The 140658-nt window shown below is 34.9% G+C and overlaps 11 protein-coding genes, 1 long non-coding RNA gene and 1 pseudogene across 30 annotated transcripts; 6 read left to right on the top strand and 7 right to left on the bottom strand.

Moving 5' to 3' along the window:
- Window positions 1–1776: 1776 nt before the first annotated feature.
- On the bottom strand, window positions 1777–9963 carry LOC143898832 (uncharacterized; annotated as a pseudogene). The gene is made up of 4 exons (XR_013257306.1): window positions 8291–9963; window positions 3683–4953; window positions 3271–3605; window positions 1777–2916 (listed from the first exon to the last, which is right to left on the bottom strand). The product of XR_013257306.1 is annotated as an uncharacterized LOC143898832 (transcript).
- A 142-nt stretch (window positions 9964–10105) lies between these two features.
- On the bottom strand, window positions 10106–33993 carry Pps (protein partner of snf). 7 transcript variants are annotated; one of them, XM_077408585.1, is made up of 17 exons: window positions 33221–33992; window positions 32863–32998; window positions 32481–32747; window positions 32020–32270; window positions 31601–31772; window positions 31203–31505; window positions 30471–31130; window positions 29942–30382; window positions 29211–29335; window positions 25199–25515; window positions 21916–22154; window positions 21390–21833; window positions 20762–20901; window positions 17298–19892; window positions 14500–16559; window positions 14299–14428; window positions 10106–14109 (listed from the first exon to the last, which is right to left on the bottom strand). In XM_077408585.1, exons 2-15 carry the CDS (start codon window positions 32987–32989, stop codon window positions 15639–15641), a joined length of 7002 nt encoding a protein of 2333 aa, XP_077264711.1. In that variant the 5' UTR covers window positions 32990–32998; window positions 33221–33992; the 3' UTR covers window positions 10106–14109; window positions 14299–14428; window positions 14500–15638. The 7 variants fall into 7 exon arrangements, with proteins under 7 accessions (XP_077264711.1, XP_077264712.1, XP_077264713.1 ...); XM_077408586.1 differs by having other exon boundaries at window positions 14370–14428; XM_077408587.1 differs by having other exon boundaries at window positions 14299–16559; window positions 21405–21833; window positions 33221–33993.
- Window positions 33994–40726: 6733 nt separating this feature from the next.
- Ostdelta (oligosaccharide transferase delta subunit) lies at window positions 40727–56369 on the top strand. 2 transcript variants are annotated; one of them, XM_077408512.1, is made up of 11 exons: window positions 40727–40886; window positions 47327–47535; window positions 47727–47852; window positions 48020–48180; window positions 48386–48525; window positions 48609–48984; window positions 49681–49860; window positions 49975–50206; window positions 50325–50537; window positions 50789–50960; window positions 54685–56369. In XM_077408512.1, exons 1-11 carry the CDS (start codon window positions 40877–40879, stop codon window positions 54831–54833), a joined length of 1968 nt encoding a protein of 655 aa, XP_077264638.1. In that variant the 5' UTR covers window positions 40727–40876; the 3' UTR covers window positions 54834–56369. The 2 variants fall into 2 exon arrangements, with proteins under 2 accessions (XP_077264638.1, XP_077264639.1); XM_077408513.1 differs by lacking the exon at window positions 54685–56369 and having other exon boundaries at window positions 50325–50646; window positions 50789–50929.
- Window positions 56370–56815: 446 nt separating this feature from the next.
- Window positions 56816–64246, bottom strand: LOC143898860 (dynein regulatory complex subunit 2). Its single transcript, XM_077408643.1, has 6 exons — window positions 62022–64246; window positions 60901–61178; window positions 58471–58760; window positions 57874–57996; window positions 57321–57554; window positions 56816–57075 (listed from the first exon to the last, which is right to left on the bottom strand). Exons 1-6 carry the CDS (start codon window positions 62031–62033, stop codon window positions 56816–56818), a joined length of 1197 nt encoding a protein of 398 aa, XP_077264769.1. The 5' UTR covers window positions 62034–64246.
- A 7601-nt stretch (window positions 64247–71847) lies between these two features.
- LOC143898794 (uncharacterized) lies at window positions 71848–84608 on the top strand. Its single transcript, XM_077408515.1, has 4 exons — window positions 71848–71935; window positions 72758–73077; window positions 76622–76907; window positions 84371–84608. Exons 2-3 carry the CDS (start codon window positions 72758–72760, stop codon window positions 76878–76880), a joined length of 579 nt encoding a protein of 192 aa, XP_077264641.1. The 5' UTR covers window positions 71848–71935; the 3' UTR covers window positions 76881–76907; window positions 84371–84608.
- LOC143898797 (uncharacterized) lies at window positions 76937–82542 on the bottom strand. Its single transcript, XM_077408519.1, has one exon. It carries the CDS (start codon window positions 78660–78662, stop codon window positions 78318–78320), a length of 345 nt encoding a protein of 114 aa, XP_077264645.1. The 5' UTR covers window positions 78663–82542; the 3' UTR covers window positions 76937–78317.
- Pop1 (POP1 ribonuclease P/MRP subunit) lies at window positions 84605–91511 on the bottom strand. The gene is made up of 3 exons (XM_077408511.1): window positions 91234–91511; window positions 89135–90610; window positions 84605–85855 (listed from the first exon to the last, which is right to left on the bottom strand). The coding sequence occupies exons 1-3, from the start codon at window positions 91352–91354 to the stop codon at window positions 84816–84818; spliced, it is 2637 nt and encodes an 878-aa protein (XP_077264637.1). The 5' UTR covers window positions 91355–91511; the 3' UTR covers window positions 84605–84815.
- Window positions 91512–94282: 2771 nt separating this feature from the next.
- Window positions 94283–97718, top strand: LOC143898793 (mitochondrial glutathione transporter SLC25A40). Its single transcript, XM_077408514.1, has 7 exons — window positions 94283–94544; window positions 94932–95098; window positions 95610–95744; window positions 95866–96028; window positions 96138–96340; window positions 96428–96509; window positions 97415–97718. Exons 1-7 carry the CDS (start codon window positions 94424–94426, stop codon window positions 97660–97662), a joined length of 1119 nt encoding a protein of 372 aa, XP_077264640.1. The 5' UTR covers window positions 94283–94423; the 3' UTR covers window positions 97663–97718.
- Window positions 97719–99935: 2217 nt separating this feature from the next.
- Atpsync (ATP synthase, subunit C) lies at window positions 99936–103786 on the top strand. 3 transcript variants are annotated; one of them, XM_077408517.1, is made up of 5 exons: window positions 99936–100176; window positions 100696–100789; window positions 100936–101037; window positions 101731–101836; window positions 103062–103786. In XM_077408517.1, exons 2-5 carry the CDS (start codon window positions 100745–100747, stop codon window positions 103223–103225), a joined length of 417 nt encoding a protein of 138 aa, XP_077264643.1. In that variant the 5' UTR covers window positions 99936–100176; window positions 100696–100744; the 3' UTR covers window positions 103226–103786. The 3 variants fall into 3 exon arrangements, with proteins under 3 accessions (XP_077264643.1, XP_077264642.1, XP_077264644.1); XM_077408516.1 differs by having other exon boundaries at window positions 99937–100148; XM_077408518.1 differs by lacking the exon at window positions 99936–100176 and adding an exon at window positions 100453–100600.
- Window positions 103787–109189: 5403 nt separating this feature from the next.
- Ada3 (transcriptional adaptor 3) lies at window positions 109190–111158 on the bottom strand. The gene is made up of 2 exons (XM_077408294.1): window positions 111000–111158; window positions 109190–110890 (listed from the first exon to the last, which is right to left on the bottom strand). The coding sequence occupies exon 2, from the start codon at window positions 110775–110777 to the stop codon at window positions 109437–109439; it is 1341 nt and encodes a 446-aa protein (XP_077264420.1). The 5' UTR covers window positions 110778–110890; window positions 111000–111158; the 3' UTR covers window positions 109190–109436.
- A 2723-nt stretch (window positions 111159–113881) lies between these two features.
- On the top strand, window positions 113882–118248 carry Pex12 (peroxisomal biogenesis factor 12). 7 transcript variants are annotated; one of them, XM_077408145.1, is made up of 9 exons: window positions 113882–114110; window positions 114240–114360; window positions 114473–114510; window positions 114608–114730; window positions 114968–115076; window positions 115192–115388; window positions 115468–115836; window positions 115940–116025; window positions 116114–118248. In XM_077408145.1, exons 2-9 carry the CDS (start codon window positions 114297–114299, stop codon window positions 116223–116225), a joined length of 1098 nt encoding a protein of 365 aa, XP_077264271.1. In that variant the 5' UTR covers window positions 113882–114110; window positions 114240–114296; the 3' UTR covers window positions 116226–118248. The 7 variants fall into 7 exon arrangements, with proteins under 7 accessions (XP_077264271.1, XP_077264277.1, XP_077264275.1 ...); XM_077408149.1 differs by lacking the exon at window positions 114240–114360 and having other exon boundaries at window positions 113884–114110; XM_077408148.1 differs by lacking the exon at window positions 114240–114360 and having other exon boundaries at window positions 113884–114110; window positions 114424–114510.
- A 280-nt stretch (window positions 118249–118528) lies between these two features.
- Mer (ezrin/radixin/moesin family protein merlin) lies at window positions 118529–127887 on the bottom strand. 3 transcript variants are annotated; one of them, XM_077408142.1, is made up of 10 exons: window positions 127728–127887; window positions 127442–127628; window positions 127215–127344; window positions 126789–126994; window positions 125988–126215; window positions 125037–125276; window positions 124858–124964; window positions 120214–120343; window positions 119758–120093; window positions 118529–119592 (listed from the first exon to the last, which is right to left on the bottom strand). In XM_077408142.1, exons 2-10 carry the CDS (start codon window positions 127526–127528, stop codon window positions 119215–119217), a joined length of 1842 nt encoding a protein of 613 aa, XP_077264268.1. In that variant the 5' UTR covers window positions 127529–127628; window positions 127728–127887; the 3' UTR covers window positions 118529–119214. The 3 variants fall into 3 exon arrangements, with proteins under 3 accessions (XP_077264268.1, XP_077264270.1, XP_077264267.1); XM_077408144.1 differs by having other exon boundaries at window positions 125067–125276; XM_077408141.1 differs by having other exon boundaries at window positions 124858–125276.
- A 154-nt stretch (window positions 127888–128041) lies between these two features.
- LOC143898577 (uncharacterized) lies at window positions 128042–128940 on the top strand. Its single transcript, XR_013257258.1, has 3 exons — window positions 128042–128278; window positions 128377–128500; window positions 128610–128940. It is a non-coding gene; the product is annotated as an uncharacterized LOC143898577 (long non-coding RNA).
- Window positions 128941–140658: the final 11718 nt, after the last annotated feature.

Here is a 140658-nt window from a genome sequence, read left to right as displayed (position 1 = left end):
TTATCGTAAGTTATTACTACAAAATCCCGTTTACGCGAAGGAAAATCCTGTTTACGCGAAGGAATTATCGTAAAGTTACTATACAGAAGTAACGCTCGCGTAAACGTAGTATGTAATACCTATACTCGTTTTTAACAATATTTACTTCAATTAAAGTAATTTAAATCGACCTGACTGGCAATATATATAACGTCTTTCCGATATGAACATTGAAAAACTGTGAGCCAACTTGGTTTGTCGGATTCACACAGCACTTTTTTCAGATCAATATCGAGACATTATTAATTTTGACCATGGTTTTGGTCCCTTGATGTAATTTCTAAATTAAATAGTTTTTAATTTTATTGCGAAAAATACTACCTCAGCCAGGGTTTGAACCTGGAACCTCCCGTATACCGTGCGGGTGTCGTGCCAATTCGACCACTGGGGCTGTGGTAATATTTATCGCAATAACAACTGTAAGATGGAGCACCGATTACTAGGTCGACGGTGTATAATAAACAGAATAATAAATTTCTTTCGCCAGTATATAGAATAACAATTAAAGTAATTTATATCGACCTGACTGGCAATATATATAACGTCTTTCCGATATGAACATTCAAAAAACCACAGCCCCAGTGGTCGAATTGGCACGACACCCGCACGGTATACGGGAGGTTCCAGGTTCAAACCCTGGCTGGGGTAGTATTTTTCGCAATAAAATTAAAAACTATTTAATTTAAAAATTACATCAAGGGACCAAAACCATGGTCAAAATTAATAATGTCTCGATATTGATCTAAAAAAAGTGCTGTGTGAATCCGACAAACCAAGTTGGCTCACAGTTTTTCAATGTTCATATCGGAAAGACGTTATATATATTGCCAGTCAGGTCGATTTAAATTACTTTAATTGTTATTCTATATACTGGCGAAAGAAATTTATTATTCTGTTTAATATTTACTTCGTATAAAAATTCTACAACTTGATGTTACAAAATGAGGGTGCAGGTCCATTCAGTAGACATCAAGGAATATCATACCGCGTTTGTAGAATTAGGCTGAGACTCCAAACAAAAAAGTTAAACGAAAAGTACGATTACGTGAACGTAATGTACGTACATTCGGTACATTATCGTACTTTTCGCGCGGTATGATATTCCTTGATGTCTACTAAATGGACCTGCACCTTCATTTTGTAACATCAAGTTGTAGAATTTTTATACAAAGCAAATATTGTTAAAAACAAGTGTAGGTATTACAGACAGCTTTAGGATCACCTTAAGATTAGAGCTAAAGGAAGGGCGTAAAAAACCTTAAAGGCCATTGCACGTAACAAAGTTTTAGTCATAATTGTAAGGCCGTAAGAAAATTAACCAATCACAATCGATTATTCTCCTTGAGCTCGAAAAATAATCGAGTGTGATTGGTCTATTTTCTTACGGCCTTACGATTATGACTAAAAATTTGTTACGTGCAATGGCCTTAAGGGAATTGACGTCACAAGTTACGACTTAAGCTTAAGTCATATGTATACCTTAAATTCTTAAGCCCCTTGCACAATAGGCAATAGCGAATAGCGATATAGCGATAGCGACAAAATTTCCGACGAGTTGGAATTCTGTATCTATTGCCTTGTAGCCAACCAATCAGCGTTCAGAATTTTGCCGAGACGAACGTTTTGAATGTTTTGAGTACGTATATTATAGGTTATATGTAGTATTTTGAAAAAAAAATTTATGGAAATTGTGTATTGTTGACAACTTGAACTTCAATAAATACTATAATAGATGTTTTATGGAAATCAGGTTATTTATTATTTATTAAAATATAAAAATTAATACATATTATTATTACTTCTATACCATTTCATAGTATAATATTAAAGCAGAATAGCGCGTGCATAGAACATGTCAGTTTTATAAAAATTATATATACAGAAACAGCAGAATTTCAACTCGCATCACGATGTAGTCCTTGATGTATATATTCGTACTGTCACGGAACTTCGCCAGCAGTTGTCATAAAATATGACGAGAGAGTATCCCGCATCGAATAAGCCTCTCTCGTAGTTCTATGTGCTCCACATCTTCCGATGGGTCTTAAATGATCATGCTGGTAATTCTCGCCATTCTCTTTCAATTATTTGCCCATCAATTTCTCTATCAGCGAATTGAGGGGGGCAATATCTTTGCTGCTGTGGTGCTGTCTCGTCGTTTTTTGTTTTTATAAAATTGTGCAAACACATTTCTGCTAGCACAAATTTGTCGACGACTTCTGGCCCAGCGCAAATTGGCCTCCGAAGTATCCTCTATCTGGCTGCAAGGATACCAAATGTATTTTCTATTGTTCTCCTAGCTCGTGACAGTCGATAGTTAAAAATTCTTTTTTGGTCATTTAAAGCCCTGCCCGGGTAAGGTCGCATGACGTTTATCGACATTTGGAAGCGTCGCCAACAAAATAGCAAGGCATTTTCTTATCGCTTCCTGGTAGACGAGCTGTTCCTTTTGGCATGTTGAGTGTACCTCCATATAAAGCTTTTCCGAAGGCTGATCTTGACAGAATTCCTCCATCAGAATCGCTGCCATACGCGCCAATATCGAACAACGTAAATCGATATCTAGCGTCACAAACAGCCATCAGCACGATGCTAAATGTCTTCTTATAATTGAAATAGACAGATCCAGAGTTCGGAGGTGCCTGAATGATAATGTGTTTACCATCAATCGCTCCGACACAATTTGGCAAATTCCACAAAGCTAAAAAATCTGCGCAGATCTTTTTCCATTGTTCTTCTGTTGGAGGTCTCATGCAGATTGGCATTAAAACATTTGCTATAACGGAGCATGTTTCTTTAACGATGATATGAGCTGTGGACTCTCCTACTCTATAGGCTAGAGCCACAAATAACATTTGATCTCCTGTTGCCAAATATCTGTAACAAAATTAATATTTTAATAATGTATTTATTTATTAATTTAAAAAATATTGAATTTTTTTTATTTTACTCTAATTTTATGGGCTATAGCCTTTTTTTGCAAAATTTCCTTGTCTAGTTATATGTACACACAAAAGGGGGATTATATTGATTATTAAAAATGCAATTAATAAATAAAAAGTAGTATATCATTTGAAGTAAATATGATTTAACAAAAGAAGTATTTATTTCAACAACCTTTTGGCAAAAAAATTAAAAATAAACGTTACGACGTTTTGACCCTCAAAGTTTGAATCTTTCTCAAGTGATCTATAAAAAATATGATTTACTTCAAAAACAAATATGATTTACCTCAATGTTATTGCGAGACGCTGTTCTGGACATATCGATGGTCTTATACTCCTTTTTTCAAGTGTGGGCCCACTATAGCTGGAGCCGTTCATAAAATGTAGGCACATCCGTTTTCATATACCGGAAAAAGAGATCTGGGTCTTCTTTAAGTTCTGAAAATAGAGTTGCGAAGTCGCCATACGCCGCTCGTCCTCTATTTATGGGACGTACTCACCATCGGCGGTTTTTCCAACGTTTGCTGTTTTCGGCCTTCCACGCGGTGTAGAATGTTGCCACAGCTATTTGCATTGTACAGATAAATAACAATAACTCTTCATCTTCCATCGTAAGTTAACCTGAAACAGATATTCGTTAAAATATAACACATAAAACAATGTATATACTTATATAAATACGTTTCAGAAGCACTTACCAAGTAATATTTAACTTAAAAAAGTATTGTATATACTCCAAAATTTGTTGAAGAATTGTACAGTCGATGTTGAATTTAACCGCTTTGACAATTACAGGTTATGTGCTACGTTCATATCTGAATCAGATGGTAGAAAGGCTACACAATTTCTGATTGGTTCTGCGCTTTTATTGTTTTATTCCTATCGCGCCATTGTGCATTGGATGGCGATAATTTCTATCGCTATTGCTATCGCTGTCGCTATCGCTATCGCTATCGCTATCGCCTATTGTGCAAGGGGCTTAATAGTTACTACAGAAGTAACGCTCGCGTAAACGTAGTAAAGGCCTTCACACGCGAATCGACGGAAAACGTAAGACGTAAATTGTAAGGAAATCCACCAATCAGAGTCGACTATTCTCCTCTTTAAGAGGGAAGAAGAGGGGAATAGTCGACTCTGATTAGTGGATTTTCTTTACGATTTACGTCTTACGTCTTCCGTCGATTCGTGTGTCCAGGCCTTAATAGACAGATATTATCTTATAATATATTAATATATCTTATAATATATTAATTATTTCTGTGAAGTATAATTAGTAAAAAATGATTTTTAATATTTACGTATTTCCGTTTTTCCTGGTGCATGGGGAACCCGCCGCGGTCATATAAAATCGGAACGGATATTTGGAGAAACGTTCTGATTATAGTTACCCCCCCCCCCACTGTGCTTGCTTTCCGTTCCGCTTTTTCTCTACGTGGGACTGCACCCTTAAGGGGATCCTAAAGTGAAGACTGAACTTCGAATCCTCGACGTCGGTAATGTCAACATTTCTAATCCTGTTTTCTATGTCATATATCTATATCTGATGTTCTTGTCTAACGAGAGGCATCTGTCCTTGTTTCGATTGCTGCGCCATCTCTCGCTACACGCAATATCAACCTGAATGTGCTTTTGCACATATAAAAGTTTATTTAAACTAATCTTTTTTTCTAGGCTTTCAATCTTAGATCTAATTGCACGATATTGTTCTTAAATGTTGTCCCTAGGTCATGCCGGTCTAATTTTGTGGATATTTTTGTGGAATTTTTGTACAAAGCAAATATTGTCGTCACGTATACCAAAAATTAACAAAAATATTAATTTTTTCTCGTATTCGATATAAATTCGACCACCATGACCTAGATTTTGATGCGTACTTTAATTCTAGACAAGAATTTTGCATTTCTATAAAGCCAATTAAAAGATTAGTGCTAAGAAAAAAAGCCGATATTACAAACGGCTTTAGGATCCCCTTTATAGTCTAAGAGCTGGCAACAGAAAAAGCAACATGCCTCGGTCCATGAAATATTTTATTTGGAAAAGGTTCGATTGCTGCCGGCAAAGCGAAAGCCTGACCGTCAGAAGGCGGACTGGAAGCTAAGTGGGTGGGCGGGCGATCAAACGTGTAAATTTTCCAACAAAAGAAACTGTCGATCGGCACGGCTGAAAATTTGCATAGGGATCGAGGAGTATGAGAAAAAGCAGGAAAAAAATTGTCAGAAGAGTAAGTAGAAGCTAAAGGGTTGTCAGAAGCTGTTAAAGTTGCGAAAAATCTCGGAAAATTTACATATTAAGAAGCACTTCTGACAATTTGCATTTGTATTGTTTACATATAGAATAAACTAAGTGCAAAGTGTCAGAAGGCAAAGTGGAAGCGATCATGAGAAAATCGGGTGCAAAGTGCGAGAGCGTCTTTCGGCGCGCGGCGCAGCGCCCAGTGGACCGATCGCTTTTCTCTTGATTTTCACACCGTACATATTTCATAGCACTTCTGACAATTTATCTCAATATTCATAAAAGACTAAAGGAACTATTATTAAAATGTCAGAAGTCAATTGAGAAGAATTAATCAATTTAATTTTGCTTTTTCATAGAGGAAACTTTGTGATAGTAAAAAAAATTTTTTTCGAGATTTTAAAGGAAATAGGTTTAGAATGTTCCAAAATGTCGAGAAATCGTATTAGTAGAAAATGTCTGGAAGTATGTGTGTGTGTGTGTGTGTGTGTGTGTGCGTGCGTGCGTGCGTGCGTGCGTGCGTGCGTGCGTGCGTGCGTGCGTGCGTGCGTGCGTGCGTGCGTGCGTGCGTGCGTGCGTGCGTGCGTGCGTGCGTGCGTGCGTGCGTGCGTGCGTGCGTGCGTGCGTGCGTGCGTGCGTGCGTGCGTGCGTGCGTGCGTGCGTGCGTGCGTGCGTGCGTGCGTGCGTGCGTGCGTGCGTGCGTGCGTGCGTGCGTGCGTGCGTGCGTGCGTGCGTGCGTGCGTGCGTGCGTGCGTGCGTGCGTGCGTGCGTGCGTGCGTGCGTGCGTGCGTGCGTGCGTGCGTGCGTGCGTGCGTGCGTGCGTGCGTGCGTGCGTGCGTGCGTGCGTGCGTGCGTGCGTGCGTGCGTGCGTGCGTGCGTGCGTGCGTGCGTGCGTGCGTGCGTGCGTGCGTGCGTGCGTGCGTGCGTGCGTGCGTGCGTGCGTGCGTGCGTGCGTGCGTGCGTGCGTGCGTGCGTGCGTGCGTGCGTGCGTGCGTGCGTGCGTGCGTGCGTGCGTGCGTGCGTGCGTGCGTGCGTGCGTGCGTGCGCGTATGGATTTTTGTACACGTATCTATTTCTACAATTTTTTAGATACCGGGTTGAAGTTTTGCACACCAAATAGAGTATCATAGAAAGTATGTCCTCCTCTAATTTTATTAAAATCCGTCGACCGGTATGGATTTTAAGATTTTCATTTTTCAGAAAAGCGTATTTTACGCTGTAGCTTTCTCAATATTTGAGATATATCGATCTATTTTTAATTCTATTATATTTTTCAGTTTTTTCTACTCCTATTTCATGTACAATTCTTTAAAATTTGGTTAATTAGTTCTTGAGTTATAGAAATTTCAGTAAACTTGACTGTTTTTTTACCAGAAATTGGTAACCCTTTTATTATTAACAATTTTTATTAATTTTATTACATTCTTCAGTCTTTTTTCTACCCCTATTTCGTATATTATTCTTTAAAATTTGGTTAATCAATCAATAATTCTTTAAAATTTCTGTTAAAAAAACAGTCGTTTACTGAAATTTCTATAACTCAAGAACTGATTAACCAAATTTTAAAGAACCAGTATGGATTTTAAGGAAATTTTCATTTTTCAGAAAAGCGTATTTTACGCTGTAGCTTTCTCAATATTTGATATATCTATCTATTTCTAATTCTATTATATTTTTTAGTTTTTTCTATCCCTATTTCATATACAATTATTTAAAATTTGGTTAATCAGTTCTTGAGTTATAGAAATTTCAGTAAACGACTGTTTTTTTTTTACAGAAATTTTAAAGAATTATTGATTGATTAACCAAATTTTAAAGAATAATATACGAAATAGGGGTAGAAAAGACTGAAGAATATAATAAAATTAATAAAAATTGTTAATAATAAAAAGGTTACCGATTTCTGGTAAAAAAACAGTCAAGTTTACTGAAATTTCTATAACTCAAGAACTAATTAACCAAATTTTAAAGAATTGTATATGAACTAGGGGTAAAAAAAACTGAAAAATATAATAGAATTAAAAATAGATCGATATATCTGAAATATTGAGAAAGCTACAGCGTAAAATACGCTTTTCTGAGGAATGAAAATTTCCTTAAAATCCATACCGGTCGACGGATTTTAATAAAATTAGAGAAGGATATACTTTCTATGATACTCTATTTGGTGTGCAAAACTTCAACCCGGTATCTAAAAAATTGTAGAAGTAGATACGTGTACAAAAATCCATACGCACACACACACACACACACACACACACACACGCGCGCGCGCGCGCACGCACGCACGCACGCACGCACGCACGCACGCACGCACGCACGCACACAACACACACACACACACACACACAATCTTTCAGACATTTTCTACTAATACTATTTCTCGACATTTTGGAACATTCTAAACCTATTTCCTTTAAAATCTCAAAAAAAAATTTTTTACCATCACAAAGCTTCCTCTATGAGGAAGCAAAATTAAATTGATTAATTTTTCTCAATTGACTTCTGACATTTTAATAATAGTTCCTTTTGTCTTTTATGAATATTGAGATAAATTGTCAGAAGTGCTATGAAATATGTACGGTGTGAAAATCAAGAGAAAAGCGATCGGTCCACTGGGCGCTGCGCCGCGCGCCGAAAGACGCTCTCGCACTTTGCACCCGATTTTCTCATGATCGCTTCCACTTTGCCTTCTGACACTTTGCACTTAGTTTATTCTATACGTAAACAATACAAATGCAAATTGTCAGAAGTGCTTCTTAATATGTAAATTTTCCGAGATTTTTCGCAACTTTAACAGCTTCTGACAACCCTTTAGCTTCTACTTACTCTTCTGACAATTTTTTTCCTGCTTTTTCTCATACTCCTCGATACCTATGCAAATTTTCAGCCGTGCCGATCGACAGTTTCTTTTGTTGAAAAATTTACACGTTTGATCGCCCGCCCACCCACTTAGCTTCCAGTCCGCTTTCTGACGGTCGGGCTTTCGCTTTTCCGGCAGCAATCAAACCTTTTCCAGGTAAGATATTTCATGGACCGAGGCATGTTGCTTTTTCTGTTGCCAGCTCTCCGACTATTAGTACAAGTGTGCGCTATAGTGCAAGCGCCTGAATTCGCTATTGTCAAGCCACAAATTTTGTTTCTAAGAAAAATGGATTTACTTTAAACTGAAATAAAAAGTAGCAAAATGTATACATATTTTATTGAATTGACCAATCATAATATAAAAATAATCATAACTATTAAAAATGTTCATCTTTTGACTTCACAAATTTCTTCAAATGTTGAGCTTCAAATTCTCACAGCACGCAAGATCTCAACGCTACTGCAATGCTTTCACTAGATCAGCCTTATTCAAAAGCCTCGATATTTCCCATGAGACTTAAAACAAGATTACAATTGATCAATTCAAGAAAATATGTTTATATCACACGTGCGTGGAAAGTGACCCATTACGCGCGCGCTATCTGTGCGACAAATGGCCAATTCCACACATGAGTCGAAACAGTGCGGTAATGTCACATAATGTAAACATTGGCCATCCGTCGCACAAGATGACGCGCGCGCAATAATAGGCCACTTTCCACGCACTTTTACTACGTTTACGCGAGCTTTACTTCTGTAGTAACTTACGATAATTTACTCCGCGTAAACGAGTAATATATCGTAAGTTACTACAGAAGTAACGCTCGCGTAAACGTAGTATATGTATATATAGTATATAATTAATGTAATTAATGTAATATAATAAATGTAATGTAGTATAGCAGATAATAATAGATAAATTAACGATTAAGGAGGTTCGATGGCTACAACAAAATGCAGAGAGTTTCATGAAATTTTAATATGTTGTTCTGGAATGCAAAATAGAATTATGTGAATTTTTTAGGAACTTTCACCGTCCCGTTTTGAAAAAAATCTACTCCAAAAACTTAAAAAGTACAATTTTTGGATTAGATTTTTTTCAAAACGGGACGGTAAAAAATTCCCAAAAAATTCACATAATTCTATTTTGCATTCCAAAACAACATATTAAAATTTCATGGAACTGGCTGCATTTTTTAGGTTTTTATGGGAAATGATATATTGCATATACCTTCAGAATGAAATAAGTGCAAGAAAAAATGCAAATGATAAGGAAAGAAAAATATGCACATGTAACTTAATAATTTACAAATAAATGAGCGAAAGAAAGGGGAACGTTACCGCACATTTCGTAGAAAAATTAATTATTAAAGCATAAATTGCTTGATTTTTCGTCTGCTAGACTGCCACGGTCGTGAACGACGTGAACAGCAGCACGCATTATACGCACGCGGCGACCAATCAGAGCAATCCCCTTCATTTCCACTACTTCAAACGCTAGTGCGCTGTTTCCAGAACCCCCGCGTCCCACTACTCCCTCCGATGAAGCCATCGAACCTTCTTAATAGAAAATGCACATCAAAACAAACTACGAATATTTATGTGAATGTACGTATGTCAATGTTCCAAAAATATAAATATGCAAGAAAGACATCAAACATATCTTATAAAAATAAATAAAATAATAAATAATAAAGAAGATTTTATGTAAATAATTATTATGATCTTTATTATTTTGACATAAAACATAAGTGAAAGAAAACAACTTGCATTACTGGAACCAAAGTCGCATTTTATACTGAAAATGTAGATTTTCGAGCATATGTCGATTAAACTTTTTTTTCGCTTTCTGAGGATTATTCTTACTTTTCAACATTTATTCTCTCATTTTTTCTTAACACCCTGTATACTTTTTTCGGGGCACAATTAATAACTATTAACGTATTAGCATACTTTTTTTCTTCAGAATAATTTCAGGAATACTAAGAAAATTACTGAATAACTAATTTGTGATGCGATCGGAATCTATCAAAAACTGATATTATTTCTTATTCTTTTATTACAGATATTTACTAGTAAATACTAATGCGATTCGTCTCTATTAGATTTAGCCATAAAATTATAAAATTGTTATACATTTTCTGCGTATCCGTATTTCAGGATACATTCGGTGATGAATTAGTATATTGTACAACGAGTGGGAAAAGTGGTCGATTCTGAATAAGTGCGACCATCACGCTCATTTGGGCTCGACCACTTTTCCCACGAGTTGTACATACTATTTTTCCTAATAAGAGCGTGAAATAGGCCTTGTTCTCGAGATGCATCCGGTAGCAATATGCATCGGGTCATATAGAAGCCTCCGCGCGAATTTCGGGCGGCGTAAAATAATCCTCGTCACTGCTCAAAATCTCCATGATTAATAACGCGAGCAAAATGTGCATTGACGCGTAATGAAACGTAACCTCACGACGCAAAATAACGTGAAGTTGCCGCTAACACCCGCGGTCGCCATGAGACATCAATAAAATGAACCCATTTCTTAATGCTTACAATTTCATTTCTCCATGCACTAGTTAAGAAATGGCTCCATTTCTTAACGCTTACGACGTCATCGATTGAGAAATGGATCGTTTTGCTCACTCAAAACAAGCGCGAAAAGCGGCCTATTTCACGCTCGCGTTAGGAAATAGTTATTTGTGCAACAAGTGCTGGACTCGCCTTCGGCTCGTGCGTCAACTCCGCACCCGTGAATTTTCATCTTCACGCACGGCTTGCATACCCTATTTTATGTTGCAAGTGCGTGGAAAGTGGTCTATCACGCACGCGTCGCGTGCGTAATGGGCCACTTTCCATGCACGTGTTACATAAATAAACATATTTTGACATATATAAACATAACTCATAGCTATATATAATGAATGCTATAACTCAAGCGCAAGGAGAGACAATGATTAAACAAATCAATAATCGCATGTATAATCTCCTTTATAATTAAGATTAATATTAATAATGACGAGATACATAATATGTAATGAAGAAGTGCCATATCAGCTGAAGATCGCGGTACAAAAGTGTACAATAAAATAAGACAGCTAATTTCCTTATAAAGTAATTGTTAAATATAGACGAGGTATACAACGTATAGTAATCCTTGTAAATGTAATATACGTTGTATTATATAATGGCGCTTTTTAGTCGCATTTAAAGTTAAACTGCTAAAGTAGCTCAGTAGTATCATAGCCTGATGGTCTACAAATAAAACTACAAATTTCTACGCTCTTCTACATTATTAAAAAAAAAAGGAAAGTGTGATTGTGGGTGTGATTGAAACAAATGTGTTCGTAGCTATTTTGCGTAATACCATTCCCAGTAATCGAGCTATTCAAATTATCGTACATAAATTCGAGACGTACATTTGTCTTTTTGTAGGTCTATGTATGTACATACACAACACACGTCATATTCGTGTTCTGCTATATATTCAGCAAGAGGATAGAAGAAACTAATCAATTAGAATCAAAAGCCATGCGATCCAAGCTTAGGTCTTTGACAGCCTTATTTATATTAGTTTTAAGGCCGACAAATAATCGGCGCGCAGTTTGTTGAAAAAATTATATATATATATATATAGACATATATGTATACAGAAACTAATATAAGGCTGTCAAAGACCTAAGCTTAGATCGCATGGCTTTTGATTCTAATTGATTGTATATCGTTACGATTTTATTTCTCTTATTAATAAAAGAAACTAATAAGAACAGATAAGAACACATATAAGGATATAAAAGTATACATCTTTGTCTTTAAAATTCGTAATGAAGAAAACTTGCAAAAACGAAAAAGAAGACAAAATATATTTACTTACATCTCGATATCGTTGTCATATGAAAATTTCTTACAACGATATTCCCCTAATAAATCTCTTTCAGACATATCGGGACTTGGAAGTAAATAGCCTCAAAGGATACGTAGTAATTCAGAATTTTACAATATAAATGTACATGTCACATCAATGTTTATCATACCAATAATTCTTAAAAATCGCTAAAAGTTGAGTTAACTGAATCAAGACCGCGATATGTTACATCGTACGCATTTTAACGACGTGTTCATCTCATATACAAAATTAAATGCTTCGAATGTATTATATTATCGATCCCAATAACTAGAGTTGTCGTATTATGGAAGAAAAAGACGATAAACTTACAAACTGTTAGTATATATTTTGACTGGATTCCGATATATATTTACTGTCAGCAACTGTCAGTACTGAATATCTATAGCATACGTAACGTAATGTAAAATATAGAAAAATATAGAGTTTCAGTACTGACAGGGAATATTAGAATGCAGCCATAATATATTATATACACATACACGCGTGTGTATATATATGGGATGTGTTCCACGTCAAGTAGGACAAGTGTCGGGGTAAAATTTATTAATTCGAAACAAGACGTTCGATGGCTTAAAATTTTCATTTTTATGTGTAGTTTAAGAAAAAACGTGGCCTTTTGAAAAATTTAAAATGACTGCTTTAATATGGCGGCTGGAATAGATAAAAAACTTTTATTGAAAATATAATTCGTATGGTCAGGTGGTCCAAATTCATTCGATTTCCATGAAAATCAGTATCTGGAGGTTTTTTAGGTCGCTTTATTAGTATTACCTGAATCCTATGAAGAATCCGTAGTCAGAATCTGAAAAATCAAAATGGCGGATCCAATATAACGGCTGTAAGACATGAAAAATTGACTGGAACACTAAGATTATTAATCATGTCCAAAATTAATTTTTTTGAATAGTATTTGTTGATAAAAAAAAATTACTAACAGGCAATAAAATTAATTTTTTCCCATGAAAATATGTATGTGGGGGTTTTTCAGGTTGCTGGTGATTTAGTTTTCAATTTTTTAAATATTTTTCATTTTTATTTTTATCATTCTATATTTTTATTGTAGAAAAAAAATGATAAAAAATTTATATATATCTATATATTTAAAAAATTATAAACTAAATCACATCGACTTGGAAAACCCCCACATACCTATTTTCGTGGGAAAAAAATTAATTTTATTATCTGTTAATAATTTCTTTTGTCGATCAATAAATACTATTCAAAAAAATTAATTTTTAACATGATTAATAATCTAAACATTCCAGTCAATTTATCATTTATTAAAGCCGCCATATTGGATCCGCCGTTTTTGATTTTTCAGATTCTGATTACGGATTCTTCATAAGCGACCTGAAAAACCCCCCAGATATTGATTTTCATAAAAATCGTGTAAATTTTGGACCACCTAACCAATGATTCAAATGTTTTTAATAAGTTTTTCAATTTTTTTTGAAACAATTTTCCAAAATAAAACAAATCGCGTCGAAAAAATCTGAAAAAATTCTCAAAAATCCTGTGTTATATACAAAAATGTTCAAGCAACACTCAACAGCCTACAGTAGTCTGCTTCTAATTTTTTTCAATATTTTTTTCGAAAAAAGCTCGAAGAAATTAGAAACGAACGCCGGCCCACTTTGGGTCAAGGCTTAAAAATTTTGATATTTGACAGGAATTTTGAGAATTTTTTCACATTTTTAAATTGTGGCCATCAATATGTCTGTTTAACAAATGAAACTAAATTAGGTCGAGAGGTCGAGGGTCAAACCCAGGTCGATTTGGCATGGAATACAGGGTATTCCATATATGTATGTGTGTGTGTGTGTGTGTGTGTGTGTGTGTGTGTGTGCGCGCGCGCGCGTGCGTGCATGCGTGCTGCGTGCACGTGCGCGCGCGCAATCAGCATTTTTGGTTAGAGCAACATTGTGCGAATTATATACATCACTGCTTGCTTAAAGTACAGAATTCATCTTAAAACACATCTGTGTTTTCATACCGCAAGGCTTATGGTGCCGCTTTTCCAATGGAAAATGTCGCAATTGAAGACATTCTTCACCATTCTCAATCAGGAGTACTTTGATCATATCAAGGATAATTCAATCATGACAGTTGTCGACAAGTTTTTATCTACAAAGGAAATAATTTAAACACAATGGTTTCATCATGGTCAAATTACTTTCAAATTTCATGACTATGTTATGTTAAATATGTACTTAAAAATACATTAAAACGTTATATATATATATAATTATTACATATATATATATATATATATATATATATATATGATTATTATATATATATTTTTTCAATTACAATTTCTAGAAAATCAGCTCTGTCGATCTCTTCAGAGACAAAATGAAACAGTATTCGGATCTTGAGGATACCTCTGTGTATTCAACCTTACGCGAGAAAGCCACAGCTACCTTTGACGACTGGGTGAAATCTTCAATAAAATATATTACAGAAACTTGTTTTGCAGCACTTGGTTATATGTATATATTTACGTATACGTACTCATCACGCGCAGAAACTGCGTACATCATATACGAGAGCGACACGATAACAGTCGCAGAGTTTCGTCTACTTTTTCGCTTTGGTATTTACAAGGATAGTACTTTCGGCGTATATCCGTCACGGATTTATACGTCGATCGTGACTCACACCAACTCACACCTTCCACGGTGATACCATTGAGCTGTGGACAACTGCGAATACGTTGGCGTCATCAATAGAGTTAGGCTGGGTTCCAATATCTACTGCCAGTACTAAAAATCTATAATACACGTGACGTAAACTATAGATATTCAATACTGGTAGTGAATATCAGAACGCAGTCCTAGTCTCGCGTTTATATATCGTTATATATCATTAGCTTCAACACGAACGATAGATACTCGCCTTATCTGAATACCTCTCAAAACTGTCTCTGCATTCTTCTCGTTGACACATGAAAAACGTCGTCAATAATCTGTGGAAGATACGGTCTTCTTCTCGTGAGTAAGTTTGTGGAGAATTCGTTTTAGCGACAGACGTGGGAAACGGCGGATAGAGGATTGTGGAAGAAGAATACAATCGTCTAGGTTTCCTCGCGGACAAAACTCTGATCAATGAAATGCACACCGTTGTGACATCATATCCCTGTTTCTTTCTTAAGAATGTAAACAATCTTGATAGTAAAGAAACCTTTTCTGCATTTACATTCGATACTCTGACTGAAAATATACAGTGTCTTTCTCAACCTTATTTCGACAAACACTTAGAAATGCGGAAATGCATACGACGCTACTGTCAAGCACGCTAGATCTCACGTTTACAATACCATCCTTTCACTCTCATTCTCTCTCATGCTGGCGACTTTGCGTACATATATTTCTTTTTCATTCATTTCATACGAGATTACAGTCCCGTTGACGCGCACACGCAGAGTCAGACAATGGAGAGAAATAACGCCTTGTACATTTATGTTACAAGTTACAGCAAGGCTCTTTTACTAGTTTATCGTTCCGATTCGTTGGATCCTTTTCTCCTTGCGCAAAGAAAACACAATTTCACTTTGTACACAACAAACGTTCACTGGATAATGCACGTAGAAAGTGTGTTCCTACATATCGGAAGGTCATCGTACCCCAAATAGCAAGTCGCGCAGGGTTGTCTTACTCGGGCGGTCTTTGACCCCAGCGCGATTTTGTCCTCGGTAACCTAGTGGGCGACGGCGAGCTATCGTTATCGTTTAACTTCCGTTTGACATTCAGCACGATGCCGCTCTTGGGTGAAACTTTTGAGGATGCGCTCGTCACTTCGGAGGCGTCTACAGTTGGCGGAGTCGATGGGAAAATAGGAAAATCTTCATCCTCTAGACCGGGTGGCTTTGGTTGTTCGGGAGTGAAGCTCTTCTTGAAAGAATCCGAAGGACTCGACTTGAACGATTTGCTCGCCTCTAACGCAAGCTCCGCGGGAAGTGAGAGTGACGAGTGAAGCGGTGGCGATATCGGTGCGTCATTTACGGAGACGATAGGTGGCGGCGTTAAGACGAGCAAGGATGATGACGATGATGACGATGAGGATGAAGAGGAAGAGGAGAATGGTGGTGGCGCCGGCACTACGGACGTCACTGATGCCGCTGTCGTCACCGCCGTCGTCGCCGTCGTCGCCGCCGTCGCCGCCGTCGCCGCCGCGACTGCGGCCAACTCTTCTTCGGCCTTTCGGATCAGATCCAGATCGCTCAAACTACTCAATGTGCCTTTGCTCTCCTTGGGAACTTCCGACAGCGTTTTCTGATCCAACTGACTAATCCTGGAAGAGGATGAGGGCGAATACCTCTCCGGATTCTGGTAGAGCGCAGGTAAGAACGACGCGCTGGGCTTAGACGGAAGATAAGGATCCACTTTAGAAGACTCTTGCCGCTTTACGTTCGCCAAGATCTCCTGTAAATTCGGCGGTATGGTGATGTCCGAGACTTTATCGAGGATAGGTTGTGCAAACTTGGAAATAGGCGGCGGAGGCGTGAAAGACCGAGCGTTTGATGGGCTGTAAGCCTCCTCGCAGTCGTCGGTTGGTGGATCTAGTCCTAAACCCTGAAATAATCGTAAAGATAAAGATGCAGAAGTATAGATATAAAATACAAGAGATACCGATTAAGGCAGATAATGCTCACGATTGATCGTCAAAGATACGCGCGATTAATGAAAACACGAATGTAGTTCTAACAAATCTCTCTATATTTCATCGATCGAAATTACTTGACAAATAAGAGGAAAATTAACGCGGAAACTCACATTACGGCTTCAAAACTTATCGAATGAATCTATCTTTACATTCTACAAATTTTTTTAAAGCCATCATTCAATAAGATACACGAAAGAGGGTATAGAGCTATTGACAGATTTTTACTTCCAGCGAACATGCCGAATGATCGACTTGACCACTTTAAAACGTCACATATGTCTACGTCTCTAATGCAGAATAAAAGGAATAAAAGGAAAAATATATATATAGAAAAACATTTACAATTTATCCTCGTTCTATATATGCCCGGACAAGTGTTGATTCTATTACTTTACACTCGCTGTTAAATGATAAACTTTCAATTTCTCACAACATTTGATCAGCGAGCGATTTCAATGATCTCTAACGATAAAACACTCGTTCGATCGAGTTCCCTCAGAAGTAAGAATCTAGAGCAGCTCGGGAGATGGGGTCGGGATGTGTGCGGTAGAATTCAAAATCAATTTTATTCGTACAAGGCGAACAAAAAGTATCGTAACAACATGATAACAACAATCGAGAAAAATGAGCCTAATAAAGATTCTCACCGGCAAAGTGGGCGTTGCTTCGTCGAGAAACGACGAGCTAATGCTCTGTATCTGTTGCCTCTGTTCCTCAATCTGTTGCTTCTGTTCTTCAATTTGCCGATTCAACTCGTCCATCTTCCTCTGTAACTCCGTGGGGTTCTTGTTGGATGAAGACAAGATGCCAGTGGTACTGTCACTGGTCTGTAGCGTGTTTATATCATCATCCATCTCGCCAGGGCTGTACGGTTCGTCTCCGTCATCGTCCAACGTGACTTTATCAGGCGACGAGGTCAGGTCGACGATCTTGGACGACAATTCCGGTACGATTTTGCATATCGTCGCAGTGTCTATAACGCCGCGCGACATACCTATGTGCGCCTTGTTCAAAGATTCCAGGGTCATCTGCGTCACCGCTGCTGCTGTCGCCGCCACTTTCTCCTTCGTCGAGTCTAACGCGGTTGCTTTGTACAACATGGGAGACGAGGACGGTGACGGCAACAACGTCTTCTCCTTTGGCACGCTGACCAATGGCGGAGTATAACTTCTGTCGGACGTCTTCAATGTTTTCGAAGGTATCGGCGGCACAATCGACAATCGTTTCTTCTTATTACGAACTATAATGCCGAGAAGTAGATGCGGCCGGTGCTCCTCGAACCCGGATCCAGTAAGTGGCATTAGGACCGGCGGTATTGTACTCTGACTCGAAAATGGCATTATGTAAAAGTCCTTGATGTTTTTCGAAACATTGCCTACAACGCCTAAGCGACTTCTGCTATTCAGGTAGCTATACAGAGTTATATAAGGAATCTTCTCTTCGTCATTGGCAGCCGTTAATCTGATGACTAGAATCTCCTTCGAGCCGCTCCTCTTCATCTTCGAAATATAGTCCCAAACGGTCTCGTGACTGATCCTACCCACAACGTCGACAGTATCCGGTAAATCGTCCATAAGATCCTTGGCGTTGCCACTTACTTCCTGCGCAGTTATGAAAAATTTGGCGACGTCAACCATGTTGACGAAGCCGCGCCAGACGGTCTGCCAACTGCCCTTCGTCGCCGACGTTTCCTTGTCCGTCACCTGTTCTTTGTCTCTTTCGGTTTCCTCGTTTATATCGGGCGTTTTGATCGTGACAGTAGAACTAGGTTCTCTATCCGATATGTCAGAATCGTTCCCATCGATCGTATTCGTTGTCGCCTCATCTTCTATATGTCGCCAGAGGCGGTCCTCTATCGGCTTTTCCGTAGGTGGTGGCGAGGTTTCCTTCTTCTTCTCCATTTCCCTTTTACGTTCCTCTTCTCGTTTATCAACGTCCTTCGATTCTCTACTCCCACTACGATTTCTCGAACGACCATCGTTATTTTTATGCCTGTCCTTCTCCTTCTGTCGATCTCTCTCCCTGCTCTCCTTTCTGCTCGCCTTGTCCCGATCTTTGTTCCGATCTCGATCTTTATCCTTCTCTCGCTCTCTGTCCTTATCGCGCCTGCTCTCTTTATTCCTGTTTGACTTTCGCTCTTTACTCTTGTCTCGGGTCTTGCTATGATCCCGATCACGACTATGATGATGTCGACTGCGACTTCTCTCCCGTCGATCCTTATTCTTAGACTTTGCACTGTCGCGCTCTCTTCCTCTCTCCTTGTCCTTTCTCTTTCGTTCATCAGTATTCTTGGATTTTTTTGTTTCCACTTGTGCCCTTAATCTATCGTCCTTATCCTTATTCTTTTCCAGATCGTCAACCGTGGAACTTATGTTGTCACCGTTATTTAATGCGGAAACGATATCCTGCACCGGCGTTTTAGGATCAACGTGATCGATTCCACCGTCATTCTCGATTATTTGTTCACCCTTGTGAGTCTTCACGACTATCGACTTGGCCTGAGCCATCAAATCCAGTTCGTTCTTCTTTATCATTTCCAGCTGATGTTTGGTCTCCTTTTCGCGCCATTCAGCTAATTCCTGACTGGCCATCTCATCCGGACTTAATCGCACCACTGCATCCGGCGTTAATGAGCGATCCGCGATTTTCCTAAACAATGTCAGATTCTTGGTGTCCTTTATGTTGAACACAAGACTTCTGTACTTCGCTTTGTATTTAGAACCGGTGTCCTTAAAATACTTATACATTTCGAGTTCTATATTGGAAGCCAAGTCAGCGATCTCGTCGTCGGTTAGTTTCAGATCTTCAGTTTCCTTTATACGGCTGGATAGTAATTCTGTCAGCGTTTTTCGGATATTCACTCGTATGGGTTCCGTTTCTGGCTTTTTTGCCAGTGGTAATTTAGTTTGTTGCTTCAGTTGGGACGGTGATGGCTTTGCTTCTTGCTTCTTAATCGGCGTTTGCTTCGGTGAGCCTGCTGCCTGGATTTTCAATTGCGACTGCGTGACGCTCTTCGACGTCTTTAATATTACAGGGCTCTTTCCTGGCGTTGTGGTGATTATCGTTTGTTTCAGTTGTGTCGGTTTATTACCCGACGATACACTCGCTTGTTGTTGCATAGAGGGAATTATTGTAATTTTCTTGTTGGGTGTTAAAACAGTTTGTTTTGATCCAGCTACTTTCGTATAGATCATCTTGGGCATACTTTGCACTTTAACTGGGGATAGCTGCGTAAGTTTTGCCTGAAAACAGTTCACATATCTTTCTGTTAATTTCTTGTAAAGATAGATGTCTTATAGAAATCTCTACATAATCCAAAAATTTTAAATCTTTTACATGTTTTTTACCTATATTTTTGTATAAGTAAAAATATCAGCTGTTATGAAAAGAGGATTAGAACACTGTACTTGATAGAGTACTCATTAAGTTGAGTAAAAATAACTAATAATAAAAAAAAAACAACCATCAGAGTTACAAGTAATTTTATCGAGTTTGTAAAGCAAGTGATTTGCTTGCTTCTATTTATCGTATGCAATATGAAAATAAAAAGATAGATGAAAATTTTAATGCAATATGATAGGAAAATTCCCGACTTGACAACTTTTCGGCATAGAAATATTATGTGGCTGCATCTACATTAGCACGACTACATAAAATGTATCTCTGCTATTTCTTGATTAAATGAATGACTGATATTATTAAATTCAGTCTAGGTAATCCTAAATACCAAATAAGTGCATAATCACTGATCGCAGAGACGAATGACTAACTTACTTTCATCTAACGCAGAGACAATTCTTTGTTAAAAAATGTGTGTGGAAATGGAAGAAGAGTGTAGAACGTAAAATATTTTCCGTAAACATCAGAGTTGTGTAAGATAATTTTGTTTTCACAATATCATCTATCGTATATCTGTCGATAAATAAAAGCAAATCATTTGCTTTATATCAACTAAAAATCTAATTCTGAGGATTGATTTTTCAAACTGTTTCATTAAACATTTCTTATATTTCTAATGTTACTATCTATAAATCCTGAATTTCTTTTTCATAACATCTTGTACAATTTTAATTTACTTAGACTTTTATTGAATTTTTTATTGAACACATACAGTTTTTCCAGATGTTTGGATCTGCGTGACGAGCTTTCCGCCTATTTGAAGTGTATTAATATTATTAGCTTCGACTATTTCAAAAGTTGGATTCTCTTTCAACCATGTTCGCAAACTGGATCTCAGAGGAGCATCTGCGCCTAAAATAATAATAATTCATGTATATATATATATATATATATATGCGCGCACACACACGCACACGTACACGTACATCGACATAAATGGTGTCCCGTGAGCGGCTAGGTATGCGTGTGCTTACATACGTAACCTTGCCACCGAGGGATACCATTTCTGCCGGTGCGCGCGCGCACGCGCACGTATGCATACATACAATAAATCTCTCTATTCTGAATAAGTACTCCTTTTATTCTTAACTTTCTCTTGAATCCATACTCCTATGATGAATGTGCAAAATGAAAATATACTCACAATAAATTGAGAGACAAAGCGAGTAAAAAACAAAAAATATCATATTTGCTATGATTCCATGTGATTACATGACAAATAATAGAACAGCAGCGCATAAAAGATTAAATTTATGAAAAAGCCAGCTTTTTCAAAATAGAGGGTGATTTGACTGTACTTTTATGTAATATTTAACATCAAATAGATATAATCTATTTACCGGTAAGAACTTTACCAGTTTTTCTGTCAAAGACTACTACTCTAGCCTCGGGTTTTGCCTTCATAGTGTCTATCGCAGGTGATTTCGTAAATTTTATATTTGATCCAGATGGCACAGGTTTTTCCTTGGTTAAAGTTTCTTGAGCGTGAGCGAGAATACACGCATCTGAACAATAAATGCTGGAGTTCCTGGCTTCCTTCTTACAAACAACACACTGCATTGTACTAGAAGCTGGAGTAGCACTGTGGTCGGCAGCAGAACTCGACGGAGATATTTCTTTCGAAGACACAGCCTGCGATGATGGTGTCTCACCTACTGATTCAACCTTTGTTTTTTGCTTTCCAGCTAGCAATTGCGAATTCGATTTCATTTTTTCTTCCTCAGCTTTCTTTCTTAGGCAATTCGGACAAACCCACTCTATACCCTTTTCCTCCATTTGTTGACCTATCATATATTTGTATAAAACAGACATCGTATGACACGAATATAAAATATTTTCATCTGAACTTAGATTCCAGATACTTACCCATGGCTTTGCTGACATGTACACATTTTCCGTGGAACCAATCTTCGCAGACATCACAGCATATCATAAATCGATTGTTATGTGGCCGTTTGCAGATACACCATAATCGGTCAGGATCATCTTCGGAATCTGAATTGTCTTCCTCATCATCTTCATCATCTTCCTCTTCTTCTTCATTCATTACTTGTCCCGTTTTGAACTCATCCTTGTTATGTGCTGGTTGCTGAACCGATACCTGACTGTATCGATGTTAAAACAATTATTAAATTTTAGTCAAAGGTATAATCAGACCAGTATAAGCAAATTTATTTATGCAGATATCCAATATAATAATATAATATAATATTCAAAATATCCAATATAATATCCAAAGTATATTTCAAAGTATATTCATCATAAGTAGCGGTACTAATTTTGATCTTTGCTTAAGTTCTTTTCAATCAAAATTTGACTATTCAATGAAGACTATTCATAAGAGTTTTATATTAGCGTCTATTATGTTTTTGTTTTTCTTTCAGCTTCTTTCTGTAATGACTTCTAGCAATTAAACTAGAGTAAAGAACAAGAGTATGCATGTATCGGTATTTATTGTTCCCGAACCAGGTTACAATTCACCTCACTCCTTTATTCACAACTTTGTAATCAAGCTTTTATAAATCGAGGCATACAGGATGAGGATCAAGTCAGAGCACCCAGATCTGAGGCAGAGAGTCACAGAGAGCCGAGTGGTGGGGATACACACACGAAGAGAAAGCACATACGTGTTCGGAACCTCGGCCGTCGAAACAAGTACGTGCTTTCTCGTTGTGTGCGTATCCCCACTGCTCGGCTCTGTAACTCTCTGCCTCAGATCTGGGTGCTCTAAATCAAGTTCGAATTCGGGACGACTACGAGTCGATCACCCTCGCACGAAACCACGCGTTATTCCAGCTAGATTAAATAGTTAAATAATTATCATTCAGATTTCTGGATTTATATTTTCATCAATATAAATATAACATAATGGGTTGGCATAAGATTTCAAATCATTTTACTCAGCAAATCTTTTTACATTAGGAAGATATGTACTCAATATCTTTCCAGAATCGGATCTTTTTCCTATTGTTAAAATGAAAATTAAACAGATATTATTTTCTTTGATTGAAAATCATTGGTCATTATAAAAGCGTTATTGTATTATGTACTAAGATCCATATTCTCATTTAATTAACCTTCCGGCAAGCGCGACCTTTTCCATAACGGGAGCGCGCGCCGTGTACAAAAAAAACATCGTGGAATGAGATTAAAAATTTGAAAGGATAAGGAATATTATCGTAAAATAAACATGCGGTGAAAGTTTACGATATTTGAAAGGTTATTAGATACTGAAAGAATAGCTCGGGGAGCCGGGACTCAAATTGGAAGTTTCCATAAATTCTCTCCAGAGTCACTGCGGCGTGTACAAAGTACAAACGCACGCCCGTCGGAAGTTAATAATCAACATTTAAAGTTGACAACGGTTAAAGTGATGATTAAACTAAGTTGCAAGTAATATCGCTATTTATAACGAATACTTGAATACTAATAAGAATGATAAACTTCAAATATCGTATAGAGATTTATGTTTACCGACTTTTACTAATATGTATAATTTAAAGACAACTCAATCTTACTACAATAATTTATAATAGCTATTATCTTGACATGCATATATTGTAAACATATTATTTTAATATACAATATATATATATATATATATATATGTAATGCGTCATTTATCAATTTTTAACATATAAGGTGTCCCAGACTTCTCGTGATAACCGTTAATAATAGATATCCGAGATTATTTTGAGATAAAAAGCTTCATACTAAAATATCAAGACTATAATAGTTTTTAATCGAGAAGTGTTTATAAAATTGACTAATAAAATTGTCCGAAACTCACACGCTAGGTGTGGAACATGGCAGTAGTAAAAATGTGTATAGAATTACAATTAATATATTACCATACAACATATCAAAATTGATGCTTAAAAATATCTTTACTATTATACGGTGTACCAATTTCGGACAATGTAGTTGGTTAACTCTAAACTATGATAATCTCGATATTTTGGTATTAAGAGTTTCATCTTAAAATGATCTCAAGAATTTACCATTAACTCTGGATAAACTTCCGAAAACGGCCCCCCTCCGATTTCGATGAAACTTTGTGAAAAACTTCGTTTTGGGTCAAAATGAAAGCCCTTAAAAGGAATTTTGGCGACTCCTATGATAAAGCCATTTTTTTAGATAAAATGATAAAAAATATAGGAAAATCTTCGTAATTCTACAGGATGTTATTGTAAATAATCAAGGTCAGAAGCTAGTATGTATATATATAAACAAGCTTGTAAAGCGCGCCACGAACCCATGTAACATCTCGTTTCGCGTGGAAAGTGTATGCGTGAACTATTTCGGGACTACCGCACCTCCCCCGAAAGCACGGGGGGGGGGGGTGTGCGTGAACCTCGGTTCGCGTGGAAAGTGTAATATATTACAAAGCATATTATTTATGTATTCTGCTGTAAGTATATAATAAAAACATTAAATCATTAAATACAAACAGTATATATTCAATTTATAACATCCTGTAGAATTACGAAGATTTTCCTATATTTTTTATCATTTTATTTAAAAAAAATGGCTTTATCATAGGAGTCGCCAAAATTCCTTTTAAGGGCTTTCATTTTAACCCAAAACGAAGCTTTTCACAAAGTTTCATCGAAATCGGAGGGGGGCCGTTTTCGGAAGTCTACCCTATCATTTTTATCAACTAACGCTATTACATATAAATAATAAAATAATTTTATTATTATAAATTATTTGTTATAATTGATAATGTATGTTTACCTCTGTCATATATTCATGTGCATTATTCAGATATCATTATTAATGCTGATCTACAACCTTGGTTTAAAGAATTTAAGCTCTAAGCCGTAAGAAACCAATTACAATGGAATTTGAGGAGAATATTCGACTGTGATTGATCAATTTCTTACGGCTTAGAGCTTAAATACCCTTTAAAGCAAGGTTGTAGACCAGCACTTATATAATTACATTGTTAAATAATTGATAATGATAAAGACTTTACATTATAAATAATAACACGATATATCTAATAACCTATTAAATCATATAAAAATTGCTTATCTTAAGATAATAATGTACGAGTAATCAACCATACGCTCTTGCGTGACAAATTGTATACAAAACTACTTGTTATTGCATCCAAATCCTTAATTTATTAATATAGTGTACTCACGTAAGCTTCTCTACTTTCTTCGTCGGTTCGGGATTCGTCTGTGGCATCTCAGTTTTCGCTTGCAATCGTTTACTTCTAGTGGCAGGTGCTTCGATAGGTGGTAACTTAATCACGCGATTGCCCCGAATGATTTGAATTGTTTCCTTGTCATCCTTTGAAGACTTTTTGCTTGGTTCTTTCGAGGCATTTGTTTGTGCCGTTGCTACTACCTCTGCTGATTTAGAGTCTTGTTCGGATGGTATTAACGTGGGCAAGAGCATGCTACCCGATGCCAGTGGTTCTGGTATTACTCGTGGCCTGGGATCAGCTAGTGCAGACTGCAATGCAAGACAAAACCGATTAAAAATAATTAATTGTAAACCCATTAAGAATTATTTTTATTTCAATTCTCTTTCAAATATCTTATCATTGAACTTTATTGTTAATAAAGTAAGGTAAAATAATAAAATAATTATTATACTTGTAAGACAATAACGCGCACAATGTTACAAAATTCAGTTAATCTTATGGAACACCAGTTAAAATTGCAGACCTATAAAACTGTAAACAATATATTATCACATAATTTTCACTTTCAAATCAATTAAATTTTATTTTTGATGTTTTAATTACAATTTTTTGTTATTAAAAGTAAAATAAAATAAGATAATTATGAATTATGACTCATGATTACAAGCACCGCAGCGTGGATTACTTAAAAACTTATACTATGTTTACGCAAGCGTTACTTCTGTAGTAACATGATAATTCCTCCGCGTAAACGGGGTTTTGTAGTAACTTACAATAATTCACTGTGTAAACGAGTGAATTATCGTAATTTACTACAAAAGTAACACTTGCGTAAACGTAGTATCAGTCACGTTTATAGAATATGGGCTAAGATATCGCATGATTGCCCGATATAAAGCTGCAAACAATAAATCATAATTTTAAATAAACGACTAATTTCTTGTATAATTTTAATTTTCGAATCAATTACTTCTATTTTTAATATTTTAGTTGTAATTATTGATTTCATTATCAATCAACTAAAATAACCTTTGTTGTGCACCAGGGGTAGGAGATACCCCAGCGTATTTTCAAACGCGTTTTTCTAAGACGTACAATGCGAATCGAGATCTGTGCTGCCATCTACCTGTAGTCTAGGAATAACACTTCAAGATCCTGTACATAGTTTTACCCGCCCGGCTTTAGTCTGCTCAATACTCTCATTTTTTTAAAACACGCATGACTTTATATAGCAAAATAAATATTCTTTTTTTAACTCCGCTATAAACTAATATTTTTCCTTGAAAATGTAGTATTTCAAGAAAGTAATCCCGCAAAAATTATTAAAAAATATTACAAATTGAATTTTTTAATGCATTTTTTAGTAAAAAGTCCATTTTTCGGTTTTTTTAGTTAACATATCATTTATAATAAGAAACTTATTTTTCGCTCGTTTGAAGCAAGGCTATAATGAGAAGTAAGACCATTATACGAGCATTAATAGATGTTACAGAAAATTCATATCTAATTCTTATATGTATTATTGTAACACATATATATTCCAACTATTTAGTGTTTACAACTATTATTAACCGATTATTGCGAAGAATGTTACCACATGCCTCGGTGGTCGAATTGGTACGACGCCCTACACGGAATGAGGGAGGTTCCAGGTTCGAATCTTAGCTGAGGTGATATTTTTCGCAATAAATTCTTTACAGTTTTTTAATAATTAGATTGTGTCGATTTAATTGTGGGAGGATGGAAGGGTTTTTTAACGTTCTAATGATAACTGGGTATTAATTCCGGCTGTGATCGGAACACAGTAAATAGTTGGAATATATGTGTTACAATAATACATATAAGAATTATATATAAATTTTCTGTAACATCTATTAATGCTCGTATAATGGTCTTACTTCTAATATCATTTATAATTCTTTTATGTTGCAAAATATTAATGAAACCTATTAGACTTTATTTTGGAAGCTTTGAACAATAGCCAGCAATTTTGTTTGAGTCAAAATAACGAATTGTACGTCTGTAATAAACGTTTTAAGTGACTGGGGTATGACATACCCCCTGTGCATAATACGTAATTTCGAAGAGGTGTGCACAACAAAGGTTAAAATAATAAAATAATGGTTCTAATATATATAAGATATGGCAACGTGGACAGCATTCAAAATTCAATCAAATTCTATCTAGAATAAGAATGCATTCACAAACTTTGCGAGAGGCCTCTTTCTCTTCCGCTACTAGAGTTCGCACAAAAGGCTTGCTTTGAGACGGAACATTTGATATACATTTGATAGAACATTTGATAACGAATGATTCTGAAACAAACACCGGAGTCAACTTCTATGAATGTCGGAGAGAAACGAGGAAAACGCACTCCATTCGGAAAAAATGTCATGATCTTTGAGTCGGAGATAATAGCGATTAGCGCACAAGTGTTGATAACGTCAGAGAAGACTATTAGAAACGTCACAGAAAGCAGACCTATCAGAATTTATTTGAATAGTTAAGCAAGGTATTAAGATTTACACTTTGAACTTTAAACCTTAATATCGTCTAAATGGTTATATTTATGAAAAATATATAAGAGACCTTTTTTGTAGATTGTTAAATTTTCTACAAAAATATGTATTGATTATTTCATAACTTTTGATAGTCGATATAATACAAAATTCATAAGAAGCAAAAACAAGTTTTATAAAATTTATCAAACTTTAACTTTGAATATCTTTTGAACGGTTGAATTTATAAAAAAAATGATGAGATCTTTTTTGTAGAGCGGTAAATTTACTACAAAAATCTCTTGTGGAGCAATGCTGTATTACTGTTTGTTAGATAGCTATAAAATTTTTTCTATCTTACTAAATAAAAAATAAAAAATCACGATAAACGACCTGTTAATATTAATATTAAGGGCTAAAACTTCAACAGGTATCTTATTTTACCTTCCTACAAGTATATATGCTATTCGTGAAATAAAAAAAAAGTTGCTCCAAAATGACACTCTAATATATATATATATATATATATATATATATATGACAAAATTACATTTATTTAATGTTGATATCCTGTAGAGTAGATGTAATGTATATTAGTAACGTATATAATATAATGAGATTACTAATCATATTCTCTGATTAGTGTATTGCATGCCATATGTAAAAGATTTTCCATTTGCGTGAAGAAATTTAATTAGAAGAACAAAAACTACACTATCATATACAAATATTTAATAAATATTTAGAAGAACAAAAAAACTACACATCATATAAAAATAATTAATAAATATTTAGTAAGTATTTTTTTATTCAATATTTAATGTATCTAAAAAAAACGCAGCAACCACGTACAAATATCATCAATAAAAAAAGCTAAATATACAGAACTAACTAGGATGTCGTTGTGTGTGTGTGTGTGTGTGTGTGTGTGTGTGTGTGTGTGTGTGTGTGTGTGTGTGTGTGTGTGTGTGTGTGTGTGTGTGTGTGTGTGTGTGTGTGTGTGTGTGTTACACTAAAAATATTTAATTTATAAATTAATATAAAACTATTAGATTGATTTGTAAATAAGTTCTGCTATATAAATAATTACTGAATCACTTTTACTAAAACCAATATTATCCACGGTAATTATTTATTATCTATAATTATATCTATAATTATTTATTATCTATTATTAAAAAAATATATATAAAAATTACAAAATATTACAATAAATTTTAATATTAAATTTTAACATATAAATAACATATAACATATAAATAAATGTTAAAATTTATTTAACATTTTGTAATTTTTGTACCATATTTTTGTTAAATAAAATAAAATTTATTTATAAATTAATTCAATAAATATTGAAAAAAAATATATAATAATGGTTTCATAGTACATTCAGTTACTTTTTATCAGTTTTTGATTTACACAGTTCAAAGATTTGTTTTATGACATGTGTATTGTTCACATAAATATATATTAGAATAATATATAGATTATACAAATACACTTACATGTTCGGCTAAATCGACTCCAAGTTCCTCTTGTAACAATAATGCTTCAGCAAGTAGTTCTTCTTCGTGTTTGTTGGCTTCCATTTCTAAAGTAGCCAATAAATGTTCTTCTCCTTCGATCCCACCTTAAACAAATGCATAAAATGCTTTTAATAATTATTATTCTAATGTAATTTTTAAGATAAAAGGAAATAAAAGAGTAAATTCATAAATTATAAATAGGAGAATGCACTTAATATGTAGAAAAAAAATTAACGCATAACTTTATATCGTTAGAGAAGATACAAGTTGACGATAAAACTTCTTACTCTTGGAAATAACTTAGAATATGGAGCAGTACTATGAATTAAATAATTCTCTCTGATGAAGCAGTATTTAATACTAGAGATAGGTACGATAGCAATGTAAAATACAAATTACATATAGAATCATATACAGTGCATTATATAAACTTTGATAATATAAAAACAATAAAATGTTTTTAATTATGAGATTATGAGCAAATAAAGGAATTCAACGAAAAAAAAAACAAAATGTGTTAAAATATGTTTATTAGAATAGCATTATGTATTATATAAAAATAAATTATAAAAAGAAATAAATAATGGTACAGAAATTCACAAAATATAAATAGAGATAATAAGTGAGTTTTTTTAAAAACCACTTGTGAATAAAATAATACATTGAAAAGCAATATTACAAGATCTCTTCTACATAAGATTTAATTTTACCTGTATCTAACGATGGGTGTAATTCTTCAGTCAATGATGCCTTGCTTTCCGATTTTTGTTCGTTTTCACTTCCTGGTATTATACTATTACCTCCATCAAAGTTTAATTGTGGTTCTGGCTGTACAGACTGTTCAGAAGCATTAAATATTGTCTTTTTATCAGCAAGATTAGAAGTATTCTGTACTACGTTTGAATCAGCAGAGATGCCAATATTCAATGAAACTGCTGTGGAAATGGAACCGGTTGACGATCCAGACGTAGCTATTACTGTTGCAAAAGGTGTAGACAGAGTCGTAGGTGTTGCAGGGTTATCTGTAACCTTTCCGTCACTATTCGAACCTACACGTCGAATTATATCCGGTGTTGAAAAAAGCGCGGGACCCAAAGTATCAGCTACATAGCCTGGAGCCTTTCGATTATCTCTTTTAGGCTTCTTCGCACCTGTAACAAATGTTTCAAATGTAACTTAATGTTATGTAACTCACTTTAATTAATTCTTAATTAAAGACGAGGTAAAGAAAATACTAACTATCTAAAGTCTTGATTTCTACAGATTTTGGGGAATTTTCTTCCCCTTTCGAAATTGATTCTATACTGGTGTCAGATTTCCTCTTCTCCCTCTTTATATCGCTAGGCTTAATTTTTATCGGCGTGCCGACCGACAAAACGGTTTTCGATTGTTGCTGTATCAGCGAACCTTGGTTTACATTTTGTTGCTGTGTCACAGGTTGTTGTACCGTGGATTGTTGCGTCAATATTGCCTTTACGGGAGAAATCTGCATGTTCGGACTCACCGTTTTGGACGTCATTGGTATTTGTAGCAATTTCCCATCTTTGGTCGTAAAAAATTTTGTACCGCCTTGGTTGAATTTTTCCTTAGAAACGAACACAGCTTTTTTAAGCCCGATATTCTTGAGTTCGCTCGGTTTCATCGGAACTTGTTTTTGAATAAAAGTAACCTTTTGACTGCTTCTTCCTTGACCAGGTTTGGTCAATATCATGTCACCCTTAATCATGTTGGCATTAATTAAATTTGCTTTCACTTGATTCATTGTTTGTAGTGGTTTCTCATATGCTGGTAGCAATTCTTGCGATATAGATGGAGAACTTTCAGTAAATGGCGATTCTTCTTTCTTCTTCCCACCAAGTGTTTTGATTTGTCTCTTATTCTTAGTAGGACTAAATCGTTCTAATAATTGGAAAATTACGTTACTTTCTTTGTCTACAAAATCAAATATTTTCTAATAAACTAATTACGCACCCAATTTATCATCCTTTTCAGGAGTTTTCATTGCATTAACAGCAGCAGCCATCTCCATGTCTAATCGTCGCACCTGTTCCATATCCAGTTGTTTATTTTGACCTCTCCTTCGAACAGCTGTCATGCTACCACCTCTTGTAGTAAGACCTTTTCGTCCTCCTCGAGCCCTAGGAGTGCTTTTCTTGGAGCTACGAGGACCAAAATCTGAATCGCTATCGTTATCAGATGGTTCTGGTTCTAAAGACTCCGAAGATGATTCTGAGATTTCATCATCTTCTTCTTCCTTGTTATTTTTAAATTGTACTGTAAAAGATTATAATGATAATTCGTTCTCTTGATACTCTACGTAAATAATATATATTCGAATAATTAAAAAACAATAATAATTGAGACAATACATTTTGTTGTTCCTTGCGGGACACTTGTTATATTCCTCGGCATTGAATGATGCCCTGAAAATTTAGGAGTCCCAAGGATGTTTGTATTAGTTCTAGAAGGTCCAGTTATATTTGTAGGTGTAGATACAGCCGTTTTACGTATTGGTCTATTCATCTGTTTGTTTTGTAATATCTACATACACAACACAGCAATTAAATAACACAATTAATCACGAATAACAATATTATGTTACTCTATTCACACACACACACACGCACACGCGCACACGCACGCGCACGCGCACACGCACGCGCGCGCGCACGCACGCACGCACGCACGCACGCACACACGCACACGCGCACGCGCACGCGCACGCGCACACGCACACGCACACGCACACACACACACACACACACACACACAATGTTATAACAATTACATTTATATTCTTTGCAATATTCTTGCTCTTAACTCCAGCATTGTCCATGTCATTAATAGGTGACAAAACAGGTGTTCGAGGAGAGGTTGTTTGATGTATAAACTGTATATCATTGGTTTCAGACAAATCATCAACGATTGGTAGAGGATCCCTTGGTATTGGATCGCTAGGTGACAATCTGCTCGTATAACAATGATCCAACTGTATATTATATCGCATTGTATTCTGTTGTTCTTCTATCGATAACATATCTAAAAAGAATCAGTATATAGAGAAGTTGTATGAATCAACTATTAAGTCAGACAAAAGCATTTACGCGGTGTCTGAAGCTTTGCACACACTTATATTAATAAAATTCTGCAAAAATTGCTAATATAAACAAAATACTTTTTTGTATCATTGCAATCGTAAAACTCGAACAAAAGAGCAGAAGAACAAAAAAAAAATAATATATAAAGTACCAAGCATTGCAGTGACATTTTCTCCAAGTATCTGCTTTGCCTCTTCACTTTGCAGAGCTGTTTCTAATCTTTCCAGCTGTTCTGGATCCATCTCCATAAAGGGATCTACCAACCCACCTGGGTCAGTGCTAGCATTGGCGCTTACCGAGCTTGCTGTAGAATGAGCAAATATCGGTGGATCTACTGTCAAGGTTATATCTCCATTTTCAGTATCCGCGTCGGCCTGTCCTAATCTTACCACGCTAACATTAGCGCTCGATTGATTCACTGAAACAGCGATTTAATATCGCTTATTACCATATTGAACATTATTCATCTTTTTCAATCTTTCACAAGATGTCATCATGTCTTTTATTTTACCAATTTGCTCGCAATCACTTACTTATTAAGTTTTGCAGAGTCGCCTGATCAACGGATATTACCCCGTCATCGTTGACAACAATGATTAACGTATCATCCTTCTTCTGAGAGCTACTTTCCTGTGGCTCAATGACATACGAGCTGGACATTCTGTTTGCCTGAGAAATATATGTTACACTTGTATACCAACTTTTGATTCCACAAAGAGCTCGGCAATGCGATAGATAATTCGTCGAATTTCGGAATGACTAATCGAGCACGATTTGCTGGATCAACCGGTAAATGCGAAGATTTGCTAATTAAGATCCACGTTGAAAGTGAGCTCAATGAAAAGTCGGGGTATTTGACGATTCAATAGAAAGCGTTAAGATTATGATTACCTGGGCGCGAAATTGTTCAAGAAATTGCCGGAAGTTTCGCGAAGCTGACCCCACTGTCGGTCGGCAGCATATCCCGCGAATTGCGACGTCGCGTGCGTCTTCGGGCGATGCACAGCCACGTCGACAGACAGGCGTCGCGTTCCCGCATCAAAGTCTACGCCGTCGTCGCGACGACGATGAGCGACGAACAACCCCCAGCACCACAACGATACCGTTCGTCCGCGTCACAAAAAAGAAGCGGAAACGAAACGTCGGTGAATAGAAATACCGCTGACGGAACGGAGCGTCATACGTGGCTACACGTCGCCGAGACAACGGAGTTAATGACACGTGCGGTAGCGAGGAATCAATAAGCGCGCCGCGCTTCGCGTCGAAACGTCTCCCTGACGAGTATACAACGGTACCGCCAAACCGAATACCGCCGAGTGAGCGGCCATTTTGTTTGTGCCTGCGTTGGGTAGCGCGACATCATCGCTCGTCGTCGTCGTCGTCGTCATTGATATCGCCGTCCTATTGCTGGCTGCTGCTTACCCGCTAGCTTCTCACGTCGATTCGTCCGACGTGAATGAGCTCTCGATGATGATGACGACGATACGAATGATTCCCTTACACGGAGCCTCCCGCTCGGTCACTTGTGATATCCGTTTCAACGATTCATTACATCGCACCATCCGTTCTCCGCGAATCGGCGGCCGTCGCGGCCGATTACGATTAAATACACGGATTTCGCACACACACTCTGGCACCAGTGGCACCTGGCACCTATATGTGTCTATACACCACCACAGTACTCTCTGTCGGCGCCTTTGATGTTAGTGTTGTCCAAAATGGAGTGCGCATGCGCGAAATAAGTAAGCGCCCACTAGCACCAACTGAACGGCCACGTTCAGGCAGACACAACTGTTAAGTGTCGTCTTATCGACATGCTACGCTGATTCGTTGGATCTAAAAGTATAAGAGCCAATCACGTGCTATTGAGCGGTTTTAATACGACGATATGTTTCCGGATAGCACGGAGAATTGAAAAGGAATTCTTTTTAAATTCTTGATTTAAAAAATTTTTAAAGTACTTTTTCCGTATATCATTTTTGTCCCAAAACAACTCTTAAGAGTTCAAAAGAAATTCTTTTTTATGTCACCAATTCTGAGTTCTTATTCAGATACAAAAAAAATCACTTTTCTACTCCATAAAAATTCGTAATATATTCGAAATTATGTTTAGGTAGAAAGTTGATTGAGCCGGGATAAAGAGAAATGTACTTTCGACGGTTGTCCCATTTCAATGAAAATAAACTGGCGGTTTTTGCCTAGAATCATTTCAGATTTTATTGTCGCAAAAGAAGGTGGAATACCCTTGTCTGAATGTGGATCTCCATGCTTTGTTTCTATTATATAAATTTTGAAATCCTTCTCGCTCGGTATTGCGTTTAGATTTTGTGCATCGCCGAGCACTAGCCGTTATTGTTATATCGAAACGAGATATCTATAAATTCCGCAACAATATTAATTAAAATAAAATATTTGATAATATGCCACGCATTAATATTAAATGACGTATTAATTTTTTGTAAGTAAGATGGTATAATACGTACTTGTATCTTTTTAGATAAATATGTTGTTGAGAGAATATGTTATCTTTCCGCAATTTACTAAAAATTCAAACGGTGGAAGTATTATAGTGTTTCAACCATGAGCCTTTCTTTACAAGAAAAAATATCATTACTTTTAATATAAATTCTGAATTAAATCATTAAACGCTGTTATATGATAACTTACAAACTGTATTGTATTGTGGAATGCATGCTGGACATTTCAAAATCGACACCACTATCTTTTGTGAAGTCGATATCTGAATTATCTGACGTCTGTTTCAGCCAGAAATTTGCATTTTAATAAGTATTTCACAAATGTAACCGTTCGTAGACAACGTAGAATCAAGCAGCAATTTTTTTCTAGATATTAGAGTATCAGAGAGTTAGTTTCACAAGATAAATAGATAAACGATATTCTTAATTTAAGCATAACTGATTTTAAGTACAATGATTATGAATAATTATCCTACCTTCTGAGGTTTGTAACCACTTTATACTCCTAAACTCTTTTCACTTTCATCACAAACGTAGTTATTCAGAGTTTTTCACACACTTCTAACAGCTCTCAATAGCATTCAGTGGGTAATTGAGCTAATTCTCTCCAAATTTCTGTTCCAATACAGATAGGCATTTACTTAACTGAGGGAGCAGAGCAGAACGGAGAAAGGAAGAGCAATTGAGAAAGAAGTTCAGAGAACGACATTCAGATGGTGTTAGTGGGCGCTTACTTATTTCGCGCATGCGCACTCCATTTTAGACAACAAGAAACAGGAGAGTTGCGCTACTGTATATACTGTGACACCACCATGGCTACTTATATCTCGGCATATAATTTATATGCTGCTGAGTGCTATGCACGTATATACATACATACATACATAGCGCGTCGCGGATTGCGCAACCAGCTGAATCACAGGCTCGTATTCAAGACGTTCAAGACTGTCTTGGTCTTAAGTAGTCATAGGCCGGTATTCATTCCCAGGGTCATGTTCCAAAACTCACTCTAGTTAACTAAAATGCTATAGTGTACGTGACGTAAACTATAGATTTTAGTTACCCAGAGTGAGTTTTGGAACGTGACCCAGTAGTGTTAACACTACCGACCTTTGTCGGGTTGCTTTAGTTGCGAGTCCGTATTTTATTTATTATAAATTTTTTAAGAACCACACACAAAATGGAAAATCCGGCTATGTACATACACCGGGTTGCGGCTGATCTTACTGATTAAAACGAGCATAAGTTTAATGAGATTTCTTAATTAATTTGGCTAAAATTTGGGAAAAACCGTTTCTAAGCAGCTTTGCAAGCCTGCTGCCTGCTGAAAAGCTGCTTAGAAAAGGTTTTTCCCAAATTTTAGCCAAATTAATTAACGAATCTCATTAAACTTATGCTCGCCCTGGTAACCATATCCGATAGAAAACGATTAAAAACGGCTATATCTGTATCGTTTTTAATCGTATCTTATCGGTTCTATCGTTGCATATTTAGAAGACAGATAAAACATTAATCGAATCGAATCGGTTTCTATCGTTTTAGGTCCGAATAAAAAAATAACTATACAAATTTTATAGTTATGAATCGTTTTCTATATGTACAATTATTGCCCATCTGAATCAATCGTATATACACGATATAATATGTATCGTTATTTATGGTAATAATTTTACCGTATGCATTAATACGGATATATAAGAATAAAATGATAGACATCTTATCGATATTTATATGACTTAACCGAACCGATACATCTATCGTTTCTTATCAGGATTTTCTGACATACAACTTATCATCTTATTTATGGCAGCAAATCGGTTCGTTTTCTATCGTATATTAATGATATAAATTGAATCGTTTGAAAACCTTCTACTTTGTATATGTTTGTATAAAGTTAAAACGATAGACATCTCGTCGATATTTATACGATTTAACCGAACCGATACATCTATCGTTTCTTATCAGGATTTTCCGACATACAACTTATCATCTTCGAAAACAAAGTTCGTCGAAGTATTTTTATGTGTGTGTGTGATTTGTTATTAAGATTAAAATAATAAAATATTTTATTTGTATTTTAGTGCAATTTTAAATAAGACGTTTCTAATGTAAATGTTGTTTTTATTTCTCTAATAACCGTGAAAATTTTGGCCCTTGGCTTCCTGGTGCTGTTGTCGCAAAGGTGGAAGCTTAATTATTTCAAAAAAACATGCAGTTCTTTCTTTATCATAGAAAGATCTCTGATACGGTTTATTTTTCTTTTACACGGTTATAATCCGGTGGCATGCAGAGTAGCAAACATCTAAAGATGTTCTGACTAATTTGATATATAGCTGAGAAATTTCAAATTTTTCCAATTTTTTTCTGACAGAGCATCGTAAATAAACGGTTCACTATTAACCATATTAAAAAGACAATTATAGCTACTTTAATACCATTAAAAATTATAGAAACCGATGCACCACTAATAAGAAATTTAGGATGCAAGCCCATGTGTATTGTATCGAGAATTTCTTATAGAGTATCGTGAATAAACGAAACTTCAATTATGTTAAAAACTGATTGAGACCGATATAAAGGTAATAAGAAATTTCCGATAGAATCCCAAGTATTTTGCAACGTGAGTTTCTGATAAAATACCGTAAATAAATGATTCACTAATTATATTAAAAACGATAGAAACTGATATATAGCTGATAAGATATTTACAATAGGATTCCAAGTATTTTGTAACGTGAGTTTCTGATAGAGTACCGTAAATAAACGATTTACTAACCATCATATTAAAAACGATAGAAACTGATGTGCAGCTGAGAAGACATTTACGATAAGATTCCAACTATTTTGTAACGTGAGTTTCTGATAGAGTACCGTAAATAAACGATTCACTAACCATATTAAAAACGATAAAAACTGATGTATAGCTGATAAGACATTTACGATAGGATCCCAAGTATTTTGTAACGTGAGTTTCTGATAGAGTACCGTAAATAAACGATTCACTAACCGTATTAAAAACGATAAGAAATTTTTTTATCGTTTTCTATCGGAGATGGTTACCAGGGCGTTTTAATCAGTAAGATCAGCCGCAACCCGGTACATACTACATAGCCGGATTTTCCAATTTGTGTGGCTCTTAAAAAATTTATAATAAATAAAATACGGACTCGCAGCGACGAGTCGCAGCTAAGCTAACCCGACCAAACCCGACAGAGGTCTCTACCACAGTATATACAGTAGCGCAACTCCCTGTCGGCACTTTTGATGTCAGCGTGTACGAAATTCAACTGCACATGCGCGAGCTAAGTAGATAACCAATCAAAGATCTGCTCTTTTTAGCTGAACTTCTTGCACCGTTCATCTTACCTCTTTTTCTCTCTAACGAGGAGAGAGAAAGAGGCAAGATAAATGGTGCAGAAGCTAAAAGAACAGATCGCATACTACTGGGGGTCGAATCTGTATCTTGGGGGACGAGGTGAAAATTACAAAAGTGAACAGATTTACTAGATTTCGACAAATGAAATTGTAGATTCTCTAGTGAATTTGCTCACTTTTGTAATTTTCACCTCGTCTCAAAATGAAAATAATGTAAACAATTAGCTAATCACATATAGTATACTTTATAGACAATAAAAAATATGTCAAAAAATAATTTTAAAAAACATAAAATTATATGAACATCGATTAATATAAAAACTAATATATGCACTTATATATATATATATATATATATATATATATATATATATAATATAATGTATATAATATATATAATGTACATTTTTGCGATAAAAAAAAATACACAAATGAGATAAAATGTTGAGAGAATCTAAATAATGAAGCAAATAACATGTAGAGTAAATATTTATAATAATAATGTAATTATAATTAAAAAACGTATGTGTAAATATTTTTTTATTTAGTCTATAAATATATATACATTCATTTATTGAAATAATATATACTATTTATATTACTTATTCTACATAATACTATTTATTGAAATAATATATATACTACTTAAATCAATATCTTAAATTTTTCTATTAAAAAAATACAAATACATTAACCGAAATTAATAAATGGAAATCAAAGTACATTATTTGTACGCAATAATAAAAATATCTTATGTCAGAAAGAGAATTTATTTAAAAACATTAGAAATATGCATTACAAACACATCATCACGCATACATACACGTATAATATAATATATATATGCTCGGATAGTGTTAAATTTGTCAAGAATAGATTTAGAAAATATCTGCTATAAATTTAAGACTTATTTTCTATTGCTCAACTAGTGCAGCCATTTCGTTCAGTTCTATAACAGACCCTTAAGGGTGCCATTACATGGAGCGCGGAAACGCGGAAACGCGGAAGTGCGGAACAGAATAGTAACTAGATTCCGCGTTTCCGCGAGTTGAGTCCCGCACGTTTGAACGGAAAAGCGGAATCCGCTATTATCGTGTATGTATGTATGTATGGCTGCGTTTCGATATTCACTGCAGTACTTAACGCAGCCTATACTTCATAATGGGTGCGTTCAGCCGATACTCTGCTAGCCTAGCAATCGTGAGCAGTCGCTCGTTTTCGCTCGTTTCCTCTCCTTTTAATCCATTGGGTCAAAGGAGAGGAAACGAGCGAAAACGAGCGACTGCTCACGATTGCTAGGCTAGCGGAGTATCGGCTGAACGCACCCAATAACCATCAACATGATGTTTGGATCTATAATATTATACTGCCACTTTTATTAAATAATAAAGTAATCGAAGAGTATGTGTAAAAGCTTTTTTTTCAATGTGATTAAACAGCTCCGAAATTTGATGGAGTATACTGTATCCGCGTTGACAACGGATTTTGACGCGTTCGTTCCGCGAGTTTGTTTCTCCTTATATTACATGGAGCACAATTTGCGCGGAAAAGCGGAACAGTATAGTGACAAATAGACATTTGTATTCATTTCTTAAAATTGTGTTCACTTAATTCATTGCAATTTTTATTAATATGCTTATCTTTTCAGCTTATCTATTGAATACAAGCATTTTAATCAATAAATACCGTTAAAAATTAATATTTTATAATTCTCCGTTCCGCTTTTCCGCTCAAAATATGCTCCATGTAATATTAAGGCATTCAAAACAGACGGAACGGATCGACGGAAATCTAGTAAATTTTGTCTTCCGCGCTTCCGCGTTTCCGCGTTTCCGCGCTCCATGTAATGGCACCCTAAGTTCCTGCAGGGTAATAATTGAAAACGCATTTAGGTGTCTCAAGCAACGTTTTAGGCAACTATATCATTTCAAATTGCGCGATATGGTGCGTATGGTACGCGTGATACATGCGCGTGATGTTGTGTACTTCATAATATTGCAAAAATTGAAGATTTGCAATATCTTGAAGAGCCAATAAATGACCAGTATCCTGACATATAAGTACAAAACTTGCGTGTTAATTTTGATGAAGCAGTAAAGGTGAAATTTCATGGGCAGTGAAAAGTAGCAGCAGATCGTACTGATATTGACTACAAAATAGAGAAGTTCTAGGAACTCGAGAACTTCTCTATTTTATAGCCAATCAGTACGATCTGCTGCTGCTTTTTACTGCCCATGAAATTTCACCTTAAGAGAATATGAAACTGGAGTGCATATCCGAGACGAATTATGTCATTTACTATCTCAATAAAATTAAATGTAATAATCTCAGCAATTAAATTAATGTAAAAAAATAAAAATTGCTTTTCTTGTTATTCTATCCTATATTTTATTAATATAACGATGATAACGAAACTGTATAGTTATAAGAGTTACAGAAAATAACGACGCGACTTATCGACTATTAGCGACTTCGTCCGAAAATAACCCGCTTTATCTTAAGAACGTAGTTACTGCATTGGCCGCTACATGGTATGGCGCTGAAACCAGTGAGAAATGCTGGTCTCGTCTCAACCCGGACGGCCCGGACCTTTGGCCATGTCTATTAATCTGTGCTCAGGCCAGAGAAGGCCATTTTGTTTGGAGATTCGACGTGGCGCTTGGCGGCCGGATTGCTTGGCAACTGGCAGCTCGACATGATTCTCTGTAAGTACCACGTAAAAATGTAATTTTTAACGTCGTTCGTCCTTTAACGACGGTTGAGATTGCGCTGCATAGAGAAGTATGGATCTTCCTACTTGAACATAACGTGGTCGATTCTTCGCACCACGTGTTCGAAACGTTCACATGATTTCGACGTTATATTACTTACAAATTCAACGGCGAGTAAAATTATATACTCAGAACGATTGCGGCGATAAATTGATTATCTTACTCAGCATCATCATCCTCGCTTAGACTGCGTTCTGATATTCACTGCAAGTACTGAAAATCTATGGTTTACGTAATGTACGCTATAGATTTTCAGTACTGACAGTGAATATCGTGCCCTGTTAAACCAGAGGATGATCCTATTTGTGGCTTATCAGTGAGTAGTGTACACTACTCACTAGGAGTACATTTCGTTTCACGCACGATGTATAATGCATAAATGCATCATTTATCCTCGTTGTTCACCGAATGTTAAACATAGATAAATGATGCATCATGCGTAAAACGGAATGCATCCTAAGATGAGCCACAAGTAGGATCATCCTCTGGTCTAGACAGGGCATTAGAGGTTAACTCACTCGGTTCTTATATTTAAGACCGTCTTAAGTACAATCTGAAGATGTCATTAATAATCACAAAGCCATATTAGCATCTTAAGACATTACTTAAGCCGGTCTTAAAATAAGAACCGACTATAAATACCGGCCTTAGAAAGAGACAAAGAATGAGTTAACCTAAGGTTAAAAGTTAACCGACGTTTGTGGAACTGGTCACAATCTTACCGGATTATGATCAAGTATCATTCAAACTTTGAAAGGTATTTGGAATAAGATTTATAATTGCACGCATGCATAGTGTATTACGTGAGTACAACTAAAGGAATGAAACTGATGGGACATGTTTTTTATGTAACTTTAAACTAGAAAAAAATTGGTCATACATTAACGGTTACTCATCTATTATGGATGGCTTATGCACTCTGCTACCAAGATCAAGGCCGGTATTCATATGAAATATTCTCCCATTGCACATTGAAACAGAAGCAGCTATTGTTAGCCCGAATGACTACCTCAGTAGATCAGATTTAAAACATCCCTGCAATCTTTGAGTGTGTGAGATAATTATTTCTTCGACGATGTCATCTTTGTATTAAAATTAATGGAGGAATTTTTGAGCATTTACTGTAAAAAGTAATTACTTTTATGTATTTGTTACGTCTTTTGTTCAAGATTAAAATACAATTTGATTTTTCCACTTACATTTATTGTTTAGCTCACAAACTGTAGTATTGTAGTATAAAATCATGTATTAAAACTAAATGTCGGAGAGAAAAATAGTATTAAAAAACGTTTATTTTTAAGTCTTTCTGCAAAATTTGTCGGTCTAATTTTTTAACACCCTGTATACAATTGTATACATGTCTATTATATTAATTGATTCATATCCTGTGTATAAAAGTATTAAGGTAATTAAAATATTAATATTTTTCCAGATATTTTATCTTTTATGTTAAAATATACTAGAATAAAGTAAAATATCTCAAACTATATACATATATTAATTTTTTGATTAATATTTTGAGATTAATTTTGATACCTTAATATTAGAATAACTAAAAGATTTAAAAGCTAGCTTCTGTATGCAACCCACCTTCGATTTTGATCTACTTTTGCAGATACTACTTACATACTAAAAGAAGTCGAATAGTAGTGACAACTTATGAAAACGATTAGTTTCTTAAATATTCAAATTTTTATTTTGCTAGATTTCGGATTTTTGGTCTGCGTATGTGGTTCTCTGGACAGCATTCGAGTTTTCAACTTTCCACGCGAAGCGAGATCCACCCCACTGCACCTTTGCTTTTAGGACGAAACGAGGTTTATTATTTTACGATTCGGGTTTTCAACTTTCCACCCGAAGCAAGGTCCTCCCCATCACCTATGTGAACCTGGCACCCGACTTTCGAAAAATCAATTTTTTTTACGGAAAACGTTAGCATTTTTTTTTGTAGTTGTTTGTAGTAACAAAAATTTTATTAGTAGTTCAATACATTAAAAATTATAAAAATTTAAACTCGCACTCCACTTTGAGATATCTCAAATCCGCTTGCGCCATCTTTTTCAAAATCGTTTGTAGTTGTTTGCAGTGCTTTTCTTTTCGTTTGTAGTTGCACTGTTCAAAAGTTATTATATTTTTGCAATAAACAAAAAGTGTATTTTAAAAGAAACGAAACGAAACGAAAACCATTACAAACAACTACAAACGATTCTACATCGAGTCGCGCAATCAGTTTTAAAATATCTCCAAAATTGGCAAAGTTACACTTTTTGTTTATTGCAAAAATATAATAACTTTTGAACGGTGCAACTACAAACGAAAAGAAAACGGATTTGAGATATCTCAAAGTAAGGGTGCGAGTAATTTTTAAAATTTTTATAATTTTTAATGTATTGAACTACAAACAAAATTTTTGTTACTACAAACAACTACAAACAAAATGCTAACGTTTTTCGTAAAAAAAATAATTTTTTGAAAATCGAGTGCCAGGTTCACATAGGTCTCCCCATCCCTATTTACAGGTCAAACAAGGTCTATCATTGTACAATTTTACATGGGTATTCTTGCACATGTGCAGTCGAAAAATCCGAAATGTAGCGAAATAATAAAAGATTGAATTTTTAAGAAACTAGTCTTCCGCAAGTTGTCATTGGTGCTATTCGACTTCTTTTAGTACGTACTATGTGCCTGCAAAAGTAGATAAAAATCAGAAGTAGGTCATATACGAAAATTGATTTATAATATAATTCCTTTAGAGTAAGAAAAATAAAGTACTGTTTTTAAAGGAGTCATGTTGCCTTTGATATCTTCTTTATGCTTCTACACACAGCCAAAGTATTGCCACTATGTATATTACGTGTCCCTCAAAATCATAAAACTTTGAAGCTTCTATTTTTTTTTATTAAGAAAGCAAAGGTAGAGTTAAGGTATTTGAATTAGACATTATGTATATGTATTTGTGTGTATAGGAAAGAGAGAAAAGTATTTACGAAGAAGTAAAAGTTATTACAATTAAACATTTTATGAAAACGTTTAAGAGACACGGTAGTGTCTCGCGCCAAGTACGCGCGGAGCGAGATCGCACCGTAACTCTTTTACGCGAACGCACGAGTTGCGAGTACCCGAGATTTTGAGGTCTCAATAACGAGTGAACGGATCAAGTTCTAAGTAGGCTTGATCGATAGCTTGGGGTCGATTTATATATCCGTAAAACTAAACTTGATGTAATGTAACGTACAGAATGGTACAATCGGCGTCAATAATGTCTTCCACCTGAAGTTAGCTGCGTTCTGGGATTTCTATAGTGCACGTTAGTGCTGGTCTACAACCTTGCTTTAAAGAGTATTTAAACTCTAAGCCGTAAGAAATTGACCAATCACAGTGGAATATGAGAAAAATACTAGACTGTGATTGGTCAATTTCTTACAGCTTAGAGCTTAAATACCCTCTAAAGCAAGGTTGTAGATCAGCACTTATATGCACTATAGAACGCAGCTAACTTCAGGTGGAAGGCATTATTGACGCCTACTGTACATATGGAACATTCCATGCCAAATTGACCTGGGTCTGACCCTCGATCTCTCGGATTTGGTCCGCAATTTTTTATGTTGTTGTTTCAACTCTAAAATGGACTAAAATTTTTTTTTAGATTTTTTTAAGTAAATTTGAATTATAATTTTTGAAACCAACATATCGTTGGTCACAATTTAAAAATCTGAAAGTTATCAAAAATCTTGTATCAGATATCGAAATTTTTAAGCCTTGACTCAGAATGGGCCGGCGTTCGTTTTTATTTGTTTCGAGCTTTTCTCGAACTTTTTTTCGAAAAAAGACAATAAATTTTTGAGAATTTTTCAGATTTTTTTGACACAATTTTTTTTTTCTAAATCGCTTCAAAAAATTTGAAAAAATTTGAAAAAATCGTGTTATTTATAAAAATATTCAAGCAACAGCCTACAGTAGACTGACTTGTGCTTCTAATTTTTTCAATGTTTTTTTTTTCGAAAAGAGTGAAAAAACTCGGAAAAAATATAAACAAACGCCGGCCCACTCTGGGTCAAGGCTTAAAAATTTTGAGAATTTTTTCAGATTTTTAAATTGTGGCCAATGATACGTTGGCTTAAAAAATTATAAGTAAATCTAAAGAAATTTATAAAAAAATCTGAGTGCATTTTAGAGTTGGAACAATAACAAAAAATCGTGGACCAAATCCGGAAGGTCGAGGGTCAATAGTCCAGTCAAATTAGACATTTGAGCTCGGAAGTGAAGCGGTATCAATGAAACCTTTTTAGGGTTGTTGGGGGGATGTAGAAGAGGGGTTATTAAATCATGTACGGTCAAAATTCGCCGAGTTATTGCAAAAAAAACCGAAATTTTTTATTCCCCTTCCCCTCCTTAAAAACCCATCGGTCCGATTAACCCGACAACTCAGAAATAAGCTCTTCTACATCTCCCCAACAACCCTAAAAAGGTTTCATTGATACCGCTTCACTTCCGAGCAAAAGCCTTTTTTTTGTCTAATTTGACTGGACTACAAACCCAGATCGATTTGGCATGGAATGCCCCATATACAGGGTGAATAATTTTAATCGAAACGCAGGCAAATATCTCGAAAAATATGGAAGATACGGAAAAACGTTTTGGACAAAAGTTGTACTGTTTCAAAGAGGACATAAGATGATGGCAATGATTTGACCTTGGATGGTTGTTTGAAGGTTACGTGAACGTCACCTTCAATTTCTTAAATGAAATCTCATATTATAGTATATTGTTTGAAAGGGCATCAAAAAAGAAAATTTTGGCGCAAACCAGAGGTTGATTCCAGAGTCCTAGAGAGAGGCGACATTGAAAAAAATGGTCTGATTGGCTAACTAAATCACGTCAGTACCATATTGTTTCCTATACTGTTTCCTATTATGGTAAAATCAATAAGATTAGTTTATAAATTATAAATGTGCAGATAGACGGTCTGTTTCTTGCAAACATATTAGAAATAGAGATAATTAAGCTCCGCTATAATTTCAATATATGGCAAAAAAACGCTCAAAATATGTATAAAAGATGTGACTTTATGGCTGGATTCGGGGAGCGAGCTATTAGCGCTATTTGCTTGTTCTATCCTTGTTTTACACCTGCTGAGCGATAAAGACAGAATGATGCAATAGCGCTAATAGCGCGCTCCTCGAATGCAGCCTGTATGTCATCTTGCTCTGACATGTTTTGACGTCTTCTACTCAAATTCTACTAGGCCTATTTGAACTTCTTGCACAGTTCATCTTTTCTCTTTTCTCTCCAACGTGAAGTTGTCAGATGTGGAGAAACAAGATGGCGACATTTCAATATATTGTATTTACGATATCGCACAATGGTTTACGTCATGTATACTATAGATTTTCAATACTGGCAGTGAATTAAGTGAATATCGAAACTCAGCTTATCTAGGACTCTAGTCGATACGTTGACCTGTTCGGGAGTTATGTAGGGTAAAAAATTGGCTTTTTTGAACTTTTACTTTAAATAACTCCCGGGTTAACGTATCGACCTCTGGTTTGCGCCAAAAATTTTTCCTTTTTATGCTCTTTCAAACGATATACTATAATTTGAGGGGTTCTATTTAAGAAATTGAAGGTGATATTCACGTGACCTTCAAACGACCATTCAAGGTCAAATCATTGCCATCATCTTATGTCTCCCTTGAAACAGTGCAACTTTTATCTGAAACGTTTTTCCGTATCTTCCATATTTTTCGAGATATTTGCCTGGAGCATTTAAAATGGGTCACATACTCTGTATGCCCTATTGTTCCGCAAATGTCGGATTTCTGACTCTATTTTGAGACGATTTTTTTTTGTAGCAAAATTTTCGCCAAAGCTTAGTTTTCGAGTTATAAAGAAATAGTTACCTTTTATTACGGGCTGATACGGGTACAGGAGGTAGACAGGGGTGGTGCGACCTGCCGTCGCGCGTCGCGGGCGCGATTCACCGCAATTCACCGTCCGCTGGATGTAATCCGTTAACGTGCAATTCACTCACTTGTAGAGATAATGGCATGGTATATCGATAATTTTTTGCCACGTCGATGCGAAGATGATCGGCTCGCGGAGGCGAGGAATGAGGCACCTGTTGCAGCTGTCGCGCCACCCCTGCCTACCTTCTGTACTCGAATGCGATAATAAGGTAACTATTTCCTTTTATAACTCGAAAACTAAGCTTCGGCGAAAGTTTTGCTACAGAAATAATCGTCTCAGAATTGAGTCAGAAATCTGACATTTGCGGGACAAGGTTGTTTTAAATCACCCTGTATGCTTGACGGTGAATGTGTTAAACATTAATAACTTTTGTTTCTATGAAGCACATAACAATATCTATTTTTTTAGCTGCTGCACTACCATTGGCATTAGTGGCATTATGTTCACATTCTGCGTTCTCAGAAGTCACACAATCAACAAATTCTTATTTGTCTACGGCTGATAGAGTGCGTTTGAAAAGCGTCCTCAAATCAGGATTTCAATTAGACGATGTACCATCAGTATACTACGCTGTCAGTGGATACGAACTCCTCGGAGAAGCTATATCAAAAGCAGATGTAATTTTCTCTTTTCATCTCATGCATAACTATTATTTTTAATGATTAAAGGCATATACGAATTATATTGTGATGAAAAAAATCATATTGAAATCCATGATTTTTTGATTAGTCTTTCTGATTTAGAATTTTCTTCATTATAACAGATAATATCTCGAATTTTTATATTAATAGCATTTATACTTATTTAGACCATCTGCAAATACTTGATAAAATCCAATGGAGAAAACATCACACCTGAAACGGCATTTTATCTTGCCTCCACATGGAAAGCTATTGGAGGCTGCCAAGAGTTTTCTACAAGTACCGTGACAAAGGTGATGTTTGTTGGCATTAGTAATCACAAAATTATATGATGTCTGTAATAACTTTTGTTCTACTGTATGAAGAATAGAGACAGTGATTATTCCGAAATAAACTATAAATATTATAGATAGTGTTTGTACACACAACACAATATATAAGCAATATTTTATTTATATAGATATTGACAAATGTTATACAAAAGGACACTTCTACGGTTTCTGATCTATATTATGCAGTGAGTGGTTTAACAGCTTTGTCACAAGAGATACCTTCAACCAGAATCGACAAGTTGGTGAAATTAATTCAAGCAGCTTTAAGGAAAGATGACAGTTTATGGAAGTGAGTTATCGTATGTTATGTATAAAATGATACATATTAGCAATTAAAAATTACATGGTAATTGTAATGATGCCTATGAAACTTTCGTTCTTCTAGATATGAAATATGAAGACAATAATTATTACTGAATCTTATCTTAAAATTATAGATTGCTATTATTTTTATTATGGACAATATAAGAGTTAATTCAATTTTGTGTTATTAGTTTGGGATACGTATTTCACATTGCTGCAGACATAGGCACACCAGCTGCATTTGCTTTTGATCGCATCGAAGATGCTGTGGTACAAGCAGATGAAGTGGATGGCCAGTATCTGCAGTTTGAAGGCGGTCTTTCTATAACAAGTATACATTTAGTTCTTATTACATATATAATTATAAATTAATTAATTCTATATTTTAATTAACTTTAAAATAAATTTGTATAGGTTTCCTTGTTAATGGTATTCTTAAATTATCAATTTCGTTGAAGAAAAAGCCGCCGTTGAATTTCCAACAGACTGTCAAATTGGGTAATTATCTTCTCTCGCGGCGTTCCGTGCAAACGACAAAAGGTGTTACAAATTTGTTGTCTGCTTTAACTGCCTTGGTGGTTGATAGTCCCGAAAAGCCTGTTTGCATAACTCTAGCCGATGGAGGAATCATTATATCTAATAACCAACCGTTAGTTACGGTTAAAGTTTGCGATATTCTTGGTCAAGCATTGCCAACTGAGCCCACAGTCATTGCAAATTCAGCCACACGAGTAGGGGACGATGTCGTTATTCTCAGCAACGAGAATTTGCAGCCATCTACAACGGACAAGTGAGTGGTGTCTATTAAATATCCCCAATACTTTACTGGATCAGCTTTATTATGCTGATATCAGTTATACCTTGGGGTACAGCAGTAATTGTTGAATAATCCCTTTAACCTTTTTTTTTTTAATGTAATTAAGGTTAAGAAATTCAACGCACAATACTTTCGCTAATTTTGTTATATGTGTTACTCAAAACTTGATGTGACTAATCAATATTAGTTCTATCTATAGACATAGTATATCTAGACCGATCACCGAGTGTTTGTCTTTATTTGAAGATTAGGAGTATAGGTACACGTAGAAAGAGAGGCACTCTGTTTAGAGACCGTACGTTCTCTCTCGTTCGTACGCGTATGAGAGAGAACGAACGATCTCAGAACAAATCTACGTGCACCTATACCCGACTCCTCAACACTCAGTCTAGATATACTATGTCTATGGTTCTAACAAAGTCTTTTATCAATACTACTGCTTAAATCTTGTTAATTACTTGTAAATCTATAATCAATATATAGAATTTCTGTTGATCTTCATCACACCTAGAATTTGATTTTGTAAATTCTAGATTTAACTAATTAAAATAACTAATAAAGGGATTTTGTTAGAACCAATCTCAATCAGTTAAATAAGGTTTTGATGGATTTCAAGTTTTATTAAAACATATTTTTCAATGTGAAATAATATACTGCATTTGTACACAGAACTCTATTTATGATGAACCTTATGAATGTGAAACCTGATCGTGGTTTTTACAAGATATTAGTGACCGCGGCTTCCGTCACGAATACAATTACAGTGAAGGTCTTATCTGAAGCAATATTGGACTACTTAGAGATCGGCACTGGCGATGCCGATCAGACCACTCAACCAAAACTTACGAGGTACTTATATATCTCATGATGCTCATTCGTGATATTTTATATACTAAATTTTACTTTTTTTTAACAAGATAGTCTACATTTATTATATTTTTTGCAATAATTTTATTTTTCCAGAATAAACACGGAATCTCTTTCGGGTAAACTTAAACATAAAATAGAAGCTGATTCTCAACAAAAGCTAGTCATGCGATTTTTGTTGCGTGATTCTGCCAATAAGAAACCGATGCGCGTGCATCAAGCCTTTGTACGCCTTATATCCGTTTCCACATCTACCGATAAGAAGCGAGGCCATGAAATCTTTTTCGTCGCCGAGCCTGATGCCGCTCACGTTTACAAATTCGACATGGTAATTTTACGCTATACATTTTGATTCTTAAATACATATATCTTTTTATGCAAAAGCTAAATTTCTGTATAATGAAAGTACATTCTTCCGACGTGTTAAAATCTTGCAAATATTTCAGCCGGTCGGAACAGCAGCTGCAAATTTTGGTCATCAGAGTGGAGAATATAACATGGAGTTGATCGTTGGTGACGCTGTGATCAGCAATCCGTTCCGATTCAACATTGGCACGGTAACTCTGAAATTTCCCGAGCCGACTTCAATGGAAGGTGCCGATAAGAGCGTCTCTTACAAGCAAAAACTGAATGTGTATACAACCAAACCGGAAATAAAGGTAATTCTTTTCTCAACTTATGTACATGATACATGCCAATGCTCGTTAGTGGCAGAAAGTCTCCAATAATTTTGTCACTTCCAAAACATTGGCAAAGAATTACGTCAAAGTTAGTATAATATATTCGCAAAAGTAGCATTTATGCGCAATAACTTTTATACTTTGACGAACATTGACTTCTGTCTTAAAAATTGCAGCTATCACTGAAGTGGTTATCTGAAGATTTACTTTTGTTATTTCTCAAATTTCAGCACATGTTCCGCGAGCCTGAACGCAGACCTCCAGCATTCGTGTCAAACTTATTCACAGGATTATGTTTGGCACCAGTTTTGCTGTTGTTGATTTTATGGGCTCGGCTTGGCGTTAATATCTCGAACTTTCCCTTATCCCTCAGCGCGATTACATTCCACCTTGGATTAGGAGGTGAATATCAACTTGCTAATAGAGTATACTTAATATTAGAATAGTCTGCAGGTTTTTACGCAAATGTATATTTTTGGAAAAGCAGGAAAATGAGATTAAAATTGAAATTTGTTTAATCAAACTAGCATTCTGATACACATCTTATTAATTTATGCACAAAAATATTAGTTATTGAAAAGTGAATATTTTACGAGCTATTTAATATTTTATGTAAAAATGTATCGGAATATATGTATAGTTCGTAAATTATATTTTTACACAACATTATTTTTATTCTTCTATATATACAATTTCGAGAGGAACCGATTTAAGAAATGTAAGAAAATTTACATGGCTTTGTTTTAAAAAATGTAAATAATCTTAATATGATCTTAACAAGTCAAAAAAATTTTCTTTTGCAATTTATTACATTAGATACCATCTCCTTTTTAGATATGGATGGATGAAGGATTTTTTTATATCCTATCGTTAGTAATTATTTCAAATGGCATTTACCGAGAAACGTGTGTGTATATAAATACATAAATATATATGTTACGGAAATATGATAAATTGGGAATTATGCATAATGGCCGGGCAATATACATAATTCCCAATTTGTTCGGAAAAATGATTAAGGGGACTAGGAAGGGTTGAAAATGCAGAAATTGGCTCGTGTTTAATTGTTTATAACAAGGCCGCGAATGAACATAAAACTTTTTTATTGTTAAGGGTATTAATTATAACATTATAAAATGAGAAAATTAATTAAAAGTCATTCCTAGATCAATAATAACGGCGTCCCAATATAATAAAAAAAACTGTCGAATCCACGGTTTTACCACGATTCCAGTCGAACGGATAAAGGTTTTGGCAAATTTCAGGAATATTTCTTCTCCTTAGGCTTCCCTCTATTGATTATACCTAAAAAATTAAAAATAGAAATAAAATTAACAAAATGGCGTCCAGAAAACAAAATTTTTTCCCAAATTTTTTGTTTTCTGGACGCCATTTTGTTAATTTTATATTTATTTTTAATTTTTTAGGTATAATCAATAGAGGGAAGCCTAAGAAGAAGAAATATTCCTGAATATTGCCAAAACTTTTATCTGTTCGACCGGAATCGTGGTAAAACCATGGATTCGACAGTTCTCTTTATTATATTGGGACGCCGTTATTATTGATCTGGGAATGGCTTTTAATGAATTTTCTCGTTTTATAATGTTATAATTAATATCTTTAACAATAAAAAATTTGATGTTTATTCGCGGCCTTGTTATAAACAATTAAACACGAGCCAATTTCTGCATTTTCAACTCTCCCTAGTCCCCTTAATAGAGAAGAATTAATCAAATTTCCCGGTCATTATGCATATTTCCCAATGCTAAATGGTCATTTTGATAAATCTCCTTATTTGAGTTGATTTTCCCGACAATCTTAAGCCCCTTGCACAATAGACGATAGCGAGGTGCCACATGGGTTTACAATTTTCCACGCGTGGAAAGTCCACGCATGTACTTTGAAGGCACACTATGTGTTTAGTTTAATAATAGTGGAGCCCCCTGCAGGGGGGCAGAACCTACTGCATCCACGCATACACTTTCCACGCGAAACGAGATGCCACATGGGTTTACAACTTTCCACGCGTGGAAAGTCCACGCATGCGGGGGGCTCCACTATTATTAAACTAGACACATAGTGTGCCTTCAAAGTATATGCGTGGGCTTTCCACGCGTGGAAAGTTGTAAACCCATGTAGCACCTCGCATCGCTATCGCCTATTGTGCAAGGAGCTTAAGATTGCCGGGAAAATCAACTCAAATAAGGTAATTTATTAAAATGACCATTTAGCATTGGGAAATATGCATAATGACCGGGAAATTTGATTAATTTGAACATTTTTGCTTTTATTATTTAAATGTCCCAAAAGAAGCGGGAATTATGCATATTGCCCGGCCATTATACATAATTTCCGAATTAATCAAATTTCCCGTAACATATACATATATCTCATATACATGAGACATATATATGTATATATATTTTTTTTATTAATAAATATAGGGTGTTTTCTAAGTAAGTAAAAAAAATTAAAGAGGATATTTTGTGGCTTATTTTAGGAAGAAAAGGTCCTATAAACATATGCCCTAAACTGCTTCGTTTTTAAAATACAAGGTGTCAAAATTGTGAAAAAAATGTTCGAAAATGTGGAAAAAGTTTAAAGATACTTTATTCAAATTCGGTATGCATAGGGACGACCGGGGCTATCTGTCTACACTTTACGCTCTTTTCAAGTTTACTAAAAAACTTATAAAAATATTTGGCTAAACATTTTAATGGTGTAACCTTTCAACTTTAATTTTAAAGAGAAAAATTTTTTAAGTAGGCAAGTCAAGCGCAGACAGCCCCATATGCGGGTTATAATCCTGAATATTCCTGAAAACCAGGGCCCGTTTTAACCGTTGATACGCCGATGGTCCTCACAAAAACATGGCGGAAAATCGGAAACCAATAGAAAGGTGCCGACAGAGAGTGAACATACTGGTTATACTGTGGTCAAATATCTCGAAAAATATGGAAGATATAGAAAAGCGTTTTAAACAAAAGTTATAGGGTTCAAAAAGATCTATATTTACTGATTTTATCAGTTTAACTATAGGTAGCGTTGTTAAGGTCAAGTCAGGGTCACTTTAAATTTTTTAAATTGGATTTTCTATATTCTTGTAGCCCTTGTCGAGACGTTTTCAAAACACTATAATAAAGTTTTCTTTTGTTAAGAATTTCCTGAAATATTTTGCATTTGAAAGCATTTATGCTTTTTAATACTCAAAATAACTGCTATATTTTTCAAACTTTTTTTGTTAATAATTTTTTGTTAATAAATTTTTAATAAAGAACAAGCAATGGCTAAAATCTTCTGAAGATTACGTTACTTCAGGAGAATAACCTCTATAATATACATATGTGAAGGAAAACTGATGCGTGGCTCTAGGGCTTCGCGAGTGATTAGAAACTCAAAGGTCCGTGGTTCGATTCCGGCCCGGCCTTCATCCCACATATACCTCGTGTAAGAGGTGGAATGCCCATTTTAATAGGTAGTGAAGCTAAGGATTAAAGTTCTATATGGATTAATAATCCGTTTAAGAGTTTAAAAGAATTATTGCATAGTGAAAGATGGTCGAAGGGAAAAGAGATTGATTGAAATTGTATATTGGGCTTAGAGTTTGTGTCAAATTACCATTGAGTAAGACACCTTAATCTCCCTCAGGACCGAGGGAATCTGAAAAAACCCGTGAAGGAAAAGGTCATTGAGGGGAGGGTTGTAAGGCTAAACATTTACCGAATAAAATATCTAAACGTTTTCCAGATTTTCGAAATTTTTATATTTTTTTTACAATTTTGACACTCTGTATTCTGAAAATGGAGCAGTTTAGGGTATATGTTTGTAGGACCTTTTTTTTAAATAAGCCGCGGAATATCCCCTTTAATTTTTTGTACTTATTTAGGAAACAGCTTGTATAATTTAAAAATATGCGATATAAGAAATACACAATTATGCCCGATATTGCTTGACAGATGACGTTATATAGTCTATCTGTTTTCATCGGGCGCATAGTATGTCGTGATATTTTTCACAAATGTGAACACGTTTTTGTGTCACATTTGTAGCCCAAATTCACTACAGAAATTAATTATATCCACCACATTGACAAGTTGCTGTATAAATAACCATCTTATTTTTTTAGGCATCTTCGTGCTGTTCGGTATTTTCTGGTTGAGGCTAAATATGTTCGTTACTCTGCGATATCTTCTTGGTTTTGGTGTTGTTACATTCCTCGCTGGTAACAAAATGCTGTCTCAGATAGCACAAAAGCACAAATCTACGCTACGTTAATTTATACACTCTATTGTGCAAAAATTCTGAATCGAGTTGCAGTTGCAGTTCAAAGTGCATAATAATCACAAGACTCATCAATAAGGTTCAAAGTGACTGATCAACTCGTTAACGTGACAGAAACATTGTGTCGTACTATTTTCTTTTGTTACAAATGTATATAAATCACGAAACATGTATTCCGTTTACTTTATTATATGCATCTCTTTGCTACAACCTGAATTGTTTAATAATTAATAATTGACATAGGAATATTTGGACGGAGAACAAGGAACTTCTTAGACTTCTCGCTGAAGCTTGATTAGACTCGTAACACATGCACGAACGCATACGCACACACTGATATGTTTTCACGTCCCGTGGCGTGATTTTAACCCCGAGGCATCTTTTTTACATAGTATTTAGTCATATTGTCATTAACTATTCAGTTTTAGATATTTCATATTTTCTATTTGGAAGGGTTCATATAATCTTTGTACGTTAGAGAGCTCATCACTTAATTACTTCTTATTTATCTTTATATTTACTTATATTATACAGCCTTGAGATTGCACCATATTATTTTGCCTATTTTACTTAGGAGAGTCCACATTGCTTTTAGAGGTTTCACACTAATGTTCTTTAGCCCTCAATGTATGGATATATAGAAATCTTTCTATTTCACGATACAGTTTACCTGATCATATCTGTTACCATAGACGTTCAATATCAATCCGTTCCATAGACATTCAATTTCAATCTGTTACCAATAGACATTCAATTTTAATCTGTTACCATGGACGTTCCAATCTCAATCCGTTCCATATAAGACATTCAATTTTAATTCGTTGCCATATAGACATTCAATTTTTTTTCCTCCTCAAGCTTCAACCCCGCGGAAATATGCTCCGTCCAAATATTCGTACGTCTACGATAATTGAACACAGTTTGTTTTATATTAGCGCTAATGGCTGCGTTTAGTAAAAGAAGTTTCCAAGTTTCTCAGTAAGTGCTTAATGATTCTTTATTAGGATTGTTTTCTACAGAAGAACCAATCATATTAAAGAATCACTGAACGTTTTTTAATTAAGCTTCTTTTTTCGCTGAACGCAGCCAATTTGATTACAGATGTCGATAAACTGGAATTATAATCCCGCATTGTAAATCTAGGCTTGAGCTATAAAAATTAATGTTAACATTAGTTAAGCTATCTTTATTTGTATAATGTTATATTTTATACAAACAGTAATAAAACATCGCGTATATAATGTCGACAAAAACGAATAAAACAAAAAACACCGAGTCTGGCATTTATAGTTAGACCAAGTAATGATGTTACACTTACAGTTATGTAAAATTTCTAATATAATGAAAACTATAATAATTGTGATTATTCAGCATGGTGATGTAGGTTATTAATAACACTGCAACAAAAAATTACTTTTTTTTTAGCACAAGAACTAACCTTGCGGCATTCGATAGTTTTTTAAACGCAGAAAACGATCCCGTTGCCAAATTGCTCTATCACGTCACAATTTTGAGATATTTGCAGTTAAAGTTGCAAAAATGGGCTATTTTAGTGTATTTTGATATATCATAACTACGATATGTGACGTATCAGAGAAGTTTAATCGCAATCAAAATTAAATTTGTTGTTAGGACTTTCAACCCTTAAAAACTATCGAATGCTGCAATAAAGTTTGTTCTGTGCTTTTTTTTGTTGTACAGTGTAATTGTACCTATATTAAAACATAATAGATGTAATTTATTTGCCATAAGCGGGAGTTAACTTATATATTTTATACTTTTTTCATTTTTTTTGCATCATGTAAGAACTGATACATTCACGTAAGTGACTCGACTCAGCCTTTAATTTATTCCTCTTCGATTGCAATTGCATAATAGTTATTTGCGCAAGACCAAATCGCCGCCAAAAATTCATCAGATCTTGAAAATTTTCTGTAATCTATAAGTGTGTTCTTTTAAAAAAGTCAACAACTCTATTAGATGTGCGTGTATACCTGGCAAGACACATCCCAGTCTGACAAAGAAAAAATTTGATGCGACGAGAGAGTCTGCGAGTTTTCCGACTCCATATGACCAGCAAACGGGATTACTTTCTCATCTTGTGTTTCGTACTTGCGACAGATTTGCATAAGTGTGAGTAGTTGTTTGCCTTTAACTACAAGACGCTCCAAATGTTTTATCGTCTTGTTATATTCGATCGACAATATTTTCAATTGATTCTTGTCTTTCGTCTGCTCTGAAATCGTTTTATATATCTCAATATGGGATTGCTAAAAATTGTTTATCAATAATTATAGTAATATATATTACGATTTAATAGTGAATAGAATATAAAATAAGATGTAACAGTAGTATATCATTGTTGTGTAACAATTGGTTTTCACGCATTTAAAAATTACAAGGTATAAACTAAATTTTTAAAAATTTAAAAATTGTCAATAAACCCATCAAGGGTTTAAATAACGCGTCTGATATACGCACCTGAAAGGAGGCGATTTTTTACAGTCCAGGAAGCTCTCTGGAAGAAGTCATGTTCCGTCAGAATTTCAGAGATTTCTTTCTTGGCTGTGGCATCGTACGTCATTATTTTACCTCGAAACTTGCGTATTTCTTCGAAAAGGCTCGCTGTACGTAACAATTGTTGCGTTATTATTTGTTGGTCTTTCTTGTCCTTGTCTTTGAGTGCCTCGTAACATTTTCTGTGATTTTTCGTTTCTAGAATGATGTCATATTGATCAAATATTAGCTTGTCTATTAGATATGACCTTAGCATAAAAATAATTTGCATTTGATAAACGTGCAGTTGCGATATTTGCATTTTTGAATCCCATTTTAAAAATGTTATAAAATATTGCTTGATTATAATTATGAAATTGCCTAACAGGCAATAATAATATAATATATAATTTCTTATTTTATAATTAATAATTTTATTTAAATTAGAAATATTTAGCACTAAATATAAACAAAATTCATTGCAAATGTAAAAAGGCAGTGAAATGCGCACTATTAAAAATAATAAATATTTTCTTACTATTTTGGTAATCCGACAGAATTCGTCGAAGATTTTCCCAGGAGCCTTGCAACTGATTTTCAAGTTGTGCCGCAGAAATTCTTCGTATATCCTTACTGTCTTCCACGAATGCATCAATCTTACCTTAATTGAATTAAAAACTTGCATAAAGTTGCATCGGCTATCGTATACTTTATCGTTTAAGTATATTAAAATGCTATACTTTTCATAAGGTCCACCTTCGTTAAATAAATCACCTATTATTATTATTATTATTAACATATTAAAATAAGATTTAGTATAAATTAAGTTTTACATTCTTAGTTATTTGTGATATATGTACAATTATAGTATAGAATTGAAAGCATCGGCTATCATGCACTCTTTGATTCGAAAATATTAAAATATTAAAATACTATATAGTTTTTATAAATACCACATTCGTTAAATAAATCACCGTTAAATACATTACTTATTGTTATTAACGCGTTAACATGAGTTTTAACATAAGTTAAATAAGTTTCATATTTCAAGCTATTTACGATATACGTACAATTATTATACAGAATTGGAAGCGAGCAAAATTCTGATAATATAAAATTTATGCAATATTAATACTTAGTGTGATGCTTTTGACATTGTTCAATGACTCTTCTAACTGTCGCTGAACGCCGTGAGTAATTGATTGTAACGAAATTTCGACTTTGTTCTGCTGATAATAGATTTTGTTAATTCCGGCATCCGTCTGAACGAGCGCCTCATTTAAAGCCCTTCGATAATTTCTTTCCTCGCGCTCCAGTCTCTCTCTATACGACTTCAATAATCGATCTATGATTTCAATATGTGATCTTGTATTTTTTTGATACTGTTCTTCGGCCTCAGCTAGCTCGTCCATTAAAAAACTTATTCTGAAAAAGGTTGGATAGTAAAAATATTTTTCTTGTAGAAAAATCCAAATTCTCGTCAACTATAATAATTATATTAAAATTAAAATCCTTTTTTTTTATATTTGAAGACTTTATGATATCGGTTATTAATCGGTTTATGTTCTTCGACTATTTTTGCTTCCAACAATAGTACAAATAAATTAGCGTATAGCGTAACATTTTAAAAAATGGCAAGATTCCGATAACCCTGGCGCCTTAATATTTTGACGATGGTTTCTGGTAGTACTTTTAACACTGAACAAAAAATTATATAGGTCTTATCGGGCTAACCGTTCTGGTTTTCAAGATATATAGTGTTAAAGTTAAAAATAAATAATATGAATTTTTAAATAATTCTTCAAGTGTGTGTATAAACTTACACACGTAGGCGGGGAGGGGCTATCTCCCCTCCCTCGCAAGCAGGGAGGGTGGGGGTGAACCTCGGTTCGCGTGAAAAGTTAAAAACCCGTTTTTTCTTCTTTCGTCGCTTTCGTATGAAAAGTTGCGCATTGTGTAAAAATATTTAATATCTGTAATAGAAATAATTTGTTATAGCAGAGAATAGTTAGGATATTGAAAAGTGCCACCTCGTGACACCTCATCATCGTTTCGCGTGGAAAGTGTGTAAACTCGTGGACTCGTGGACAGAAAGGTTGTCCGACTTATACACCCGTATTCATACTCTATGAATACGGCTCAAAGTCGGACAACCTTTCGGACAACCTTTCTGTCCGCGACCATATGCGTGGAGGCAGTAGGTTCCGCCCCCCCCCCGCTCCACTATTGTTAAACTATAGACACTACTACTACGTTTACGCGGAGTAAATTATCGCAAGTTTACTACAAAATCCCGTTTACGCGAAGGAATTATCGTAAGTTACTACAGAAGTAAAGCTCGCGTTAAACGTAGTAATAGTAATATACTACGTTTACGCGAGCGTTACTTCTGTAGTAACTTACGATAATTCCTTCGCGTAAACGAAATTTTCCTTCGCGTAAACGGGATTTTGTAGTAACTTACGATAATTTACTCCGCGTAAACGAGTGATATATCGTAAGTTACTACAGAAGTAACGCTCGCGTAAACGTAGTAATAGTGTGCCTTCAAAGTATCGCGCAAAAAAGTTTACAAATACTGGCACAGAAAAGCATAGTAAGGCTGAGTTTCCACTGAGCGCGTCACGCGTCGCGTCGTCACAAGTTAACCAATCAAAACATCCCATTTCATTACATTCTTGTGACGGGATCGAAATGGGATGTTTTGATTGGTTAACTTGTGACGACGCGACGCGTGACGCGCTCAGTGGAAACTCAGCCTAATGCTGCATTTCCACTATACGCGTCGCGCGTCACGTCACAACGCCGCGTCAAGAGTTATCCAATCAAAACGTTTCATTTTACGACGTCATTTCCGACAAGATCTTGCGTCGGAAATGACGTCATAAAATAAAACGTTTTGATTGGATAACTCATGACGCGGCGTCGTGACGCGACGCGTATAGTGGAAACGCAGCATAAAACTTCCCCTTAGATGCCAAACCACCATAGAAGCCTACAGTATTGCCACGTCGACAGAAAAAATTTTTTCTACGAACTTTTTGATCACACCTCGTATATCAAGGGCTGCGGTCCACTTGACGCTACAAATGCTTCGAAGCATTCCTCTTCTCTTTTCTTTCAATGAAGAAAGAAAGAGAAGAAGGACGCTCTAAAGAATTTGTAGCGTCAAGTGGACCGCAGCCAAGGTCATTGAAATCGGTGAGGTCGCCCTTAATCTAAAGTTTTACCAACTTTAACACTGTATACTCGAAAACCAGAGCAGTGTTAGTCCTATAAGACCTATATAATTTTTTGTTCAGCATTAAAAGTACTACCAGAAACCATCGTCAAATTAAGGCGCCAGGATTATCGGAATCTAATCCAAAAAATACTACAGGTGCAATGTATTGTACACAGTGAAGTAATCGATACTAAAGGAAAATCCGTTCGAAGATAAAATATTTCTTTAACCACTATTCAAATTTTATTCAGTTGCTATGTGAAACTCTGATGAGAATGCACTAAACAAACTAGTTTATCGCCGCGATTAGCCAATTTAATTTAATGTAACACATATGATTACCTGTAGTCCTTGATATCGAGAGCGCGGTCAAAATTACGCCACGCAATTTCCACGTCTTCGGCGATCCGCGGAATTTTGATCCTCAACATCATCTCCCACCATAACGTCCGGTAACGCATTGTATTTAAAGTACTGAGCTCAATCTCGCGCATTAGACGCTCTTTCCGTAACATCTGAGCGTGTTCCTCAGCTTCATGCTGCTTTTGGGTCTTGGCCCTCTGTTGTAATTCCTGCCATCTAACCGCTGTCTCTCCTTCTTTCGCATTTGAAGCCGGTATCTTTAATATATTTTTGAAAATATATATTACATGATAAAGAGCATTTCTTTACATATACGCAAAAGAGGCCTTTTTTATAATGAAATAAATATTTAAATTACTATTAATATTAAATGTTAAATTACAAAATGTTAATTTCTTCAATAATTATTTAATATCTATCTGATCGTGTGTGATAGAATTCTCGCGCTCAATAAATTTCTCGATTGGTCAATAAATATTTGTAAATATATCATACTCTCTCACAGTCTCAAAATCTTTTTTTCCAAGTGAAACAATAACTCTCGCAAAGTTCGCGTATGCAGAAAAAATTCCCGGATAGATTTTTATAAAATAAATTATGTAAAGTATATAAAGTAAAATAGTAATGTACAAATTAAACATAAATAAAAATAAGTATATAAAATAAATTACAGTTTGATTAAATTACAAATTTATAAAATTATAAAATTATAATTTGTAAAATATTACAAATTTACTCTCTTATAGATAACTTTATAATAATGAAAAATAGTTTTTACGTATAAAAAGTATTACATATCACAATGTCACTATTCTTCTGCATAGGAACAACTTTTCGAAAGATGCAAAAATTGTTATAAAAGGGAAAAACAATTTTGCTAAAGTATCTAAAAATTTACTTGAATACAGATCTAAAAATAATTTTTTTGGACTATCAAAATAATTATTGTAGAACGCTCAAGCTGGTTGCTAGAATGTCAGAACATTTTTACAGCATTATTATCATGCTTTTATGGTGCAACAAAATTAATTTTACTATTTAGCTAAATTTTTAGATACTTTAGCAAAACCGTTTTTTCCGTATATACCAGTCTTACTTACCACTGGATGCATTTTTTAAACTGCGTCGTGATTACAAGATTGCACATGCCTCGATTAAAAATTTTTAGGCTAAATTTGTCTATTTGTGAAACATGCGTTTTTCGTGATTTTCTTCTTTTATATGAAAATTTATGTATGTATGTATACTCCGTCCAACAAGAGATCATGGTTGATCAAACGTAAATAATGAAAGGGTACAGAGCCGTAACAAGGTGTTCGCGTTCACAAATTATTGCTTCCTCATAGAGGAAGCTTTGTTTTCGTAAATTCGTGCGTATAAAAAGTTGGCTCTAATCAACCAAATTTAAAAAAAATTATATATGGGGTAGAATAGGGGTAGAAAAAACCAAAGAAAAAATTGTTTTTTAAGTTTTTAATGTCAATATGTTCAGTGTTCTAAAACGTTGAAATATCGCATTGAAAAAAATGTCCGTATGTATGTATGTGTGTGTGTATGTGCCAAATTTACCGAAATTTCTATAACTCCAGAACTAATCAACCAAATCTTAAAAAATGATATATGAAATAGGGGTAGAAAAAAGAGTGAAGAATATAATAGAATTAATAAAAATTGTTAATAATAAAGGGGTTACCGATTTCTGTAAAAGAAAACAGCTAAGTTTACTATACATATACTATAACTCAAGAATTCATTAACTAAATTTTAAAGAATTATATATGAAATAGGGGTAGAAAAGACTGAAGAATATAATAGAATTAATAAAAATTGCTAATAATAAATAAGGTCTTATTGTTTTTTTTAACGTAACGTTTTATTTTCATTATTGTGCGTATAAAAGTATCAAGATTATAAAGTAAAAAACTATGAGATATTTCATATTTTAAAACAGAAACTTTTATTATAATCGACGCAAATGGCGAGTAACAATATCGCTTAATCACGACGTTTCGACCCGGGGAATTGGGTCCTTCTCAAGTGTCTATACGCTTGCATGGAACTATCGCTCTCACGTAATGGATATGAAGATTTTGACCGAAAAAGTCATATATCAAAAAATGTTTGATATCGTAGAGCACCTTTTGATGCGAATTTCATAATGTTAAAATGCATAACGTATAAAGTCCGAACAGCCACACACGGAGTCACACGGCTAAAAGATGACGATCTGTCTAGAGCAAGTAACTCGAGATTGCTTAACTTTACGAAATTCACATCAAGGTGCTCTACGATATCGAACATTTTTTGACACATATGACTTTTTCGGTCAAAATCTTCATATCCATAAGATGTTCATGTGAGAGCGATAGTTCCATGCCAGCTATAGACACTTGAGAAGGACCCAATTCCCCCGGGTCGAAACGTCTTGATTAAGCGATATTGTTACTCGCCATTTGCGTCAATTATAATAAAGGTTCCTGTTTTAAATTATCATTGGCGGATTAATCTTCATCTTTTTGATTTCATATTTTATATAAAAAGTATCATAACAAAATAAAATATCTCAGGAAATTCTTAATGGAAGACAGCTTTTTATTATAGTGTATAGGGTATAGGGGAGCTTCCGGCGGACGGTAGGAGCGAACAGACGGCTCATGGAAGGAAGCGCAGGGAAAACGGAGTAAAAGGAAGGAAAAGGAAGGAGGACCTCGAGGGAGCGATGGGATCGACGGAGGAAACATAGAGGAAGAAGAGAAATTGAAGGGAACGTGCGGAACAGTCAGTGAAGCAAGAACGAGAAGACACAAGAAGGAAGAGACGTATAGGTTAGGACCGAGGGAGAAAGCGGAAGGAGGGGATGAGAGCGATGGAGACGGAAGGTCGCGCAGGCGTGCTGGCGAGAACGCGATCGGAAGGCTGCAGTGCAAGACAAAAACGGTGAGAGGAGATGGCGTAGGACGCGGAAACACCGACTGCGGCCGAGACGGCGCGGGGTGCCGGCCCCTCCAAAAGAGCGGGTTGGCACTACTGCGGGGCGTCGAGGCGCAGCAACGGTGCAGGCTTGAGCCGGGAGGAGAGACAGGACGGCGCTGTGAGAGGGCAGAGCTGGCAGGCCTGAAGAGGAACGATACGGGCCGAGAGGGCGCACGCGCAGAGCGAAGACGGGAGGAGAGACGGCGCTGGGAGCGGGCAGGGATGGCAGACCTGAAGGAGAGGCGATGAAGTTGGCGTACTGATGGAAAGCGCGGAAGACGAGAAAAACATAAGCGAGAGGTTAGAAGTAGAAATAGTAGTAGAATGAGAAAAAGGAACGTACCGAAAGAGAGGCAGACAGAAAGTAAGTGAATAATGTAGATAAAAAGGGAAGAGAAAGCGGGGAGGAAGAACAGAGGCAGGTAATGATAGAGGGACAGTCATAAGCACTAACAATTTCAATGCAGTGACAGGAGAAGAGAGGACGACGAGGACCGAGCAGAGGACGGAAGAGAAAGAAAAGCGGGAAGTAGGTTAAGGGTAAAGATAGACGAGGACAAGTCGGTGGAGGAGAGGATAAGAGAGAGAGTGGAGTGGGAGGGGAGAGTAGGAAGGAAGGTGGAGGTGAGCAAGAGGGTGAGGGTGTCGAAGGAGAACAAAAGTGTAAAGATGACGAAGGAGGAGGAGATTTTGAAGGAGATGGAGGACAAGCTCCTCATGGGCGCGGACGACGAGCAACAGACCAATGACTTGAAGTAGACAGGAAGGAAGAACAGAGACAGGATGAGGCGGAAGGAGGCGAACGGGGAGGCGAAAGAAGAGGGAAGAGTTAAGAGAAGGGAAATAGATTATTGTGAGGTCGCATAAGGCCAGGAAAAGAAGGAAGGGGTTTAATCTTTTTTGTAAAATTGTTGTTAAAACAGAATGTGTAAGAGGTGTTTGTGAGAGGTTTGGGAACGTTCCTCGTAAAAAACGCCTTGTAAACCCTACGGGGATACACAATAAACGGACATACAATTATAGTGTATAGAATTTTGCGAGAATTGGTGAGAGTTACCGATTTCTGCTTAAAAAATGTGTAACGATTTCTACTTTTTAATGATACTCTATATAAAATTACATGTATAACTAATACATGTAACTTTTAAGCAAAAATCGGTAACTCCTTCACCGATCCTCGCCAAATTCAATACCTTTCTTAAATGACACTTTATCCATCAAATAACTTACACATTTTTTAAGCAGAAATCGGTAATCCTTTTACCTCGTAAAATGGAAAACAACCTTCTTTTAATAATACTTTATATAAAATTACACGTACATTTTATACGGTACACTTTTTAAGCAGAAATCGGTAATCCCTTCACCGATCCTCGCCAAATTAAATAACAATCTTCCTTTAATGACACTCTATCCATCAAATAACTTAGGGTAGATTGAGGCCAATCGGATTAATATAAGTTTTAAGACAATTTTCATTAGTGTTTTATTTTAAACTAGCTATATTTTATCGTGCTAAAATTAGTAATCCGATTTGCCTCAGTCTACCCTATACATTTTTTAGGCAAAAATTGGTAACCTTTTCACTAATCTTCGCCAAATTCAAAACAATTGACCTCCCTTTAATGATACCTTATATATATAAAATTACATGTATGATTTGTACACTTTTTAGGCAAAAATTGGTAACCCCTTCACCGATCATTGCTAAATACAACACCAATATATCTTTAATGATACTCTATCCATAGAAAAAAGTGTGCAAGTATAGAAACTTGCACATTGCTTCCTCATAGTTTTTAAATGTGCAAGTAAAAACTTGTTTAAGTGAGCAAGTAGAAACTTGCACATTGCTTCCTTATAGTTTTTAAGTGTGCAATTAAGTAGAAACCTGTACATTGCTTTCTCTATGAGAAAGCCAAATTAATAAATATCTACTAATAATTATGCATAAAAAAACAGGCTTTCTCATAGAGGAAGCAGTACAGGTTTCTACTTGCACACTTTTAAAAACTATAAGGAAGCAATGTGCAAATTTCTACTTGCTCACTTAAACAAGTTTCTACTTGCACACTTGAAAACTATGAGAAAACAATGTACAAGTTTCCACTTGTTCGTTTGTTTGTAGCCCTTAACATACACCCTGGGTCAAAGGGTCAAATGACCCAGTAAAAAATTGTGTCGCATTATCTATCATTGAAACGCTGAAATCGGGATCTGTCGCGTCGTTTCTTGGTAGTTTTAACCTCTCTCTAGGTGGTGGTACAGTCGCTGTAAGTCAGCAGGCGTCCGGCTGTGTTTGGCTGCCGTCCGCGTCAAACGTTTCGAAAATCACGGGTCATTTTTTTAAATGTTAGCTTTCGCGCGTATTTTTACCTTAAAGTATATAATCCAGAAAGTATGCAGTTAAATTTTCACGTAAAAATATTGAAAATTTAGAAAGTTATTGAATATTTTGTAAGAAACAATTTTTTGGTTTATAAACCATATTTTGAATTTTTGAACCATAAAGCTTTATTAATAACCCTTCACAAACAATCTTACATTTATTTTGAGTGTTGCAAGAATACACCTTTTTAATTTCAGCCAAAAAGAATCGATCCCCCGTTTGTGGTAATTACGCAAAGTAGCGCTGGGTCAAAATGACCCAGTGGGTATTTTATGTCTCAAACAGGTCATCTTCCCGGAGGGCGAGGGGGTCTTCCCCCCTGACACCGGGGGGCTACTGGGCGTAGCCCAGTAGTTGAAGATTTCCTCACGTTAAAAAAAAAAAAGTGTGTATGTTAAGGGGTAGCTATGTAAGCAAAAAATTTTGATTTTTTGGAATAGTCTTAGTTTTTTGCTGTTTTCAGGTCTTAGGGCCAATATCACAGTCTCCGATTAACGTGATCCTTCAATTAAACTCACTCTTCAGCTCTTTCTACTGGGATAGTTAGAAAGAGATGCAGAGTGAGTTTAATCGGAGGATCACGTTAATCGGAGACTGTGATATCGGCCCTTAGAATTTATTTGAGACAAATTTTATCGTATGCATCTTGTTGTGGACGAAATTTGCAACAAAAAAAAACCCTTGTATTTTTTTCGTACGACAAACGCTGATTTTTTTATTGACGCGCAAAGTTATCCAATATTGCGCACAGGTCGGATAACGTTTGTTTTACACCGAAATAGATAGATAGATAAATAAAAATACTTTATTTACCCCAAAGGGTCTTAAAGGGCGTTTTTTTTTATTTGGGACGTGCCCAACCCTGTACATCTTTTCAACACCTCCTTTTATCCAACACACATGGCGTTTTGTAGGGACGTACCCAACCCTTTACAAACTTAGTGACCTCACATCTCATTTCTCTTCCCTTCGTCTTCCATCCGGCACCCTTCTGGCCATCTCCTTCAGCTTCCCTTAATTAATTCCGCACCCCTCTGACTTCCTCCTTTCCGTCGTTGCTCTTCCCTTTTCTTTCCGGCTCTCTCCCTCCTTGTGTTGGCTTCGATAAATTGTCTCACTGTTCCAACATTTGCTAATACAGATTTTCCAGTACCATTGTACATCTGTAGGAGATGGATCTTCAGAACGTCTGTGAATCCACATCACAAAAGCTATTGCGTGCTTGCAACCATCTATAGTAAAATAAATTATATAAGTTAATTAATATTTGTTATAATACACACACATTAAGTAAACTTATATACAAAATCACAGATTTATAGATCAAGCCTACCACTTGAAACAGCACTTGACATTCCACATTAATAATTGATTTATTTTCTTCATTAACTGTTACAATAACAGAATATGTTTTATTTCGAACTTGTTGTTCAGGACAAACTTTGGCTTTATAACTGTACATATTGAATTTTCTCCTTTTATACAAACATAATCTATTGCGGAATCTCCATAGTTTTGTCGAAAAGAACTAAAATAACAACAAATAAATGTGTAAAACATATTAATAATATTGTAAAAAAAATAAATACATATATTAAAATTTTAATAAATTTTTTTATGTAAAAACTTACACGTTTATTTTTGCATTGCGGACCTCAGCATTAAAGTTGTCATTATTTTTCACATATTCACATACCATAAACGTGTCTATTTTTGGTAAATTATTGGAATTACTTTTTACAAAGCCCGAATCAACCATTTTTTATATTGATATGATATATCGTCTTAAAACAATATTATTTAACACTGACACTGTTTCTCTTGTGGAGATGTCATCGAGTTTTGTCGTGGTGACGTCACAAGTCCGTGAGCCAATGAGATGGCGCTTCGTTTATGTTCAAATGTGACGCTTCTCAAAACATTATTTATAAAAATTTGGACTAACATAAAAATATATTTATAGCAATTTTATATTTTTTACATTATATATAATACTAGCATGCCCCGCCGGGCTTCGCCCCGGCCCCGGTAATTTTTTTTTTTTTTTTTTAGTTATTATGCTATTCGGGGCGGAGACGAATCCAACAAATCATAGATCATTAAAATCTGTCCAGCCGTTTTTGAGTTATAAATGGTGTAACTAACACGACTTTGTTTTATATATATATATATATATATATATATACATATATATATATATATATATATATATATATATACAGAGTGGACCATTTTAATCCATCCAGTCGAATATCTCGAAAACCAAGCCCGGGAGAGAAAAATGTTTCAGAAGTTGTTTGGTTCGAAGGGGGACATAAGATGATGTCATTGACCATGGTCGTTTATAAAGCTCACGTGAATGACATCTTTAATTTCTTAAATAGAAACCCCTATTTTTCAATGCATATTCTTGTAGCTAATCTCGAGAGCTTTTCAAAACACTATAATAAAGTATTTTTTCATTAAAAATTTTTGGAATTATAAGGTTTGAAAGTTCTAGTATTTTGACATATAAAATACAAAATATTTTGTAAAACATTAAGTTTTCGGTAATGTTACCTTAATACTTTTATGCATAGAATAATGAGGCGAATCAATTGGTATAAAAAAAGACATAGTTGCTTTTAAGAAAAAGTATGCAGATGCGTGTTGCAAATTACATTTTTTCATTATACATATGTTTTTATACAAAAAAATTTTTACTGGGCCAAGAAACATCATAAGATAATAATTCGTCAAAGTATAAAACTTGGTAAAATATTAACACATACTTTGATATAATTTTAATATCATAAATATTTTTATTATTTCTTATATAAATATAAAGAGTTCGTACAAATATTAATTTACGAATAATTAGGTGTAATTATAAATATTCAATATTGTCTAGCAAAGCATATTGTATGAGGCAAAGCGAATAATGCATTGATTTCAAATATTCGTACATACTCTCTGTGACTTCAAATTGCAGCACATAACTAGAGTGAAAATCTGCATAAAAACAAAGCTTCCTTTTAATATAAAAAAATGTCGTGTGCAATTAACATTTTGTTACAGAAATCTCATTTTAGCAATGCATTCAAAAAAACAAAAAATAAATATAAAAACAAGAAATAAAAAATGAGAGATAAAAATAAAAGATAAAAATGTGTTTCAAAAATAAAGCATTTGCGACGATAGATTAATACTATTAATAGCCCATGAAACCGACAGAGATCTCCCGTGACAAAACGGTTTTAGACCTACATAATGACATTTATTAAGTTATACTGATTAAAAAAACAAGAACTATCGGATTAAATAATCACCAATGATCGTATTGAGTTTTGCTTTTTAGCGCTTCTCCCTCGATTTGTTACGCTAATTCGTGGCATTTCCAGGTGGAAACGGAGATACAGAAAAGTACGCGCAGAGATAGAAAAAAGTTAATGTTCCGGACAAAATCCGGAATTCCCTGTATAAATTCGTATGTTAATTTTGTCGTCATTTATTATGCGTTACGTAAAAGAGATGGAGACGCGCCCGTTCCTACCAAGGTCACGATGAACATGACTCTTCCTTCACGTCTTCACCAAAACGAAAAGACGGAACGAACGAACTCGCTTACTCTCTCTCTCTCTCTCTCTCTCTCTCTCTCTCTCTCTCACACACACACACACACACACACACACACACACACACACACACACACACACACACACACACACACACACACACACACACACACACACACACACACACACACACACACACACACACACACACACACACACACACACACACACACACACACACACACACACACACACACACACACACACACACACACACACACACACACACACACACACACACACACACACACTTGTTTGCAGACTTTCACCATTTCTAAATCTTATCTAAAAAATCGTTGTTCTCGTTCCAGTCAACATTTAAATTTAAAATGAAAACTAATATGACAAAGAAGCAAAATATGAAAGAATTCGCCTATTTTATTATGGATTCTGGTCCATAAACGCACATACTTGACTTTTATGCATTTCTAGAGGAAGTTGGGAAATTCTAGGGGAAAGATACTTTGGTGAGGGGTGAATTTCGTATATTATTATATCTAATATTATAAGCTATAATTGGCACTAAAAACTTCACACTATAAATTAACTTAAATATTATAATATCACTAATTTTATATAAAATAATTTATATTTTATAATATTGTCCAGACTTTCCCAGGGTATCTTCTGGTGATGACGGCGGTATTAACGAACAAACTTATTTGTTTGTTCAGTAGCGGGATTCTGTAACTCGAATCCTTAATGACAGTTTCAGTATCGTTGCGCAGGTATTATATATAGTAAAAAAGCTGCGCAACAATACCGAAACTGTCGTTAAGAAGTTACATATATACAGAATCCCATCTCTGCTAAGTCTCTGATACAAGCAAAGCACGTAAATAAAACAAAATATCAAGTTTTAGCGGAACAAAATGACAAAAGATTGAGGTCTATAAAAACGTATTATATTGCATTTGCAAAAATGGGACTTGTTCTATATTGGATATTGTGCCTATATCATGACATTGATGTGGTATTTAGGTCACGGCAAACATTCAAATGCAAGAATCAAGTCATTAGAGTATATTACAGATATTTTTATATCATTTTCTGACAGTTCTGCCGCTGAAGGTAATAATGAATAGGTATTAAGACTGGTAATTGAAGCGATCATAACTTCTTCCACTCACCGTCTCAGAACCTAAAATTATTTTTCTAGTAATGTACATAACAAATATCTACAAAATGATATGTATGTTTCAATACTACTATGCGCCAATATGGCCCATTTTGGGCGAAGTTCTTTAATGATTTGGCACTTGTATATAACGTTTTCTTCTTTTCGGAATCTTTTTTTGTTTCTCGATTGTATTAAAAAAGATCTAAAAAATGTGAATTACATGAAATATATATAAACATACATTTTATTAAAGTTTTACAAATTATAATCGCGATTTAACAAGAAGCTACCAAAACTTTTTTTATGTACGTTCGGCACAGTATATATATATATATATATATATATATATATATGTAAAATATACAAACAGGCTATGTTAAAAGATTCTTGTTTTTAAAAAATACCTAAGTATGTATAACAAACTCCCTTTCTCGAAGGATCATCCCGAAGATTTATGTCTTGATCGATCGTCAATAATACGAACGAAGTACTACTGATCATTTGAAACTAACTCACTTTCCCATCATTGCATTTGTATAACGTAAAGATATAAATCTCCAAAAAAAACGCAACACCGATAGATCTTAAAAATTAATGAGCAACCTCGAATGGACATAAGGAGATTGACGGCGACCTGCTCGACGGCACTCGGAATTCCTGTCGAGTCACTGGACTGGGTTCAATGTCAGCGCATAGGGAAACGAGTCGACCAATTCGGGGAATCTTTCGCGACAGGCGAGAATATCCCGAGAGAGATGTACTCAGATGGAGAACGTGGACACGTGAAGTGTAACGTAGATTTTTTGGTAGAAGCTTCCTGTGGTAGGGGCGGCGGAGTCCGATCTCGTCGTATAAAAGTCTTTGGATCCACTGCTTTGAGAAGAGTCGCTCTTCGTTCGAAAACGTGATCTCAGTAAGGTACGTACGCAGTTGCACGGCCGTATATATCTATATATCACAATAATAAGGAGATATATAAGAAGCGAAAACCGAACATGTTCGACTTTTCGGGAGATTGCTTGTTGTCAAGTTAAAAAAGTATCCCAGCATGTTAAATTTGTTAATAAATGTGATTGCGAATTTTTATCTGGAAATGAAATATATATGATATAAGATCTTCGAAGTGCCCACTATCATGTCACAATTTTATAAAGTTTAAAATTACAAAAATATTTTAACATATTTTATTATAGCACAAATACGAGATGCGATATATATAGAAAGTTTTGTTTTGTTTAAAATTGTCAAAATTTTTAAAAGTTCCAAAAAATTTTATTAATATTTTTGTAATTAAATATTGGATTGTAAGTTAAACCAGAGAATTTACATTTATACAATCAACATTTTTAATTCAATCGTTTATAAAAACTTAAGAATGTTTTAAGTCGCTGAATATAAATCTAACGTTAAAATTAAAAAATTCAGAATAACATATGAAATTCATATAATAAATCAAAATTTTAAAAATGTCGAATTTTTTGCATAAATTTACAATATATGGTTATGGAGTTTTTCAAATTAATAAATACGCAAATATGATGTAAAAATTGACGAATACACAATTGCTAAATGTATAAAATAAATCCATCAGTATTCGCTGAATTATCCGTAGTCCTTAATATAAACCACAAACTCGCATTTAAACACACTCAATATCTCTTCTGAAAAAATAATCTTTAGCTATTAAATCGCTTTAAATCATTTTATCTTTTTAACAATCATTTGTGTCTCTCCTTTCAGATGGCGATGAGATGCATTGTAGTGCTGGTCGCCGTGTTGGCTGTAATCTACGCTCAAGCAGAGTCCGAACCCGTTGGCCAGGATCCGCAGCAGACGTTGGTGGCATCTACAGCATCATCGGAAATCGCGCCGCTGAAATCGGAAACGGTGTCGGGCGAGGTGACCGAGATACAGTCGCGTAACAAAAGAGCGCCGATCCTTCTGAAAAAGGCTCTTTTGGGTGGTGCTCTCCTCGGTGCCGGAGCCTTGGGTGCTGGAGCTCTAGGTGCCGGAGTTCTCGGCGCTGGAGTTCTCGGTGCTGGATTGTACAAGGCTAAATAGTAAGTTAATTCTGAAGAGATGAAATATTGGAAGGGAAAGAACGGTTTTGCTGCAGTACCTGAAAATTTAGCTAGGTACAGAAAAAATAATTTTGTTGGACCGTAAAAATAATTATGTAAGACACTCAAGCTAGTTATTAGAATATTAAAACTTTTTGCAGCATTATATTATCTAAAGCGTCCTTACATAATTATTTTGATGGTCCAACTTATAACTAAGTTTTTAGATACTTTAGTAAGACCGTTCTTTCCGTGAAAGAAAGACAAGAAATTTCAAGTTTTAGATTTGCAAACTAATGCAAATTAAGACGACGTGTCAAGTATAACAAGTATTGCTAAAATTCCTGCTTCATATATAGCTGCAGCCACATTAAATTGTGACATCAAAGGCAAGGAGTTGGGCGAGTCTTGTTCTTTTTTCTCGAAATAGATTGACTGTTTTGCATATCGCCACACGCGTTCGATGATATAAATTAGTGACATGTACCGAAGATCTCTTTTTTTCGACTCGCGGATTAATGGCAGCTGAAATTCTTCATCGATTATCTCATATATTATGCCAAATCTGTCGAGAACAAATTCGACAAAACATCTGTTACAATTTTGGTCGGCAGAACGTCAACAGAAATGTGATAGAAATCTGCTGAATATGACTGAGAAAAGCAGAATTTGCCATTTTGTAACCATTATTTAAATGATATATTCCATTCTGCTCGGTATCTACTTGTTAATTAATACGATCATAGTTTATGCAATCTGCCGCGACATTCTGCTCGAATTTGTTGGCAAACTGCTAGAATTTTAAACTTACTGTTAGGATCTCGACATGAGGTTTTCGTTGGAAATATAGAACACATTCAAATTGATCAATTATATGTATATGGTATATATTCTTTAAAACAGAGAAGAGTAAAAAGTCTTCACACACACACACACACACATATACACATTATAGACCAGTATTCATAGTCAAATCTTATATTTAAGTCCGTCTTAAGTACGATCTTAAGATGCCATTAACCAATCACAGAGCCGTATTAGCATCTTAAGATATTATTATACTTAAGACGGTCTTGAAATAAGATCTGATTATGAATACCGGCCATAGACGCACGCGCACAAAATATATTTTATTGATTTATCAATTTATGCTATCGAGCGCGAATATTATGGCGTACAGGAAATTAATTGAAATTACGGTAATTATTTACAATAGGGCCTTTTCCGAATTTTGATATTTTCTTACGGCTCTCTTGGTAAAAACCTTTGTTGTGACTCTGACAGTGATAATCAATCGGAGGAGCCCGAAAAATATGCACCCTACCTATTTTTTAATCTATATTTTTTGAAGTATTGTTCAATTTTCCACGCAAACGTTTAATTTTCTTTGGTATTTATGCATAAAAGGGGCCCTCTCTCCGATTTGGTTTATTTTTAAATATGTTGTTGGGAGTCTTCCCGAATCATTTCATACATATATATATGGGGCATTCTTTCTCAAAATAGCCACCCCTCTGCACATTTTATTTTTGAAGATAAAATGTTTTACAAGATCTCAAAATTTCCGTCGAAAACTCAATTTTTGGATGCCGTATGGCGATTTTCATTTACATTCAAGGGTGGGGCAGTATGACCAAAATATCGCTCAAACCACCCTAAAAAATAGGAAAGTATGCCAATAACATCTGAAATCTTAGCAGTTTCTATATCATTACACAAAACAACATTTGCAACGCTATTGCTCTTTAATAATAACACATTAAGAAAAATTTAACGGTATATACATTAACAACTACATGACTTTCAAATGACTTTGTACAGAAAAATCTGTATTTAAATTAATTTCATGTTTTTTGCAACGATATAAATACACTTTTAATAATTAATTAAAAACTTCGAAAAAAATACGTACAATTTTTATATACAAAATTTTTAACATGCTTCTTATCTCTTCGATTACAAAAGTGAATTCTTAACTCTCCGGCCCCGCCTTTCTCTCTCTCTCTCTCTCTCTCTCTCTCTCTCTCTCTCTCTCTCTCTCTCTCTCTCTCTCTCGTTCTCTCGTTCTCTCTGTTTCTTTCCTTTTCTTCCTCTCTGTCTTTCTCGACTTTTCATCTTTTTCTTTTAGTTGTCATCTTTAACTTTGTCATATCCAATCATGGAGAACGAAGAAATTATGAACATACGCTATCACCATCTTCATCGTCGACGAATTTACGCACAATATATAAGTTTAATTATTATTTTAAGGCTTACCTCCCTTCCTCTCTCTCTCTCTCTCTCTCTCCCTCCCTCCCTTCCTCTCTCTCCCTCTCTCTCCCTCTATCTCCCTCTCTCTCTCTTTCCCTCTCTTTTTCTGTCTCCTGCTTTACCTCTTGTTCGTCATCTTTAACTTTATCATCACATCTAATCGCGGAGAAAAATCATTACGAAGAAACATGTTATCACCAACTTAGGGCCAGTTCCACAAATGTCGGTTAACTCTTAACCTTAAGTTAACTCACTCTTCGTCTCTTTCTAAGGGGGACGTTAGAAAGAAACAAAGAATAAGTTAACCTGAGATTAAGGGTGCTGTCACATGGCAGTCAGAAATTCGGAAAACGGAATCTCGGACAAGTAACGGAGAGGGGGTCTAGCAATCAGAGTCAGCTCGATCGGTGCGATTTTTCAAGGGCCGGGCTCCCCATGGAACAACTTTTACGGAAAACTGAATGGCATTCTAACCTTAACATATTTTTAAATTAAAGAAATTTCTATATAATTTTAGAGTATAATAAAAAATACGTTAAAGCTTTATTTTTTAATAGACTCTACTACTACGGTAAGTATCTTTTTTCTTCTAAAACAATAAAAATAATTTTTTCAATTTTTACTTATTCTGGAAATATCAGTCCATGGAGAGCCCAGTCACAAAAATCATTACTTTTCCGAGATTCCGTTTTCCGAATTTCTGACTGCCATGTGACAGCACCCTAAGAGTTAACCGACGTTTCTGTAACTCGTCGACGATTAATAAGCCAGTTCCACAAACGTCGGTTAACTCTTGCGACATCAACTTTCAGATATTCAGTTAATTATCCCTTTGCGCGAACTAAATTAACATCAATTAACGCATACATACAAAAATTTCACACATTTTTACTGTCAGAAAGATTCGTCGAAAGTCCATCGTTGCTATTAATTCAATTTTCACGATGTTAAGGAGGTTTGATCATTACTTGTGAGTAAAAAATGCGATTGCAAAGCAATTCCCGAGTCGTTGACGCTCTCATACCCCAATATGTTTGTTAATATTCTATACACTAATAAAATTGACGAAGAATATAGCACATAAGTAGCATCCATAATTCATTATACTAATATTGCATATAATTCGGGATCGCTGTAATGACATTTATTTTAATCGCATTTTTGACTCACAAGTAACGATCGAACCTCCTTAATCGGATTTCATAAGTTTGTCGAATCATACCGAATGTCCGCTGAAGTTATTAGAATGAAAATATCAAAGATTCTCGATTAAATGTCGTAATCTTTTCCTTAGTCTTGCTGGCGGATATGGTGGATATGGCGGATATGGCGGACATGGTGGATATGGCGGATATGGCGGACATGGTGGATATGGCGGATATGGTGAATATGGCGGATATGGCGGATATGGTGGATATGGTGGATACGATGGATACGGATATTCCCACAGTTATCCCAACTACCATTATCATTACCATAACCATCCCCATTATCATAATTACTACCCTCATTACCACCACTACAGTTACGGACCAGGTTACGGCTATTGGTAAAAATTGACTGACTTCAATGCATTATAAGTAAGTTTATGATATATTATATATTATAAAAATTATTTTTCTTGTTTTGCTGGATTGTTATTTTTCAATATAATTTATATCAATAAAAAAACCACTTTATTATTAATAATATACATATATACAGGGTGATCCAGTAATACTTATACAAACCAGAGAGAAACCTGAAGGCGGTCACCGGACGGCAACCGGAAGTCATGTCCTGATACTACTCCCTGAAAAAGTGGACGTCAACTATACGTCCCGTTACGCTCGGTAACGGTACATGGCTCATGTCCGAACTACTCAGATGGAAGATAACTCTAGTCGAGATGATCTTGATCCTTGTCTCATTTATTCATCTATTCATCTCATCTGATTCTCATCTGGACTACCTTTCATCTGAGTAGTTCGGACATGAACTATAGCACATACGAACCATGTATGTACCGTTATCGAGCGAAACGGACGTAGTTGACGTCGACTTTCTCAAGGGACAGGTCGAAAATGCGACTTTTGCCGGCTTCAGAAAGATCAAAAGGATGGCCGCTCTCATGCCGTTTCTCTATGTACAAACTTTGGAGATGAGTTTTCCACACATAAACAAGAAAAAATGTCATATAAACGAGGGCTATTCAAAAAGTTCCCGAACTTTGTCTTTATAATTTTTGGAGGTTTATTTTATAACTTATTTAGTCAGCTTAGTCAGAAGGAGATAAGGCTGACTAAGGTCCGTATTCATAGTTGGATCTTATTTCAAGACTGTCTTAAATAATGTCTTAAGATGCTAATACGGCTCTGTGGCCGATATTTATAGTCGGATCTTATTTCAAGACTGTCTTAAGTAATGTCTTAAGATGCTAATACGGCTCTGTTGATTGGTTCATAATATCTTAAGATCGCACTTAAGACGGTCTTAAATATAAGATCCGACTATGAATACCGACCTAAGTTGTAAGTAAACTCCAAGACCAAGTTCGGGAACTTTTTGAACAGTCCTCGTATTGTAGGGGAGACCGGGGCTAAACCGTCATTTTTTTTTCGGTGCCGATTTTTAACAACAAAATAAATAATTTTAGTTAAATGTGGTATACCACTGTAAAGAGTGAACCTTTAGCTACAAAATTTATATAGGAAATTTTTATCTACGTCGCTTTGTTTAACAGGTATAGAGCAAAAACGACAACGGTGGAAAAATTGAAATCTCAAAAATGCCGGAGTTTAACCGTCACCCCCCGGGGCTAATCCGTCACACTGCATTTTCAATACATATATATATTAATAATTGTTTTTAAGAAAAAAATATAAAAATTTATTTAAAATTTTACTGCTCAGTGTGTCGCCAATTCTCTTATTTGAGGCGAGTCAGTAAGGACGACGCTCGTTCTTCGTTCTTCATGAGTCGGCTGTCTCGGAGCGGCTTCAGGAATACTTTCAAGCGTCGTTGCGCTCAAATTCCTCCACAATATATGTATCACCATAATGAGACATGGATAAAGCCATGGGATCGACTTTGTCTTCGTTCTGATCGGCTGCGTCCGAGTCGGTTGCGTTGAGGTAGACTTTTTCGGGATCAACGAAAATAAAAGGGTACTCCTTATCCGTAACGCTGTTCGTCAAAAATTCGTATTCCTGGAAAATGTCCGGGTTGAATGGAGAAATTCCAGTGCATTCAAACCCGGACACAATATTTTGATACGTTACGGCAAATGGTAGTGCCTTAGCCACGATTCCGGGGATGTCGTACATCGTCATTGTCCTGCCAGGATTCGATGTCATCCAGTTATCGCACTGTGCGTTTACACATTTCTTTAACGGGTCGTAGATGGTGCGTTTCAACGGTTGCAGCTTATGCGAACAATGCGGCGGTGATGATAGGACAATGATTCCATTCGCTTTACAATAGTCGAGTCCAGCGATGGACAAATGTAATTCGTGATTGTCGAGTTCGCACAATATACAGGTTCCGAGATATTTTATTTGACGGTTCAACCCCGTTGACGGTTTAGCCCCGGTCTTCCCTATATATGTCCAGAAATGCCTAATTTATGAGTTATAATCGAAAGATTATATTCGACAAAAACTGACAGAATACATCTATAATGACACATGACTATATATGTAATATATCTTCAGTTCAATCTGTTTATAATTCATAACAAATGCTCAAAATGTCTTCCATCCACCTGCTTCAATGGTAAATTAGTTTATTGGCTAATTAGCTCAAATATATACTATTCGATACGCGTATCAAAAGATCGGTGTAAACTAGGCCAATGCTTGTAAATGGACTTGTCAGATCATGGATTGTCGCACCTTTTAAAAGATGATGATTTCGCAGACATTTATGATGCGTTGGTGAAGCGCACCTCTCTTTATTTGTAATTTCAATTGCATAAATTAGGGCTTTTAAGTTTTAAGTGTCTCCACAAATGAAAATCTAATAGATTTAGGTCAGGCAATCGTAGTAGGTGCAGATCTGAAATGTAATCTTTCGATTATAACTCAATGCATGACATTTTTTCCTTATTTATATGTGGAAAACTCACTCCCAAAGTTTGTACAAGTATTTCTGAATCACCCTGTATATACATATATATATATATATATGTATACAGGGTTGTTTATTTGAAAAGTTTCCACCTCAATATCTTCTAAAATCTGAAGTATGCGTTGTATGAAAAAATTTTCCGATAAAAGTGGAATAGTTTCGAAGGGGACATATTTTGGTCGTTTTTTTTTCTAGATAGCGCTGCCGCCAAAAAGATATAAAGGTCACCTTTACTTTTTTAAATGAAACTACTGTTCATTTCTAAACACCTACAATTGTAGCTCACTTAAAGATGAATACAATGATGATAGACATTCAAGGTCATTCAAGGTCACAGACATAAAAAAGTTGAAAAACAAAAGTTTATTGTCCATACTTGAATGCGCATCCATGGGCATTAATACACATCCTAATAATTTACTCTCTGAACCTTTTCACCTCTGATAGGGTATTTGACTGAATGTTACAATTATTATTCTTCTTTCCATCTCGTCTGGTATCGTGTATTCAACTTGAGAAATTTAATTTTTTACCTAACCCTATAAGATGTTTTGAAAATGTTTCGGTGTCAGCTACAGGAATATGCAATAAAAACGTACGGGTTTCCATTAAAAAATTTAAAGTTAACCTTGACAGGGGAGGCGGTTTCAAGTTAATCGTAAACAAATATCATTTGTCTCACTTGATATTCTACAACTTTTGTCTGAAACGTTTTTCCGTATCTTCCATATTTTTCGAGATATTTGCCTGAGGCAATTAAAATGTATGTATATGTCGTAGACAAATAGTTATTTTACGAAAACAGCTTTTGACTTAGGCAAATGCTATCTGCCTGGTCAAATGGCTTTCGCCCATTTATTTTTATGTTCAAATACTATTTTCCTAGTTAAATGCTATTTTCCTAGGCAAGTGCTATTTGACTGAACCGCTGTTAGGCAAATGGTATTCAGCAAAGCATATGCATTGATGCATTTCAAGTAAGTACACATATATAGGCGGAGGAAGAGCTCCGCCTGCGGCTCCCTCACATAAAAAACTAATCTAACTCCAAGCCTATTTCTATAAACGGTAAATATTTAGTATTAAAGAGAGCCATCCCTAATTTCCATAATTTTGAAATATGTTGTCAATATCATTACTTTAAATAATAATGTTGCGAAGGTTTTAATCGGATCGTTGCTTATTAAAAGTTAGGTAATTGTTTAGAAAAACTTACAGCTCCTCACCTCCAATATTGGTAAAATTATGCTCATTCGATACGTTTTGTACGAAACGAAAGAATATGTTGTGTGGGTGGAAAAGTGTATGCGTGGATGCAGTGGGTTCCGCCCCGGTGCGGGGGGTTCCACCTCCAAATAAACTTTCCAACACAGCTGTTGTGGGTGGAAAAGTGTATGTGTGATCATACATGTGTGATCCACCCGCCAACAATTAGGTTGGGTTAGGTTAGTTTTATGGAGATAGAGCCCTCCACAGAAGGGGGGGCGAAACTTACTGCATCCAAGCATACACTTTTCCAACAACACAACAATTGGTTGGTAACACATGGTCTATATACAGTATCATAGAATTATAAATACCATTCATTATATTTTTCTTTGTTAATAACTTTTTAATAAGCAACGACCCCTAACTAAAACCTTCACAACATTACTCAAGGTGATGACCATGACAACATATTTCAAAATTATGAAAATTGGGGGTGGCTCCGTAATACTAAATATTTACCCTAAAAACTTGAAATTATAAAATTTGGTCGAAATAGGCTTGGAGTTAAATTAGTTTTTATGCAGGAGAGGGACTACTGCGGGTCTTACGCCTACAGGTGTACTGTCTATATAGTGTCTATACACACATTAACAAATTACTTTCCTTAGTATTGACACAAACTGTTATACTTCTCATCAGTTGTACATTTGTTAATATCTTTTTAATAAATAGCGACGGCTAAAATCATATTTACGCTTTCTAAAACATAAAATTGTATACATACTTTTCCATATACCAACTATTCTCTGCTTTTAACATGGCGTACATACATCTGCAGTGAATATCTATGCCCTGTTGCAAAAGACCGATAGAAACTTCTAGACAGCGATAGAAAGTCTATCAGATTCTATCTGGTTTATCAGTACAACAAAATTGAGACTTTGACAATTGATTTGTATTTATCGGAATCTATGAGCACGCGGTCACTATGAGGATAATCTGTTACGGAATGTATCCGATTCTATTGTTTTCATGTGCATGATGGATTATATTAAGATTTACGAATGTGCGATTTATTGGATTCAAACAGCATCGACACACTGATCGACAGCTGTGTATACTTATATGCAGTTATCGATTTTATTTGAATATTTTTCTATACGTATTTACATATGTTGTAAATTGATAGGTTTTGAACATACTTTGACTGTTTTTGACTGATTTGTCATTTTCCCCTTTTTCCCCTTTTTCACGTTACATTTCTTTTTTTTTACCGATAATATATCGTACTCACATTTCTTTACTGCTGTGTACTCGGACTTGCCGCTATCATCGGTTACGCTTCTTTATAAGATTTGTGTTCCATTATTATTTCGCTGAACTAATCGAACTTTGTGAGTCGGGTCGAGTCAGCAAATCGAATACGCTATAAGTGATTTTCGTATAAAAATTATTAAATGTATTTGACAATTTAACAATTTATTTATCACGATAGAATAAATAGATATTACAAAATCATTAAACAGTAATGCATATTTATTTAAAAATTATTATAATATTGTTAAAAATTATAAGTATTAATTTTAATATATTTATTTGATGTAAAAACTGTTTATAATTAGAAAGTAATTATTTTTTAATTTTTAAAATATCGATCATTTTGTTTATTTCTATAACGTATTTTTTACTTGGTTTCACGTTTATAACGTTTGTTTACAACGATTGAAAACATTCTCGTCCTAAAGTAACTGCATCGGAAAAATCAAATGTAAACTGATACAAACTAGAGTGAGGTTTTCACAAAACAAAAATGCATATACCGATAGGTGCAGATAAAAAAATTATTTGCAAATACGGATAAATCGTCGAATGACTATTTTTCGACCCGAGAATCCATATAGCGACGATTGAAGGCAGTCTCATCTATAAAAGTGGCTACATTTGAAGAATCCAATGTAAACTAATACTTAATTAACCCGTATTTACTGATACAAACTAGAGTGAGGTTTTCACAAAGCACAAATGCATACCGATAGGTGCAGATAAAAAATTGTTTGTAAATACGGATAAATCGTCGAATTACTAATTTTCGACCCGAGAATCCATATAGCGACCGATTGAAGGCAGTTTCATCTAGAAAAGTGACTGCATTGGAAAAATCCGATGTAAACAGACACTTATTTAACCGTATTTACTGATAAAAGAATCGAATTTGTATTGAGGTCGAACTTTTCACAATACGAATATGTGCATATAAAAAGTACTTTGCAGATACGGATTCACGCTCTTTGAACCAAAGATACTTTTTAAATATGACAGTCCATATACAGAATGATTGCTGCCGAAATCTGATTAAAACATATACGTTCCTCTATAATCTCTATATATTGATCGTGTTGTAAGTCCTGATAAAATCCTAGCTTGTAAGTGCAAGTTTATTCCGATTGAGTTCAATAAAAAATTTAAATTTTAAGGTATGTGCAATTGCTGATTAAAAACAATCAAATCATTAAAATTATTTGCAATTGCAGATAAAAGACGACCAAAGTTTGAAGAATATCTGCAATCTCAGATTGACCTGCGTCGAGTTTCTTTGGAGTTCTATCTGTTTGTATGAGTTGTAATAGATACATATAAAATTTTATTGAATCAACAAATTCCAAAAATCATCAATTCTATCAGAAGTTATGAGAGATTCCAAGGACAAAAACACATTATTTTCAGATAGAATATATTTTTTTTTATCAGTTTCTATCGGTTCTTTGCAACAGGGTGTTCAGCATAAATAGGTTTTCAGCTTGTTTGTGCTAAAAAAAAGGTTACATATTCTTCTATAGTTCCCCCGATTGTACTGTCGGGGTCACAACAAAGATTTTTACAAAGATAGTCGCAAAAAATATCAGAATTCAGAAAAGGTCCTATTCTAAATAATTACCTAAAAATTTCCATTTTCCTAAAAAGTGTTCAGGCAAATGCTATTTGCCTAGGAAAATAGGATTTAAACACAAATAAACGAGCGAAAGCCAACTATTTGTCTACGGTCTACGATATATATACTTTGCGATATATATATATATCGCAAAGTATGTACCTTTCGTATATATATATATTTTATATATACGAAAAAGACATAGTTGCTTTTTTAAGAAAAAGTATGCAGATGCGTGTTGCAAATTACATATTTTTTCTTAAAGGAACTATGCCTTTTTTCATACCAATTGATTTGTCTTATTATTCTGTGCATAAAAGTATTAAGGTAACATTACCGAAAACTTGATGTTTTACAAGATATTTTGTATTTTATGTCAAAATACTAGAACTTTCAAGCCTCATAACTCAAAAAGTACTTGATACAAAAATACTTTCTTATAGTGTTTTGGAAAGCTCTCGACATAAGCTACAAGAATATGCATTGAAAAATAGGGGTTTCCATTTAAGAAATTAAAGGTGTCGTTCACGTGAGCTTTAAACGACCATCCAAGGTCAATGGCACCATCTTATGTCCCCTTTCGAGCCAAACAACTTTTGTACGAAACATTTTTCCGTATGTTTCATATTTTTCGAGATATTTGCCTGCATCTTTTAAAATGGGCCACCCTGTATATATATATATTATAAAGATATCAATTATATTTAAGGTCAACATTGCGAGAAAAATGCAATGTCTGCTTTTTTGTCACTCTTTGTATATCTTAATCAATGTAGTAATCAATGTTTTTTCTTCTAGATCTCGTCTTGATGAATGGAACTACCTATCATACAACTTATTGGTACCTTTTGTTTATTGTTATTATTTATTAATGACAAGAGTTATCTTTTTTTACACAATGTGCGATATTTATGTATCGTATACGTTTTTTTTATAGATCAAATGTATCTATTATAATACACATAATGCCTTTGAAGTACTGTGAATGATAAAAGTAGAATAAAAGTTCTAAATAAAACCGATAATACAAGATGAATCGACCAGCCGTAATTATTATTGTCCAACATATCTTCCAAAAAATTATTTATAGTAGTACAATAAGAATAAAAAATATCCTCCTTTGTGCTAAACAACACATTTTATTCAAATATATTTCATGGATTTCATAAGAAATACAATAATTAAAAAACACACATGTATCGTTTTTTTACACATTGTACAGTAAAATATACAATACGGTATATCAAACATCTAATATATTTAATTCTGCTAATCTGTATTGTCGCGTTTGAATATTTCTGATAAGAACGATGTTAGATTTTTCGTCAATCATTCTGAGTAATGAAGGCAATGCGATATATCCGATGCCGATACTCTTTGCTTGGCTGAACGAAAAGTTCCCTAATGTTATATATCCCATAACTTCTCTATCGCAAGAATGACGAACTTCTGTACATTTTGAAAGATACAATTCTGACATTTTTACCGATTGATCAGATATAATTTTACAGTGAGATAAGACTGTTGTACTTTTATCTTCGTTCAACTTTCCAGTAGATTCTTTCAGTAACTTCAACGCATTATTTTTCGACGCTCGATTCCATCGAACTCTTTGTCGCCTTAATCGTTTTAATAGTATCAAATGATTCTTTCGTAATGTTTTACGAATTTTTTCGTTCGAATCACTGTGACATTTTTCTACAGGTCCAAGCCATTTCTTATTGTTTTCAAACTTCTTCAAATCTTCGAATGTCGGCATACATATGATTGCGAATTTTTTTGGCGATCCTTTTCTCACCATAGATATTTGAACGCGTATCAGACAATTTTTATAATCATTTAAATCTGGAATATTAGATTGCGTATTTTCGATAAATAATTTTGAATTTCTACTTTTGGCAGGACAAATATCTGCTTGTAAAAGTAACAAGAGCTCGCGATTCCGTAGAACATAAAAGTCTTCGTTGCCGGACCAGTCTTTCGTCAAATTTTTCCAGTCGCAAAAGAAAGGGCTAGAAATTCCGAGCTTGACAAAATTAACTCTTCTATTTGGTGGATAACGGAAATATTTTTTAGTCAATTCCTCTTTTGTAATCAATGCCTCTCTCGTATACGCAGGACTATCAGGATCGTTAATATCGGGTGTATCTAGATTCAAACTTTCAAAAGCTATCGATTTTGATTCTTGAAGCCCACCTACTCTTGAACATTGCATTAAGAATGCAAGCCAAAACGGCATTGCCCATCTGGCTGGTACAATAACATCTATACCAGAACCAAAACCTGTCAACATACATTGTGTTCTTAATTATAAATCATATAATCAAAGAAAAAAATTAAATAAAAATGTCATAAATATCTATGTAAAATTAGCTTTTTTAATGTATAGTTCTAATTTTTTTAGTTGTTTTTTATTTTAAAAAGGTTTTTAAAGAAATTTCATAGTTTTAGAAGGAAAATATAATGTACATATAACAAATTTCATATAGCATTTCTTAGAAAAAAACATGAGTATTTATATATATTTTTATGAAATCATATAATTTTTTATAATTGTAATTCAATTCTTCTAATTATTTTATAAAATAATTATTAAAACGTTCTGTAGTAAAATTATACAAAAAATTAACAGCATATAAAATAATTTTATACTTTGTTAAAATAAAATATAAAATATTTCATAAATATTCATTTTACGACAAACTTTATCTTGATATACTTTAATATACAAACTAATGAAATAAATCAACGATATGAAGAGATTGATGTGAAGAGAATGTATAATTGTTAATTGCATTAAACAAGTATATAATTACAAATCACATATTTGGGCAATTGTGTTTGCAATAATGTATTTTTATTTAACTTAACTGTATATTTTTATTAATTATAATTGTTACGACGTTTCGACCATGGGTTTTAGTCCTTTTCAATCAATGTAACTTATGAAATATAGTATACAGGGTGATTCAAAAATACTTGTACAAACTTTGGGAGTCAGTTCTCCATACATAAGCAAAAAAGGAAAGGCGGTAATTATGCATAAAAGCGACGTCCTCTCCGATGACCTTGACCTTGACATATGTTGTGAAGGTCAACCTACTGAGTGACCTTCAAAAGGTTTTAGCCGTCGGTCATTATTTATTAAAAAGTTATAAACAAAAAAGTTTGAAAAATATAGCAGCTATTTTGAGTTTTGGAAGGCATAAACGACTAATATAAACGTCTTTTTTTTAAATGACGCGCTTTACTAATATTTAACTGTTTAAAGCGCGTCACTAATCTACGTAGGTTAGATTACGCGCTTTAAACAGTTAAATATTAGTAAAGCGCGTCATCTAATCTATGTAAGTATTCACTGCATTAACAAAAAGACTTCAATTTATCAACAATTTACTGCTTTAAATATTGTATTTTGGTAAAGCAGCGACTTTCTCGCGAAATAAAGTATTCTCTGCTTTAAAAAAAAGACGTTTATATTAGTCGTTTATGCCTTCCAAAACTCAAAATAACTGCTATATTTTTCAAACTTTTTTTGTTTATAACTGTTTAATAAACAATGACCGATGGCTAAAACCTTTTGAAGGTCACTCAGTGGGGTGACCTTCACAACATATGTCAAGGTCAAGGTCATCGGAGAGGACGTCGCTTTTATGCATAATTACCGGAAAGTCATATATACATATGTCTTGAAATATCTTATATATGAATTACAATCGAAAGATTACATTTCAGGCACACACGTTTGCCTAACCTAAATCCATTAGATTTTTATCTATAGGGACACTTAAAAGCCCTAGTTTATGCAACTGAAATTACAAATGAAGAGACGCTTCATTAACGCATCACGAATACTTACCTACGAAATCATCCGCAACCATCATGGGATTTTTAAAAGGGTACGACAGATCATGATCCAATGTGTCCATGTATGCATTGAAGCAGGTAGAGGATATTTTAAGTATTTGTTATGAATTATAAATAAATAAATAAATTGAAGATACATTACGTTAATCATGTGTTATTGTAATTGTATTTTGTCAATTTTTTGTCGAATGTAATCTTTCAATTATAACTCATAAATCACAGGCATTACCGGACATATGTATATATGACATTTTTTCTTGTTTACGTATGGAGAACTCATCCCTTGTTTGTACGAGTACTTCTGAATCACACTGTATATTAGCAAGTTACAGAGAGAAAAACCGAAACCTTTGGCCGAAACATCGTGACAATTATAATTTAATAAAGGTAGCCAATTAGGTCAAATAAAAAATCGTTATTGTTAATTATTTACTGGCAAGGTAAAAGTTTCTGATTTGGTTTGTATTCTATTGATATTGTGTTTGTATTATATTGATACAGTCAGCTCATTATTCTGTATATAAAAATATTAAAGTTGGGTTATTAAAAAATGTTTTACGATACAATATGTTACATAATTGATGTTAAAATATATTAAAATAAAATACAAAATATTCCATAATAAACTATTAATTTCATTATGACACTTTACTTAAAATTATAAAATAATTAAAACAAAAAGGATATTAACCCTTATGTCAATACCCGGAATGTGCGACGTTGTTCAATACCCGGGCACCGGATATCATTGCCACCTTTGACTAGAGAGGATACGGCCTTAGAGGCGTTCAGGCATAATCCCACGGATGGTAGCTTCGCACCACCGGCCGCTCGACCAAGTGCGTGAACCAAATGTCCGAACCTGCGGTTCCTCTCGTACTGAGCAGGATTACTATCGCAATGACTGGTCATCGGATGCCCCCATCTGTGTATATATGATGTTTGCATGAAAATTTCTTTATTACCGCCCGGATCGTCGCTATTTGAACTTTTTACTATCAAAATATGTAATGAACTTTTTGTTTCAATACCCGGAAGTAAAAAAATTATTATCTTGAAGTTTACCTATTTGATTCTAATACCCAGAGTACCCGGGTACCCACTTTTAAGAATATGAGTTTTATTATAGTTATTGACTAAATTAATTTATAAATAATTGTTTTGTATTAATTTACCATTCCTATAACCATATTAATTATTTATAAATTAATTTAGTCAATAACTATAATAAAACTCATATTTTTAAAAGTGGGTACCGGGTACCCTGGGTATAGAATCAAGTAGGTAAACTTCAAGACGATAATTTTTTTACTTCCGGGTATTGAAACAAAAAGTTCATTGCATATTTCGATAGTAAAAAGTTCAAATAGCGACGATCCGGGCGGTTATAAAGAAATTTTCATTCAAACATTAAAAATTTTACCCATATATGCACAGGTGGGTACCCGGGTATTGACATAAAAGTTAATTTTAGAATAATTAAAACAAAAAAGATAACATTGATATCTCACAAAAAATGTGGAATAAAAATTTATTACACATATTGTATTTATTAAAATTAAGAAATTTTTATTTTAAATATTTTTCTCTAAAATATGAAAAATACTGGTAAAATAACTTCGGTAATATATGAAAATAGTTTATCTTACGTATATTACTAATAATAATATATTCAAAATTGTACATATTACATACCTGTAATAGTTCCAGATTTCTGAATAAGAAGTATAGGTATCTTTGCCATAATATCCTCATTATAATATTGGTCATTTGATACACCAGGTACAAGACATTCACTTCTAAGCTTATTTATAATGCCTATGGGCATGCAAGAACTGCTTACAATATGGCGTATTTCTGAATCCCAAATAGGAGAACAGTTGGAATTAGTTATTGGCCGATCAATAGGAATTGATCGAGAAAATGTTTCTGTTACTTCAGTATTACATTTTGTTCTTTTCTCAGGTAAGTAGAAGCGTGGATCTAAAACAGTTACTCCAATAATCATATTTGTTGGCAAGTGATTTGGTGATTCCAAAGACTTGAATATTTGCCACAATTGTTCTTGCACCTTGAAAGCCTCCATATTTTCTTGTTTTTTATAGTAACTAATATACCATGTCTTTTTACTAAGTTCTATATTCAAATATTTGGAAATTGTAGTATTTTCTTCATTTATTTCATCAATTGCCATCTCCTCCATAGGCTGCACAACATTGTTGTCTACTGATATTTTACTCGTATCTATCGTTTTGCTGCTTAACGAGCTATCGTTATCTTTTAGAACAGTGAAATCCGAGCAAAGATTTAATTTATTTAAGGACGGCAATTGTAATGCCTGTGTTAATACATTTAGAGTCAATGTCCCATGAAGTCGAAATCTATTTAATGTATTTCTTAATATGATCATTTTACAACCTGCATCATTCGTGTATAAATGATTTAAATTGTAGATAATATCGGTTGCATCTTGCTCAGTCTTGTTCTGCTTAAATTCAAAACTTGCTATAATTTCACTAAGGAAATCGTCGTAAAAAGCAGGATGTACCCAAATCCAAATAGTTTTAATATCTGTTTGGATATTTGATTTGTTTGGTCGATAGAAAAAAGTCACATTACCAATAGGAAAACGTGGGTAACCATCTTTCCTGAAGAACATCAAAGTACCTTCTCCATGGCCATTAATATATTTTTTCGCTACAAAAGTTAACTTAGATGGATTACAATGCGCTCTTAAAGTTGTCTTTAATAAGTTTTCCTTCCCTGTTATCTCAATGCAAGTGTAGTAAGAAATATCTTGTAGAAGGCAATATTTTGCGGCAGATCGATAATTAGCTTTAAAACACTTGTCGTTTGGATGACTCGCAATTCTATATCTCCATTTGTCAATCATGTGAAAACGTCTTGCGTGCCAAATGTGTGTTTCTAACCAGATTTTATTACGTTGTCTGCAACTGTATTCAGAAAGTAAATTGTGTGGTCTTCTACGATACTTTCGAGATAGTCGCTTGTTTATTGATGGTAAATCTTTGCCATTTCCTGATTTTGCCATTTGTGCCAAATGTGCCTCTCGCAATCTACGAGGCAATCTTTTGACATTATGAGACATGACACGTCTACGCATATATACAGGCAGCTTTTGAAATATTAACTTGGTTTGTTTAGGATTTTCTGTAAGAATATCACAGAATAATCATAAATATTTAACATAACATAGATTAGAATCATCCAGAGATAAAGAGTCACAGACTGTGACATTATTTATATTTGTGAAAAATATCTAATTATAAAATTGAAAAGTATCTTAATTATGTAATTTATTTTCATTTCATAAACGTGTAATTTGTTTCAATAGTGATCAATATTTCCTAAATGTTTGATAAAATGTTAGGGAATTTTTTACATTTTGAAATAATGGGTGCATTCAGCCGATACTCCGCTAGCCTAGCAATCGTAAGCAGTCGCTCGTTTTCGCTCGTTTCCTCTCCTTTTAATCCATTGGGTCAAAGGAGAGGAAACGAGCGAAAACGAGCGACTGCTCACGATTGCTAGGCTAGCGGAGTATCGGCTGAACGCACCCATTCTTTATACAAGTTGGATGACTTATATTTTTTTTCTTAGATATTCTAATAATTTTTACCTTAAATTAAGATAAATTTAATTAAAAAGTAAAAATTACACTTGAAAATTATTCTAAAAAATAAAATTTTACTTTTGTATGTTAACAGCTGTTTTTATGAAAAAAGCTTATTTTCAAAAACTTGGAAGCATTCTAAAACTATTTATCTATATACCTATCGAAGATGTCATCGCAGAAATTTCATAGGCTCGTGAAGAGATAAAGTTCATAACAGACACCTCATGAGGGAGCGACTGGAACCCTCCCAAGAACTCATCAAATTGCTTCTTCTTCATGATATTTAGTTTTGTACCACCTTTTTCTTATATAGCGAACGTATTATTATCATCAACAACTGTTAAGCCCCTTGCACAATGCCAGGCAACAGGCAATAGGAACTGATAGGAACAGGAAATAGAAAATAAAAATCAGAAATCAGTATAAACGCAGAATAAACAGTGACACAGGCAATACGCTAGATGCGAACCGCAGGGGTGGCGACGAAAGCGCTATCTGGGCGGCACAATTCTACAGTTTTTGGGTCTATTCCTTTTCACGTACGCTACGTTTACGCGAGCGTTATACTTCTGTAGTAATTTACGATAATTCGTTCGCGTAAACGGGATTTTGTAGTAACTCACGATAATTTACGCCGCGTAAACGGGTAAATTATCGTAAGTTACTACAGAAGTAACGCTCGCGTAAACGTAGTAATTAGATGCGTACCGCATCATACCGCATCGCATCTATACTACGTTTACGCAAGCGTTACTTCTGTAGTAACTTATGATATATCATACGTTTACGCGGAGTAAATTATCGCAAGTTACTACAAAATCCCGTTTACGCGAAGGAAAATCTCGTTTACGCGAAGGAATTATCGTAAGTTACTACGAAAGTAACGCTCGCGTAAACGTAGTACTAGACTGGGAGGATGAGGCCCGGTTTCACCAACGTGATTTTAATCTAATCGGTCGAAGAGTCGGCAGGGTCATGTTCCAAAACCATCCAAAACTCACTCTGGGTAACTAATATCTATAGTTTACGTCACGTATTGTACATACACTATAGCATTTTAGTTAACTAGAGTTACTAGAGTGAGTTTTGGAACATGACCCAGGAGACACAATGGAGACCAATGGAGACCTCTGTCGGGTTGGCTTAGCTGCGAATGGCTGCGAGTCCGTATTTTATTTACTATAAATTTTTAAGAGCAAAAATGCAAAATCGGGTTCTTTAGCGTACTATAAATAGATGAGCTTACTGATTAAGAATATCCTAAATTGAATAAGATTCATTCAATATTTTAGCTAAAATCTTGTTCGGGATTCGTAATAACAATATTTTAGCCAAAATATCGAATGAATCTTATTCAATTTAGGATATTCTTAATCAGTAAGCTTATCTGTAGTACGCTAAAGAGCCCGATTTTGCAGTTTTGCTCTTAAAAATTTATAATAAATAAAATACGGGTTAAAGTGCAGTTTAACGTGCACTTAGTGCATAAAGTGCACCTGAGTGTACATATGTATGTACCTGAGTGAGTTGCCTGGTGGAGGATTCACACTGCGTCCGATGTTCGACGTACATACATACGACGATCCGACATCCAATAGGAAATTTTTGTCTCTAATAATAAATTCTGTTATTGGATGTCGGATCGTCGTACGTCGAACATCGGACGTGATCGGACGCAATGTTGAATCCTCCATGGGTCTCCTGCCGACCCTTAAACCTAAAAAAGTAGGTATTCTTGTCCGCCATTTTGTGTCCAATCATATGTGAAAACATAACCTTTTCGTAAACGTCAATTACTAATCTTAGGAAAACCATTGACCACCAAACGTTTTAATGACGATATTCGTGACCACCAAACAATTCCGCGTCGATTGAGCCGTATGAAAGTCAATTTGATTAATAAATAATGTTTATCCATCAAATTACCGAGCCAACGTCACGGAGTCATGCGACCAATGGCGTGAGAGTACGGTTCTTTCTATTTCTTAGGAAAACCATTGACCACCAAACGTTTTAATTACGATATTCGTGACCACCAAACGATTCCGCGTCGATTGAGGGCCTTGGCACATAAAAAAATTTAAGCAGTTAAACTTAAGCAGTAAGAAATCAACGGTATGGATTCGCTACCGCTTAGGGCCGTGCCTTAAGTTCTTGACTGTGATTGGTTGATTTGCTTACTGCTTGAGTTTTACTGCTTAAGTTTTTCTATGTGTTCGGGCCTTGAGCCCTATCAAAGTCAATTTGGGTGACAAATACAATTTTTCTGACTAATAGCACAGAGTCATACGACCAATGGCGTGAGCATACGGTTTTTCCTTTTTTCTGGGAAAACGGTTGACCACCAAACGTTTTACTGATTATATTTGTGACCACCAAACGATTCCGCGTCGAATGAGCTATAAAAAAGTTAAATTGGTTGAAAAATAAAAATTGTCCGGCTAACTTCACACCGGAAATTTCATTTTCATTTTACAGGAAAACGACTAACCACCAAACGATCGGACTAGACTACCAAAGACCACCAAACGACCACCAATCAATTCCAATTAATGAAAGTTCGATACGTTGAAGTTGTCCGGCCAACTTCATAGAGGTGCCTATGGCTTCTGAATTTTCAATCTACATACTATGCTTATGTATTTTTATGTAGATTGAAAATTCAGAAGCCATAGGCAGTATGCAGACACGATAGCGCATGCGCATATGGCTTCTGCATTCATGCTCATATAGCTCCTGCAATTTTGAATTTTATGTGCTTCCACCTTAGGGTGCCTCCCCCATGCAGGACGGAATCTCGGAAAAAAGAATCTCGGAATCATTCTGATGGCTAGCCAATAGTCTCATGGGACTAACCAATCAGAATGATTCCGAGATTCTGTTTTCCGAGATTGTCTTGCATGGGGAGGCACCCTTAACGAAGTTTTAGTCATAATCGTAGGGCCGTAAGAAAATAGACCAATCACACTCGATTATTCTTCGAGCTCAAGGAGAATAATCGACTGTGATTGGTCTATTTTCTTACGGCCTTACGATTATGACTAAAACTTTGTTACGTGCAATGACCTTAAGGAAATAGACCAATCAGTTTTCTTATGCACATGTGTATGGACCAATCAATTTTCTTATGCTTACGCATTATGCATTGTGCAGAAGTGTGTGCTCCCCGCATTAAACGAATAGCGAATAGCCTGTCATGAGTGTCATGATATATGTCACGTGTATGTACATACTACATGCCGTCTGTTTGTTCTTGCAACATATCATGCCGATGATTTGGTTTTTGGAGTTTCCACCGGAAAGCTTCGTATGTTAATTGATTGAAGTGAAGCCGTGAAGCCACTTCTATGATGAATAAATTAGACACCGTATTGTCGAACGTTGACGTGGACGATCCAAGATTTCGTATTAGACCATATCAACAAATCGTGGCTTCTTGTACTGGTGCATTCATTACATCAATATTTGGTAAGTTTGTGCGCAAACGATACTACATGATAACTGGATAATAATATAATTTAGGGCTTTTGTTTTCTCAGTAATATATTTATATAATTTTATAAAAATGCTTATTATTTTTTATATAAATAGGTTCTATATAAAACAATTAATACTTAAAAAGGGTATTATCTTTATTTTCAAAAGGTTATGTTATTTGGAAATCGTTAGCTCATGAAAATCGTTAGATTGCATTTTATGTTGCCTATCATATAAAATATCCCTTTGAAATAAAATATACATCTTTTAGTTTTTATTTAAAAGTGACATTTTTGTTTTAATTTCTCGATTGCTTATGCAATCACATTTCTTTTGTAAATCAAATTTTGAATATTTATATTTTTCTGATATTTTTAGTGACTCCGTTGGACGTAGTAAAAATACGTCTTCAAACACAGCAGAAAGCAATGCTTTCAAATAAATGTTTTTTATATTGCAATGGTTTAATGGATCATTTGTGTCCTTGTGTCAATGGTAAAATGCCTGAATGGATGAGAAGAAATGGAAAATTTAATGGGACAGTTGTACGTGACAACTATATAATTATGACACAATTTAAGATTTCTATTTTTATATTAAGTTATGATATTTGAAATCTAAAATCATAAAATTTTTTTTCTCATTACATATCAAACCAAATTGACATTTCTATAATTTTTTAATATGGATTGATAAGGTGTATCAAAAACTTTTCTGGCATGGATATTAAGATAACTATAAACGTTGATAAGATGTAAGATTTAATTCTGTTAAAAGTAAAGAATACATGCTGATTAAATTACAAATGTTTACTTAAACAGAGAAAAAAAAGTTTGATATATTTTAATCTATATTTTCATATGTATATACAGAAAAATAATTTATTTTAACGAAAAATATAAGAAAAAGCTTCATATTATTCGTTTCTGATATCATAATGAATATACAATGAGGTATGATGTCATAATACAATACCTATACAAAAATAATATAAAAATAAGTCTTAGTACAATATGTTAATGTCTGTTATTTTTATTAATTTTTATTTGTCTTCAGGATGCTTTACTAAAAATAAGTAAAACAGAAGGTGTGATATCATTATGGAGTGGTTTGAGTCCTACTCTTGTTCTAGCTGTACCTGCAACTGTCGCATACTTTGTTTCATACGAACAGTTAAGATTATATCTTAAGGTATTTCAAGTATTAGAATTTTTGTTATAATTCTTTTAGTTTTAATATATTTAATAACACATGAGATACTTGGGAATTTTAGATAAAATATGCAGTATTAAAAATATTATTATCTTTTTAGGACACATACAACAAGGAGTTCAAAAAGAAGGGAACTAATATGGAACAACCTTTTTGGATTCCTATGTTAGCTGGTAGCACAGCACGAATCTGGGCTGCAACATTGGTGAGTCCATTGGAGTTGATAAGAACAAAAATGCAATCACAGAAACTAAGTTATGCAGGTAGGATAAATTAATAATATAATATCAAATCAAATATAATAATGGTTGAGAGAGAGAGAGATATATATATAAAATTTTGATGATTTCAAGTATGCTTTATATGTTCTAGAAATAACACAGACATTGAAAACAGTTGTGAGATACAGTGGCATTTCTGGCTTATGGATGGGATTAAGTTCAACGCTTCTTCGTGACGTTCCTTTTAGCGCTATATATTGGTTAAATTATGAAACTATAAAGAAAGTATATAGTTCGTATAGCTCACAACAAACTTTTACTTTTAATCTGGCAGCAGGAGCTATAGCTGGTTCTGTATGTATTTTATCATTAAAAATATAATTAATTATTACAATATTCTATATATTCTGTAAAAATATACTATTGTAAATATTATTGCAGATAGCAGCATTTTTCACTATTCCCTTTGATGTGGTAAAAACACACAGACAAATCGAAATGGGTGAAAAAGAAATTTATTCGGGTAAATATAAAATCACACACGCACGCACGCACACACACACACACACACACACACACACACGAAATTATTTGTTGCTTCTTATCTACTAGTTTCATAGTTTTTCGGAACTTATATCAATTAAGTTGATTAAAAATTAAGCACACTTACTTATATTCAGTTGTGTCTGAAAATTTTATTATTTATCTCATGTACTACGAGGCATGTCCGGAAAGTAAAGATACATCGCATGTAGTCCGATAAGAATATTTGTTATGCGTATTATGACTAAACTGGTGTTGACCTTGATCCTTCCGCTTTCTTCTCGCGTTTATTAGGTGCTAAACAAAGTATTGTTTGAATAACACGTTTTTGAAATAGCTGCGCCGATGTAGAATCCCGCCAAATGCGAGGTGCGTTGAGTGGGACTCAATTGACCACGTCGTCAATTGGCTGATTTAAAATAAAAATATCTGATTAGCCCTGGTCCAGTGAAAAAACTCCAGACACCGGGAGCTGTGAGTAGCTGTGGTCAATCGCAACGTGGCCAAACGAGACGTTCCCGTGCGTTCCGTCATAAACAGCGCTCATAAACAGCGACAATTTGTCTGTGAACTTTCGCAGAGCGCTCACCTTTCGCGTTAGGGAAACGTATAACGGAACGCACCTCACATTTGGCAGGATTCTAGACCAGTGTCACTATTTCAAAGACGTGTTACTCGAACAATACTTTGTTTAGCACTACTTAACAAACGCGAGAAGAAAACAGAAGGGTCAACACCAGTTTAGTCATAATACGCATAACAAATATCGCTATCGGCCTACATGCGATGTATCTTTATTGTTTTCCGAACACGCCTCGTATATATCAGAATTTAATGTCACTTAAAATAAAAATTTATCATATAAAATTTATTATAAATTTTTAGATAAACCTATTCGCAGTAGTACTACATGGACTATAATACAAAGAATCTATCATCAAAATGGATTGAAAGGTTTATTCACAGGACTAACGCCACGTTTGGTGAAGGTAGCCCCAGCCTGTGCAATTATGATCGCAACTTTCGAACATGGCAAGCGTTTCTTTCAATCGTACAATGCTAGGAAGGCTATTGAATTTGAAATTGAACGTGACGTACATTTATTGCAACACAAACCTAATAGTACAGAATGATATGCCTGCTACAGGCAAATGTACAGAATTACAATAAAGTTACATATCAAATTTAATCTTTAATTTTGTATAGTTATTAATTTAGATTAGTTTACATTATAATTTTTATAATTTCCATCGATTATTCTGCATAAAATTAAGAAAGAAAGGATATCATATTGTTGCATCTTATATGTACATACAGTGAAGAGCTGAAATGCGATATGGTTCATCAGTGAGTTCGAGTGTATTTTTGTGAATCAAACTGCTACTACGTTTACGCGAGCGTTACTTCTGTAGTAACTTACGATAATTCCTTCGCGTAAACGGGATTTTCCTTCGCGTAAACGGGATTTTGTAGTAACTTACGATAATTTACTCCGCGTAAACGGGTGAATTATATACTACGTTTACGCGAGTGTTACTTCTGTAGTAACTTACGATAATTTACCCGTTTACGCGGAGTAAATTATCGTAAGTTACTACAAAATCCCGTTTACGCGAAGGAAAATCCCGTTTACGCGAACGAATTATCGTAAGTTACTACAGAAGTAACGCTCGCGTAAACGTAGTCATAGTAAGTTAAGGTGGCTCTAAGGTAAACTAAAAGACTAGCCATATACTACGTTTACGCGAGCTTTACTTCTGTAGTAACTTACGATAATTCCTTCGCGTAAACGGGATTTTGTAGTAACTTGCGATAATTTACTCCGCGTAAACGAGTGATATATCGTAAGTTACAACAGAAGTAACGCTCGCGTAAACGTAGTAATAATATAAATAAAACTTTGGTAGGTTGTTCTTTAACATATAATAAACCATCTCTTAAAATTTGAGACCTTGTTGCCATGTAAATTATTGCAAACGAGCAATATAAAAAATCACTTTTTAACATAGCTCTTATGGGAGGTTATTGAATTTTTGCCGGAAATGATATGATATCTTTTAAGAAAAACTAGAAATGTTAATAAAAAACTGAATACTGAAAGATGAAATCACAAGCTTTCCAGTGGTATATGAAAGGTTGTGTGTTGCCATGGATTTTTAAGAAATATTTGATCGAGAAAGTGATGATGCATGTGCGTGTCACGGAAGTAAAATGTCATGGACACGCTAAGAGGTTATATACGCCAGCAGGGAGACGGCGAGTCGGCTGCTAGATCCAGCTAGATCTACACTATCTACACAGTACTTGCGCACTGACGCGAAAAAATCGAGACAACATATAATCAATCGACCTTTTATAGTTATTATAAATTTATAAACTACTTATAAAAATCAATGGAAACATTTACTACGTTTACGCAAGCGTTAATTCTGTAGTAACTTACGATAATTCCTTTGCGTAAACGGGATTTTCCTTCGCGTAAACGGGATTTTGTAGTAACTTACGATAATTTACTCCGCGTAAACGGGTAAATTATCGTAAGTTAATACAGAAGTAACGCTCGCGTAAACGTAGTAATTATCAATATTAATAATTTTTATTTAGATAAGATGTTTAGGAAAAATCATAATGTATTTTATCAAGTTTTATGTGAGTTGTATTATTGACTAACGATGTCACTTTAGAGCCACCTTAATACAGAAGTAACGCTCGCGTAAACGTAATAATTTACTGACACAAGTCGACACAAGTCTCGTTCTATCTTTGTTACTCGTTGAATACTAAGAAAGATAGAACGACGTCTGCTGTGTCGACTTGTTACTACGTTTACGCGAGCGTTACTTCTGTAGTAACTTATGATATATCACTCGTTTACGCAGAGTAAATTATCGTAAGTTGCTACAAAATCCCGTTTACGCGAAGGAAAATCCCGTTTACGCGAAAGAATTATCGTAGTATTGTGTCACTTTTATGGAAAGCACCCAAATAGGCTTGTTCATTTTAGCTGAGCTTCTTGCACAATTCATCTTTCTTCTTTTCCTTTCCACATTGGAGAGAAAAAAAGAAAAGATGAACCGTGCAAGAAGTTCAGCTAAAATGAACAGAATCCCACGTCTATGACGACTTCACGCTGTACCGCAACGGATGTAGAGTCAAAAGAGAGATTAAAGGACGACTCGTAAATTCACCTGTATTTCTTCTATTTTCTTGATGCGACGCTAATTCTAATGTTATGAGAACCAATCATGATTTTAAAGGCAGAATTATGAGAGTCGATCATACGCCGTTCGATATCTAACGCACTTCGGAGCTTGCAGTTGCGTTGCACCGATCCGCTTACGGTGGACGAGAGGTCGCTCGGTTAAATTCGGTTGGTCGATAAAACGTGGTCGGGGTACGTACGGAGTACGGAAGCAGCGAATAGGTCATCGCACGGAAGTCGGTTCGTTCCGTCGGTAGTCGCGGTCGAGATTAGTCAGTTGGTCAGTCCCCTCCTGCAGGCATTTTGCACACGCTCGCTTCCACTCATACTCGACTCAACATTCCAAGGGTCGGATCCATCTACTGACTAGCTGACTACTCGTCTCTCATCGTCTCTTCTCTTCGACACTGCTTCTTGGTAAGTGCGGTCGCCTGCTACCTGGCAAGTGAGTAAGAATCGCCTCGCGATCTGCGGTCCATTCGTCATTAACGCGGTGAGTCGCGTGACTCGTGAGAGAAAAACTTCGCGTCTTGTGCATTTTATCGTGATATTTATGGAAAAATCTAGTTAATCCAATGTACGTTCAATCAGTCGTGTTTTATTTCGGTCAATTGTATGGACCAAGAGAGAGCGGCCATTTTCTGCCGTGTGCGGTTTTGCCGCCCGGCAATTGTCGTCATCATTCGTCGTTGTCGCCGTCGCCGCCAAGATTCATCGACATATGGCATTCGCGTGTTTGTCCAAAGCTGATCCAAGATTGGCCCGAGACGAGTCCCGACTCCAAAAACTCGCTCACTCATGATCTGTCGGCTACAACCGTGCGGAGGCGTTACGTAATATTCCGCTCGACAGCGGACAAGTTCACGATTGTACGGCGCGCGCGATCATTTCGTCCGCGACTACTTCATGACACTCGAAGGTCGCGCTGCTGGTTTCCGTAACCGTGTGTATTTTCGTTTTCCAGGTACCTTGCGTAGCGTCCTGCGAGACACCGCATCACAGCAAACGTCATCATGTACGCCTGCAGCCGATTCATTGCGCCCATCGCTAAATCCACCGTGAGTAAAAAGAAAATGAGGAGTAAGATTTCAGCTGTAAGCGATTTGGCGACGAGAGTATCTGCGTGCGCGTGTATTATATAATAACCTCCGCTGTGCTTGCACATCTTTTCTCATACTTGCACATTTTTTTTGCCCTGGTACAGCTGGTCTCTGGCACCAAGACCTATCTGCGGCCACTGAGCAGTGCAGCAATTAGCCATAGCCAGTACTTACAGCAGAATCAAATTCAGACGCCCGTCAGTTTGGTGAGTGCCCTTTTTTCTCCCTATACATTGCATAACTTTTCGAGATCAAGGTTACATAAGTGACCAGTGTCACCATTTGAAATAAAAATTTTGAGCCTTGTAATGTTAGTAATTTCAAAATTTTGTATTTTATTATTAATGAGAAAGAATATAGATCACTATTGCTTGTCTTAACAATCAAAGTCAATCAATAAGGTTGCACAATAATTTATGTATTATTGTGATTAAGCGTGAACGCTTTAATTGGATATTAGGTAAAATTAGATGTCAATTAGATATCAATTTATGAAAAAAATTGATAGTATTTGAATATTTTGTAAGTTATAATTGTTAGGTATTTTGCAATATGTGTATTCGAGACAGTCTGTTAAATTATTTCAATTTACTATTAATAAATCATTTGATCTCATTAAGTATTTTAATTATATTCTATAATAATTATTAGTTGGTAGGATTGGTTAAAAGGTGAAGGCTACATTGTGTATTAAAAAATATATATTATATATATTTTTCATGTAGAGTTTGCTTCTAAAAATTTAAATATAAAATTATAAAACAAACTTTAAAAAAAAATTATTTTATTAAAAAAAAAAATATATATATGTATGTATTTATGTATGTATGTATGTATGTATATTCAAAAGTAACAAATTGATATTGATAATATCTAACTCACATGATATTTTGGTGCAGTCACCTATTGTGCGTAGCTTCCAAACTTCCACAGTCAGTCGTGACATCGATTCCGCTGCGAAGTTTATTGGTGCTGGTGCTGCTACCGTAGGGGTAGCAGGATCTGGTATGTATCTCTGCAAAAGTATATATTTATTAATTATAAAAGAACATTTTGCAATGACAGCATAAAAAACTGGATAGTAAAACATATAGTAATGATAGAATTTGTACAATAATAAATCTGTTAATTTATTCTCTGCGCGTCACTGACTATGTCAATGATAAAAAATTTTATAGTTTAGCATATAAAATTTAAAAGAAGGGAAACGATTGGAAGAAAATACTTTAAAATGTAACTAAAGAGTTTTAAACGTAAACTAAAGAATATAGAGTAAAAATTATTCGATTTATGTGTGCTGGGTTCAGACTCGCAAGAATGTGCACGGTGGAATTTTCTCACTTACTGGATTCGCAACAAAAAGACGCATATTTAATGAATAATTTGAATTGGTTGTAAAAATCTCCATTATGTAATATAATTCTATATTTACTAATTTTTTTTACTAATTTTTTATTTACACATGTTTTCAATAACATGATTTGATTACTTGTAGAGTTTATAAAAATCCTAGAATTAAAATAATTCTCTTTTAAATGACGGGATTAAAAATTGATTACATCATTGTTAATGTTACATTTTATACATTCCTTTATGATTTGCAATATATTGACATTTATTATTTTATATATATTTTTACTATTTATATTAGGATGATCAAGCTGTTATAGAAATGTTATAGATTGTCTTTTTTTTAAATGGAGCATAAACAAGTTTTGTAGAACTAATAAAATATAAATTTATTAAATCATGTATGTCATCCCATTTTAATTTGTTATTTGAAGAAATTATGTATTATAGGAGTTGGTATTGGTTTGGTTTTTGGATCCTTAATAATTGGTTACGCACGTAATCCCTCCCTGAAACAGCAAGTTTTCAACTACGCTATCCTTGGATTTGCGTTATCTGAAGCAATGGGCCTCTTTTGTCTGATGATAGCGTTCCTTATACTATTTGCCTTTTGAATCCACTCCCTGGAACACATCCCTTCTCATGGAAGTGATATTGACTACAAGATACAATTTTACCCTCTGCATGTGATTCTTAAGAAAACATTTAACTATTCGATTTACGTTCTAATATTTTATTAAGTAAAATACGTGTAGATTATTATATAATGCATTGTATATACAGTATATATTTGGCACAATCACCGGTACTCTTAATAAAATGTTCACTTTATATAAGGGACAGTATCCGTTCTGTAATAGTCGATGAATTGGTATTCCAGGTGCTGGAATTGGATCCGTATTCGGTTCACTGATCATTGGCTACGCCAGGAATCCTTCCTTGAAGCAACAACTATTCTCGTATGCCATCTTAGGCTTTGCCTTGTCCGAGGCCATGGGTCTATTTTGTCTTATGATGGCTTTCCTGCTCCTATTCGCCTTTTAAGTTACGATATCCGCATAAGATACTGCTGATATAGTTTTTAGTGCGTCACTGCCAAGGCAACGTCGTCTGACTCTATGTGGGAAAGGCGGCGACTGTCTGGTTGCGCGGGATGCCATGAAATCATTAGAGAAGCTCGGATTTTTTATGGTTTGGCAGGGCGCGACGGCGCGACAATGAACAAGAAATGATTAAAACTGTAACACATCATTGTGCGGACCGTCTGTGACTCTGTCTAAGCCTTCAGCTTGTTTATAATTATTTCATGGCCTACTGTCTCATGTAGCGTATAACTCACATTGTTATGAAATAATGGATTTCATTGTAACGAATGAATAAGAAATTGAAAGTTAAAATTACAAAAAAAGCGACACAGTCACCCGCATACACGCACGTATGTACTCTGTTAGAGTGTCCTATGTGACAGTACATTTTTTGATGATCTTTTTGTCATCCAAAGAATTCATTGTTGTGCTGCCGTGTACGCACGTTATGGAAGTAATTCTTGACGAGAAAAGAAGAAAAACTGTACAGTAATACCGAATAAACATCTTTGTCGTGAAACCATAGACTTTTCTACCTATATACTTGTTTGCTATTGCTACTTCCTTTTCTGTTGGTCCTTCGTGTTCGAAGACATAAATATACAGGGTGAACCATTTTAAGTGCCCACATTGCCCACCTCGAATATCTCTTGAACAATACATTTTAAAGAAAAATGTTTCAGATAAAAGTGGAGGGTTCAAAGAGGGCTAATAGACGATCTTATTAGATTTTTGGTCCGGGGTTCGTGCTGAGCCCTACTGGGCCCCAAAAGTCAAATTTTTTAAATAAAGCACCCATTTTTTATTGTATCAGTTTCTATTAATTAATTCAAACATCTTTTGTCTGGAACTTTTTTATTTGCCTAATACTTTTCGAGATATTCAAGGAAAAGTTGGTAACTTTTTCAATATTTAGCTTACGATATCTCGATAATTGTTTGTCAGAGGAAAAAGTGGTACAGGACTTTTTGACTTGATTTGGTCTTAAGAATATGCTGTTGCAATAGTACAAAGTACAACCGATTTGAGAGTAATTATGTTTTAATGAAAAATGCAAGTTCAAAAACACAATTCAATCTTATTAGACTGAATAAGATTTTCTAATGGTTTTAATCGAGCTTTTTCAACAGGGAAGTCTAATCTAGCCCCCTGGATCTCGGAAACGTATTTTGTCTTGCTTGAACTGTTCTAAGATAATAATTCAATATATTTAAAAATGAAAGTAATGAAAAAAAGAAGTAAATTATGATACCATAAACGAAATAACTGTTTTTTTAGTAGTATTAGAAGAGGATAGTGCGCATGTATATTTTACAAAGTATTTTATTCTAATTTTAAATACATATATTTTTATTACAGTCGTGTACATACAATCCATATCCTATTTAACGGAGTTATTAAAGAATAAAGAGTTATTAAATAATACATATGTATACAATTAAGTAACGTGTATGCGCACATACATACCACTTACAACGCTTTTTTAATTACTTTCTGTTTTATCGGAATCTACAAATACATTCTTATAAAAATTAAATATCAGATATTTAATAAATATGCTATCAGAATGCTTTGTATTACGGCATTTTAAATTTTACATTTTCTAAATTACAATTATACAACAAAACACGAACATAAAATTAATCTTAATTTAATCTTATCTCTCTTTAATCTCTTTTTTTCTTAGTTCAGCGGGGAGCACAGCTAGACTTTTGCATAACGCATAATGCGTAAGCATAAGAAAATTGATTGGTCTATATACATATATGCATAAGGAAATAGACCAATCAATTTTCCTATGCTTACGCACATTAGCGTTATGCAAAAGTCTGTTACTACTACTACTACTACTACTACGTTTACGCGAGCGTTTACTTCTGTAGTAACTTACGATAATTCCTTCGCGTAAACGAGTGATATATCGTAAGTTACTACAGAAGTAACGCTCGCGTAAACGTATGTATTGAGAAAGATGAGGAAGAACAGTTTATTGCAGTTTAGCAATTGCCTCTCTCATTCGCAGACTGGTGTGGGACCGTGCGTTGTCATAAAAAAGAAAAACCTCATTCAGATTTTTGTCAGGTCAAATTCTGCAGATGAGTGACGATAAGCTAAAGAAAAGTGTTGATCGAGCTTTCAAGACCGGAAATAAGTTGGCGCTGCAAGTTTATATTTTTTAATTTACTATAGCTCAAATGATTGCTCCCTAATTGCTCCCTCAGAATCGACGATTGTTCCCCTTTTAAGATTATTATTTTTTGAGATATTTAATAAAAACGAAAAATTTCTAATTTTTATTGAAAAACATATTTATAATAACTATGCAACTTTATAGGGCATAGAACGATTGCTCCTTCATTGCTCCTTATTGCTCCATCATAATTTTAATGATTTATTGCATTTTTATTGAAAAAATAACAAATTAATCATTTCACTATCGGCCGCCTATTGTAACTATGGTTCGGCAGCGCATGCGCATGCTACCATAACTATGCGCATGCGCGATGGTATCGGTTAGAGCTTTTACGGATACCATAGCGCATGCGCGTATGGCTTCTGCTTTCTGCTCATGGCTCCTGCAATTTTATGTGCTTCCATCTTAAGGACGTTCACCGGCAAAATCGTTTTCTTAGAATTTTTCTTAAACTTTCAGTATATGTTTAATTAAACGCGTTTTATACGTAGGCGTTTTATTCAATGCCCCTTGCGGTACTAAAATTCGAGATATTCAGCTTCAAAGTTCCGATTATTTTTTTAAACTTTCAGTATATTTTTAATTAAACGCATTTTATACGTAGGCGTTTTATTCAATGCCCTTTGCGGTACTAAAATTCGAGATATTCAGCTTTAAAGTTCCGATTTTTAACACGGGATCCCTATGTTGAGCTCTCTCGACACGGACATTTTAATGAATAATAAGTACAGTTTTCTTAGAATTTTTAAAAAAAAATAGTATAAGATGCCTCATATTATTAGTAACGTGTGACAATAAAGTTCGATATAGCAAGCGGTATTTATTTTTGAGAAATAGTCGTCTAAAGAACACTATCGGACATATTTTTTGTCTGCTCGGAGGCAGAAAGAGGGAGAGATCACTGCGAGACTTGGCAACGTTGCTACCGCTGCGACATATAGGTTAAGTAGAGAACGTCAAGATCTTATGGGCAACGTTATTTAAATCAAGTTATTTAATATTTTTTCTTTATGATTCATTATTATTTACTTTTAAAATGCTTAATAAACAAGTAGAACGTACTCATTTATGATTGGTATTGGAGAAATGGAAACGGAACAAAAATTTGCCAGATCGAGTAAAGCTGCGCGGCTAGACGAGTTTCAGACTTTTACGCACGGAAGTAGTTGTCAACCATATCATTACTCCGTGAGTCTGAGTTGAGCACAACTGCCACCGGAGAACGTCCTTAACTATTTCTCGCTTCGCTCTATTGGGATTTTTAATCGCTCCATTCGTATAATTAATTTTGTATGATATTTTAGCAGAGAACTGTTTATTTTCTTGGAAAAATACATTTCCCACAGTCTTCTGCAAGTATATCCAACATAAAACGATTGCTTCTTAATTGCCCACCTGTCAGCATTGTGCATGAGCCCTTATTGACGTTAGGCTTAGTTTCCACGCGTCGCGTCATCTGTCGTTAAAGCCTCTTGCACAATGCCAGGCAACAGGCAATAGGAACAGGGAATAGAAATCAGAAATCATGTATAAATGCAGAATAAACAGTGACACAATCAATAGACACAGAGTTTCAGTCACGTCACGAAATTCTGTGCCTATTGCCTGTTGCCAACCAATCATAGCATTCGAACTTTTTAGGTTGTAATTAACGATTTTTTTAGTTATTTCCTGTTCCTATTGCCTGTTGTCTGGCATTGTGCAAGGGGCTTAATTAATCTAAACATCCCATTACAAATAATGTAATAAAATAAGATGTTTTGATTGGTCGCGTTAGGCCCGGTCTACAATGGATGTCGGAAGTCGGAGTCGTAAGAAATTGACCAATCACAATCTATTATTCTCCTTGCGGTCGAAAAATAATAAATGGTCAATTTCTTACGACTCCGACTTCCGACATCCATTGTAGACCGGGCCTTATCCGTCGCAACCAATCAAAACATCCCATTTTGATCCCGTCACAAGTAATGTAATAAAATGGGATGTGTTGATTGGTTAACTTGTGATGACGCGACGCGTGACGCGCTCAGTGAAAACTCGGCCTTAGTGCCCATCTACAATGACTTCAATAGGTGTTTTAAGCCCTAAGGGTGCCTCCCCATGCAAGACGGAATCGCGGAAAACGGAATCTCGGAATCATTCTGATTGGTTAGTCCCATGAGGCTAACCAATAAAAGCTCTAACAGATACCATCGCGCATGCGCATAGTTATGGTAGCATGCGCATGCGCTGCCGAGCCATAGTTACAATAGGCGGTCGATAGTGAAATGATTAATTTGTTATTTTTTCAATAAAAATGCAATAAATCATTAAAAATATGATGGAGCAATAAGGAGCAATGAAGGAGCAATCGTTCTATGCCCTATAAAGTTGCATAGAGTTATTATAAATATGTTTTTCAATAAAAATTAGAAATTTTTCGTTTTTATTAAATATCTCAAAAAATAATAATCTTAAAAGGGGAGCAATCGTCGATTCTGAGGGAGCAATTAGGGAGCAATCGTTTGAGCTATAGTAATAAAAAATATGAACTTGCAGCGCCAACTTATTTCCGGTGCCTTCAAGAATAAAAGCAAAGACTTTTACCGCACGAGTATACTGCGTCTTATTCACAGATGGTAAAAGCTAGTGTATAGAAAGAAATGGTTATGTGGAAAAATAATACAAAAGATGTAAGATTAAACTCATGTAAACACCAAAGTTCCAGGTATAACATTTTCTGAGAAAAAAATTAAGAGGTATTACTTTCGTACCGACCCTCGTATCATAATAACAAAAGAAATCATTTTTAACGAATTGTGAACAAAAAAATTAGTATGTCGAATTAAAGTCATAAGTGACATAAAATAAGTCAGTTTCTTTTTATGTCGGGTTTTGTGCGTGTTTAAGACAAAAATAATTTACTTTAATTTTTATATTATTTGCAGCTTTAAATTTGATATCTACGTTTACGCGAGCGTTACTTCTGTAGTAACTTACGATAATTCCTTCGCGTAAACGGGATTTTCCTTCGCGTAAACGAGATTTTGTAGTAACTTACGATAATTTACTCCGCGTAAACGAGTGATTTATCGTAAGTAACGCTCGCGAAAACGTAGTAGTAATCGTACGTAAATTTTAGAAATAAATTTTTAATATGTATATATTTATGCGAACATTTACACTGATATTTTATTTATAAGTTCTATATTACAAACTATGCTATAAAAATTTATTTACATTAGAAGAAGATATTGATAATGAGAGAATGTCGATGAAAATTAATGACTACTACTACTACTACGTTTATGCGAGCGTTACTTTTGTAGTAACTTACGATAATTTACTCGTTTAAGCGGAGTAAATTATCGTAAGTTACTACAGAAGTAACGTTCGCGTAAATGTAGTATACGTTTACACGGTCAAATTTACGCCGAAGTTATAACATCGATGTTATTGTGAATCAGGTCATGTAAACGTAGTCTATATCTCTTTTAATAAAAGATAAAACTGCAAATATTGTTTTAAAAAAATCAAAATTTTTGTATTATTTAGTAATTATACAACTTTAAACAAATAATGTATATACATTATTAGTTGAATGATAACTTTTTTGTGAAAAGGAATCTCTTATATTTATATCAAATTGTTGGAACTTCTCTCAGTATTAAAAATAAAATATTGTTGGATTTCACTCAGTATTAGAAATAAAAATTAATCGCGCAACATACATGCCAAAAAAATATACACTTAACTTTTATGAGTAATATTATTGAATTCTAAACTCTATATTCACGTTGCACAAATTAATTTTGATCATAATATATAGTAGTACATGGAGTTACGCACTGATTTATATATATATATATATATACTAAACCTATATATTTCTTAGTATAAGGAATTCACGATTTATAATACTATCATATATTTATAGTGTCAAAAATTACAACAAATATTTTTTCATGATCATTACATAGTTTAACTCATCTTCAAACTACTTGGTAACATTTAATTGTTCCAAGAGATTTTCCCTTTCTCGAAGACATGCCCATGCTTTTTCATGATCCTTTCTTGTTAATGGCACTTTTCTCTGTTTTGCCAAGGTCAATTTCTTGTAATGTTCTATCACCTCATTATCAGCAACGCTAATTTTCCGTTTTAATGCTTGCCGCTTGCTCTCCTCCTGGGCTAGATTTAACAGTCTCTTCAGCTGCGTAACATTATGATTAGACAATGCAGAAAGTTCTTGTTGGCATCTTTTAATTTCTGCAAGAATTTCATCGTCCTCTTGATTCTTTTTTTGTGCATCGGGTTCCAAGATACCTTGCTCAACCAGTTCTTTATGCATTCGTAATTCCAAGCTCATGGAATTCTGGATAGTTAGATCTCTCAAGACAGGCGGATCTCCATCTCGGAATAATTTGTTCTCCATGTTATTATTTGCGATATATACATTCTCCTCTAGAAGTGCAGAAACCAGTCTCTGAGTAAGGGGTCCTGCAATGCTATTAGCTTTTTTATCACTTTTGGATATCAAGTGTGACATATCTGTACGATTCTTCTTCTTTTCTCTGTTTGGGTTGGCTGCATCTTCCTCTTGTAATAAATCGTTATGTGCCCACATTAAGCTGTAATGACGGCCTAAAGAAGGAATCTTCTTGAATTCGCTTATGTCCCCATGTGTAGCAATCAGTTCCTCCAATAATTTAATATCATCAGGCATGATGTCTGTGCAATAGGGATCCACTGACGCCCAAAACTTGTTCGGTGTATCATTTTTCGGCAAAAGCAGCTTTGGTACATCAGACTTAGATCCTTCAATCCTTGAAATTTCATGTAAGTTTGGTACTATTTGACTGGTTGAACTTCCTACTGCCTTCTGCTTAAAAAGTTTTGTGTGCAAAGGTGACTGACTCTTGGTGTTGATTTCCTTTGGTTTGAATTTCTCTTCACGTATTTTCTTGTCAAGTAGAGACAGACTCTTACCGCTTTTCGATCTTCTGTCTCTGCGCTCTTCCGCCGAAAATAAACTAGCGATCTCATCATGAAGTGTGCGATGGCGTACAACAACCGCTGACAAAAGTGTCTCGAGTTCTAGTTGTAGTGTATCGAGATCCTCCATGCCAATGCCTTCCTCTGCCGTACGTTTTAAGATACTGGTGTATCTTGGCAGATTTCGACTGTTGTCAACCGTCTTTAGAAAAAACTGAGAAGTTGTTGGCTCTGGTACCTCCGAGCTCACATCAGAATTCGCCGTTGAAGATTGTGCGGTTTTCCCAGATTCACGTATTTTAACGACAGCTTTCTTAGAACTTTGTTTCCCTTTTCCAGACATATTTTTTAACGAATTGTGACAACCAACAGCAAGAAATATTATTGCTTCAAATAAAAGCTATTGCTTTTGTAATTGATTTCGAGTACCCTCAAATAAATAATCTCGCGTTACATCTGTAATAATTATTGAACGTAATTATTTAACATTCGTGATGAATAGGCTTTGATAAATACTGCAAACTATCAAATTATGAATATCAATCTCTCATTTACTTCATCTTACTTTTTAGGTAGATATAAAATATTGATATCGGATACTATTAAACGTAAATAATGGATAAGTTTACACAAATCTCGTCGTTTAGGTTATAGACACAAACTTCTATCTACATAAGCAATAGAGTCGTAAGTAATAAAGAAGCGCATCCGGCGACTTGCTTGCCGATTGGCTGACCGCGACCACCAATCACAACCGAGAGATGATCCCGCAGCTGATTCCATATGCGAAGTAAAGGCTGATTTATAGAGGCCGTAACCGTTGATTTAGGCCGTAATCTTTAAGAAATTGACCAATCACAGGCGATTGTTCTTCTCACATTCAACTGTGATTAGTCAATTTCTTAGGGGATCCTAAAGCCGTCTGTAATACCGGCTTTGTTTCTTAGCACTAATCTTTTAATTGGTTTTATAGAAATGCAAAATTTTTGTCTAGAATTAAAGTATGCATCAAAATCTATGTCATGGTGGTCGAATTTATATCGAAAACGAGAAAAAATTAATATTTTTGTTAATTTTTGGACGACAATATTTGCTTTGTACAAAAATTCCACAATAAATATCCACAAAATTAGACCGGCATGACCTAGGGACAACATTTAAGAACAATATCGTGCAATTAGATCTAAGATTAAAACCTAGAAAAAAAGATTAGTTTAAATAAACTTTTATATGTGCAAAAGCACATTCAGGTTGACATTGCGTGGCGAGAGATGGCGCAGCAATCGAAACAAGGACAGATGCCTCTTGTTAGACAAGGACAGATATAGATGATATATGACATATACTACGTTTACGCGAGCGTTACTTCTGTAGTAACTTACGATAATTCCTTCGCGTAAACGGAATTTTCCTTCGCGTAAACGGGATTTTGTAGTAATTTGCGATAATTTACTCCGCGTAAACGAGTGATATATCGTAAGTTACTACAGAAGTAACGCTCGCGTAAACGTATTATAGTAATAGAAAACAGGATTAGAAATGTTGACATTACCGACGTCGAGGAAGTTCAGCCTTCACTTTAGGATCTCCTTAAAAATTACGGCCTAAATCAACGGTTACGGCCTCTATAAATCGGCCTTAATGCTGGGTCTACAATGCGAGTCGTGAGTCGTAAGAATTGACCAATCACAGTCAATTATTCTTCTCAAATTCAACTGTGATTGAACAATTGTAGACCGGGACTAAGGGCCTTGGCACATAAGAAAAACTTAAAGCAGTAAAACTTAAGGGTCGACAGGAGTAAAACGCTGAGCACACACACACACACACACAACACACACAACACACACACACACACTTCTGCACAACGCATATGCGTAAGCATAAGAAAATTGATTGGTCTATTTCCTTATGCACATGTGTATGGACTATGGACCAATCAATTTTCTTATGCTTACGCATTATGCGTTGTGCAGAAGTGTATGTCCGGGCCCTTAAGTTCTTTTTCTGTCAATAGTAGGTGCTTTCTACTAAACTTTCCTGTTAACGACACAAGTCGACACAAGCGTCATTCTATCTTTGTTGCTCACTAGATGTTGAAAAGAGATAGAAGTTTTGTTCGCGTCGCACGCCCCACCATGCTCCTACTCACCCCATCGCACTCCAAAAACTCATCTGCTCCAATCGCCACCCTTTATCCGTGATCAAAGTGTCTCTGGTGTATATTGAAGTATGCGACGCGAACAAACCTAGAATGACGCTTATGGGAGCTTTCCAGCAAGCGACACAGGTCGACACAAGCATTGTTCTATCTTTCTTTTTTAGTAATGAGCAACAAAGATAAAACGATACTTGTGTCGAGTTGTGTCGCTTGCTGGAAAGCTCCCTATGTCGACTTGAGTCGCTAAATGAAAAGCACAAATTGTGTACTTTTCATAAGGGTCGACAGGAGTCATTTATTATTACTAGAATCGTAAAATTCGTATTACGGGCAAAATAATGAGAAAATCGCACTTTAACTATGATATTCGTAATCAGCAGCATCGCTTTTAAGCTGCTACAGAGCGATTTTTTGGAAAAATGGTCAAAATAAAATTTTCAAGTTTTTATGTAGTTTTTATATAAAAATTCAAAAATTTTATTTTAACCATTTTTCCAAAAAATCGCTCTGTATAATAGAGTACGGTCAAAGACTTGCGGAATGCGGAATGCGTGATGCAACCTCGGCACAGTACTGTTGGTCTCGATCATACACGCTATACCAGTATTGTTGACGTTTTTTTGCTAAAACTGTTATGTGTGAATACGGAAACCAAAATAATGATGGTTGAAGAGTCTATTAAAGTTTTAATGAATGAGAACTCTAATGCTCCGATTAAATACTAAGGTTATGGCTCTATGATGCAAATTGCAAATCTTTAACGCAACTGCGCCACGAACGCATGCAGGAAAAATCGTAAACACTGCGGCATAGCTCTGATTGGCTGTGTCTATGACGCATTCTCTATTCCGCACTTCCATTCCGCACCATGGGATTTCAGCCTGACAGATCAGGATACGCCAAAGTTTGTGCGTTAAGGCCATTGCACGTAACAAAGTTTTAGTTTTAATCGTAAAGCCAAGGCCGTAAGAAAATAGACCAATCACACTTAATTATTCTTCAAGGGCGAGAAGAATAATCGACTGTGATTGGTCTATTTTCTTACAACCTTACGATTGACTAAAGGTGCCTTTTCATGCTGACGCTCGACGCTCATTTTCAGCAGCAAGAAGGTCGCCTAGACCACAATTGACGCTGGCGTCAAATGAAATTCATGAAAAGGAAAATTTTAAACGAGTAATATATCGTAAGTTACTACAGAAGTAAGGCTGATGGCAGAGAACGAAACGTAAATGTCGTAGTCGTGGACGTAGGGTAAAGCAGAGAAAAACGTAGTCGTAAGGCTATTGTTGGCAATAGGCCTTACGACTACGTTTTTCTCTGCCTTACCCTAACGCTCGCGTAAACGTAGTAAATGGCCTTTACTTAACGTCCACATACTACGTTTACGCGAGCGTTACTTCTGTATTAACTTACGATAATTTACCCGTTTACGCGTAAACGGGTAAATTATCGTAAGTTACTACAAAATTCCGTTTACGCGAAGAAAAATCCCGTTTACGCGAAGGAATTATCGTAAGTTACTACAGAAGTAAAGCTCGCGTAAACGTAGTACGACTGTCATATGTGCTTTGGCACAGTATATATATACTGTGGCTTTGGCCCTTCGCGTAAACGTAGTGTGTCGACTTGTGTCGTTAACAGGTTAAGGGCCGAAAGCACGTATATAGCTATTGCGGACTTTGTAGCCATTACGAAAGCATGACAAACATGATAAATAGAAATTTTATATTAACCTCGAGAACAGTTTGCTCTGTACAAAACGGTGAGATTATTAACAAATAATGTAGGTCTAAAACGGAACATGAGCGACGATTTTCCTTCTCAGAATCTTTTTTACAACCCAAAATATATTAAATTTTAATAAAATTTCAAAGAAATCGGCGGAGGGGAGCCGTTATATTCAAGATTTAAGGTACCTCGTACAGCGGAAAGAATGCGATAAATATTTGATAAACATTGATACAGGTTAATTCTAAGAATATATTAATAATACATTTTTATGCAAACAGACTATGGCAGAGAAAGGTGCTCATTTGACTGGAACCACGTACATCAGGCCTTCTATCTTTGAAATTATTGCACAGGAATCACTTGCGTCTACTCTTGAGCCAGCTTTTAAAAATTTTTTTTCGGTATATTGTGTTATTTAAGATATTTCTTGTAACGCCATGTTTAAAATATAATAAAAGATATAACTTTTGTTATTAAAGATTTTTTAGAAAATGTATTCCATATATTTGTAAAATTTATGAGTAGTCAACCCACTATACGTTAAAAAGATTGTTGATTGTCTTACTGTATGTATAAAAATCCATATTTATATTATATTTTGAGTTTTTAAATCATGTAAATCTTTTTGATAATTTTAGTTTCTTGTCTCTTTTAATCTTGAAAGATATGGGCATATTCTTCAATGGACAGATGAAGGTTATTTAATTTTTAATGTGCTTCTTCAACGATATTACCTAAAGAGATATTGTAAGTGTCTTTCTAATATATGACATATTTTAATACTGTTCTATAATTTATTAATATATTTTTCTTGGGGAAAAAAAAAATAAATAAAGGATATTTATCATATTATCATTTTCAGCTGCGTCATTTTCTGAAACATTTTACGGTTTGAAGCGTGTCACAGTAGTTAATTCTACGTTGAAGGAAAAATTATCATATAAACAACAAATACTATCGTTAATATTAATTGTGACATTTCCGTATTTAAAGAATAAGCTTGCGCAACTCAGTACAAGATATAAGTTTCAAGAAGCAGACGGTTATATATCAAGAGGGGCAAGTTCAAAAACAACCGTTATTTTTAAATATATATTCTGATGCAGTAACTTATTAATATATTAAATATTGGTTACAGAGGAGACAGAAGTTTTTCCGTAAATGTGTTGTTAAAGGACATTCAATTCTCTTTATAACATACGAAACTCTCGTGCTATATAATTACGTACTTTATATATCTGAGAAATCAATGTATCCATCACCCTTACTGAGGCCACTGTCTGTTACACTGACATATGCCGATCCGCAATCCACTCTTACTATCGCCGAATTATTGAGAAAGATAAAATACAATTCATTCACCTTTGGTGATGGATGGAATATATTTCAAAGAATCGTTACTGGATCTCTTGAATTGGGAGCTTTCTTCTTACAATTTCTTTCTTGGTGGAGCCAAGAAAATTATGATATGGATATTATGAGTCTTCCAGCTCCACCATCACCAAAAGTAAAAATAAACATATTAAATAAATTGACGTAATAATTGTGTTATGTAAAATTAGAGAAACAATTTAAATTACTGAACTATATTCAATCTTTTGTTTTTATAGGTGCCAAACGTAGCGCAGCAATATAAAGGAATTTGTCCGCTCTGCTGTAAACCTCATCGCATACATACCGTGCTTATGGTATCTGGGTAAGTAGACAATATATCCAATAAAGTAGTTTTTTACCATTTTATTTTTAAATAAAATACGAAATTAATTCTATGCCATTTTTTATAGTTACGTGTTCTGCTATCAATGTATTTTATCGGAAATACGGCTGAACAAGAGATGTCCAGTAACCCATTATCCTGCTAAAGAAGATGATCTAATACGCCTATATATAGAATGATATGTTGTGCACTTGTAATTTGTAATATTTATAATTTTTAATATATGTATGTAGAATAATGTATTAAATGTAGATATAAAGAATTCAGAAAATAAGTGTCGAGAGAAGAACTCTGGCTTTATTCATTTTATAAACGAATTACATATCATTTAAGGAAAGCTATTTATTTTCTATATATTTCCAGTTAGCATGTATCGTGTATGTGTGCGCGCGCGCGCGTAAATAAAATAAATCAGTTTTTTTTTTCTAAAATAGCATTTAGAGTAATTTCAGTATATTAAATGGCAGTGGTGTGTGTGTGTGTACATGTGTACACACAGGCTGAGTTTGTCAAAGTGTTACAAACTTATATCTCGGAAACAAAGCATTTTTTTTTACAGAAAAAAGTTTTGTGACTTTGAGGGGGACATATAAGATATGATGTCATTGGTTTAACCTTGGATAGTAGTTTGAAGATCACATGAAGATCACCTTTAATTTCTTAAATGGAAATTCCTATTTTTCAATGCATTTTCTTGTAGCTTACTTCGAGAGCTTTTCAAAACACTAATAAAGCTCTCTTTCGTTATGAATTTCCTAAGATATTTCAAACTTTATCATGATATTTTTAATATAAAATATGAAATATCTCGTAAAGTATTCACTTTTCGATGACTTTACCTTGATAATTTTATACGTGGAATAATGAACGCGGTAACTATCATATTTTATTTGTACATATATTGAGCTCTATTTTTTTTATTATTTATGTGTTGTTTAAAAAAAGTAATTAAATTAAAAATATTAAAATTGTAATAAAGAATGGTATTTAATTCTTTAAAATTAATAGGTACGTAATAATAAAAATACGGGTTATTTATTTTTTTATTATAGTTACACTTGTTGTGGGTTACTTATAAACTGAAAAATAAATCAGATGAATATGCAATCTACGTGAAAAATGTGCAAGTACAATTACATTAAATTAAAACTAGTATTCATCCTGTCATCTTCATGAACCTTGCACGCTGATGTACATATTATAATATAAAATAGCTTGTTAAATAAAAATTTTTGACACCTTTTACACATATATTTTCCGAAATTTGTCATTATTGTCATTCAATTTCATTATTAATATAACAGCTAACATGCAGATTTTAATAATCCCTTCGATTCGAGCTTATTTATTATAATATATATATATATATATATATATATATATATATATATATATACTACGTTTACGCGAGCGTTACTTCTGTAGTAACTTACGATAATTCGTTCGCGTAAACGGGATTTTCCTTCGCGTAAACGGGATTTTGTAGTAACTTACGATAATTTACTCCGCGTAAACGGAGTGATATATCGTAAGTTACTATACAGAAGTAACGCTCGCGTAAACGTAGTAATAGTTATACTTATTTTATTAGGGTCATTCGCTTCGTTTGGAGGTTCCTTGATTTGGGAGTGACCTCATTTGAGGGTATACCTCATTTGTAGATTTCCTCATTGCAAAGTATCATTTGGGAGTTACACTCATTTGAGGGTATCCTATTTGAGGATGAATTCTTTTCGTGGTTAAACCTCATTTTTCGGTGTTGACCATCAATTGACGATCCGAATTTACACTAAACCTTTGTTGGTCTTTTTGAGAGTATTTTACACCGAAAATTGGGTGTTTTTTCCGTAAGGGTTGAGTTAAAGGCCATGTAGCACATACAAAAACTTAAGCAGTAAGCAATAAATTAGCCAATCACAGTCAAGAATTTAAGGCACGGCCCTTTATAGATAAATCCGTACACGTTTTTAATGTTGCATATTACAATTTATTATTATATACATATAGTTATATGGACGAGCGTGGCCTAATAGACAGCGCACTGGTCTATTGAGCCCAAGGTCCCGGGTTCGATTCCCGGTAAAGCTAGAAAATTTTATTCGCTCGTTCTCCTCTCGGAAGGCAATGGCAAACCACCGAGAGTATCTTGCCACGAGGACTTCTCTTAAAAGTAAAAATAAAAAAAAAAAAATAAAAAAAAAATTGCCGTTCGAAATCGGCGTTAAACTGTAGGTTCCATATACAATGTGTATAATCCACGTGCGCAACACATGTATATGAAGAGAAGTCACCACGCTCGGACACGATGTAATTAGGACTGAGGGGAGGATAGTTATATATTTAATAAGTATGCACAAAATATATATATATATATATATATATATATATATATATGTATAAACAGGCAGTAGATATTTAGATGTATTGGAATTTCTCTCAGAAAATAGCATATATTAAAATAAATGTATAATGTACACGTATATTGAAATATGAAAATAGCAGATTTATTTTGATTTGTTTGCGAACATGTATTAATACATTCACATATGCGAATTAATTGAATATTTATATGTATTCAGATTTATATTGTTTTAATAATAACAGCGTAAAATGTACATATTTTGTATATACAGAATATTCCATTCCCGAACTATTAACATTGAAAATGAGAAATTTGTTACTATAAAGAACATTTAAAATTGACAAAATTAGTATAAGTGTAGCATCATTAAAGAGATAGAATATCAGTGTAGAAATAGTTCAAGAATAGTTCAAGAATAGTTTCCCAGGGAGTAAAATCTCAGATTTCGGTCTCTGATTCAGTTTTCAGATAACTTTTTTGACTCATATGTTTACACTAGAATGTTTTATTATCTGTAATAAAACTTTATATATTCAATATCTACGTGGAACTTTTTTTTTCCTCGGAAAGTTTATAAAAAACTTCCAAATTCATAAAGAAATCTAATCAAGAAATGGAATACTCTGTAATGTATCACACTTGAGTATTCTATAATATGTGGATATCCCCCCCCTCTCTCTGTGTGTGCGTGTGTGTGAAAGAGAGCGAAAAAAAGAACGCGTACACATGGTTGTCTTAATTTTTTCCTATAATTGAACTTTACTAATATTCTATTAATACGCGTTTGTTAACACTAGTTTCAAGAATTACAACTCCTCAAAAAAGGCGACTCTAGCTTTAGTGGATCCGGACTTGACTTTTTTCAGCGTGCTGTATTTATTCTCGCCGAGTCGAACTTGTTCCTCGTGCAACTGATCCAATTCGCACTGCTTTTCACCGACTTTTAGACCTTCAATTTCGGAACGTAATTCTCGCAGTTGTTCTTGCAAATGTTTACTCTTCTCCAAATAATCACTCCTTTCTCTTTCAATCTCTAACGAAAGTTGATCGACATCTCCATCGCCAATTAGATCATAGGATGTTAAGTCAGGTGGTAAAGGTTCTGCGTCTAGTTGCAAGGTCTGAAGATCTGCTTGTAGGTCCGATGGAAGCACTTGCGTAGAGGGAAATAGATTTGGCACAGGCTGTTGATAAGTTAAACAAATCATTTATAAATTATTTTATATATATATAATGTTGCATATAACAAAAAAAATTATACATATTATATTATATAAATATTATATATGTATATTATATACATTTTTCTAATTGCACTGTTTATGAATAAATGTTAAAGCTGTACTTACGGTTATGGTAGCAGTGTAGGCATTTCTACTCAGGAACTCTAATAACTTTTCTTTAGCTTCTTTCTCAGCGATTCTTGCGCGCAACAATTCATCCTTCAACTTTTCTGCTTCAGCAGCTCTACGTTCCGATTCTTGAACTAGTCTTTCCGTTAATAATTCAGCCTCTCTAGTCTTCCGTTCTAAATGGACCTTTTCTTCTTCAGTCTTCATGTTGTTCAGCCGTATGCGCGTAATCTCTTGTTCAGCTTCTGACGCTTTCTGACTTAAAAGCATTGCTTCTTCTTCTGCTACGCGGCTTTTCTCAGCTAAAAGATCTGCTGTCTCTTCAGATCTTCTCTGTATAACGTAAAATTATAAGATGGATACATAATATAAACATTCTCTATATATATAAAATATAAATTAATTTATATTTATATTTCTGTTTTATTATATAATTTTCTATTCATATCTTACAAGAGCTTCATTCGCCAATCGTATTTCCTCCTGATATTGTAGAAGTCGCTGTTCCATTGCAGCCTTTTCCCTTTCTGCCGCTTCTCTTAATTGTTTTTCTCGTGCTAATTTATTTCTTTCAATCTGCCTCCTAGATGCAAAATTATAGACACGTTTTTAAAAGAGACTTAGATGATCGAATATTTGATAAAGATACAATTTAAGATTAGTTATCAGATTAGATAACGTACATTTTATTTCCTTGTATATTCGATAATATATAGCGGACTGTTCAAAAAGTATCCAGACTTTGATTGTAATACTTACAACAGTAAACTTACCACACGGTGGACTAATTCCGCTCAAAGAAATTCCATTGCGATTTGATGTACTTATTCATAAAATGATTTTTTTTATTCTTTAAGAAGTTTATGAAAGAGTATTATGTAATTATTTTCAAAAAGTTATACTTCACTAACAATTTTGATCTTGGAAAACATCAGGAATCAGGATGGATGCCTGAATCAGTTACTTTTAGATTAGTTGCAAGTCGCGTTTGATTGTTGAAATAAATGTCTCACATTAGAATATCATAATTTTCATTTTAATCTTAAAAATAAAGGTCTTGTGAAGACCAGTGAGATGCATCTTTCTGTAAAAGATTACAGACCATTTCTGATACTGATATACATTTTCTATAATCAATCTTTTTCCACTCTTTTTTTTTTCATCCTTTCAAATTAAATTTTCAATTAAATTTCATTTAATGAAGAACGATGCATAGTTAGAACATGGAGATTGTTGTATTTGTATGTGAGATTCCACGGAAACATTCTGCAGATTATGACAAATGTTATTGTAATGAAATTACTAATCATGCTTCTCATGATTATTTTTCTGGTCACTTCCGATGTGCTAGATAAAATTAATCAAGTTTTTTGTTGATTGTTTGCTTTTTTCTGGAGTAAACTCATAAAGCACGATACTATCTTGACCAAAAAAATTATGTGAGCAACATTTATATTTTATTTCAAACTTATTTCAAAATTTCTTTATTGTAGGAATAAAGATTTATAATCGTAAATTCATGTTTCATCGCGAGTAATGTTTTGATTACTGATAACGGGTTCTATCTGTTTGGCTGTTAAGAGAACAAACTTCACTATCATTCATGTCCCAATTTTCAGTCATAATTTTGCATGATAGGAATCAATCAAATTTTTTACATCTTTGAGCAGATCTCAATATTGTTAATCTTCTACATTTTATCTATATATAACGCACTTTATAGATTATTTTATCATTCAGAATAAATATCGCTTTCTATAGATATTCATCCTTTAAAGTAATTACATTATTAAAAAATTTGATCTTATCCATATCAAAAAGCTATTTTAATCATATCATATGTTACTATGACATATTTCTTTCTAGTTTTAGACAAAATTTAATTCATTTTTATCGTTCTATTTTCTTAGTCATTTTGAGTGAGATCAAATATAATAAAGTATTAAGAGGACCAATTATGACCAAGTCGAAACATATCAGATCTTGCTTGAGAGAGGCTGTATTCCTGGGTGACTGTTTAATTCAAAATAAGTCCAGATATCTTTTGAACAGACACCTCGTGTATTTCGTTTCTATTTTATGTATCTTATTTAAGCAAACATCTATAGAATTTGCAAGTTCTATTTTCTTAAACTATGGTCTCTTATAAAGTTTATAAAAATATTGTCTATTATAAAATGTATAAAAATAAAAAGAGATATTTACTGATTGTATGTATAATATAGAGTAATTTAATTAATATATGAGGCCCACTTTTTTTAACAAGATGAAGGACGAGGATAAAGTTCCGAAAACGGTCTACCTCCGATTTCGATAAAACTTTGTAAAAAGCTTCATTTCGAGTTAAAATGAAAGCCTTTAATGCGAATTTTGGCGACTCCTACAAGAAAGCCATTTTTTAAGATAAAATAGTAAAAAGAATGATAAGTTCGATAATTATTTAGTTCAACCTTCTGCGACCTTGATCTAGACATATATTATAAAAAGTACTCTCCTGAGCAACCTCCTAAAAGTTTTAGTCGTCGTTCGTTATTTATTAAAAAGTTATTCACAAAAAAGTTTAAGAAATATAACAGTTCGTGTCAATGCTAAGGGAAGTAATTTGCTGATATTTGTATATAGACAATACACATGTAGGCGGGGGAGGGGCCACCGCTCTTCCCCTTGTGACAGGGATGGGTAGGGATGGACCTCGATTCGTGTGTTAAGTTGAAACCTATTTAGAATTGTACTAGCTTGGACCTTGTTTTGTCCTGCTGCATATGAAAGTGTAGTGTGGACCTCGCTTCGCGTGGAAAGTTGAAAACCCGAGTCGTACAATGATAGACCTCGGTTCGCCCTATAAGCAGGAGTGGGATGGGGCGAACCTCGCTTCGCGTGGAAAGTTAAAAATCCGAAGTGTACAATGATAGATCGTTTTGCCCTGTGAGTAGGGAGTGCGGTGGGGTGAACCTCACTTCACGTGAAAAGTTGGAAACCCATGTGCAACATGTTTTCAATCAACCTTTTGAATCAATATGACAACTCCTAAAATATGATTGTTTATTTTAACAGAAAGATCACGTTAAAGTAAAGTGAGGAGAAGTGTTTATAATATAATGGTGATTTATAACAATTTATAACATCCTGTAGAATTGTTAAAATCTTCCTATACTTTTTATAATTTTATCTTAAAAAATGGCTTTGTCATAGGAGCCGCCAAAATTCTCTTTAAAGGCTTTCATCTTAATCCGAAATAAAGCTTCTTACAAAGTTTCATCGAAATCAGATGTAAACCGTTTTCGGAACTCTACTCCAAGCTGGTTTTTCAGTATTAAAGCCCCTTGCACAATAGGCGATAGCGATAGCGATAGCGACAGCAACAAACTTGCCGACAAATGTATAGCTTTGTCGGCAACCTTGTCGCTGTCGCTTTCGCTATCGCTATCGCCTATTGTGCAAAGGGCTTAACAAAACAAAAAAAAATTATAAATATATGTTTAATTCGACCTTGTTTCCGAGTTTTGTATTCCAACAATTTATTTGATATAAACTGAACGCTAGCGTATTTAATTTTTTTCGATTATTTATAAATACTAGACATCACAGACGCGCGCTTCGCGCGCGCTATTTAACTTTTATATTATTGGTATTACACTATTAACCCTTGATACATAAAACTGTCAAAATATGCGATGACAGACGCTCACGAAGTCAGCGCAATGAGAGAACCAATTAGCATCGTGGAAAAATGTCAACAATAAAATTTCTTACACGGCTTTTTTATGAGCGGAACATAATAAAATTGGATATCTTATATACGATTTTTTTTATTCTGTAAAATATTTATATGTTTGTATTGAGATGTAAGGCAGTCATTTTGAGCACCTCCCCTATGATGTAAAGGTATACAAATAAGAGCTTTTAGAAAAGACACGAAACCGTGAGAAAAGAAAATTTTTTTTAACTCCAAAATACAGTTGGGTCATATGAACTTTTTCTATTGTTTTTTTAGTATGCTGAACCCATCTTTAAAAAGTAAGCCTCACATATTATGTTATTATCCTGTATACACATATGTGCGTATATAAAATATATCTAAAATTGTCACCTCTTAAAATTGCCAACAAAGGAAAAAAAAAATATTTTGTTAAAACTATTATGATTAAATGAGCAAAATTATAAAAATTGCGTTTTAAAAAGTTCTTTTCAATGTTCAAATTAGAAACAAAAATTATCACTTAATTCACGATGTAGGTATATAATGCTATAGACTTTTCAAAGCCTCTTAACTCTCGTATATTAATAATAACATTTAAATACTATAGGTATATGATACAAGATTAATTGTAAGAGTCAAATCAGTATAAGATTGAAAAAGTCCATTTTCTTTTTGTAAAGAATATGAATTTTGAAAGATCTATGCTTTACAATATGTTCAAAATTTTACAATGTTAAAAGTTTAAAGATTAATAAAGTTACGATTATTTTTGTAGAGTATTCTTGTGGTAAAGCAGTCAATCTATAAAAGCTTCTAAAATAATTTCGTTTTCATACAATGCTGTCTTTTATGGGCAGATGTTTTATACGTTGTCAATTTTATAAACTTTTCTATTAAGCAATTATCAAGTAATTGCTCATAGGTTTATAGTTTATAAAATTAATTTTATTTTAAATCAATTGTTATTAAATCAGAAAACTATCAACATCAAGAGAGTAAGAGTTACACTGATCTAACCCTTTAAGACATGTTAAATTTTGACAAGCAAATGATGTCGCAAATCGCTGTAAAAAAGAAAAAAAGTACATTAAATTAGTATGGATTAGATCTATTGTTAAAAATTGTTTTCTTATATATTTGTAATTATTATATTCCTAAAAATAAGTGATTTAATTTTTCTGGTAACAATTAAGTTAGCAACCTGTAGAAAGTGCAATTTGCTGTTTTATAAAAACTGTTTTAATATCAAGCTATATGGCATTTATTCAAGATAAATTTACATTAATTACAAAATCAAACAATATGGCTAATAAGTTCATCAAACATTCTGAATATAAACACAGAACTTTTACAAGATAAAAACAAACTATTTTACGAAAGCATACATGTTTACTTACCTGGATTTTTCTTCCTTGGCTTGTGCTTTCATTTGTTGAACCTCCATGGAGTCCGGTTTGCGCCTCCTCATAAATAGATCGTGATTGCCAATACACAAGTCTAGGATCTTAACAAATAATACATGAGCAGCTGTGTCACTATTATGTTCGTTCAACTTTAAAGCAATCAAGCCCCTCACCCAGCTGCCAACGTCTGACTGTTTCTTTACCAGTTTGTTCATGCGAGTTTTCTGCGAGAAGAACATAAAGTTCGGCGATGTTTTCTCCACAGGCTTAATTATGAACTTCTTGTCATCAAAACTAATATGACGAATTTCCGACCATGTAAATGTAGTCTTCGGTGCCAGTTTATTCTCCTTTTCATAAATATTCAATCCTAATGCTGTTACTCCAAGCCAAAGATCTGTTTCTTTCTTATTCTATAATACAACGCAAGAAAATTTATATTAAGAATTTTATTGACAGTATTTTTTGTTTTAACAATAATACAAGTAACGCAGATTTATTGCTATTTCTATCAATATAGATTAACTTCAATTTTGATTTAATTTACTTTTTATCTGTTTCCAGTACTAAGAGTTAAAAAAAATAAAAAGTAAGAGTTAAACCGAGATCTAATTGTAAGTTAATTTCCATTGATAGAAATGAACATAAATCTGTATTACTTGTATTAGAAAAAAAATCTTAATATAAATTTTCTTTTTTTGTATTGGCTTCCAACATCGGACGCTATGACATCTGGTGACGAGATGTAAACTATTAAAACCGCACACCTACGCTTAGAATATTTTCTCCCTCTCTATAATTTTCCTCTCAGAGGGACTTGTACGGGCCAACTCGCAAATATGTTGCATAGTTAGTCGCATATTTATCAAAAACCTACGCAATATTACCGGTACAAAATATTTATTATCCGGTTTCATCAGCCATATTGGACCATATGATGTAAGCCGGGTAAGCCCTACCCCCCATGTTGGATTCCAATTATTTAATCCTAATATTTTCTAATTCTTAGAACAAAAAAAAAGATAAAACTAAGTTCAAAAATAGAAATTAAAGTTAATCTATACTAAGAAATGAACAATATTCAGACAAAATGATACACTTAATGTAGGTTATGTTATACCTACACTAATAGGAAAATAGTTCACACCATACATATCGAGATCCTGAGCAATCTTAAGATATTCCATTTCCGCTTCATCTCGAGACATGCCACGATGATCAGCATACCAAATTTTTATTCTGTCTTCCCACATTTCTGGTGTCATTTGATATTGATCTATAACTCTCTGTGGAAGTAAGTCTTCACTGGCCAGCATTCCAGGGCGATATGAAACTTCATCATAATCACCATACTGATAATTAAAATATAAAAATCAATATTTTTTTATTATAAATATAACATAATTATTAATCTTTGTAAGAAACTAACTTCTTTGATGTTACATTTAGATCAATATTCATACATGAAATATACAGAAGTGGATCAAGTCAAAGATGTTAGCTTTAAAAATAGATTTCTATTTAATAGACATGTTACAATGTTTTTGAATTTGATCCATCTTTTATCTAAACAACTGATATCATCATCCAAAATATATATAACTTAATAATATATGTATGTATTGAATGTTCCTAATATTTGCTCAACTTTTTTGAATGTATTCTATTAATCGTATTAATAAAAGTTATATAAAATACAAATGTGCTTTATCCTATTTTATATAAGAAACACTGTATATAAATGAGACAAATCTATAATATGTATGTCTCATTTAAACAATATTTATATATCGTATTAAAAATATATTTTATATAAATTGTTAGCTTTCTTAACTTAATTAATTTATATATATAACACACAAAATATATATATATTAATATATTAAATATATATTATGTAGTTCTCAGCTTTTACAAAAAAATACCTTTGCTTGGACAGCATAAGAGGCGAGTAATACAGAAGCCTCAGGTGGACAATAAATATCCATAGACAATATAGCTTGTTTTACTTGCAAGAAGAACAAATGTTGAGTGACTTCTTGTACAAGTTCTTCAGCTACATCCTCGGGATAAAATTTTGCTAAGAACATGAACGATGTTATTGACTGCTGCGAAATGCCTTGATCTTGAACTGTAATTAGTTTGGTATTATTATGGTAAAGAGTATACAATTACAAGTATCCAGGGCTGCATTCTGATATTCACTGTCAGTACTGCAAATCTATATTTTACGTCACGTATACTATAGATTTTTAGTACTAAAAGTTGCTGACAGTGAATATCGGAATGCAGCCCAGATTAGATCTATCCTATATCTGGATATTGAACAAACAGCCATAAATTACAGTCACCTTTTTTGTCTAATTTTAACCAAGAAATAAAGCCTTTGGCATCTTCATACTGAAGTCCAAAATACCATGTTTCTCTTAGTCCTATTGTGCGGCATACCAGATCAAATAAGTCTCTGCCTGTCGATTTCCACTGTCACAGAAAATTTATCAGTTTGCGAGATATATTATCAGTGCAACAAAATACATGATAGCAATTCAATAAAAGACCGTGACACTTATCCACTAACCTCTAGATTAAATTCGAGTTCTGCATCCAAAGTGCAGACTTTGACAGGGAAGGATCTCCCTGACTTTTTTCTTCGGAATGGTGACATCTTATTTCTTATTACTGTGTTTGTTTAGCATCACGAAAGACATGTTGCCGATCATTATCGCGAAGGCACTCGATTGTATGACAAATTAGATTTTTCGTCACTGTTGAAAAATATTTTAGCGTGGCATCAATATTTTCTTTATATTGCGTACCCGTTGAGTTGAAACGCAAGGAAATTACGCAAATTGATATAACCTTACCTAAAATCTCCAATACGGCACGTTCTCGACATACCTAATTACAAAACGTGAGTGTTAATCGGCAGGCACGGCGGGTTCGCTTCAAGTATGACATCTCGCGTAATTACATATTACATCCTGCCCGACGCCCGACTCGTATAATCTATAATGGCGTATTTACTATTTGGTATTTTCGCGAGTGTAGTCGATATGTGTGTGTGTGCGTATGCGTAGATAGTGTCGTTCGTTTTCGCGCAAACTATACCCTTAAGGCTATCGCACACAAAATTGCATAGGCTGCATTAGGGTGCATCCCGATGGAGAAGAAATAGCGGAACGGAACAGTAACGGAAAAGAGATATGGTGGGGGGTTAACCAATCAGAGTAGTTCCGTTTCAATTCCGTTCCGTTATTTAGTGAGTGGGTTCCCCATGGCACGGAGCTGTTACGGAACGGAAAAGAAACGGAAAAATTTCTAACCTATTCTGTCGAAAGTTCGCAAATAAGTGCAGTGGATCGATTGCTTTGCAACATTTTTATTTTTGCAAATAAAGAGCAATATGTCGTCATCGGTAGGTATTACATGTGAAAATAAAATATATATGTTAAAATCCTATGTTAATATGTTAATGCTAATTAACCGAATGTGATATACTTTATTAATTTCCAGAAATTCAAATGTGGATATTGCCGCTGGATTGTTTGGTTCGATGAAGACGGAAAACTTTCACATCCTTGCTTAGCAAATCATACGAATTTAATTATGGATAAAGATCGAAATCTCTTTATAAATGGTACGTATATTTGTGTACAAGAGAGGCAATATATATTCAATATAACTAATGGTTAGAATATGTAAATGATATATAAGTTTGTTGTAAAACTAAATCTGTTATTATTTAGATTCTTTAGAAACACACGTCGAGAGTGAGAATAACAGCAATAACACCGGAGAGACTAGAGACAGTGACGTAGGATTGTCATTGATGATGGGAATAAGATCATCATCTACGTTGAGGTTGTCACTTGTTGATGTGGAAGGAATTAATGCTGTTGCTCTTTGAACAGGACGCTTTGAACATATCCACATTTGAATTTCTGGAAATTAATGAAATATATCACATTCGGTTAATTAGCATAGGATTTTAACATATATATTTTATTTTCACATGTAATACCTACCGATGACGACATATTGCTCTTTATTTGCAAAAATAAAAATGTTGCAAAGCAATCGATCCACTGCACTTATTTGCGAACTTTCGACAGAATAGGTTAGAAATTTTTCCGTTTCTTTTCCGTTTCGTAACAGCTCCGTGCCATGGGGAACCCACTCACTAAATAACAGAACGGAATTGAAACGGAACTACTCTGATATTGGTTAACCCCCCACCATATCTCTTTTCCGTTACTGTTTCGTTCCGCTATTTCTTCTTCATCGGGATGCACCCTAAGACCGCTGGACCAATGAGCATCCAGCATAGAGTCGCCATATTGATTTACATAAGATGCTCATTGGTCCAGTGGTCTTATGCTATGCTTATGCAGCCTATGCAATTTTGTGTGCGATGGCCTATTAGAGCTGCGGTCCAATTCATTTTCCCCTATGACGGAAACGTGAAAAATAGAGTTCTAAATAAAAGCTGGAGGTCGATTCTAGATTCATGCTTGGGGGCCTATTATGGTTTTTGGGTGAGCTCACTCACTTTTCACATTCTCATCTCACGTGACTTTGTTCACCCGGGGGTCGATTCTGCATTTTGAGACGAGGTGAAAATTACAAAAGTGAACAGATTTACTAGATTTCGACAAATGAAATTGTAGATTCTCTAGTGAATTTCCTCACTTTTGTAATTTTCACCTCGTCCCAAGATACAGAATCGACCACCCGATTACAGTCGAGTGAAACTGCGAGATCACTAGGCACTTCTAGCTTAGTGATTTCACATTTTCACAAAACCACGCAAAGGTATCTAGCTCGGTGTCCACGATGCAAGAACTTGGTTCAAGTTTTGGTTTAAGCCAATCAACTTGCAGCTCTTACAGAAAAGCAGCAGTTTCATTGGCTTAAACCAAAACTTGGACCAAGTTCTTGCATCGTGGACACCGGGCTTAAACGATTTAGAAATAAACATAATGCTGAGTCTACAATAATGTGAGTCGCAAAGTCTTGAGTTGCAAGAATTGACCAATCACAATCGAATTTGAGGAGAATAATCGACTGTGATTGGTCAATTCTTACGACTCACGACTTTACGACTCGCATTGTATGTAGACCTAGCATCTAGGGATTCTCCAGAGAGGGATCGGACTAACCGTCGCCATTTTTCTCAAAACCGGAAATGGTATGTTCAGCGGCAAAATTCAAACGTGTTTCGATGCAAATGTGTATATATAATTAGACATTATATAATTAGACATTTTATATAATTAGACATGATTGACGCGCGCTACGCGTATGTTATTTAGCTTAATTGTACAATTCCTATTACATTATATAGTAATAACTTAACCTATTGATACACAAACTGTCAAAACAAGTGATGATAACAACATTTAACCATGGTGGAAGAACACAGGTGTGCTCTTGCGCATATATTTCTAACAGCCAATGAGAAATTGATGCCAGATACCTCCATCTTGCCGCGGTACAGTTTGAATTTGGCGTTGTCATTAGTGTGAGGCGTGAGGTCCGCACAAGACTTTTGTATGGTAACGTAGTGTAACGAAACGTGGGTCAACGCACAAGAAACGTATCGATTACGGCGTTATACGTCAATACGTTTCTTGTGCATTGATCTACGTTACGTTACCATACGAAAGTTTTATGCGGAGGCTCTAACACTCTAACCGATACGTTTCTTGTGCGTTGATCCACGTTAAGTTACGCTACGCTATCATACGAGAGCGAGTCTTGTGCGGAGGCTCTTAGGCTGCGATCCACTTGACGCTACAAATGCTTCGAAGCATTCCTCTTCTTTTTTCTTTCAATGAAGAAATAAGGAGAAGAAAAACGCTCTAAAGTATTTGTAGCGTCAAGTGAACCGCAGTCTTACTTATTTATTTTTGTGTTTAATTACGCGAATATCTTCGCCGCGAACGTGCTCATGCGACGTGCGGACGAGAGACCTCGCGCGTGACGATGTGTGACCTCCGAATGAGGTCCAGCCGTTCGGCGACACACTAAGCCCTCCGTGATAGCGGGAGGAACAATAGTGAGACGCCAAGACGGCGGGAGTCGAAGACCTCCGAATGAGGTCCGACCGTTTGGCGACACCCGAGGCCCTCCGTGATAGTGGGAGAACGATGGTGCTACGCCAAGACGGCGAAGATGAAGTCCTACCGTTCGGCGTCACCCGAGTGGTGACGTGCCAAGACGGCGGTGTCCAAAAGCACCGTGAGTGCGATGACTCGACGGTGCACGATGACGGGGTGAGGGTGTAAGGCTCGACCTCGTCCAACAAATTATAGGTACACGAATATTGTCGTCGTGAACTTGCCCATGTGACGAGCGGACGAGAGACATCACGCGTGACGAAGGGCGCGCGATTATGTCTCGATGTAATGCGATTAGTTTTCGCCTATATTCGCCGGTGCCGCTATGTCGACGACAATACGATCGGGTTCGACCGCGCGACACTAGCCATGCTAACGAGGGGTTCGCTTCCCTGCGATGACGTTGTCCCCGATTCGGAGGGTGGTTCGGCGTCTGTGGGTGCATTCGCCGAGCCCGAGTTCTGCTCAAAATGCAGGAGCGTGTGATGTTTGGCCTTACACGACCGACACGTCCACGACGATGGACAGTCATCAACGCTGTGGCCCGCGCGGAGGCAGTTATAGCACAAGTTCGAAGCTTTAGCCGTCGAATGCCTCTCTCGGGGTTCTAACTTTAAGAACCAAGAACATTTTGCAACGAGGTGTTGTTCTTTACATACCGGACACTCGGCGGTTCGAGTTGCGAGCGACGAAGCCGACGAGGACGATTGTGATTTGAACGGCATGGTCGACGGACCCGAGATGGCCTCAAGGACTCGTAATGTATTGTCGCCCCGTGAAAATACCGGCGAACAATAGGCTTCGAGTTTATATGCTAAGGGACGAAAGAGAGAACGAAAGCAAACAACCGTTCCGTTCGTCAAGATGACGAGGAATAGCAGATGGCTCGTTTCGGATTCCTACGCGAAGGCTCAATGAAATGTTCCCGAGCGAACGTTCCTCAATTACGATATAATAGCGCAATCCAAATGACAATTTTGTTAATCGCAAGAGCGAATGGCAAACGCAAGAAAAGGGGAGCAAATGCAGTGTAGAGCTAGCAAGGAAGAGGGTTGCAAGGGATGCACAAAATAAGAAAATAGTAGTATCAACGATCAAAATTATCAATTAGGTTGGCACAGGTGCCCGGTTACGACGAGAAATGCACTCAAGTATTTGTTCAGATTGAGTTTTCAGCAATACATGTTGCGCGCGGAACTACGACACGAGCAGCGTATACGACATGAGCAGTACACACATGACACGAGCAATAGTCCACGACATGAGCATCAATTACGCCAACTTCGTTGCAATTGTGATTATAATTGTAATTATAATCTTTGATAAGATTACCTTGAGTGCTGCAATATATTCTATACCGGGGACCAGTGCCGACGAACAGTATATTCGATCGGTGGCAAGTATGTTTGCGAGAATTCCAACGATCGGAATAATAGTTTCAGTATGTATTTTCAATATGTATTTCGGGTCTGGCCGAAACACACCCAGCAACGACGAAAATAATGTAGCGCGTTATTATGGAACGCGAGCTTATGTAGAAAAAATGTGTATATACGCTGCCGGCCCGTGACCGAGCGTCAAGGCCGTCGACGGCGCGGCGAAAACGTATGGCTTGCCCGAGAATATTCGAGATCTGAATATTTCGGTTTCTATGTTAACAATGACGGGCTTTAATAATTACCGCGTCAATTGCACAATTTACGATTAGTACAAATAACGGCGATGGAACGTGTTACAACGAGCGAGAGAATTGCGAGCGAGAGATATCGCGCGAGATCGTGGATTCACGCGAGTATTCTCGTCGCGAATTAATTAGATTATTAACACGCCACGCGTTATTGCAATTCGCGTTAGTGCGGATAACTGCGGCGGAACGTGTTACGACGAGCGAGAAGTTCACGCGAGTATTCTCGCTGCGAATTAAAATTGCGAACGAGAGATATCGCGCGAGACTAAAGATTTTAACACGCCACGTGTTATCGCGATGCGCGATTACAAGAATGTGCGAAAATTAACAAGTTAAGGAATAATGCGACGTGAGCGAAAGGTCGGCGGTAATTTTCTAACGCGAGATCCGGCTCGAAGGACCAATGCACGGGGGGGTAGAGGCGCTCCCGGATTTGCGATTGGTCAACAAAATTTCTCGAAGGACCAGAGGGCCCGTGCCCTCGCGAAAGTGAATAAAGCGAAGCAAGCAAGCGAATATCAAAAAAATGCGAGGCGACTCACCGTGTCGTTGCCCGGCGCCTCCTGGGTGTCGACGTCGTCCTCCCGTTGGCGAGATCTCTGGCGTGCAAGGCGAAATAAGCATGCAACAGTCCGGTATAGCAAGCGGGCACGGACAGGCAGGTATAGCAAGCAGTCACAGATAGGCAGGATAGCAAGCAGTCACAGATAGGCAGGATATCAAGCGATTAGGCCTTCGTGGTCTGCGATGGGCGACCGAGCACTCCAAGTTTGCACATGCAAAACGGTAACGTGTGAGCTTCACGACGTTCGACTGGTGAGTGCCTCTCTTCGGCGTTCTCCGGCTCGCGCACCTGCGAAGTACGGCGCGAGCGAGTACCGAATTCTTCTCATAATTGGGGATGCCACCCGTGGGCGGGCAGCACGAGTCGGGTGAGTCGCGCGAATATCGACAAGTGTACTAATCGCGATCCACCGACGTTTCGCTAATAGGCGCGATAATTTAACCCGGTATAATTAATCAATACAAGAACCGTACTATTAACAATGTGAAACGACAACACGAAATCAATCTTATAATTAACTACTATTTACACTATGATACACGGCGGTGCGCCAAACAACATGTAATGCGTACTTATTTTTTAATGTTAGTAATTTCTCTCATTTTTTTTGTTTTCTTTTTTTTATATGCGTCACTTTTGTGACCGCCTTGAGAGAGCGGCTTATACGCACACGATATGTAAAGAAACAGTTAAAAAAGCGTTTTTTTCCTAAATAAAGAAAAAGAAAGTTTTTTTTATAAACGCTTATCGATGAACATAAAAAAAATTATTAATCTTTTAAAATTCAAATAAAAATATTGAAAAAAAAATTTATATGTATATAATTTTATATATGCAGATAACATATTGTATATATATGTTGTATATATGTGATGATTCATCACAACCCCATTTCGTGAGCAATATGTTAATTCATTGACATCAACCATATTTTCCTTATCTATTGTCTCAAATAGTCTTTTTGCAGTATGATCTAATAATTTTTGTAAATTATTTGACGCCGAACTCTCTGTAATATTAATGTCGTCTGGGTAGCAATCCTGTTTTGATTTTTGGATATTTTTATACGATGGAAATATATCGAATCCAATTTTCTTCGTCGCAGCTCTTATTGTTTCATACTGTCGTCTTGATAACTGAGCATCCATTATTAATGCCAGAGCAGTGTTATTAGCATCAAAACCATTTTTCTGATTTTGTATTTTACTTGAAGCGGCATCGATCGTTTGTTGTGGATAAGCAGCGCCTAATTCGCTTAGTTTCATCCGTTTTGCACGATCACAGCATTCGTCGAAACACTTTTTCGGTCTGCCTACTGAATATTAATTTGATGGCATTCCCGATAGCACCAATATCCTATAAATATTCATATAACGTCCATAGGCATTCTGGACATAATATGGACGTCCATAGGATATTGTGTGCTGTCTGGGATAGTTGGAGTAGAACTTGCAACTTCAAATTCGACTTCAAAAATACCTTGTAACCATTGCAAGTACTGTACTTCTTATAAAATCTCGGCTTTGATCGTTGCACTGTATTCCATCTTGAATTTAGCTGTGGGAGAAATCGTTTTCTAATCTTCTGCAAAATCTTGTTGAGATAATTGTCTGGAAGACTTGGGTAAGATGTACCAATACATAATTTTAGACGATTAAGATCTCGATCACAACGGAAAAATTCTGTGACCATAATTCTTGATATATTACGCTTTGACCACTGTCCATAATTACATATTAACCATTGTCAAATATATAATCATAAATAACAATAAAATAATTGTATTTATTACTTATTATTTATTAAGAAAATAATGACAAATAAAAGTAATTATTAGTTTTTAATAATAAATAAGCGATAACTAAAAGCTTATGAAGTTTATTCCTTGTCAGAGTATCATAATTTTGGCAATATAGCATATCAACATGGCATATCAACATTATCGTAAATGTTTACGTTATTTTGCAGATTTACCCAATTAAACATCCTTCAGAAGTTCCTTTCTTCTTTCAAGACATGAAAAGCTTTTCCATTTCCTATCAAGAATTAGTCACAGAATTTTTCCGTTGTGATCGAGATCTTAATCGTCTAAAATTATGTATTGGTACATATCTTACCCAAATCTTCCAGACAATTATCTCAACAAGATTTTGCAGGAGATTAGAAAACGATTTCTTCCACAGCTAAATTCAAGATGGAATACAGTGCAACGATCAAAGCCGAGATTCTATAAGAAGTACAATACTTGGTTACAAGGTATTTTTGAAGCCGAATTTGAAGTTGCAGGGACCCTATTCTTGAATTCGTGATATAATTATCGCATGCGGAAAATAACGCACGGTCGACCGTATCGCATGCGACTTCAGTCATATATACTCTCAGCTGTCATGCGATAAATATTGTGTGCGATAAAGGCTGTGTTCTATAAATTATGTGATATCTTACTTGAAATTGGTGAAATGCAAATTAGTACAGTTAAAAAATATTAATTGTGAAAATCTAATTAAAATGGCATTGGCGTCAAATAAAGTGAAGAAACGATGTACATATGTTAATGAAGAACAAAAAAATTTGCTGGTTGGTAAGTATATTTGCTCTCAATTTGTACCAACAGTCTAACGAAATTTGCTTTAAATTCTCAGTTAACTCGTTGAGCTCGTTCAGTTGAAAATTTGCAATTTGTATTTAAAGACACTTAATGAGTTAACGAAATGGGTAAGAACTCAGACACAATGCGAGGAATAATGCACGTCTATTAAAAAAAGATGCGTCTGAGCCCTAATAGCTGCTTAATAGACTGCTAATTATTATTTATTAATCTTTTAATACAGTCATGCTCTATAATATATATTTGAATTGCAGAATTTATGCGTAAACATCCGAAGCTACAGAGTGGAAAGTTTTCTGCAACGTTTAATTATAAACATGCTCAAAAATTATGGGAAGAAATAACAGCAGAATTGCATGAAATACCTGGTGCACACAAAGAGTGGAAACAATGGCGAAAAGTATGTATTATATTGACAGACAGCCGAACTTCTTTGTAAAGAGAAAAAATTATATACTTTAAGCGTCGTCTACAATCGCAGCAGGAGTATACAGTAAAACGTAAGTAGTAAGTTATTGACTAATGGGATTTTTACAATTCAAGAATAATCGACTGTGGTTGGTCAATAGCTTACTGCTTACGTCTTACTGCATACTCCTGCTGCCATTGTAGACGACGCTTTAAGTAATCTGATTGTCTACTTTCTGTATCAGACTTGGCAAGACATGCGAAGTTCCACTAAAGCCAAAAATGCTTCGATCAAGAACCATGCGAAAAAAACTGGTGGAAGGCCTGCGTCAAGTCAGATTTTAACCGAAACAGATCAAAATGTTCTGGCACTTATGGGTTCAACAGTTGTAGAAGGACATAAGACAGTTCAAGAATCCAACGTGAAATTTGTAAGCAATCTTTGTTGTATTGTATTATAATATCTGAAACGTATTAAGAAATCATAATATTAAAACAGAAAATATGCGTAGGGTAAACCGGAGCACGTTGTCACACATTTTTAAAAATATTTTTTGTATTTTTTACATTCAATATTTGAGAGTACTGTGATATGCCAAAATTTCGAGTGAATCCTCTGCTTCAATTGGACAGTATCGAATTTAGTGTGATTGTTACTCTACAGTTGTTACATAACAATAAGTAATGACAGGTCGCTTGTGACCGGGGCACGTTGTCACATTGAATGTAATTGTATGCAAAATGTTATCCAAACTGTATTCAACGTAAATATCAATATATTATAGTGCGCTGCAATGTAAAAAAGTAAAATCCTTTACAGAAACATTTATTTTATTTCAAAAAAGTACAAAAAGCACGAAGTTTTCGTCTTAATCTAAATACAAGAAATCCACTTGAATGCGCAACTTATTGATACACATTTTTTTTTTATAATCATGTCTGTGATTAAACATAAAATATTTTTACTCGTTATCGTCATCCGAAGATTCTTTTTATCCACATTCTATATTATACGATTATAAGTCTTTTTTATATTTTTCGTGACAACGTGCCCCGAGGGCATTTTTTTACTCCAAACAGCCTCATGGCCAACACGTTCGAGATATTCATAAGGTTAGGTATTGCACGTGGTAGGTAAAAGTATATACTTTAAGATAATATAAAGGTCTATTTTAAAAAAAACATAAGCTTCATGTCCAATACGTTGAATATTAGACAATAAAATTTTACTTACGGTCGCAAAAAACTTTCAAGTTGATTTTACGTCAACACGGCTAGAGCTATCTCAACACTGTAAACACACGAAAGATGGGCATACACTAACACGTTTTGGAAATGACGAGTGCTGCCCTTTGGTTATTAGTTTTTTAAATAAAACCGATGTGACAACGTGCCCCGGTCTACCCTATACATTGATATTTTTTTGCAGGAGTAGATTACAGGAGTAGATGATTCAATTATATTTGAAATCGATGATAGTGAAGATAAGAAAAATTTTCCCATAAAAGACAAAAGTCAAGAGATAACGCAGTTTTCCGAGCCACAACCACAACAGTCATTGTCTTCTCAAAATTATCATTGCAGCAAATTCGAAGATAATAACTCACCAAAAGAAAGCTTAAACAACAATAATGACAATTACAATGATAACAATAACAAATCTTTAACAAAAATAACAACTGCATATCAACACTCGATATCAACCGTTCGATATTTTCTCGCATACAATACATCTCATTCAAGAATACCATTTAGTATCGTATGCGATATCCCATGCGATATCTAGGATCCTCGTTTCAAGAATAGGGTCCCCAGGTTCTACTCCAACTAGGCCATCAAACTATTAATATTCAGTAGGCAGACCGAAAAAGAGTTTTGACGAATGCTGTGATCGTGCAAAACGGATGAAACTAAGCGGAATTACGCGCTGCTTATCCACAACAAATGATCGATGTCGCTTCAAGTAAAATACAAAATCAGAAAAATGGTTTTGATGCTAACACTGCTCTGGCATTAATAATGGATGCTCAGTTATCAAGACGACAGTATGAAACAATAAGAACTGCGACGAAGAAAATTGGATTCGATATATTTCCATCGTATAAAAATATCCAAAAATCAAAACAGGATTGCTACCCAGACGACATTAATATTACAGAGAGTTCGGCGTCAAATAATTTACAAAAATTACTAGATCATACTGCAAAAAGACTATTTGAGACAATAGATAAGGATTGCTCACGAAATGGGGTTGTGATGGATCATCAGGTCAGAGCGAATACAAACAAAGTTTTATGGACAAAGAAATATCTGATGAATATATGTTTATGACTTCATTTTGGTGCCTTTATTACGTCTTACTTCATTTTACGATAAAAATATTATTATTTGGAATAATGATCGACCTTCTTCAACGAGATATTGCAGAGCAATACAATTTGAATACACAAAAGAAACTGCTGAAAAAATAAAAAGTGAAAATCAACATATGGATGACGAAATTGCTCAATTACGAGAAACAGAAATAGAAAAGTTCGGAACCACATTCAAAATAAATCATCAAATATATTTACGATGATAGACGGTAAGGTAGCTCAAGCTGTAACCCACACGCCTTCATCATCTTCGTGCTACATTTGCGGTGTTCCAAACCATCTCAAATAAACAACTTAAGAGAAATTAATAAAAGGTCTAACAAAGAAGAAGCACTCAAATTAGGAATGTCACCCTTGCACGCACGAATCAAATTCATGGAGGGTATATTACATATTGCCTACAATTTGTTTTTCAAGAAGTGGTCAACAACGCCAGAAACACGCGTTCAAAAAAAAGAAACAAAAAAAAATACAAGACGCTTTTTATAATAAACTTGGACTGAGGGTAAACATCGTTAAACAAGGTTCCGGATCATCTAATGACGGAAATACTTCTCGACGATTTTTTGCTGATCCAAAAATCACAGCAGAAATAACTGGAGTTGACGAGGAATTGATCAGAAGATTTCCCACAATATTACAAACAATTAATTGTGGTAAAGAAATAAATTCAGAAAAATTCGGTTTTTATGCGTACACAAGGCAGCGGAAATATTTATTGAAAAATATTCTTGGTACTTTATGCCAATTACCGTTCATAAAACTCTTCTTCACGGTAAGGAAATTATAGAAAATGCAGCGTTACCTGTTGGGACATTATCGGAAGAAGCACAAGAGGCACGAAATAAGGACTATAAACGATATTGACTTAATCATAGTAGAAAATGTAGCCGTCTGTTTACAAATAAAGATGTTATGCATATGACGCTCGTGTCATCCGATCCGTTAATAACTAGTTTAAGAAGTAAACCACATAAAAAAAATTTAGACTTAAGCGATGAAACGCAAGAATTACTTTGTTCTTATACGTAAATTAAATGTAAATTAAATTTTTATTTAATTTTAATCAAATACTTGTTTCTATCATTAATTTTTAATAAATATACACTTTTGCAATTTTTATAAGTCAACATTGAAAGGTTCTATGATCATTCATTGCATATTTTACAAGTAACATAATTTTTTCCGCGATTCGCGCAAACGGCTTCACTGTGCGCCGGGCCGGCCGAGCGCGGCCGCCGCGGCCGCAGCATATCCCCTCTAACTGGCTAGTTCGGACACGAACCATTAGCACGGACGCAAACCATGTGCGGTTACCGAGCGAAACGACGTAGTTGAGGCGCACTTTTTCAGGCGGCGCGTCAGAAAATCGGGCACACAAAAATTGACGAAAAACGCTGGGATGGCCTTTCTCAGGTTTCTCTCTGTCGTAACGATATAGCACTTGCTATATCTTCTGGGCTGCGTTCCAAAATTCACTCTAGTTAACTAAAATGCTATAGTGTACGTGACGTTGTAACCGGATGGTACTACTCGAGGCACGAATCAACGCTACGTGTCCTTAGAAATCAACGGTCGCCACTCGGTTTGACCTTTGAACCACCGAGAAGGTAAGTATCGAACGATATCTCGAACAATCAATTAGACTAATTCTCTTCTTTTTTCAGGTTCCCGCCACCGCTGGATCATCGCCGTCATCGATCAGGATCGTCGCTGCCACCGGAATCCAGGATCAACGAGGGACTTCGAGTGATCGACGCCAATGGATCAGGTCGTCAGAAGGTAAGTCCAATTTAATAAATTCTCGATATATTTTACGAAAAGGATGTTTAATTTATTCAATTATATTGATTTCCAGTGTTGGTTGTTCACAAAGTTTCAAGTCACAAAAAATGTCGGACGCTCGTATACGTAGGCACACACGCCCCGTTTATCTATGACGCACGAAGTTATTTCGGTCTAAAAAGGCCGTTCGTCAGTGTAAAGACGACAATTAACGCGTTCCGCGGGCGTTCCCGGTTGTTACGAATGTT

The sequence above is a fragment of the Temnothorax americanus genome, unplaced genomic scaffold (assembly GCF_048541705.1).
Source record: "Temnothorax americanus isolate GAGA-0224 unplaced genomic scaffold, ASM4854170v1 Scaffold24, whole genome shotgun sequence".
In the NCBI taxonomy this organism is placed as follows: domain Eukaryota; kingdom Metazoa; phylum Arthropoda; class Insecta; order Hymenoptera; family Formicidae; genus Temnothorax; species Temnothorax americanus.
This window is presented reverse-complemented; position numbering and strand designations above follow the sequence as displayed.

Bases quoted from the DNA above. Each gene is read 5' to 3' on its own strand.
- Atpsync (XM_077408517.1), top strand. From the start codon at position 100,745: ATGTACGCCTGCAGCCGATTCATTGCGCCCATCGCTAAATCCACC. The intron at 100,790-100,935 runs GTGAGTAAAAAG...GCCCTGGTACAG, and splicing joins CGCCCATCGCTAAATCCACC to CTGGTCTCTGGCACCAAGAC. The intron at 101,038-101,730 runs GTGAGTGCCCTT...ATTTTGGTGCAG, and splicing joins TTCAGACGCCCGTCAGTTTG to TCACCTATTGTGCGTAGCTT.
- Pop1 (XM_077408511.1), bottom strand. From the start codon at position 91,354: ATGAAGAAGAAGCAATTTGATGAGTTCTTGGGAGGGTTCCAGTCGCTC. The intron at 90,611-91,233 runs GTATATAGATAA...ATATTCTTACAG, and splicing joins TGCGATGACATCTTCGATAG to AAAATCCTAAACAAACCAAG. The intron at 85,856-89,134 runs GTATGTAATATG...GTATGTTGACAG, and splicing joins GAAATCTGGAACTATTACAG to GTTTTGGTTCTGGTATAGAT.
- Ada3 (XM_077408294.1), bottom strand. From the start codon at position 110,777: ATGTCTGGAAAAGGGAAACAAAGTTCTAAGAAAGCTGTCGTTAAAATA.
- LOC143898797 (XM_077408519.1), bottom strand. From the start codon at position 78,662: ATGACATCGAATCCTGGCAGGACAATGACGATGTACGACATCCCCGGA.
- Mer (XM_077408141.1), bottom strand. From the start codon at position 127,528: ATGTCACCATTCCGAAGAAAAAAGTCAGGGAGATCCTTCCCTGTCAAA. The intron at 126,216-126,788 runs GTATTTTTTTGT...TTTAATTATCAG, and splicing joins CTTATGCTGTCCAAGCAAAG to TATGGTGATTATGATGAAGT. The intron at 119,593-119,757 runs GTAAGTACAGCT...ACTTATCAACAG, and splicing joins CCTACACTGCTACCATAACC to CCTGTGCCAAATCTATTTCC.
- LOC143898860 (XM_077408643.1), bottom strand. The intron at 57,997-58,470 runs GTATTAATATTG...AATTCAATTAAG, and splicing joins TGTCAAAAGCATCACACTAA to GTAAGATTGATGCATTCGTG. The intron at 57,076-57,320 runs GTGCGTATATCA...AAACGATTTCAG, and splicing joins AAAAAATCGCCTCCTTTCAG to AGCAGACGAAAGACAAGAAT.
- Ostdelta (XM_077408512.1), top strand. The intron at 47,536-47,726 runs GTAATTTTCTCT...ATACTTATTTAG, and splicing joins AAGCTATATCAAAAGCAGAT to ACCATCTGCAAATACTTGAT. The intron at 50,207-50,324 runs GTAATTTTACGC...CAAATATTTCAG, and splicing joins ACGTTTACAAATTCGACATG to CCGGTCGGAACAGCAGCTGC.
- Pps (XM_077408582.1), bottom strand. From the start codon at position 32,989: ATGTCCAGCTCGTATGTCATTGAGCCACAGGAAAGTAGCTCTCAGAAG. The intron at 22,155-25,198 runs GTGAGTACACTA...ACATCGATACAG, and splicing joins AAGAAAGTAGAGAAGCTTAC to TCAGGTATCGGTTCAGCAAC. The intron at 20,902-21,389 runs GTAAATAGATTA...TTATTATTTTAG, and splicing joins AACTGGTAAAGTTCTTACCG to GCGCAGATGCTCCTCTGAGA.
- Pex12 (XM_077408145.1), top strand. From the start codon at position 114,297: ATGACAAACATGATAAATAGAAATTTTATATTAACCTCGAGAACAGTT. The intron at 114,511-114,607 runs GTACCTCGTACA...TTATGCAAACAG, and splicing joins CGTTATATTCAAGATTTAAG to ACTATGGCAGAGAAAGGTGC. The intron at 114,731-114,967 runs GTATATTGTGTT...TGATAATTTTAG, and splicing joins CTTTTAAAAATTTTTTTTCG to TTTCTTGTCTCTTTTAATCT.
- LOC143898794 (XM_077408515.1), top strand. From the start codon at position 72,758: ATGGCGATGAGATGCATTGTAGTGCTGGTCGCCGTGTTGGCTGTAATC. The intron at 73,078-76,621 runs GTAAGTTAATTC...TCTTTTCCTTAG, and splicing joins GGATTGTACAAGGCTAAATA to TCTTGCTGGCGGATATGGTG.
- LOC143898793 (XM_077408514.1), top strand. From the start codon at position 94,424: ATGATGAATAAATTAGACACCGTATTGTCGAACGTTGACGTGGACGAT. The intron at 95,099-95,609 runs GTACGTGACAAC...ATTTGTCTTCAG, and splicing joins GAAAATTTAATGGGACAGTT to GATGCTTTACTAAAAATAAG. The intron at 96,510-97,414 runs GTAAATATAAAA...ATAAATTTTTAG, and splicing joins TGAAAAAGAAATTTATTCGG to ATAAACCTATTCGCAGTAGT.